The sequence below is a fragment of the Manis pentadactyla genome, chromosome 16 (assembly GCF_030020395.1).
Source record: "Manis pentadactyla isolate mManPen7 chromosome 16, mManPen7.hap1, whole genome shotgun sequence".
Lineage (NCBI taxonomy): Eukaryota > Metazoa > Chordata > Mammalia > Pholidota > Manidae > Manis > Manis pentadactyla.
The window spans coordinates 71088777-71210672 of record NC_080034.1 but is presented as its reverse complement, the minus strand read 5'-3'; the positions used below and the strand labels follow the sequence as shown (position 1 = coordinate 71210672).

The 121896-nt window shown below is 37.2% G+C and overlaps 1 protein-coding gene across 1 annotated transcript; it reads left to right on the top strand.

Annotated features, from left to right (window-relative positions):
• The first annotated feature begins 1204 nt into the window (after positions 1-1204).
• Positions 1205-107510, top strand: LOC130681274 (bromodomain adjacent to zinc finger domain protein 2B-like). Its single transcript, XM_057493911.1, has 22 exons — positions 1205-1272; positions 17109-17319; positions 21961-22053; positions 22168-22229; positions 67970-68182; positions 70041-70103; positions 71730-71795; positions 75513-75653; positions 77920-78174; positions 79119-79333; positions 80203-80277; positions 81079-81295; positions 86227-86289; positions 88062-88206; positions 92260-92956; positions 93094-93176; positions 93562-93722; positions 95671-95730; positions 97973-98283; positions 98671-98806; positions 106740-106876; positions 107151-107510. The coding sequence occupies exons 1-22, from the start codon at positions 1216-1218 to the stop codon at positions 107368-107370; spliced, it is 3681 nt and encodes a 1226-aa protein (XP_057349894.1). The 5' UTR covers positions 1205-1215; the 3' UTR covers positions 107371-107510.
• The last annotated feature ends 14386 nt before the right edge of the window (positions 107511-121896 follow it).

The window sequence follows — 121896 nt, the reverse complement described above, 5'->3', positions numbered from 1 at the left end:
AATTGTCACTTCCTGCAATATAGTGTGGTAAGGTTATTGTTGGGATTACTTGGGGGCTCTAAGTCCATTTGAGGAAAATGGACATCTTAGTAATGGAATTTTGATCATTGGCAGTATATCTCTGTTGTTTTGTTTTTTCTTTCATTGCTGTCAAAAATGTTTCACATGTTTTTCCCCAGAGATCTATAAGTATTTTGTTGCATTTATATTTGAGCATTTGTATTTTTGCATTTTTTGGTTGTGGTGGATATAAATGATACTGTTTCTAACAAATTCCCATCATATGTTAATGTTTGACTGAAAATCAGAATTTTTTATGTTCACTTTGCTCTTAAGTTTATGGTATATGTGTAAAATCCCATCTGGGCACAGAGCATCAGGCTCAATTTCTGTTTTAACCTAACCATATATTTTTCACTGAATAATCATATATTGGATTTGAGCCCTTTACCAGGACTTCTCAGAAGGGGCCCAGCCATCAGTAGTGACTATGTTTGAGCTATGGGATGCCTGAACCTGCCTTTTCTGGCACGCATTGAGCACGTGTGCTCATCCTGTGCACTCTGGTACCTTTGCTAGAGTGAAGACTTGAGCTTTTGTATGTGCAGGACCCAGGAGGCTGGGCTGCAACTTTGGGATGCCTTGGGAGCCCAGTCCACCAGGAGGAAAATGCGTCCTGTGTTGGGGTCCTGACACCTGCAGATGGGGCTTTGCCATGATTTCTTCTGGATGTTTCTGTAAGGAGTGAGTACAGAACCGGCCATTTTCTGTCATATTCCTAGATGATTTCTTTATTAAATTCTCATATAGTATTGTAACATTTTTTTTTACGTGTGTTGCATAAAATTTCTTAGGTAAATAGGGCTGGTGTTATCTATACAATAAAACTGTTATGAAAGACCAGAATTAGATTATGTAATAGCTCCAGGGTCTGGGGCATAGTGTGTGCCCAGAAAGAATAATATTTTGTGAATTTAAAATGCTTTATGGAAGCAGATCAAGTGAGGAATGAGCCAGCTCTTAGAGCTTTGTGCCCTTGTGTGAATCATCTTTAAGGATCTGACCCCGTAATAATTAATGCGCAATGTTCCTCATTCACTGAGGGTTTCTAAGGATTAACTTTATATTATTCTGTATCGTTTTGATTCAGGATTGTTTCTGTAGAGAAATGCCACTTCAGCATCATATACACAATCATAAAATTCATATCAAGAAATGGGACCAGCCAGTCTTCCCTGGAACCTGAGGCAAAGAGGAAAAAGTCACACCCTAGTAAGTCCCTTCACTCACCTGTATTGTTACTTTTCCAACATTAAAGTAATTGAGATCCACTGAAAAGTGGAAGTTTAAGTACATTAAAATTCAGAACATTATTTTGAGTTCTACTATTTTATTGATACCAAACCAGAATTTAGTATGCTTTTATGTCCCTAGCTTTTGAAAAGCTAACTTATCAATATGTTGATATCCCTTGTGGCTTGTCATTTTCAAATGGGATAATCATTGTGCTTGATGATTTCTCCTGAATGAGTGTTGAACATAATTTTAAAAAATTAACTTCCTTCACTAATATGTTCTTTGCCAGACCTCTGTGTGAATGTATTTGTTAAAAACATGCATAAATTAACCAAGGGAACATCTATCTATTTTGATACATGATTTGAGTGAGCAAATTTTATGAATCAGGTTTAGAACAAAATACGATGATGTCTTTTGTCTCCATGCCACCTACTGGATGCTGCTCAACACCATCTAAGGTGAAGTTGTTACCAAATGAGACACACCTGTTTCCACTCAGTCAGCATACAGCAAAGCCAAACACTGACCTGAGCAGTGAAACCAAACCCTGACTTTGGGATGTGGTTTTTTTTAACATAGGGAAAGAAGGTGGGCGTTCCCCAAGCAAGGAGAACGGATAGCTAAAGTTTGAAGCCCTGCACTCACTATTGGCTTACAAGCAAGGGCTTATAAAGGTTATGGGAAAGGGTTGCAGGATGTGTGATGAGCTTGTGGCATTGTTCTGACGGGTCCGTGGTGAGGTGACGGGACTGTTTGAGGAGTGTTAGCTGTCAGCCTTCTGGCGCCACTGAGGCTAGAGTTCACTTGCTCATTGTCAGGAGGTGGCTCGTCTGGTGGAGCCTAAATACCTGTAAAACAAGTCAAGGATACGTGAGTCAAGAGTCAGTCTGTGGCCTTGAGGGGGAAATCAGAGTCCTGGGCCATTTTAGTTTGCTTTACCTTGGTTTGCAAACCCCATTTTCTTTCATCTTAACTTACACATTCTGATTCCCATACTGTGGGTCATAATTGATGGACCCAGTCTTGTATATCATTGAGATGTCTGAGGGCCTTTATTAGACAGGGAATGCCTGTGCAGTCACAAAACACCTTTAGGACTGAAATCACCGTAACGCTTAAGAGCCAAAACATTGGATGCTTTTTCTAAATGACATGCATTTATGGAAAACAGATTTCTTAGATTCCAAGTAGAAATCTGAAGGTACTTTACTTTTGTGTATCTTGGTTTCTGAGATAACAGTGAGATGTTTCTAATCTCCTTCCTATTTCATGTGCTTCCTTCTTGTAATAATTGCAAGTTCAAGTTTCTTTTTAGCATGCACATTCCTTTACTTTTTTGGTCTATTTTGAGCTTCAGAAAAAATGTACATAAACCTTGCTTTAGCTTTACATTCCTCTAATATACTTTCTACCTAATGTTCTTTATTGGTAAGCTAGATGACAGGCATTCTAACAATCATGAGGAATTACATATTGTCCTGGTTTTTCACTAGAGCTGTTTTTTAACCATTTGTTTATGATTCATAGGATCATCTCATCATGATCAAGTGCATTAAGTTTGAGAGTCTGTCTGTGCCAGCGTGCTTCTGAGTTTAGCACTGTGTATTTTACGTGTTAGAACTCCTGAGGGAGTTTTCTTAATTACTAAAGGAATCTAAAATTTTCTGGACTATTCACAGGGGTTTTGTTTTAGTTTCTCATAAGTATTGTATAGAATCCTTATTTTACAAGGGTTTCTATGTCTATAAAACCTATAGCTTGCTGTAGGATTTACTTCTTCTGAATTGCTTTAATTGAGGAAGCCTGACACAGATTCACACACAGGGTTAGTAGGTGTACATTCAGGGATTGCTTGAATTGTGGACAGTATCTGACCATGGAATTCAGATGCTTTCTACCAATGCTTCTATTAATTCTCATAATGGTTAATTTCCTATGACCTTGGAATAATTGAATTTCTCTTAAATATTTAAAGAGCGTATGTATTATATCTCACAATGTAATATTTCAAGTTTACATATTTGTACTAAAGCCAGAAACATTTTCAATTTACTGTTTTTAATTTTCAAATTCATGAAGTATATACGTGTGCCTTATTAAAGTTTTACATTCGTACAACATACTTCCAAATTTATATCGTCTCATTGTGTTTTTAAAAACGAGTGAACTTATAATCATGCTGCTTGGTTAAATTGTCAGTTTTCAGGAGAGTCTTAAAATTATCAGGAGACACCTAAAATTTATTTCCAGTACTCAAAATACCATTCCAGAGTGCTAATTTGCATAGAATTTAGTAATATTTTGTATCAAGATTTGGATTCAGCATAGTGTATATTCTCCTTTGATATTCCATGTATTAACTTTTGAGTCATGTTAACCTGTGTCAAAGTGCACCAATTCCATGTAGTCCCCTACGGCAGCACAGGGGATGTCTGTTCATCACATAGCCCACATACCTCTGCACCATGAATTCCCCTCAAGGTCACGTTGCTCCTTCCTGCCGCTTGCCCGGTAATTTGTCCTTAGAGAATCCCACCCCAACAGAGCCAGAGTGGTGATTCTCTCTCTCCAGTCCCCTCTTCATGCTGCTGGGTCATACCTGCAGGGACAGACTCAGAGCAGCACCATGCAAGAAGCAAAATGACAGCTGAGACCCCAGCTTCTGTCCTCCGTCAGCCTCGTGGAGAGGACTGGATGCAGTAGTTTGGGGGCGCCATGGGCCTTAACGGGAGGAGCGGCAGTAAGAGGGAATGCCCTTGTCCCTGTCCTGTGCCCTGTGGCAAGGGTTCGAGAGTTTTCATAGCAGCCAGGTGAGGAAAGGCGTCATGATAGAAAAAGGGGTTTAAAGTTCTCAGTGTTTCCCCAGGCTCCACAAATTATCCGTCACACTGAAGGTACAGTAACAATACAATACTCATGTACTGCCTTCTGAATGTTCAGTTTCTTACAAGGTTGATTAGGTTTAGCTTTACAACTTGGTTCATCTGGGGTAAATCAAGCTCTTCGTCTGTAACGTATTTTGTGGTCAGATTGACTTAATGGCATAGTATGAGCACAGTCATTTAGAAGAGTGTTTTCAGATAATTTCAGACTTACAGAAAACCTGCAATATCCCTGATATTCCTTCATTCAGATTTTCCAGTGGTCACTGCACCACTACATTTGCACCATCATAGAAAATTGTCCACTGTATTTTTCCAATTAGAGGCATAATTTACCACAGAAATCCTACATGACCCACATTAGAAAATCAAAATTGTTGATAATTCTTACCTGCAGACCAGCTTTAAATATCAGTAAGTGCATCAACTATGAGAAAAATATGTCTGCATTCTGGACCATAGACTTTCTGTCATTTTCATGACCTCACTAAGAATTTTGCATCTATTTTCAATAAGAATATTGGTCTGCAGTCATGTTTTTTCATGGCATCCTAATCTGGATTGATGTCAGGGTAGTGGTGGCCTCATAGAGTGAGCTTGGAAGTGCTCTGTACTCTTCAGTTTTTTCGAAGATTTTGGGAAAGATTGACATGAATTCTTTAAGAGTTTGGTAGAATTCTCCAGCGAAGCTCTCCGACTACCAGAATCTCTTGTACAGCAAGTGTTCTCCTTTTTTTCATTCATTTATTCTTTCATCAAATATTTATTTATTTTATTTTGGTATCATTAATACACAATCACATGAGCAACATTGTGCTTACTAGATCCCCCCCATTATCACGTCCCCACCACATACCACATTACAGTCACTGTCCATCTGTGTACTAAGATGCTATAGAGTCACTACTTCTCTTCTCTGTGCTTTACTGTCTTCCTCGTTCCCCCGACTATGCTATGGGTGCTAATTGTAATGCCCATTACTCCCCTTCTCCCTACCTTCCCACCCACTCTCGCCAGTCCCTTTCCCTTTGGTAACCATTAGTCCAGTGTCGGGTTCTGTGAGTCTGCTGCTGCTATGTTCCTTCAGTTTTTGCTTGGTTGTTAACACTGCACAGATGAGTGAAATCATTTGGTACTTGTCTTTCTCCACCTGGCTTATGTCACTGAGCATAATACCCTCTAGCTCCATCCATGTTTTTGCACATGGTGGGATTTGCTTCTTTCTTATGGTTGGATAGTATTCTATTGTGTATATAGAATACTCCTCTTTATCCATTCATCTACTGATGGACACTTAGGTTGCTTCCATTTCTTGGCTATTGTAAATAGTGCTGCAATAAACATGGGGGAGGGGGGTTGCATATGTCTTTTTGAACCTGAGAATTTGTTTTCTTTATGTACATTCCTAGGAGTGGAATTCCCAGGTTACATGGTATTTCTATTTTGAGTTTTTTGAGGAACCTCCATACTACTTTCCACCGTGCTTGAACTACTTTACATTCCCACCAGCAGTGTGGGACTGTTCCTCTTTCTCCCCATCCTCGCCAGCATTTGTTGTTCCTGATCTTTTGATGTTGGTCATCCTAACTGGTATGAGGTGAATATTGTGGTTTTAATTTGTATATCCCTGATAATTAGCAATGTGGAGCATCTTTTCATGTGCCTGATTGCCATCTGAATTTCTTCTTTGGCGAAGTGTCTGTTCATATCTTCCACCTATTTTTTAGAACGGTTATTTCCTTTTTGGGTGTTGAGGTGTGTGAGTCATGTATTTTGGATGATAACCTCTTGTTGGATATGTCATTTACAAATATATTCTCCCATACTCTAGGATGCATTTTTGTTCTGCTGATGGTGTCCTTTTCTGTACAGAAGCTTTTTAACATGATGCAGTCCCATTTGTTCATTTTTTATTTTGTTTCCCTTGCCTGAGGAGATGAGTTCAAGAAAAAGTTGCTCATGTTTATATTCAAGAGATTTTTTGGCTATGTTTTCTTCTTAAGAGTTTTATGGTTTCACGACTTACATTCAGGTCTTTGATCCATTTTGAGTTTGCTTTTGTGTATGGGATTAGACAACAATCCAGGTTCATTCTCTTGCATGTAGCTGCCCAGTTCTGCCAACACCAGTTGTTGAAGAAGCTGTCATTTCCCCATTGTGTGTCCATGCCTCCTTAATTTTATATTAATTGGTCATATATGCTTGGGTTGATATCCGGGTTCTCTTGTCTGTTCCATTGTTGCACGGGTCTGTTCTTGTGCCCGTACCAAATTGTCTTAATTACTGTGGCTTTGTAGTAGAGCTTGAAGTCGGGGAGAATGATCCCCCCAACCCTCCACTTTTTCTTTGTTCTCAGGATTGTTTTGGCTATTTGAGTTCTCTATGGTTCCATACAAATTTTAGAACTATTTGCTATAGTTCATTGAAGAATGCTGTTGGTATTTTGATAGAGATTGCATTGAATCTGTAGATTGCTTTAGGCAAGATGGCCGTTTTGACAGTATTATTTCTTCCTATCCTTGATCACAGGATGTGTTTCCATTTGTTGGTATCTTCTTTAATTTCTCTCCTGAGTGTCTTGTAGTTTTCAGAGTATATGTCTTTTACTTCGTGGTTAGGTTTATTCCTCGGTATTTTATTGTTTTTGATGTAAATGTGAATGGAATTGTTTTCCTGATTTCTATTTCTGCTCGTTTATCATTAGTGTATAGGAATGCAAGAGATTTCTGTGTATTAGTTTTGTATCCTGCAAATTCGCTGAATTCAGATATTAGATCCAGCAGTTTTGAAGTGGATTATTTAGGGCTTTTGATGTACAATATCATGTCATCTGCAAACAGTGAAAGTTTAACTTCTTCCTTACCAATCTGGATGCCCTTTATTTCTGTGTGTTGTCTAATTGCTGTGGCAAGGACCTCCATAACTATGTTGAATAAAAGTGAGAAGGGTGGGAATCCTTGTCTTGTTCCTGATCTTAAAAGGAAAGACTTTCAGCTTCTCGCTGTTTACTATGATGGTAGCTGTCGGTTTATCATATATGGCCTTTATTATGTTGAGGGTACTTGCCCTCTATACTCATTTTGTTGAGAGTTTATATCATGAGTGGATGTTGAAGTTTGTCGAATGCTTTTTCAACGTCCATGTAGATGATCATGTGGTTTTTGTCCTTCTTTCTGTTAATGGCTTTTCTCATATTGTACCTTCCTTGAACTCCTGGAATAAATGCTACTTGATCATGGTGGATGATCTTTTTGATGATAATTTTGAATTCTGTTTGCTAATATTTTGTTGAGTATTTTTTCATCTATGTTCATCAGGGATATTGGTGTGTAATTTTCTTTATTTTGTGGTGTCTTTGCATGGTTTTGGTATTAGAGTGATGCTGGCATCATAGAATGAGTTTGGGAGTATTCCCTCCTCCTCTACTTTTTGGCAAACTAAGGAGGATGGGTGTTAGGTCTTCTCTAAACGTTTCATTAAATTCAGTGGTTTAGGCATCTGATCTGGGGGTTTTGTTCTTTAGGTAGTTTTTTGATTACCAGTTCAGTTTTGTTGCTGGTAATTGGTCTGTTCAGATTTTCTGTTTTTCTTGAGTCAGTCTTGGAAGGTTGTATTTTTCTAGAAAGTTGTCCATTTTTTCTAGGTTATCCAGTTTGTTAGCATATGATTTTTCATAGTATTCTCTCATCATTCTTTGTATTTTTGTGGTGCCCATAGTGATTCTTCCTTTATCATTTCTGATTCTGCTTACTTGTGTAGAGTCCTTTTTTTCTTGTTAAGTCTGGCTAGGGACTTACCTATTTTGTTTATTTTCTCTAAGAAACAGCTCCCACTTTCATTGATTCTTTCTGTTTTATCTTTCTCGATTTTATGTATTTGTGCTCTAATCTTATGTCCCTCCTTCTGCTGACTTTGGCCCTCATTTGTTCATCTTTTTGTAGTTTCACTGTGAGTTTAGACTGTTTATATGGGACTGTTCCTCTTTTCTGAGGTAGGCCTGTATCGCAGTATACTTCCCTCTTAGGACGGCCTTTGCTGAGTACCACAGAGAGTGTCAGAACAGACTCCTGTAAGTGTCCGGCCAGCTAGGCTGAGGGACGGCAAGAAAAAATGGCACCCACAGCCCCTCTTCCCCTGGATACATCTCCAGCATATCCCATCCCTCTGACACACATCCCAATGTTAATCCATAAATCACATATAATTTAGGTGCTTTTCAAACTGCTGGGTCTCAGATGGATCATCAGCACACCCGTCCTCCAGGAGCAGAGGCTAGGCCTCCGAGAGTCCTCTGGCCGTCCCAGAGTTCAGCCACACTGATTCTCAAAGCCAGAGGGCTCATCTTCCTGGGGCGGCCCTGGTGTAGGCTTCATCCCCTCACCCCCCATGCCTGCTCCCTCTCATTCATGGGGGGTGGGGCAGGACAGGAGATGGGGCTGACCACAGCTCTGCCCTTTTACCCTTCTCAGTGTGGCCTCTTCTTGTCATTAGCTATGGAAATTCTGTTTTGTCTTTAGGTTATTTCCAGAGTGGGGCATATTGCATGTAGTTTCCTAGGTGTGTACATGAGAAGAGGTGATCCCAGGGTTTTTCTGCCACGGTCTTTTCAGAATCCCCTCTGTAGCCTACTTTTCTAGGCCTTAATTCCCTCATCTGCAATGTGAAGAATATATATATATATATATAAGCAGGCCTTTAAGATTAATTCTCTTTTAGGTAAGATATTCCAAAAGTCTTTTTATAAACTAATTACCAGGAAATAAGGGATTCTGGAAGTACACTTACAAATAGAAAGGTGGTTTTTTTAAAAAAAGAAGGTAACATTGTTTTATTTGAGCTATAGTTAAATTTACTGAAAATTGTTTAGCCAGAAATAATTTGGTAAATGATCAATTCACTGAATGACTAACAGACCTAAAACCGTCAGACCAGACACCTTAATCCAGGTTTAAAACATTCACCACAGGTATTTCAGGCAAGGCCTAGAATAGGTACAGTTTCCAATTGTGAAAAATGTAAGTTCATTCATTCATTTATATAACATTGATCAGTCAGGAAGTGCTAGGCATCCCAAATATTAATGTGAGAAATTGACAGTTGCCTAGGACTGCAGATCTGAGAGGAAATACTTGAAGCAAAGGTTTGGTGATACTAAAACTTAAAGAACAAAACAACAGCAAAAAAAATCTCAGTAAGGGATATGGCTGGTAATTGTAGGTCTGCTTTTGTTATGTAGCTGTATTCCTATTATTGTTATGTGTGTATGCAATTTAATTAGTAGTTTGATAAAACCTGTACATGCTTACGTTACTCTACAAGAAGATATGTCAAAGAAATAATCAATCTTCCCATGTTTTCTTCCGTCTGCTACTTCTGTAGCTTTTCTTCTTCCTTCCTAATTACAACCCTTAAATAGAATTCGTGCCTCATATCAAATTTACCGAGTATCATAGTTCTTCCAAGTGGTAAAGATACCTGAAGACAAATGCTGGGCATAGAAGCCACAGGGCATAAATCTGCAAAGAAGTAAAAAGCTAACCTTGTCAAACAATATTGCTTCTCTCTCACCAACTTTACATTTCCCTGTATGGCCCCGGAAGATGACTGGTTAGCCAGAGACGGGTAAGATTCCTCAAGGGAGGAACAACCTAAGACAGGCACAGTCGCAGGGGGGCCATCAGGTGAGAAATTGGGGATCAACAGAGGTGCGGCTTAGAACTTCACCCCCCCTGTTTTGAGAGAAATCTTCTGCATACATGGATGTTTTGTCGCCCTTGTCTAGATTGGATTAACACTCAGTCTACAGGCACAGACCTGATCATCTACATTTGCCCTCTTAGAGCACTAAATTATGTTTTCTACCTTTATCTTGCATCTACCTACCACTCCAGCATTTTATCTAAAAAAAAGATAATAATAATAAGGGAGAAATGTGGGATTCACATATAAATCAAGTATAAAAATCAAATCTGACTTGATTGTTTATAGTTCATGATGCGTGATCAAAACTGAAAGTTTCTGTTATATCACTGCCCTTGCACTGTTCACCATGTAAGAACTTATTCACTATGTAAGAAGTTGTTCACCATGTAAGAACTTGTTCGTTATGCTTCAGAAGATTGGAGACTGTTGAGAATTAGGCTTGGGGTGGATTAATGATTGTGCATTGAGTCCCCTATACAGAATTTTATTGTTAACCACCATTGGATCAAGAAATATGAGAGATGCCCTCTCAAACAAACAAACAAAATGAACTCAAAATTGATCATAAGCCAACATGTGAAGTGTAAGAGTTTCAGAAGAGAACACAGAACTATTCAGGAGTAGGAGAAGGGGAAGAGTTCTTGGCACCAAAGCGCAATGCATAAATTAAAGATTGATAAATGGGATTATCTCAAAATGCAAATTAAAAGCATAAATACATACCAGTAGACTAACCCATTCAATGGCTACATTTAAAGACTAATAATAACAAACGTTGGCAAGAGTTTGAAGCATTTGGAACTCTCAACATTGCAAGTGGGAATATGAGACAATACAAGCACTTTAGAAATTCCTAAAAATAAACACTGTATCTCCTAGCAATCCCACTTCTTAGTACTTACCTAAGACAAATGGAAAACTATACCCACATGGAAATGCCTCAAATGTTCATAGTGGCTTCATTCACAATAGCCCGAAACTAGAAATAATACCCACTAACTGGAGAGTGGATTTTGAAAAGTGGTACATCTCTGTAAGGAAATACCACTTTCTAATAAAAAGAAAAAGAAGTGTTGATACACACATTATCAATGAATCTTAAACTAATTAGGCTGAAAGAAAGAAGTCAGATGAAATAGTGTACATATTGCATGGTTCCCATTTTATAAATTTACAGGAAAAGAAAACTACGTTGTCAAAAAGCAAATTACTAGTTGCCTGTGGCCAGGAGTAGAGAGAAAACTGCACTGTAAAGGGGCAGAAGGAATCATTGGGAGGTAATCGAAATGCTTTTTGCTTGATTGTGATTGTAGATTCATAATTGAATAATATATGTAAATGTGATCAAATTGTACACTTTAAGTGGATGTGTTTATTATTCTGAAGTTTATTATACTTCAGAATAGGTTTTTTTGAAATCCCCAAACTTGAGGTTGGAATATATTGGCTCTTTCTCATGTGATGGCATTGTTCTTCAGTTTGATTAGTGTGTGGATTACATGCATGTATACATTTGTCTAAACCCCTCAAACTCTGTACCTAAGATTTATGCGTTTTACTATATGCAAGTATGCTTCAAAAAAAGAAAAATCTCAGTAAGTTGGCAAATCATTCAGTGAAAGCTGACTTTTGGTGGAATGGGTTCCCTCATTTACTTATTTACTGCTCCCCTCCCTATTAAACCATCCTGAAGTATATAAACTCAAACAAAAATGGGAGCAACAAAAGGAACATAAAGACAGCAACGATATAAAGGCACAAGTGAGACTTGATCACACGTCCTATTAAGACCTGAACACGGGCCGGTGGACAGGGGACTCTGGTTGTCAGTGAGACAGGAAGTCCAGTTACTTAGACAGCTCAGTGTCCACAAGGCACAGTGAACACAGACCAGTTGCTCATGAGACGTTTAGCTATACTTTGGAGTATCATTTATGAAGAGTAATGGGAATATTGAAATAGAAACTCACATTTAAATAAAATTTCATAATCTTAAAAAAATTCTGAATAATGGAAACATTCTAAAATCAATTCATTTGAGGTAATTTTTCTAATCTTGAAATACTTGAAAGTAATAAATTTATTTGCCATTTTCCTCAAGTATTTCTCCATCTTCTATGTTAACTTGGTTCTGGAAGAAAACTTTACTACTCTTTGCCTTTTCCATGTTACTTAGAGGCCACTTCAGACCTGCCTGGTCTCCAGTCGGGCTTCTTTCCCTCACATCCAGGCAGTCCTCTCTCCAAGAAAAGAGCCTCATTATTTACCTGCTTTTCTAGCTCTAGTTCTCAGGCCCTAAGTCAGACCATCTTTATTTGTTAAGTGGACATTTGAGACAACTTTCTGTCCCGACCTCTGCATCCTTTTTCAGACTCATCACCTACTCAGGGTGACGTTCTGGGATCGCCTGAGTCAGTGACCCGAGTCTGAGGTCCCAGTTAGAGATGCTTGTCCTTTGAGGAGAGGACGCTCTCCCACTTAACCTCTGTAGAGAATGTGCCTGTATAGAGTAGGTGCCTCAAGTGTCTTAAGTAGCGGAAACTGTCTTTATGATGACGCATCACAGCCTAATAGTATACTGGTATGTGTTACAGTGTAGAGTGAACTTTACTCATTTACTATGATTATTTCATTCAGTCTGAAAAAACATAAACCTTTTCTTCTCTCTCACCATAGTATTTATAGAAATGAATGTGTTACTGCTAGTGATTTAAATTAGTAACTGTAGAAAGGAGAATTATAATGGTATAAAAGGCTTGATCTGTCACCATCTCTATCTTCTTAGTCATCTTTTTTCACTTTATCCTGTTTCTTTTAGATCTTAAAGATTATTTTCAGGAACCATTTACTATCTTAGTCTTAGAAATTAAGGAAAGAATAAACTCCATTTTATGCATAATTTCTGAATGATGTAAAAGCATAGGAATCAAATGATATAAATTGTATTTGCCTTTTCTAAGGAAAAGTTTATTGACAAAAAATACTTCTTTTTTTCATCACCCACAGTTGTTTTGAGTGTTGAGTGAATTAAAGTTTTAATACAAGCTTGAGATTTTCCTAACAATCCAGTTCTCATTTTATGAAATCCCGGAGTCAGAAGATAGCCGGTTACATGAATCGCCCTTAGATAGTATTTATTTATAAATGCCAAAAGCAAAAATGTAAATGATGTCATTTGTCAGGTGAATTTTGGACATCAACATAATCTGTACCTTTTTGGACACAGGTATATTTTCCTAGCTGAATAAAATATAACTGTGTAAAAATTGTAACTGGATAAAAAAAACGATTAATTGATGGAACCCTTGAAATTCAGTCAAAAGCTCCCCATGCTGGTGAACATAAAGCTGTTCTGCTGGCTTCCTTCTTAGTGTTTCATGGTGTAAAAATGCAGTTAGTACAAGTGCTGATCCCACTGACTTCATTTGAAATCTCAGCAAAAATTCTCTCGTCAGAATTATTATTTAAAATAGGAATTACTGAACAGATTTAGTTTAGATATTTTTTTGACATGTAGACACTGAGTATATGCATTGGTTTTTTCTGTAACCCTGCCATAGCATCATCTTGACTGTGCTTTCATGCCTGAATATTGTGATGAGTAGCAAGTATAAAAATGTCTTTGTAATATCAGTGAAGTACATGTAGTGGCTAATACCCCAGGTTTTAGAGAGAGACAGTCCTGGGTTCAAATCACACATTTCTGTTCCTTATTGCCAGGGCACCTCAGGAAACGATTTAACCTCACTTGGTGTGTGATTCCCTCAATGGTAATACAGGGACAGTAAAACCCACCTTCCTAGGTAAAATGATTATGAAGATTAAAGTAAAGAGTGCATTCAAAATGCCTCGGACAAAGCACGGTGCTTGGACTGTGGGGTCTAACTGTCCTCCATGATGGGGGAAGAGCAGTGCTTGTGTCCATGGCACCCACTGTGTGAGGTCATCATGTGCCATGATTCTGAGCCTGGCACCACAGCATAAAGGGCAGTCAGGACTGCTGGCTCTGGCTGCAGAAGTGCCCAGAGTGGTTCAGGTGAATCCTGCTTTGAGATTCTTTGAAGGAATAAGAAACATTTAAAAATTTTCTTAACGTTCACAGCAAAGGAATTCTCTGTCAAAAAAGAAGTATAAGGTAATTTAAAATTGTTTTAGAAAGGTTACTTTGAAAGGATGCTTTTCCTATGTCTGGAAATACTACTTTGGACTCCAAATAAGGTCATGTAACAGTGTATTTGTTTTGATTGCCTTACGGAGGACAACCAGCTCTTCTTTATTACCTATGCATTAAGCAGGCTTCTTCCTGTAATACACTAGCGTTATGCTTTTGTATGTTTCCATAAACCTTTTTTTTCTTCTCTCTCACCGTAGTATTTATAGAAATGAATGTGTTACTGAAAGATTTAAATTAGTAACTGTAGAAAGGAGAATTATAACGGTATAAAAGGCTTGATCTGTCACCATCTCTATCTTCTTAGTCATCTTTTTTCTCTTTATCCTGTTTCTTTTAGATCTTAAAGATTATTTTCAAGAACCATTTACTATCTTAGTCTTAGAAATAAAGAAAAAAAGAATAAACTTTTTATGCATAATTTCTGAATGATGAAAAAGCATAGGAATCAAATGATATAAATTTAATTTGCTTTTTCTAAGGAAAAGCTTACTGAGAAAAAATACTACTTTTTTTCGTCACCCACAATTGTTTTGACTGTTGAGTGAATTAAAGTTTTAATACTAGGTTGAGATTTTCCTAACAATCCATTTCTCATTTTATGAAATCCTGGAGTTAGAAGATAGCCCAATACATGAAACACCTTAGAAAGTATTTATTTATAAATGCCAAAAGCAAAATGTAAATGATGTCATTTGTCAGGTGAATTTTGGACATCAACATAATCTGTACCTTTTTGGACACAGGTATATTTTCCTATCTGAATAAAATATAACTGTGTAAAAATTATTACTGGATAAAAAAAAGATTAATTGATGGAACCCTTGAAATTCAGTCAAAATCTCCCCATGCTGGTGAACATAAAGCTGTTCTGCTGGCTTCCTTCTTAGTGTTTCATGGTGTAAAAATGCAGTTAGTACAAGTGCTGATCCCACTGACTTCATTTGAAATCTCAGCAAAAATTCTCTCGTCAGAATTATTATTTAAAATAGGAATTACTGAACAGATTTAGTTTAGATATTTTTTTGACATGTAGACACTGAGTATATGCATTGGTTTTTTTCTGTAACCCTGCCATAGCATCATCTTGACTGTGCTTTCATGCCTGAATATTGTGATGAGTATCAAGTATAAAAATGTCTTTGTAATATCAGTGAAGTACATGTAGTGGCTAATACCCCAGGTTTTAGAGAGAGACAGTCCTGGGTTCAAATCACACATTTCTGTTCCTTATTGCCAGGGCACCTCAGGAAACGATTTAACCTCACTTGGTGTGTGATTCCCTCAATGGTAATACAGGGACAGTAAAACCCACCTTCCTAGGTAAAATGATTATGAAGATTAAAGTAAAGAGTGCATTCAAAATGCCTCGGACAAAGCACGGTGCTTGGACTGTGGGGTCTAACTGTCCTCCATGATGGGGAAAGAGCAGTGCTTGTGTCCATGGCACCCACTCTATGAGGTCATCATATGCCATGATTCTGAGCCTGGCACCACAGCATAAAGGGCGGTCAGGACTGCTGGCTCTGGCTGCAGAAGTGCCCAGAGTGGTTCAGGTGAATCCTGCTTTGAGATTCTTTGAAGGAATAAGAAACATTTAAAAATTTTCTTAACGTTCACAGCAAAGGAATTCTCTGTCAAGAAAGGAGTATAAGGTAATTTAAAATTGTTTTGGAAAGGTTATTTTGAAAGGATGCTTTTCCTATGTGTGGACATGGTACTTTGGACTCCAAATAAGGTCATGTAACAGTGTATTTGTTTTGATGCCTTACGGAGGACAGCCAGCTCTTGATTATTACCTATGCACTAAGCAGGCTTCTTCCTGTAATACACTAGCGTTATGCTGGTGTATATGTTCCCATGAGGAGACTTAAAGTGGCAAATCTGAAATATCACAAAAGTAGACAAAAGAATGTACATCATGTACCTATCATCAGCTTTAGAAATTATCATATGAACAATATTGTTTTACATATATTCCCATCTACTCCTCCTCTTCCATAATCTGATGAAGCAAATCTTAGACATTGTACTTCATCTGCAAGTGTGTCTAAAAGATAAGAATTCTTGTTTTCTACAAAAGTATGAGAATAGCATTATCATAATTTAAAATGATAACTTCTTGATATCATCAAATATCAGACATTGTTCAAAATTTTCATTGTTTAAATTCTTAACTGTCAGAATTTCCGGACAGTTTGTCTATTTGAATCAAAATCTAGGTAAGATCCAAACATTGGGCATGTTTGATACATGCTTTAAGGCCCCTTTAGTCTTCCCACAGTGTTTTCACTTCTTGAAATTTGTTTGTTGAATAAACTGGGTAATTTGTGGGATTTCCTTCAGACTGGATTTTGCCGTGTAGTTTAATATATACGGCAAGTAAATTTTCCCCGTTAAGTTTTAGTGATTTAATCTGGAGGCTTAATCATTTCCAGGTTTTGTTTTTTGGGAGGGGGAGGATTAGTTTATAGGTGATGAAGTGAACCTCCTTCTGTCGGTCCAGTTGTCTCCCTTTTTTGGTGATTGGCAACCATTCAAATGTAAAGCTTAGATCCATTAATCCATGAGATATTGCAAAATGGTAATAGTCTGACTCTTACATTCCTTCTTGATTTATTAGCTGTGTTTTTTCTATAAAGAGAGTCTTTTGTTTGTTATTTGGATAGCTTCATGTTTGGTTGAACTGATGCTCCTGAGAGCAATCCGTAGAGGTGTCATCACTCAACTAATCTTTTCAAATACCCGCCAACTTTACAGTCATTATGGTTCAGAAATGGTGATTAAGATGTATGTCTATATATGTTTATAGGTCCAGGTATATATCTGTCAGTGTATTTAAAGTTGAAATAATTAAAGTAAGAATACGAAATATATACCAAAAGCCATGAACAATTCTAAATGTAACTTGAATTAGAAACTAAAATTTTTAAAGGTTACAACAGCTTTATAAAAATTAATATGTGTAGGTTTCCCTAGAATTTTCTGACATATTGATCACTTGTGTTTATTTTGTTGATAATATTTTATTTCTATAAAATGTTACTTAACAGGGAATGCAGTGGTGTCCTTTGAAAGAAGAGGATGCCATTCCCCGTGTGAGGGCAATGGAAGCTCATGGGGGACGACCACCGGATCCAGAGGGAGAGCGACCAGGAGAGGATACCAGCGTGAGACAGCGGAGCGGTCGGCCTCCTGATGTTGGCGGTGCTGAATGTGTAGATAACACAGATGGCAAATTGCTAAGACAACTGCAAGCTCAAGGTAGGGAACATGTATCCGTCACTGTAAGAACTGTACTAAAATGTGTTAAGTATTTCTACATGTATTTGACATAGGAATGATTGATAACTACTCTCAGTTTCTAAAAGGTAGGTGATTGTGTTCAAATAAAATGAGAAAATAAGGAGTCCCACTGGTAACTGGAGTTCTTTGATTTAATAAGCGCCTTTCAAGAATCATACTCGTAAACACATCATGCCCTGTGTGTTTAGAATTACAAAGGTAGGTGATGAACTTTTCAGGCTGGAAACTCATTTGAACAGCTCCCAATTCCTTGCGGTGGTACAAGGGAGTAACTCCAAAATATGTGGATCTGTGGAGTAAATTTTCAGTCAAAGAACTCCAATTAGTGGCAAGTCTTAGTTTGGGTTCTTCTGTAGCCTGGATATATAACATTTATTTTCAAAATGCCCAACTAATAAACTTAGGTCAAAAAGTATCTTAAGATCACCAGAAAGTATCATTCATCAAGTACAACGTGCTCAAAGTAACCTCAAATGTGTTCATGATTCAAAATTATCATGAATTATCAACATGAAGTTCCCATGCTGTGTGTCACACAGAGAATGCTGACTAAAATAAAATAGTTCTGCTATGAAGTTTGAATTAACTAGTTACAAGTGTGAAGCCTCTTGAGGCTGTCTCGATATCTATCAATGTGTTCATGTCTTATATTCATAAGCATATATATATAAATGTATATCAATACATGCTTGTATCATAAACATAATATCCATAAGGGTTTAATAATAAAAACTGACTTAAAAGACTGACAGGATTTTACTACTTCTCATAGTTTTTTTTTTCGGAAGGGAAAGCTTGACTGACTTCTATTTATTGTATACACCAGTATAATACTGACTTCTCTGTAGCTCTGTTGTTTTCATTATAAAACAAGTATGCATGATGAAAGCTCATAGAGCATAATGCTTTCAAATAAGACATTGACTCTCACTGACTTTAAAATGAAAGACACTCACAAGTTGGATCATAATTAATAGGTTTTTGGTAGTCTACCTAGAAGTGTGTACATACACTCACAGACACACATTGAAGCACATACTTATGTGTACACGTACATATGTGATGTTCATATATGTATATGTTCTTTTTGATTTCTAAAATAAATGAACTTACTGGTGTATATACCATTCAGCTTTGTTTTTTTGCACTTAATTTTTCTTGAGCATCTTTCTATACAGCACTTAAAAATCAACCTTACACTTCCAGTGGCTGAATAGTAGGTGAGGCAAAGTATGGCTCTACCATACTTCACTTACTCAGTCTCCTTCGATGAGTGTTGCAGCTTTTTTCCTGATCTTTGCTATCGCAAACAATGCTGCAATAAAAACATTACACATATCTTCATTCTTTGACGGGTATGGCTATCCACAGTATAAAATTTTAGAGATAGAATCTCTACTCCAAGGGTATGTGCATTTTCAATTTTGGTAGAAAGCAGGCAAATATTGTCTCCAAAGAGGTTGTTCCAATTCATACTTCCACCAGTGGCATATAAGTTAACTGCCTGGCCTGTAACTTAATGTCCTGTAAGTCTTTGTCTCCTTTAGTACGTTAATTTAGTACTTTATATGTTATTTCATTGGGGTACTATTAAGACCTTAATCTCTCCTAAATAGTTAGTAGAGGAGGTTTAAAAAATGTTAATATATGAAGATATATACATACATGATGAATTTTTAAAATTAGTATTGTCAATAAACCACTGACTTTTCTGAAGAATGTATAATAGTGGGAAGTGTTCATTTTTTACATAAAATAGGAAAGCTTGAAATTAACTGATAACCAAAGCAAGGGATTTTCACGCCTGTTTTGCATGTCTATCACAAGTACCATTCATACATGGTATTCAAAATGGCAACTTCAGATTTGCAAAATTAACTAATTTTATTTTAAGAAAATAGAAGGTAATCACTCAACTTTTGCCCAGTGTTTTCTCCCGTTTTAGATTTCAAATTGGTCTGTATTCTATGACGTAGCTCTCCCTTCTATTATATTGCATTTTGTAAGTTATGTTACCTTTGACCTATGTACATGTTTTTTCTCAACATGTATATAAATATCAAATAGTTAATGTAAGTAAATGTTATTAATATATACAAGTATATTTGGTATAATATGCATGTTCTTTCTTGGGAAGGAAAGAAAGTAGAAATGAGTCACCTTGTGACCCCTTTTATTCTGAAAGACTTCTACATTAACGCTTTGGGGTGTTGTCAGAGGAGATTCTAGAAGTTTCTGTCATATTTTGTTATCCTAGTTGGACTCATCTAGGCTTGTAAAGCGACTTAATTTGAAGGAAGGTTTAGAACAATAAAATAAAATGTGGATTTTGAATGTGAAATGAGAGCCCTCTATCTTCTCAGAATAGAGATAAGAATCTGACAGTTTGCATATAAAAAAGACTTTCAAACTATATAAACAAATTAGCTTGTTAATTGGCCAATACTGTTAATATCTCAAATGCTCTAATATATCTACTAATATACCAGTCAATTTTATTGATCATAGAATCTGAAATGCCATTGCTGTACAATGATTCATTGTTTTAAGATAGGCCACTGCAGAAGGAAAGTGCTGCCAATTGTTAGATACATTCTGGTTTAGACAAGTTTAAACACGTTATTTGAAAAGTAAACTTTTCTTTTTGATATCTAAGAAAGTAATTTCCTAAAGCATAAAAGATACTTGTCAAGTTACCATTTCAAAAGTTAGTCATCACAGATAATATATTCAACAGTCATAAACCAAATAAATGAGATGCTGGTAGTAGCTCATTCCTCAGAGCCTGGGTGAAGTTTCTGTGCCTCTTAACTTCTCGTACTTCCTCCATAGTGTGCCTGATTCTTTAACCTATTTTTCCCATCTTCTCTAACTGCTCATAATAAAAAATTTTAAGCTATATGAATTTTTAATGACTTACCAAAGTTATGTCTTCCTTGCTCAAGTGAAAAGATAGCGAGTTGAACTTTTTTGTGTTTTTCTGTCCCAAGGGTTTAAAAATAAAAGTTAACTGTGCACTTGTGTAGAGTTTGAAATTGCTGATAAATTCACACAGAAATACATACCATATACATTACAGAGTTTCTCAGCTGTCGCAGAACACTATGGTTCAGTCCTTTTTAAAATCTCAAGGCATTTAAATTTTCTTAAAGGTTCATAGGACTAGTAGCATATATAGACCTGGAGTCAGAAAGACATGGGTTTATATCTTGGCTCTGCAATTTAACCTCTATGAGCCTTAGTTATTTCATTTGTAACTGTGTGTAATGTTGCATATCCTGTAAGGTTGTTATGAAGATTAAACAAGATCATGTACATTTAATATGGCAGGTCAATAAATGATTATTAGTAGAGTTCAAGTGATTTGGGTTCTATTCGAGCATATTCATTACTAGTGAGAATATAATATATAGGTTTCTTAAAACTCTTCATCTGCTACAAAATTTAAAGCAATATCTAATGTTAAGTATTCTAGAGTGATTTTGTAAATGATGTTATGATAGACCACTTTTATAGTTAGAAGTATTCTGACCAAGTTTGCCAGCAGAAGAAAGCATGACATTACAAGCTTTCTGTATCAGTCACCTATTGCCACAGTAATGCTGGGAAACAAGCACCCGCAAAACTCAGTGGTGAACAATGCCACGTGGTAATCGGTCAGGCTGATAGAGTCCACCGCAGGTAAGGTAGGCAGCTCTACTGATCTTACCTGGCTTTGTTCACGTGTGTGGAGTCAGCTGACTCCCTGTGTTCCAGCCTCTGGCAGCGTAGCCTTAACATGTCCTGATGATAAAGGTCAAGACAGAAGAGTGAAACTACACTTGTACAAGTTCAGAGTACACTCTGAAACATGCACTTGCAGTTACAACTGCTAACATCCTGGTGTCCAAAGACCACGTGTCTGAAGTTAGTATCAAGGGACAAGAAAGTAGATTTCACTTCTTGATGAAAGGAACTGCAAAGTCCCGTTTGCAAGTAACATGGATAAAGGGAGGAATGAGGAATTGGGGCCACTAAGTATGTAGATCTCTCCCAGTTTCATACATTTGTCCTTGAAAATAATGAGAACTAGATTGTCCTTAAACCTTGTTGATATTCTGTATTGTTTTTATTTAGATTTAGTCCCTCTGTTTCATAAATGCAATTATCACTGGATTCAGAAACTACCATTTTTATAGCTGAGTGAAATACCATGTTTGGAGGGGGGGCTTTGTATTCTATTTTGAGTTCTTTTGCTTTATTGTTATTTTTAAGACTAAAGCTAAATCATTCTTTTTCCATATTAGCAGCTAGTTTCCTCCTAAACAGGGATTATGTGAAATGTGAAAAAAAAAGTACTTAAATTAGCTTCTGTGATGAGGATTAAGAGAAGCATCATTTTTGTGTGCTTCTGTGTATGGGGCTGTATGTGATGAAAAAGTTGGGCAATTTCTAAAGGAAGTAAGCGTGGTATTTTCTGCCACACCATTTTTCTACCTGGTATCTAAAAAATTTTCTTAAAAAGTATGTCCTTTACATGATGCCATTCACATAGATAATTGTTTTTAGGTTAACAGGTAAAGTTGTTAAAAGTATTCCTTGAAATTTTGTGTTTTTCAGAAAAAGCCCAACAAGCAGCACAAATAAAGCTTTTGAGAAAACTCCAAAAGCAGGAACAGGCTCACATTGCCAAAGAAGCTAAAAAACAACAAGGTGAGTGAGTTAAACGAAAACATAAACTTGAAGAGTGAGTACTGGGAGTTCACAGGAGGCTTCTCTTCTTTGTTCCTTTTCTGACGATACCTGTGTTTTGGCTTTTCATCATAGCAATAATGGCTGCTGAGGAGAAGCGACAGCAAAAAGAGCAGATAAAGATTATGAAACAACAGGTATGTTCATGCACTCAACCGGTTTTATAACATAGGTGGTACTTTGGGAGTCGATTTACTTATGTATATATGTACATTATTCTTATTTTGATTTCTGAAATAACTTTCATACTTGTTATATATCTTATTTAGAGAGTTATCATCTTCCTTTATTTAAAATTCACCTCAATTTTAAACCAAGTCTCTAAAGAAATGATACCAAACAATACAATTATGTAAGTACTTTTAGTATCCTGATCGCCTGAATATAAATTAACATCTTGAACAACTTTGAAGATTTGGTCCCATTGCTTCTGAATGTTTAAAAATTATCCCCGAAAATGAGAAAGCATTATTTTCGCATATCCAGTGTTTTATCCAGTGCTCTCCTCTGTGTAGTTTTTAAAATTAAGTATAAGGTAGGTGAAATAATTTTTTAACTCTTACACATAAAGCCTACATGGCAATATACTGAACTTCCTTTAAGATGGGAATGTGTAAACTGCTCTCCTATCTCCACATACTCATCGAACTATTAAAGCAAAAAGGAAATGGGGGGAAGTACTATTCTTTAAAAAATTTTAAACTGCAAGTAGTTATTTCTGAGTCAGTTGTTATATAGACAAGCTGCTAAATAATGGCTTGGTTTGTTTTTGATGTGGTTATCTCTAATAATGGAATGAATACATTTACTTAAATACTTTCAGTATTGACTAAAGCAGTATGATTAGAGTTGATGTAGAATTGAGATAGAGAATTTAGAATTTGTAGTCATGCATGTAGGTAATTTGTAGAGTTAAATATCGGCTCTCCTACTTAATAATTTATGACCGTAGATGAATTAGTTAACCTCTCAGCCTTGATTTCCTCCACTGCAAAAGAAAAACAATTGTATTATGTGAAAATTGAATTAATGTAAAGTGCCTACCACAGTGACTGGCACAAAGCAAATGCTTGCTTTCTAAAAGATAGACATAAAACATCAAAATGTTTGGTCTACTCCCTAACTGTAATTTAATGTAAACTTGAATTGTTTTCTTAGTTTGTTAATTGTAACTGCTAAAGGCACTGTAAGGTTGACTTTAAAATATATAGTGTGATGAATATATTTATTAAAATACTGTAAATATTTACTGCCTACTAGAGTATATGTGAAAATAAGTTCCTTTGAAGCTGAAATACTGTTGTTTCTGTTACAGTTTTTAATAGTTTATCCAATTTCCTAATGGCTTGAGACCAGTTGTATGCCATTAGCATTTCAAATTAGGCTTTGTGTGACCTAAGCCTACATAGTGTGCTACTCATCAAAAAAAAAAAATTGATTTTCCAACGTTCCAGGAGCAGTAATACAAGTGACCTGCTATTAGACATTGATCAAGATGCTTCTCTGAGACTAGTCTTAGATTACCATCTGACTTATTCCTAATTGCCAGCAAAGTAAATTAAAGTCGTGCAGAGTCTATTTTAAAGTTTGCAGTAGATCTAGAATGAAATAATTAAAATAATAGCATGTGTTTCTCATCCTCGAGATTATTTTTTCCACCTAGTGGGCCAAAAATACCAGCCGACAGTCCTCAAGGCAGTTTTCCGGAAGTGTCAGGGGGCATTGTTATGAAGCAGGAGCAGAGGCAGTGGGAACTGACCAGGGCTCTGCACTCACTGTGTGACTATAGGCAAAATATTTATTTTCTACGAGCTTCAATTTTCTCTTAGGTGAAAAGAAGATAATTTCAACTCCTGTATTGTTATTTTTTTAAATGATCAATTAGCTACTTTATATAAAATGCCCAGTTCATTGGATGGATACTCAGTATTACAAGGTGAACACATATCGTAATAATTTATAAATAATGTTTATTTCTGATATTCCAAATGAAAGTACTGCCAATGTACATCTATATAAATCACTCAGACTAAAACAAAGCTCTACACTGGGTGAGTTCAGTCCAAGGTTCTATACCTATTTCTGTGCTTAAGAGAATAATGAATGACTTTTGTTGACTTGATTAAAGATTAAATTCAGAGTATACTTTTGTCTAAAGTTCTAATCTAAATAAATATTTCAAATGTGGATCAAGTGCAACCTTCTGTAAGACTTGGAAATAAAAGATACACTTGTATGTTTATTTTTGGTGAGCTTATGATATTCAAAATCTAGGATCGCAATCAGCACAATCATAGAATGTGATCAGTCTTCTAGAATCACAACAGAAATTCCAGAAATCTCATTATCCTGCGCTGGATCCCTGCAGGGAATTAATAACATCACTGCAAAGAAAGAAATTTAAATGTATTAAAGTATAGTTTCAAAAGGTACAACTAGCATCTCGAAATGGGGGTGGGTATGGTAATATACAGTAGTATAAAATGTGTTGGTTCTGAAAATCCTAGGACAGCTGCAATTTACAAGTAGGGCAATTTAGGTGTATTTTTTTAAACTGTATCCTCGTCAGTGCCAATTTGTGACTTTCAAAGGGATTTACGAATGTAAAATTGTTAACGATGTGCTTATAGCATATGCAATGGTTTTTTAAAATGAAAATGTAACATCAAAATTTAGATTGCTGAATTCAAACAATAACTAGTACATTACATTTAACTAACTTGAGCACCACTTATAAGTTATTACAAATTATTTCTGTATTTGGCTTACTGTAGTTATTGAAAGTAATGTCATTTATCATGTTACAGCAGTTGTTGGTACTTCGTACAATCACGATGTTCTGTGCACTTCTTTAAGCATTTTTAATTTATTTGTGACAGTGAGAAAAAGAGCAAGTGCCTCCCCTATTTTATGCAAGAGTAGTTCTATTTGTTCAAGTTCATGCAATGAGTGACAGTAACTCAGGACTATCCTTAGGTGTCCTGATTTCCTGATAGACTGTTTTATCCTTCTTGTCTGTCCAATATTTATTTCTGAATGAGTATTACTTGTACTTGCAAATATTTATAAAGACTTGAGTTTAACCAGCTTGGTTTATGTTGTTTCTATATACTTATTTAGCATTTGTATTTTAAAATTGTTTTGAGACATTTTATAAAGTCACAGCAATTTAAGACAGGTGGCATGTATATAATGTTAAAGTAAATAATTAAAATTTATATCGAGCATGGGCAACCTTTGGTAAATCTGTACTTACATCTTTCATTATTTGATTCCACTTAAATACCTTCCACCTAGATAGTTAATTATCTAAAATTGTCATAATTTTTCCTGTAGGAAAGAATTAAGAGAATACAACAAATCAGAATGGAAAAAGAACTTCGAGCCCAGCAAATTCTAGAGGTAGAATTCTTAAATTTCATATGATTAAAGTAATATAGCCATGTATTTTAAAGTCTGAAAAATGAAAATTTTATCAGTCTGTTCTCTCACTCATACAAATTAACTTGTCCTTCACAAGTTATCTGTAAACATAATGTATAGAATAAGGACCTCTCTGAACCATACTTAGCAAGTTTATCTAATCCTAATAGTAAAAATCCAGGAAATAAGTAAAGGAAAAAAAAGAAAGGGGAAACCTCTCAATAGCCAATATAGTCATAAAGATCATATGCTAAAACTCACGCTCTTAACTTTTCAAAATGTCATTAAGTCTTATAGTTAGATACCTGCTTTTCATTTAGAAATAAAATATGACAAAAGTAAAAGTAAGTGTTTAATGTGGAAATATTTTAACCAGGTTTGTTTTCTGAGTTCAGCAGAACTGGGCTGACAGAATAGGGCTCAAGGACATGCTGGCAACAGCAAAAGGAATAGCTAAAAGACAGCAAGGGAAAATAGGATAAACAGAAACTCCAAAGCCTAGCAACAGTCTGTAATCTGGTAGTTAAATAGGAAGCAATTTTCAACACCTTACGGGCCCAAAGGCATTTCTGTTATCAAACTGTGTAGTATAGTAACTGATGTCAAGAATAACTGCCCAAGTCCTCAAGAAAAAGCCAAATTATGTTAAGTGTACTGTGTCTAAGCTGTACATGTATATGTCTCAAAATTATCCAAAGTACTTTTGTCCAAAACAAGCTTTTTAATGTTGAAAATTACTATAACCCAAACCCTTAGCTGTTCAGGAAACTGTTGCCATAAAAATTGGCTTATTCCCTGAGCAAGGCGGTTAGCTGAGGTTTTCACAGTTACAGATCTTTTCCTTCTAAAAACATGTACACATATTCCCTTACCCATTTCAAATTAATTTTAAAACGCTACAAATTGAAAATATTAAATTACATTGGCAATTACTACTGGATAATTATGAAGCTACTAGTTAATGACTTGAAGATTATAAAGCTCAAATTTGATAGCATGAGCTTGATATTCAGGATGTGCTTCATGAAAGGTTATGTTTCTGTTATATTAGGGAAAAAAACCTTGAATTTAACCACAGTAGGTTAAATCGGGTTTAATTTTTCATTTAAGTTATTTAAGTAATGGATTTATCTCAAATTTTAAGTATTACAAAAGAAACTTCAAATAAAGTAGACACGTGCATTTTAAAATGTTACTTATTTGTCCTTTAACCTTTATTGTTAAAATCTATCCCGTTTTTCTAAACTTCCTACACTGATCATGTTTTACTTTAAAAAATCAGAGAACAAACAACAAATGACCTAACATCACTTTTCTGTAATTAAGTTTTAAGGTAAAATAACACTCAAATTATTTCAGAATTTTTACAGAGTTTGAAGAAGAAAGCCTGACATACTGTTACGATTTAAGAATTGTTTGTATATCTTAAGTGTAATCTATACTTTAGAAATGAAATTAGTACGTTAAACGTAACAAACTGAGGGGAAATCTGTAATTGTCTACATACATGTTACATACTGTATTGTACCTTGCGAGGCATGGAGCCCCATTTTCAGGTCTAGGATTATATTCAGTTTGTGGTGGTGCTGTTGCATGACTTTGAGACCTATTTTATATGCACAGGCTAAGAGGATAAAGAAGGAAGAAGCTGCAAAAGCCAAATTTTTGGAGGCTGAGAAACGAAAACAGGTAAATGTTGAGGACAGTCAGAGTTCTTACTTTTTTCTATTTATTTTGTTATCCTTAATCCACAATGACATGAAGAACATTATGTTTACTAGGCTCCCTCCTTCACCAAGTCCCCCCCACAAAACCCTTTCCAGTCACTGTCTATCAGCATAGTAAGATGTTGTAGAATCACCACTTGTCTTCCCTGCACTGCACAGCCCTCCCCGGGCCCCCACCCCACATTATACATGCTAATCGTAAGGCCCTCTTTATTTTTCCCCTGCCCTTATCCCTCCCTTTTCATCCATCCTTCCCAGTTACTTTCCCTTTGGTAACTGTGAGTCCATTCTTGGGTTTTGTGATTGTGCTGCTGTTTTGTTCCTTCAGTTTTTCTTTGTTCTTATACTCCACATATGAGTGAAGTCATTTGTTACTTGTCTTTCTCCGCCTGGCTTATTTCACTGAGCATAATACCCTCTAGATCCATCCATATTGTTGCAAATGGTAGGATTTGTTTTGTTCTTATGGCTGAAGAATACTCCACTGTGTATATGTACCACCTCTTCTTTATCCATTCATCTACTGATGGACACTTAGGTTGCTTTCATTTCTTGGCTATTGTAAATAGTGCTGTGATGAACATAGTGGTGGATGTGTCTTTTTCAAACTGGGCTGCTGCATTCTTAGGGTAAATTCCTAGAAGTGGAATTCCTGGGTCAAATGGTTTGTCTATTTTGAGCTTTATGAAGAACATCCATTCTACATTCCACAATGGTTGAACTAATTTACATTCCCACCAGCAGTGTAGGAGGCTTCCCCTCTCACTACAACCTCGCTAACATTTGTTGTTTGTCTTTTGGATGGTGGCGATCGGTACTGGGTGAGGTGATATCTCGTGCTTTTAATTTGCATTTCTCTGATGACAAGCGATGTGGAGCATCTTTTCATGTGTCTGTTGGCCATCTGAATTTCTTCTTTGGAGAACTGTCTGTTCAGCTCCTCTACTAATTTTTTAATTGGATAATTCACTTTTTATTTGTTGAGGTGCGTGAGCTCTTTATATATTTTGGATGTCAACCCTTTATAGGATCTGTCATTTGTTAATATATTCTCCCATACTGCAGGGTACCTTTCTGTTCTAATGATGGCGTCCTTTGATGTACAGAGGCTTTTCAGCTTGATATAGTCCCACTTGTTCATTTTTGCCTTTGTTTCCCTTGCCCGGGGAGATACGTGCATGAAGAAGTTGCTCATGTTTATGTCCAAGAAAGTTTTGCCCATGTTTTCTTTAAAGAGTTTTATGGTTTCATGACTTACAATCAGATCTTTGATCCATTCTGAGATTTCTTTTGTTTATGGGGTTAGACAATAATCTGGTTTCATTCCCTTACATGTAGTTGTCCAGTTTTTGAATACTGTGGCTTTGTAGTAGAGCTTGAAGTTGGGGAGTGAGATTCCCCCCACACACACACACTTTATTCTACCTTCTCAGGATTGCTTTGGCTATTCGGGGTCTTTGGTGTTTCCATATGAATTTTTGAACTATTTGTTCCAGTTCGTTGAACAATGTTGTTGGTAATTTGGTAGGGATTGCATCAAACCTGCATATTGGTGTGGGCATATTAGAGTTTTTTTTGTACAGTATCATGTCATTTGCGAATAGTGACAGTTTAACCTCTTCTTTACCAGTTTGGGTTCCTTGTATTTCTTTGTTTTGTCTAATTCCTGTGCCTAGGACCTCCAGTATTATGTTGAATAACAGTGGGGAGAATGGGGATCCCTGTCTTGTTCCCGCTCTCAGAGGAAAAGCTTTCAGCTTCTCACTATTATGTATGATGTTGGCTGTGGGCTTATCATATGTTGCCTTTATTATGTTGAGGTATTTGCCCTCCATACCCATTTTGTTGAGAGTTCTTGTCATGAATGGATGTTGAATTTTGTCGAATGCTTTTTCAGAATCTATGGAGATCGTCATGTGGTGTTGGTCCTTTTTATTTATGTGGTGGATGATGTTGGTTGGTTTTCGAATGTTGTACCATCCTTGCATCCCTGGGATGAATCCCACTTGGTCATGGTGTATGATCTTTTTGATGTATTTTTGAATTTGGTTTGGTAGTATTTTGTTGAGTATTTTTGCATCTACGTTCATCAGAGATATTTGTCTGTAATATTCTTTCTTGGTGGGGTCTTTGCCTGGTTTTGATATTAGGGTGATGTTGGCTTCATAGAATGAGTTTGGGAGTATTGCCTCCTCTTCTATTTTTTGGAAAACTTTAAGGAGAATGGGTATTATTTCTTCTCTGTATGTCTGATGAAATTCTGAAGTAAATCCATCTGGCCCGGGGTTTTGTTCCTGGGAAGGTTTTTGATTACCGCTTCAATTTCTTTGCTTTTAATTGGTTTGTTTAGATTTTGTGTTTCTTCCTTGGTCAGTCTTGGAAGGTTGTATTTTTCTAAGAAGTCCATTTCTTCTAGGATTTCCAGCTTATTAGCATACAGGTTTTCATAGTATTCTCTAACAATTCTTTGTATTTCTATGGGGTTCATCGTGATTTTTCCTTTCTCGTTTCTGATTCTGTTGGTGTGTGTTGATTCTCTTTTTCTCTTGATAAGTCTGGCTGGAGGCTTGTCTATTTTGTTTATTTTCTGAAAGAACCATCTCTTGGTTTCATTGATTTTTTTTTTCTATATATTGTTCTGAATTTTATTTATTTCTTCGTTGATCTTTATTATGTCCCTCCTTCTGCTGACTTTAGGCCTCATTCGTTCTTCTTTTTCCAATTTCGATAATTGTGACATTTGACTGTTCATTTGGGATTTTTCTTCCTTCTTTAAATATGGTGGATTGCTATATACTTTCTCTTAAGACTGCTTTTGCTGCATCCCACAGAACTTGGGGCATTGTGTTATTGTCATTTGTTTCCATATATTCCTTCATCTATATTTTAATCTGGTTGTTGATCCATTGATTATTTAGAAGCACGTTGCTAAGCCTCCATGTGTTTGTGGGCCTTTTTTGCTTTCTTTGTACAATTTAGTTCTAGTTTTATTCCTTTGTGGTCTGAAAAGTTGGTTGGTACAATTTCAATTTTTTTGAATTTACTGAGGCTCTTCTTGTGGCCTAGTATTTGGTCTATTCTGGAGAATGTTCCATGTGCACTTGAGAAGAATGTGTATCGTGTTGCTTTTGGATATAGAGTTCTATAGATGTCTATTTGGTCCATCTGTTCTAGTTTGTTGTTCAGCGCCTCTGTATGCTTAGTTATTTTCTGTCTGGGAGATCTATCCTTTGGAGTGTGTGGTGTATTTAAGTCTCCCAAAAGGAATGCTTTGCATTCTATATGCTCCTTTTAGTTCTGTTGGTATTTGTTTCACATATGGTGGTGCTCCTGTGTTGGGTGCATAAATATTTTTAATGGTTATATCCTCTTGTTGCAGTGACCACTTTATCATTACGTAATGCTCTTCTTTATCTATTGTGACTTTCTTTATTTTTAAGTCTATTTTGTCTGCTTGTAGTACTGCAACTCCTGCTTTTTTCTCCCTGTTGTTTGCGTGGAATATCATTTTCCATCCCTTGACTTTTAGTCTCTGTATGTGTTTCGGTTTGAGGTGGGTCTCTTGTAAGCAGCAAATAGATGGGTCTTGCTTTTTTATCCATTGTATTACTCTGTGTCTTTTGATTGTTGCATTCAGTTTATTTACATTTACGGTGATTATTGAAAGATATGTACTTATTGCCATTGTAGGCTTTAGATTTGTAGTTACCAAAGGTTCAAGGTTTGCTTCTTTAGTATCTTACTGCCTAACTTCACTTGCTTATTGAGCAGTTACAGACACTGTGTGGTAATTCTTTATTTCTCTCCTTTCTTATTCCTGCTCCTCCATTCTTTATATTTTGCGTGTTTTATTCTGTGCTCTTTTGTGTTTCCATTAACTGCTTTTGTGTGTAGTTTATATTATCTTTTGCCTTTAGTTAGTATTTGGTTCGTCTGCTTTCTCTGCTGTGATTTTATTTGCTCTGGTGACATCTGTCTAGCCTTAGGAATGCTCCTATCTAGAGCTGCCCCTGTACATTACCCTGTAAAAGTGGTTTCTGGGAGGTAAATTCTCTCAACTTTTGCTTGTCTGGGAATTGTTTACTCCCTCCTTCATATTTAAATAATAATCGTTCTGGATAGAGTATTGTTGGTACAAGGCCGTTCTGTTTGGTTGCATTAAATATATCATGCCATTCTGTTCTGTCCTGTAAGGTTTCTGCTGACAAGTCTGATGATATCCTGATGGGTTTTCCTTTGTAGGTGACCTTTTCCCTCTCTCTAGCTCTCTTTAAGACTCTTCCTAGTCATTGATGTTTGCCATTTTAATTATTATGTGTCTTGGTGTTGTCCTCTTTGGAATTCTGTGTGCTTCCGTTGTCTGAGCAACTATTTCCTCCCCCATTTTGGAGAAGTTTTCAGCAATTGTTTCTTGTAGGACACTTTCTGTCCCTTTTTCTCTCTCTTCCTCTTCTGGTACCCCTATAATCTGAAGATTGTTCCGTTTGTTTGGCCACGCCACACAATTCTCTTAATATTCTTTCATTCTTGGACATCCTTTTATCTCTCTCTGCGTCAGCTTCTCTCCGTTCCTGTTCTCTGATTTCTATTCCATCAAAGGCCTCTTGCACCTCATCCAGTCTGCTCGTAAGTCCTTCCAGAGATTGTTTTATTTCTGTAATCTCCCTCCAGACTTCATGCCTTAGCACTTGCATATTTCTCCGAAGATCCGTCAGCATGGTTATGACCTTTATTTTGAATTATTTTTCAGGTAGAGTGGTTAGGTCTATCTCCCCAGGTTCCTTCTCAGGGATGGATGTCTGGGTTAGTCCGGTCTGTATCAAATTCTTCTGTCTTTTCATGTCGATGGAAATAGTTGTGGGGAGCTGGCATGTATGTCGGCTGGGTGAAGGTCCCTTCTTGCTGGTTTGTGGCCTTCCTCTCCTGGGTAAACGGCAACCCCTAGCGGCTTGTGCTGTTCAGCTGTGCGCAGACAGGGTTTCTTATTCTTGCCCGGCGGTTTGTGGAGGAAGCTCTGCTCTGCTGCCGTGGGAGTGGCCGGCCTCAGGCTGCTGTTCTGCTATGGCGGAGCCACGTCGGAGGGGAAATGGGAGGGAGGCTGTTTGTCACCGTGAGGGGCCTCCGAGTAGCGCTGCCACCCAGGGGGTTGGGGCGCCCGGAGTTCCCCAGAATTCCCAGTTACTGGGCTGATTGCGCCGGGGCTGTTCCGTCCACCTGTGAGGCTACTGTCCCTTGAACACTTTCATAAAGCACTCGCTTTTCTTTGTCCCAGGGACTCTGGCTCTGGGGACAGCTCGCAGGTTTTACTTTCCCGTTTCTCTAGTATCCAGCTCGCCACACGCTGTGTGTCTGTGCTCCTGGTGCGGATGTCTGGGGCTGGGTATTTAGCAGTCCTGGGCTCCCTCTCTCTCCCCGCTCTGACTCCTCTCCTCCCGCCCGTAGTTGGTGTGAGGGGCACTCGTGTTCCGCCGGGCTGTGGCTTCCATCTTACCCCCTTCGGAGGCGCTGGGTTCTCGCAGGTGTGTATGTAGCATGGTTGTTGTCCTGTATCTTCTGGTCTCTCTTTTAGGGATAGTCATATTTGTTGTATTTTCGAAAATATGCGTGGTTTTTGGAGGAGGTTTCCCCGCTCTACTCACACCGCCATCTTGGCTCCTTCCACTCTAATGATTTATAAATAATGCTTATCTCTGCTATTGCTAATGAAAGCACTACCAAGTATATTTTCGTATATCCATATAAATCTCTCAGACTAATAGGAAGCTCTACACTGGGTGAGTAAAGGCCAAGATTCTATACCTATTTCTGTGCTTAAGAGAATAATGAATGCCTTTTGTTGACTTGATTAAAGATTAAATTCAAAGTATACTTAGGTCTGAAGTTCTAAATCTAAAGAAATATTTCAAATGTGTATCCAGTGCAACCTTCTCTAACACTTGTAAATAAAACAAAAGATACACTTGTATGTTTATTTTTGTCAAGCTATAATATTCAAAACCTAGGATCACAATCAGCAAAACCATACAATGTGATCAGTCTTCTAAAATCACAACAGAAATTCCAGAAATCTCATTATCCTGCAGGGGATCAATCACATCAATTGAAAAAAAGAAATAAAAATGTATTAAAGTATAGTTTCAAAAGGTACAACTAGCATTGGAAATAGGGGTTAGTATTGTAGTAAACGGTAGTATAAAATGTGTTTACTCTGAAAGTCCTAGGAGAGCTGCAATTTGCAAGTATGGGTATTTAGGTGTATTCTTTTAAAAGTATCCTCATCAGTGCCAATTTGGGACTTTCAATGGGATATATGAATTAAAAATTGTTAACGATGTACTTATAGCATATGGAATGGTTTTTTAAAATGGAAATGTCACATTATCAAAATTTAGATTGCTGAATTCAAACAATAGCTAGTACATGACATTTAGAGAATTTGAGCACCACTTATAATTTACTACAAATTATTTCTGTATTTGGCCTGCTGCATTTATTGAAAGAAATGTCATTTATCATGTTACAGCAGTTGTTGGTACTTCGTACAATCACGATGTTCTGTGCACTTCTTTAAGCATTTTTAATTTATTTGTGACAGTGAGAAAAAGAGCAAGTGCCTCCCCTATTTTATGCAAGAGTAGTTCTATTTGTTCAAGTTCATGCAATGAGTGACAGTAACTCAGGACTATCCTTAGGTGTCCTGATTTCCTGATAGACTGTTTTATCCTACTTGTCTGTCCAATATTTATTTCCGAATGAGTATTACTTGTACTTGCAAATATTTATAAAGACTTGAGTTTAACCAGCTTGGTTTATGTTGTTTCTATATACTTATTTAGCATTTGTATTTTAAAATTGTTTTGAGACATTTTATAAAGTCATAGCAATTTAAGACAGGTGGCATGTATATAATGTTAAAGTAAATAATTAAAATTTATATCGAGCATGGGCAACCTTTGGTAAATCTGTACTTACATCTTTCATTATTTGATTCCACTTAAATACCTTCCACCTAGATAGTTAATTATCTAAAATTGTCATAATTTTTCCTGTAGGAAAGAATTAAGAGAATACAACAAATCAGAATGGAAAAAGAACTTCGAGCCCAGCAAATTCTAGAGGTAGAATTCTTAAATTTCATATGATTAAAGTAATATAGCCATGTATTTTAAAGTCTGAAAAATGAAAATTTTATCAGTCTGTTCTCTCACTCATACAAATTAACATATCCATCACAAGTTATCTGTAAACATAATGTATAGAATAAGGACCTCTCTGAACCATACTTAGCAAGTTTATCTAATCCTAATAGTAAAAATCCAGGAAATAAGTAAAGGAAAAAAAAGAAAGGGGAAACCTCTCAATAGCCAATATAGTCATAAAGATCATATGCTAAAACTCACGCTCTTAACTTTTCAAAATGTCATTAAGTCTTATAGTTAGATACCTGCTTTTCATTTAGAAATAAAACATGACAAAAGTAAAAGTAAGTGTTTAATGTGGAAATATTTTAACCAGGTTTGTTTTCTGAGTTCAGCAGAACTGGGCTGACAGAATAGGGCTCAAGGACATGCTGGCAACAGCAAAAGGAATAGCTAAAAGACAGCAAGGGAAAATAGGATAAACAGAAACTCCAAAGCCTAGCAACAGTCTGTAATCTGGTAGTTAAATAGGAAGCAATTTTCAACACCTTACGGGCCCAAAGGCATTTCTGTTATCAAACTGTGTAGTATAGTAACTGATGTCAAGAATAACTGCCCAAGTCCTCAAGAAAAAGCCAAATTATGTTAAGTGTACTGTGTCTAAGCTGTACATGTATATGTCTCAAAATTACCCAAAGTACTTTTGTCCAAAACAAGCTTTTTAATGTTGAAAATTACTATAACCCAAACCCTTAGCTGTTCAGGAAACTGTTGCCATAAAAATTGGCTTATTCCCTGAGCAAGGCGGTTAGCTGAGGTTTTCACAGTTACAGATCTTTTCCTTCTAAAAACATATACACATATTCCCTTACCCATTTCAAATTAATTTTAAAACCCTCCAAATTGAAAATATTAAAGTACATTGGCAATTACTAGTAGATAATTACGAAGCTACTAGTTAATGACTTGAAGATTATAAAGCTCAAATTTGATAGCATGAGCTTGATATTCAGGATGTGCTTCATGAAAGGTTATGTTTCTATTATATTAGGGAAAAAAACCTTGAATTTAACCACAGTAGGTTAAATCGGGTTTAATTTTTCATTTAAGTTATTTAAGTAATGGATTTATCTCAAATTTTAAGTATTACAAAAGAAACTTCAAATAAAGTAGACACGTGCATTTTAAAATGTTACTTATTTGTCCTTTAACCTTTATTGTTAAAATCTATCCCGTTTTTCTAAACTTCCTACACTGATCATGTTTTACTTTAAAAAATCAGAGAACAAACAACAAATGACCTAACATCACTTTTCTGTAATTAAGTTTTAAGGTAAAATAACACTCAAATTATTTCAGAATTTTTACAGAGTTTGAAGAAGAAAGCCTGACATACTGTTACGATTTAAGAATTTTTTGTATATCTTAAGTGTAATCTATACTTTAGAAATGAAATTAGTACGTTAAACGTAACAAACTGAGGGGAAATCTGTAATTGTCTACATACATGTTACATACTGTATTGTACCTTGCGAGGCATGGAGCCCCATTTTCAGGTCTAGGATTATATTCAGTTTGTGGTGGTGCTGTTGCATGACTTTGAGACCTATTTTATATGCACAGGCTAAGAGGATAAAGAAGGAAGAAGCTGCAAAAGCCAAATTTTTGGAGGCTGAGAAACGAAAACAGGTAAATGTTGAGGACAGTCATAGTTCTTACCTTTTTCTATTTATTTTGTTATCCTTAATCCACTATGACATGAAGAACATTATGTTTACTAGGCTCCCTCCTTCACCAAGTCCCCCCCACAAAACCCTTTCCAGTCACTGTCTATCAGCATAGTAAGATGTTGTAGAATCACCACTTGTCTTCCCTGCACTGCACAGCCCTCCCCGGTCCCCCACCCCACATTATACATGCTAATCGTAATGCCCTCTTTATTTTTCCCCTGCCCTTATCCCTCCCTTTTCATCCATCCTTCCCAGTTACTTTCCCTTTGGTAACTGTGAGTCCATTCTTGGGTTTTGTGATTGTGCTGCTGTTTTGTTCCTTCAGTTTTTCTTTGTTCTTATACTCCACATATGAGTGAAGTCATTTGTTACTTGTCTTTCTCCGCCTGGCTTATTTCACTGAGCATAATACCCTCTAGATCCATCCATATTGTTGCAAATGGTAGGATTTGTTTTGTTCTTATGGCTGAAGAATACTCCACTGTGTATATGTACCACCTCTTCTTTATCCATTCATCTACTGATGGACACTTAGGTTGCTTTCATTTCTTGGCTATTGTAAATAGTGCTGTGATGAACATAGTGGTGGATGTGTCTTTTTCAAACTGGGCTGCTGCATTCTTAGGGTAAATTCCTAGAAGTGGAATTCCTGGGTCGAATGGTTTGTCTATTTTGAGCTTTATGAAGAACATCCATTCTACATTCCACAATGGTTGAACTAATTTACATTCCCACCAGCAGTGTAGGAGGCTTCCCCTCTCACTACAACCTCGCTAACATTTGTTGTTTGTCTTTTGGATGGTGGCGATCGGTACTGGGTGAGGTGATATCTCGTGCTTTTAATTTGCATTTCTCTGATGACAAGCGATGTGGAGCATCTTTTCATGTGTCTGTTGGCCATCTGAATTTCTTCTTTGGAGAACTGTCTGTTCAGCTCCTCTACTAATTTTTTAATTGGATAATTCACTTTTTATTTGTTGAGGTGCGTGAGCTCTTTATATATTTTGGATGTCAACCCTTTATAGGATCTGTCATTTGTTAATATATTCTCCCATACTGCAGGGTACCTTTCTGTTCTAATGATGGCGTCCTTTGATGTACAGAGGCTTTTCAGCTTGATATAGTCCCACTTGTTCATTTTTGCCTTTGTTTCCCTTGCCCGGGGAGATACGTGCATGAAGAAGTTGCTCATGTTTATGTCCAAGAAAGTTTTGCCCATGTTTTCTTTAAAGAGTTTTATGGTTTCATGACTTACAATCAGATCTTTGATCCATTCTGAGATTTCTTTTGTTTATGGGGTTAGACAATAATCTGGTTTCATTCCCTTACATGTAGTTGTCCAGTTTTTGAATACTGTGGCTTTGTAGTAGAGCTTGAAGTTGGGGAGTGAGATTCCCCCCACACACACACACTTTATTCTACCTTCTCAGGATTGCTTTGGCTATTCGGGGTCTTTGGTGTTTCCATATGAATTTTTGAACTATTTGTTCCAGTTCGTTGAACAATGTTGTTGGTAATTTGGTAGGGATTGCATCAAACCTGCATATTGGTGTGGGCATATTAGAGTTTTTTTTGTACAGTATCATGTCATTTGCGAATAGTGACAGTTTAACCTCTTCTTTACCAGTTTGGGTTCCTTGTATTTCTTTGTTTTGTCTAATTCCTGTGCCTAGGACCTCCAGTATTATGTTGAATAACAGTGGGGAGAATGGGGATCCCTGTCTTGTTCCCGCTCTCAGAGGAAAAGCTTTCAGCTTCTCACTATTATGTATGATGTTGGCTGTGGGCTTATCATATGTTGCCTTTATTATGTTGAGGTATTTGCCCTCCATACCCATTTTGTTGAGAGTTCTTGTCATGAATGGATGTTGAATTTTGTCGAATGCTTTTTCAGAATCTATGGAGATCGTCATGTGGTGTTGGTCCTTTTTATTTATGTGGTGGATGATGTTGGTTGGTTTTCGAATGTTGTACCATCCTTGCATCCCTGGGATGAATCCCACTTGGTCATGGTGTATGATCTTTTTGATGTATTTTTGAATTTGGTTTGGTAGTATTTTGTTGAGTATTTTTGCATCTACGTTCATCAGAGATATTTGTCTGTAATATTCTTTCTTGGTGGGGTCTTTGCCTGGTTTTGATATTAGGGTGATGTTGGCTTCATAGAATGAGTTTGGGAGTATTGCCTCCTCTTCTATTTTTTGGAAAACTTTAAGGAGAATGGGTATTATTTCTTCTCTGTATGTCTGATGAAATTCTGAAGTAAATCCATCTGGCCCGGGGTTTTGTTCCTGGGAAGGTTTTTGATTACCGCTTCAATTTCTTTGCTTTTAATTGGTTTGTTTAGATTTTGTGTTTCTTCCTTGGTCAGTCTTGGAAGGTTGTATTTTTCTAAGAAGTCCATTTCTTCTAGGATTTCCAGCTTATTAGCATACAGGTTTTCATAGTATTCTCTAACAATTCTTTGTATTTCTATGGGGTTCATCGTGATTTTTCCTTTCTCGTTTCTGATTCTGTTGGTGTGTGTTGATTCTCTTTTTCTCTTGATAAGTCTGGCTGGAGGCTTGTCTATTTTGTTTATTTTCTGAAAGAACCATCTCTTGGTTTCATTGATTTTTTTTTTCTATATATTGTTCTGAATTCTATTTATTTCTTCGTTGATCTTTATTATGTCCCTCCTTCTGCTGACTTTAGGCCTCATTCGTTCTTCTTTTTCCAATTTCGATAATTGTGACATTTGACTGTTCATTTGGGATTTTTCTTCCTTCTTTAAATATGGTGGATTGCTATATACTTTCTCTTAAGACTGCTTTTGCTGCATCCCACAGAACTTGGGGCATTGTGTTATTGTCATTTGTTTCCATATATTCCTTCATCTATATTTTAATCTGGTTGTTGATCCATTGATTATTTAGGAGCACGTTGCTAAGCCCCCATGTGTTTGTGGGCCTTTTTTGCTTTCTTTGTACAATTTAGTTCTAGTTTTATTCCTTTGTGGTCTGAAAAGTTGGTTGGTAGAATTTCAATTTTTTTGAATTTACTGAGGCTCTTCTTGTGGCCTAGTATTTGGTCTATTCTGGAGAATGTTCCATGTGCACTTGAGAAGAATGTGTATCGTGTTGCTTTTGGATATAGAGTTCTATAGATGTCTATTTGGTCCATCTGTTCTAGTTTGTTGTTCAGCGCCTCTGTATGCTTAGTTATTTTCTGTCTGGGAGATCTATCCTTTGGAGTGTGTGGTGTATTTAAGTCTCCCAAAAGGAATGCTTTGCATTCTATATGCTCCTTTTAGTTCTGTTGGTATTTGTTTCACATATGGTGGTGCTCCTGTGTTGGGTGCATAAATATTTTTAATGGTTATATCCTCTTGTTGCAGTGACCACTTTATCATTACGTAATGCTCTTCTTTATCTATTGTGACTTTCTTTATTTTTAAGTCTATTTTGTCTGCTTGTAGTACTGCAACTCCTGCTTTTTTCTCCCTGTTGTTTGCGTGGAATATCATTTTCCATCCCTTGACTTTTAGTCTCTGTATGTGTTTCGGTTTGAGGTGGGTCTCTTGTAAGCAGCAAATAGATGGGTCTTGCTTTTTTATCCATTGTATTACTCTGTGTCTTTTGATTGTTGCATTCAGTTTATTTACATTTACGGTGATTATTGAAAGATATGTACTTATTGCCATTGTAGGCTTTAGATTTGTAGTTACCAAAGGTTCAAGGTTTGCTTCTTTAGTATCTTACTGCCTAACTTCACTTGCTTATTGAGCAGTTACAGACACTGTGTGGTAATTCTTTATTTCTCTCCTTTCTTATTCCTGCTCCTCCATTCTTTATATTTTGCGTGTTTTATTCTGTGCTCTTTTGTGTTTCCATTAACTGCTTTTGTGTGTAGTTTATATTATCTTTTGCCTTTAGTTAGTATTTGGTTCGTCTGCTTTCTCTGCTGTGATTTTATTTGCTCTGGTGACATCTGTCTAGCCTTAGGAATGCTCCTATCTAGAGCTGCCCCTGTACATTACCCTGTAAAAGTGGTTTCTGGGAGGTAAATTCTCTCAACTTTTGCTTGTCTGGGAATTGTTTACTCCCTCCTTCATATTTAAATAATAATCGTTCTGGATAGAGTATTGTTGGTACAAGGCCGTTCTGTTTGGTTGCATTAAATATATCATGCCATTCTGTTCTGTCCTGTAAGGTTTCTGCTGACAAGTCTGATGATATCCTGATGGGTTTTCCTTTGTAGGTGACCTTTTCCCTCTCTCTAGCTCTCTTTAAGACTCTTCCTAGTCATTGATGTTTGCCATTTTAATTATTATGTGTCTTGGTGTTGTCCTCTTTGGAATTCTGTGTGCTTCCGTTGTCTGAGCAACTATTTCCTCCCCCATTTTGGAGAAGTTTTCAGCAATTGTTTCTTGTAGGACACTTTCTGTCCCTTTTTCTCTCTCTTCCTCTTCTGGTACCCCTATAATCTGAAGATTGTTCCGTTTGTTTGGCCACGCCACACAATTCTCTTAATATTCTTTCATTCTTGGACATCCTTTTATCTCTCTCTGCGTCAGCTTCTCTCCGTTCCTGTTCTCTGATTTCTATTCCATCAAAGGCCTCTTGCACCTCATCCAGTCTGCTCGTAAGTCCTTCCAGAGATTGTTTTATTTCTGTAATCTCCCTCCAGACTTCATGCCTTAGCACTTGCATATTTCTCCGAAGATCCGTCAGCATGGTTATGACCTTTATTTTGAATTATTTTTCAGGTAGAGTGGTTAGGTCTATCTCCCCAGGTTCCTTCTCAGGGATGGATGTCTGGGTTAGTCCGGTCTGTATCAAATTCTTCTGTCTTTTCATGTCGATGGAAATAGTTGTGGGGAGCTGGCGTGTATGTCGGCTGGGTGAAGGTCCCTTCTTGCTGGTTTGTGGCCTTCCTCTCCTGGGTAAACGGCAACCCCTAGCGGCTTGTGCTGTTCAGCTGTGCGCAGACAGGGTTTCTTATTCTTGCCCGGCGGTTTGTGGAGGAAGCTCTGCTCTGCTGCCGTGGGAGTGGCCGGCCTCAGGCTGCTGTTCTGCTATGGCGGAGCCACGTCGGAGGGGAAATGGGAGGGAGGCTGTTTGTCACCGTGAGGGGCCTCCGAGTAGCGCTGCCACCCAGGGGGTTGGGGCGCCCGGAGTTCCCCAGAATTCCCAGTTACTGGGCTGATTGCGCCGGGGCTGTTCCGTCCACCTGTGAGGATACTGTCCCTTGAACACTTTCATAAAGCACTCGCTTTTCTTTGTCCCAGGGACTCTGGCTGTGGGGACAGCTCGCAGGTTTTACTTTCCCGTTTCTCTAGTATCCAGCTCGCCACACGCTGTGTGTCTGTGCTCCTGGTGCGGATGTCTGGGGCTGGGTATTTAGCAGTCCTGGGCTCCCTCTCTCTCCCCGCTCTGACTCCTCTCCTCCCGCCCGTAGTTGGTGTGAGGGGCACTCGTGTTCCGCCGGGCTGTGGCTTCCATCTTACCCCCTTTGGAGGCGCTGGGTTCTCGCAGGTGTGTATGTAGCATGGTTGTTGTCCTGTATCTTCTGGTCTCTCTTTTAGGGATAGTCATATTTGTTGTATTTTCGAAAATATGCGTGGTTTTTGGAGGAGGTTTCCCCGCTCTACTCACACCGCCATCTTGGCTCCTTCCACTCTAATGATTTATAAATAATGCTTATCTCTGCTATTGCTAATGAAAGCACTACCAAGTATATTTTCGTATATCCATATAAATCTCTCAGACTAATAGGAAGCTCTACACTGGGTGAGTAAAGGCCAAGATTCTATACCTATTTCTGTGCTTAAGAGAATAATGAATGCCTTTTGTTGACTTGATTAAAGATTAAATTCAAAGTATACTTAGGTCTGAAGTTCTAAATCTAAAGAAATATTTCAAATGTGTATCCAGTGCAACCTTCTCTAACACTTGTAAATAAAACAAAAGATACACTTGTATGTTTATTTTTGTCAAGCTATAATATTCAAAACCTAGGATCACAATCAGCAAAACCATACAATGTGATCAGTCTTCTAAAATCACAACAGAAATTCCAGAAATCTCATTATCCTGCAGGGGATCAATCACATCAATTGAAAAAAAGAAATAAAAATGTATTAAAGTATAGTTTCAAAAGGTACAACTAGCATTGGAAATAGGGGTTAGTATTGTAGTAAACGGTAGTATAAAATGTGTTTACTCTGAAAGTCCTAGGAGAGCTGCAATTTGCAAGTATGGGTATTTAGGTGTATTCTTTTAAAAGTATCCTCATCAGTGCCAATTTGGGACTTTCAATGGGATATATGAATTAAAAATTGTTAACGATGTACTTATAGCATATGGAATGGTTTTTTAAAATGGAAATGTCACATTATCAAAATTTAGATTGCTGAATTCAAACAATAGCTAGTACATGACATTTAGAGAATTTGAGCACCACTTATAATTTACTACAAATTATTTCTGTATTTGGCCTGCTGCATTTATTGAAAGAAATGTCATTTATCATGTTACAGCAGTTGTTGGTACTTCGTACAATCACGATGTTCTGTGCACTTCTTTAAGCATTTTTAATTTATTTGTGACAGTGAGAAAAAGAGCAAGTGCCTCCCCTATTTTATGCAAGAGTAGTTCTATTTGTTCAAGTTCATGCAATGAGTGACAGTAACTCAGGACTATCCTTAGGTGTCCTGATTTCCTGATAGACTGTTTTATCCTACTTGTCTGTCCAATATTTATTTCCGAATGAGTATTACTTGTACTTGCAAATATTTATAAAGACTTGAGTTTAACCAGCTTGGTTTATGTTGTTTCTATATACTTATTTAGCATTTGTATTTTAAAATTGTTTTGAGACATTTTATAAAGTCATAGCAATTTAAGACAGGTGGCATGTATATAATGTTAAAGTAAATAATTAAAATTTATATCGAGCATGGGCAACCTTTGGTAAATCTGTACTTACATCTTTCATTATTTGATTCCACTTAAATACCTTCCACCTAGATAGTTAATTATCTAAAATTGTCATAATTTTTCCTGTAGGAAAGAATTAAGAGAATACAACAAATCAGAATGGAAAAAGAACTTCGAGCCCAGCAAATTCTAGAGGTAGAATTCTTAAATTTCATATGATTAAAGTAATATAGCCATGTATTTTAAAGTCTGAAAAATGAAAATTTTATCAGTCTGTTCTCTCACTCATACAAATTAACATATCCATCACAAGTTATCTGTAAACATAATGTATAGAATAAGGACCTCTCTGAACCATACTTAGCAAGTTTATCTAATCCTAATAGTAAAAATCCAGGAAATAAGTAAAGGAAAAAAAAGAAAGGGGAAACCTCTCAATAGCCAATATAGTCATAAAGATCATATGCTAAAACTCACGCTCTTAACTTTTCAAAATGTCATTAAGTCTTATAGTTAGATACCTGCTTTTCATTTAGAAATAAAACATGACAAAAGTAAAAGTAAGTGTTTAATGTGGAAATATTTTAACCAGGTTTGTTTTCTGAGTTCAGCAGAACTGGGCTGACAGAATAGGGCTCAAGGACATGCTGGCAACAGCAAAAGGAATAGCTAAAAGACAGCAAGGGAAAATAGGATAAACAGAAACTCCAAAGCCTAGCAACAGTCTGTAATCTGGTAGTTAAATAGGAAGCAATTTTCAACACCTTACGGGCCCAAAGGCATTTCTGTTATCAAACTGTGTAGTATAGTAACTGATGTCAAGAATAACTGCCCAAGTCCTCAAGAAAAAGCCAAATTATGTTAAGTGTACTGTGTCTAAGCTGTACATGTATATGTCTCAAAATTACCCAAAGTACTTTTGTCCAAAACAAGCTTTTTAATGTTGAAAATTACTATAACCCAAACCCTTAGCTGTTCAGGAAACTGTTGCCATAAAAATTGGCTTATTCCCTGAGCAAGGCGGTTAGCTGAGGTTTTCACAGTTACAGATCTTTTCCTTCTAAAAACATATACACATATTCCCTTACCCATTTCAAATTAATTTTAAAACCCTCCAAATTGAAAATATTAAAGTACATTGGCAATTACTAGTAGATAATTACGAAGCTACTAGTTAATGACTTGAAGATTATAAAGCTCAAATTTGATAGCATGAGCTTGATATTCAGGATGTGCTTCATGAAAGGTTATGTTTCTATTATATTAGGGAAAAAAACCTTGAATTTAACCACAGTAGGTTAAATCGGGTTTAATTTTTCATTTAAGTTATTTAAGTAATGGATTTATCTCAAATTTTAAGTATTACAAAAGAAACTTCAAATAAAGTAGACACGTGCATTTTAAAATGTTACTTATTTGTCCTTTAACCTTTATTGTTAAAATCTATCCCGTTTTTCTAAACTTCCTACACTGATCATGTTTTACTTTAAAAAATCAGAGAACAAACAACAAATGACCTAACATCACTTTTCTGTAATTAAGTTTTAAGGTAAAATAACACTCAAATTATTTCAGAATTTTTACAGAGTTTGAAGAAGAAAGCCTGACATACTGTTACGATTTAAGAATTTTTTGTATATCTTAAGTGTAATCTATACTTTAGAAATGAAATTAGTACGTTAAACGTAACAAACTGAGGGGAAATCTGTAATTGTCTACATACATGTTACATACTGTATTGTACCTTGCGAGGCATGGAGCCCCATTTTCAGGTCTAGGATTATATTCAGTTTGTGGTGGTGCTGTTGCATGACTTTGAGACCTATTTTATATGCACAGGCTAAGAGGATAAAGAAGGAAGAAGCTGCAAAAGCCAAATTTTTGGAGGCTGAGAAACGAAAACAGGTAAATGTTGAGGACAGTCATAGTTCTTACCTTTTTCTATTTATTTTGTTATCCTTAATCCACTATGACATGAAGAACATTATGTTTACTAGGCTCCCTCCTTCACCAAGTCCCCCCCACAAAACCCTTTCCAGTCACTGTCTATCAGCATAGTAAGATGTTGTAGAATCACCACTTGTCTTCCCTGCACTGCACAGCCCTCCCCGGTCCCCCACCCCACATTATACATGCTAATCGTAATGCCCTCTTTATTTTTCCCCTGCCCTTATCCCTCCCTTTTCATCCATCCTTCCCAGTTACTTTCCCTTTGGTAACTGTGAGTCCATTCTTGGGTTTTGTGATTGTGCTGCTGTTTTGTTCCTTCAGTTTTTCTTTGTTCTTATACTCCACATATGAGTGAAGTCATTTGTTACTTGTCTTTCTCCGCCTGGCTTATTTCACTGAGCATAATACCCTCTAGATCCATCCATATTGTTGCAAATGGTAGGATTTGTTTTGTTCTTATGGCTGAAGAATACTCCACTGTGTATATGTACCACCTCTTCTTTATCCATTCATCTACTGATGGACACTTAGGTTGCTTTCATTTCTTGGCTATTGTAAATAGTGCTGTGATGAACATAGTGGTGGATGTGTCTTTTTCAAACTGGGCTGCTGCATTCTTAGGGTAAATTCCTAGAAGTGGAATTCCTGGGTCGAATGGTTTGTCTATTTTGAGCTTTATGAAGAACATCCATTCTACATTCCACAATGGTTGAACTAATTTACATTCCCACCAGCAGTGTAGGAGGCTTCCCCTCTCACTACAACCTCGCTAACATTTGTTGTTTGTCTTTTGGATGGTGGCGATCGGTACTGGGTGAGGTGATATCTCGTGCTTTTAATTTGCATTTCTCTGATGACAAGCGATGTGGAGCATCTTTTCATGTGTCTGTTGGCCATCTGAATTTCTTCTTTGGAGAACTGTCTGTTCAGCTCCTCTACTAATTTTTTAATTGGATAATTCACTTTTTATTTGTTGAGGTGCGTGAGCTCTTTATATATTTTGGATGTCAACCCTTTATAGGATCTGTCATTTGTTAATATATTCTCCCATACTGCAGGGTACCTTTCTGTTCTAATGATGGCGTCCTTTGATGTACAGAGGCTTTTCAGCTTGATATAGTCCCACTTGTTCATTTTTGCCTTTGTTTCCCTTGCCCGGGGAGATACGTGCATGAAGAAGTTGCTCATGTTTATGTCCAAGAAAGTTTTGCCCATGTTTTCTTTAAAGAGTTTTATGGTTTCATGACTTACAATCAGATCTTTGATCCATTCTGAGATTTCTTTTGTTTATGGGGTTAGACAATAATCTGGTTTCATTCCCTTACATGTAGTTGTCCAGTTTTTGAATACTGTGGCTTTGTAGTAGAGCTTGAAGTTGGGGAGTGAGATTCCCCCCCCACACACACACTTTATTCTACCTTCTCAGGATTGCTTTGGCTATTCGGGGTCTTTGGTGTTTCCATATGAATTTTTGAACTATTTGTTCCAGTTCGTTGAACAATGTTGTTGGTAATTTGGTAGGGATTGCATCAAACCTGCATATTGGTGTGGGCATATTAGAGTTTTTTTTGTACAGTATCATGTCATTTGCGAATAGTGACAGTTTAACCTCTTCTTTACCAGTTTGGGTTCCTTGTATTTCTTTGTTTTGTCTAATTCCTGTGCCTAGGACCTCCAGTATTATGTTGAATAACAGTGGGGAGAATGGGGATCCCTGTCTTGTTCCCGCTCTCAGAGGAAAAGCTTTCAGCTTCTCACTATTATGTATGATGTTGGCTGTGGGCTTATCATATGTTGCCTTTATTATGTTGAGGTATTTGCCCTCCATACCCATTTTGTTGAGAGTTCTTGTCATGAATGGATGTTGAATTTTGTCGAATGCTTTTTCAGAATCTATGGAGATCGTCATGTGGTGTTGGTCCTTTTTATTTATGTGGTGGATGATGTTGGTTGGTTTTCGAATGTTGTACCATCCTTGCATCCCTGGGATGAATCCCACTTGGTCATGGTGTATGATCTTTTTGATGTATTTTTGAATTTGGTTTGGTAGTATTTTGTTGAGTATTTTTGCATCTACGTTCATCAGAGATATTTGTCTGTAATATTCTTTCTTGGTGGGGTCTTTGCCTGGTTTTGATATTAGGGTGATGTTGGCTTCATAGAATGAGTTTGGGAGTATTGCCTCCTCTTCTATTTTTTGGAAAACTTTAAGGAGAATGGGTATTATTTCTTCTCTGTATGTCTGATGAAATTCTGAAGTAAATCCATCTGGCCCGGGGTTTTGTTCCTGGGAAGGTTTTTGATTACCGCTTCAATTTCTTTGCTTTTAATTGGTTTGTTTAGATTTTGTGTTTCTTCCTTGGTCAGTCTTGGAAGGTTGTATTTTTCTAAGAAGTCCATTTCTTCTAGGATTTCCAGCTTATTAGCATACAGGTTTTCATAGTATTCTCTAACAATTCTTTGTATTTCTATGGGGTTCATCGTGATTTTTCCTTTCTCGTTTCTGATTCTGTTGGTGTGTGTTGATTCTCTTTTTCTCTTGATAAGTCTGGCTGGAGGCTTGTCTATTTTGTTTATTTTCTGAAAGAACCATCTCTTGGTTTCATTGATTTTTTTTTTCTATATATTGTTCTGAATTCTATTTATTTCTTCGTTGATCTTTATTATGTCCCTCCTTCTGCTGACTTTAGGCCTCATTCGTTCTTCTTTTTCCAATTTCGATAATTGTGACATTTGACTGTTCATTTGGGATTTTTCTTCCTTCTTTAAATATGGTGGATTGCTATATACTTTCTCTTAAGACTGCTTTTGCTGCATCCCACAGAACTTGGGGCATTGTGTTATTGTCATTTGTTTCCATATATTCCTTCATCTATATTTTAATCTGGTTGTTGATCCATTGATTATTTAGGAGCACGTTGCTAAGCCCCCATGTGTTTGTGGGCCTTTTTTGCTTTCTTTGTACAATTTAGTTCTAGTTTTATTCCTTTGTGGTCTGAAAAGTTGGTTGGTAGAATTTCAATTTTTTTGAATTTACTGAGGCTCTTCTTGTGGCCTAGTATTTGGTCTATTCTGGAGAATGTTCCATGTGCACTTGAGAAGAATGTGTATCGTGTTGCTTTTGGATATAGAGTTCTATAGATGTCTATTTGGTCCATCTGTTCTAGTTTGTTGTTCAGCGCCTCTGTATGCTTAGTTATTTTCTGTCTGGGAGATCTATCCTTTGGAGTGTGTGGTGTATTTAAGTCTCCCAAAAGGAATGCTTTGCATTCTATATGCTCCTTTTAGTTCTGTTGGTATTTGTTTCACATATGGTGGTGCTCCTGTGTTGGGTGCATAAATATTTTTAATGGTTATATCCTCTTGTTGCAGTGACCACTTTATCATTACGTAATGCTCTTCTTTATCTATTGTGACTTTCTTTATTTTTAAGTCTATTTTGTCTGCTTGTAGTACTGCAACTCCTGCTTTTTTCTCCCTGTTGTTTGCGTGGAATATCATTTTCCATCCCTTGACTTTTAGTCTCTGTATGTGTTTCGGTTTGAGGTGGGTCTCTTGTAAGCAGCAAATAGATGGGTCTTGCTTTTTTATCCATTGTATTACTCTGTGTCTTTTGATTGTTGCATTCAGTTTATTTACATTTACGGTGATTATTGAAAGATATGTACTTATTGCCATTGTAGGCTTTAGATTTGTAGTTACCAAAGGTTCAAGGTTTGCTTCTTTAGTATCTTACTGCCTAACTTCACTTGCTTATTGAGCAGTTACAGACACTGTGTGGTAATTCTTTATTTCTCTCCTTTCTTATTCCTGCTCCTCCATTCTTTATATTTTGCGTGTTTTATTCTGTGCTCTTTTGTGTTTCCATTAACTGCTTTTGTGTGTAGTTTATATTATCTTTTGCCTTTAGTTAGTATTTGGTTCGTCTGCTTTCTCTGCTGTGATTTTATTTGCTCTGGTGACATCTGTCTAGCCTTAGGAATGCTCCTATCTAGAGCTGCCCCTGTACATTACCCTGTAAAAGTGGTTTCTGGGAGGTAAATTCTCTCAACTTTTGCTTGTCTGGGAATTGTTTACTCCCTCCTTCATATTTAAATAATAATCGTTCTGGATAGAGTATTGTTGGTACAAGGCCGTTCTGTTTGGTTGCATTAAATATATCATGCCATTCTGTTCTGTCCTGTAAGGTTTCTGCTGACAAGTCTGATGATATCCTGATGGGTTTTCCTTTGTAGGTGACCTTTTCCCTCTCTCTAGCTCTCTTTAAGACTCTTCCTAGTCATTGATGTTTGCCATTTTAATTATTATGTGTCTTGGTGTTGTCCTCTTTGGAATTCTGTGTGCTTCCGTTGTCTGAGCAACTATTTCCTCCCCCATTTTGGAGAAGTTTTCAGCAATTGTTTCTTGTAGGACACTTTCTGTCCCTTTTTCTCTCTCTTCCTCTTCTGGTACCCCTATAATCTGAAGATTGTTCCGTTTGTTTGGCCACGCCACACAATTCTCTTAATATTCTTTCATTCTTGGACATCCTTTTATCTCTCTCTGCGTCAGCTTCTCTCCGTTCCTGTTCTCTGATTTCTATTCCATCAAAGGCCTCTTGCACCTCATCCAGTCTGCTCGTAAGTCCTTCCAGAGATTGTTTTATTTCTGTAATCTCCCTCCAGACTTCATGCCTTAGCACTTGCATATTTCTCCGAAGATCCGTCAGCATGGTTATGACCTTTATTTTGAATTATTTTTCAGGTAGAGTGGTTAGGTCTATCTCCCCAGGTTCCTTCTCAGGGATGGATGTCTGGGTTAGTCCGGTCTGTATCAAATTCTTCTGTCTTTTCATGTCGATGGAAATAGTTGTGGGGAGCTGGCGTGTATGTCGGCTGGGTGAAGGTCCCTTCTTGCTGGTTTGTGGCCTTCCTCTCCTGGGTAAACGGCAACCCCTAGCGGCTTGTGCTGTTCAGCTGTGCGCAGACAGGGTTTCTTATTCTTGCCCGGCGGTTTGTGGAGGAAGCTCTGCTCTGCTGCCGTGGGAGTGGCCGGCCTCAGGCTGCTGTTCTGCTATGGCGGAGCCACGTCGGAGGGGAAATGGGAGGGAGGCTGTTTGTCACCGTGAGGGGCCTCCGAGTAGCGCTGCCACCCAGGGGGTTGGGGCGCCCGGAGTTCCCCAGAATTCCCAGTTACTGGGCTGATTGCGCCGGGGCTGTTCCGTCCACCTGTGAGGATACTGTCCCTTGAACACTTTCATAAAGCACTCGCTTTTCTTTGTCCCAGGGACTCTGGCTGTGGGGACAGCTCGCAGGTTTTACTTTCCCGTTTCTCTAGTATCCAGCTCGCCACACGCTGTGTGTCTGTGCTCCTGGTGCGGATGTCTGGGGCTGGGTATTTAGCAGTCCTGGGCTCCCTCTCTCTCCCCGCTCTGACTCCTCTCCTCCCGCCCGTAGTTGGTGTGAGGGGCACTCGTGTTCCGCCGGGCTGTGGCTTCCATCTTACCCCCTTTGGAGGCGCTGGGTTCTCGCAGGTGTGTATGTAGCATGGTTGTTGTCCTGTATCTTCTGGTCTCTCTTTTAGGGATAGTCATATTTGTTGTATTTTCGAAAATATGCGTGGTTTTTGGAGGAGGTTTCCCCGCTCTACTCACACCGCCATCTTGGCTCCTTCCACTCTAATGATTTATAAATAATGCTTATCTCTGCTATTGCTAATGAAAGCACTACCAAGTATATTTTCGTATATCCATATAAATCTCTCAGACTAATAGGAAGCTCTACACTGGGTGAGTAAAGGCCAAGATTCTATACCTATTTCTGTGCTTAAGAGAATAATGAATGCCTTTTGTTGACTTGATTAAAGATTAAATTCAAAGTATACTTAGGTCTGAAGTTCTAAATCTAAAGAAATATTTCAAATGTGTATCCAGTGCAACCTTCTCTAACACTTGTAAATAAAACAAAAGATACACTTGTATGTTTATTTTTGTCAAGCTATAATATTCAAAACCTAGGATCACAATCAGCAAAACCATACAATGTGATCAGTCTTCTAAAATCACAACAGAAATTCCAGAAATCTCATTATCCTGCAGGGGATCAATCACATCAATTGAAAAAAAGAAATAAAAATGTATTAAAGTATAGTTTCAAAAGGTACAACTAGCATTGGAAATAGGGGTTAGTATTGTAATAAACGGTAGTATAAAATGTGTTTACTCTGAAAGTCCTAGGAGAGCTGCAATTTGCAAGTATGGGTATTTAGGTGTATTCTTTTAAAAGTATCCTCATCAGTGCCAATTTGGGACTTTCAATGGGATATATGAATTAAAAATTGTTAACGATGTACTTATAGCATATGGAATGGTTTTTTAAAATGAAAATGTCACATTATCAAAATTTAGATTGCTGAATTCAAACAATAGCTAGTACATGACATTTAGAGAATTTGAGCACCACTTATAATTTACTACAAATTATTTCTGTATTTGGCCTGCTGCATTTATTGAAAGAAATGTCATTTATCATGTTACGGCAATTGTTAATACTTCACACAATCGTGATGTACTGTGCACTTTTTAAAACCTTTTTAATATAATTGTGACAGTGAGAAAAAGAGCAAGTGCCTCCCCTATTTTATGCAAGAGTAGTTCTATTTGTTCAAGTTCATGCAATGAGTGACAGTAACTCAGGACTATCCTTAGGTGTCCTGATTTCCTGATAGACTGTTTTATCCTACTTGTCTGTCCAATATTTATTTCCGAATGAGTATTACTTGTACTTGCAAATATTTATAAAGACTTGAGTTTAACCAGCTTGGTTTATGTTGTTTCTATATACTTATTTAGCATTTGTATTTTAAAATTGTTTTGAGACATTTTATAAAGTCATAGCAATTTAAGACAGGTGGCATGTATATAATGTTAAAGTAAATAATTAAAATTTATATCGAGCATGGGCAACCTTTGGTAAATCTGTACTTACATCTTTCATTATTTGATTCCACTTAAATACCTTCCACCTAGATAGTTAATTATCTAAAATTGTCATAATTTTTCCTATAGGAAAGAATTAAGAGAATACAACGAATCAGAATGGAAAAAGAACTTCGAGCCCAGCAAATTCTAGAGGTAGAATTCTTAAATTTCATATGATTAAAGTAATATAGCCATGTATTTTAAAGTCTGAAAAATGAAAATTTTATCAGTCTGTTCTCTCACTCATACAAATTAACATATCCATCACAAGTTATCTGTAAACATAATGTATAGAATAAGGACCTCTCTGAACCATACTTAGCAAGTTTATCTAATCCTAATAGTAAAAATCCAGGAAATAAGTAAAGGAAAAAAAAGAAAGGGGAAACCTCTCAATAGCCAATATAGTCATAAAGATCATATGCTAAAACTCACGCTCTTAACTTTTCAAAATGTCATTAAGTCTTATAGTTAGATACCTGCTTTTCATTTAGAAATAAAACATGACAAAAGTAAAAGTAAGTGTTTAATGTGGAAATATTTTAACCAGGTTTGTTTTCTGAGTTCAGCAGAACTGGGCTGACAGAATAGGGCTCAAGGACATGCTGGCAACAGCAAAAGGAATAGCTAAAAGACAGCAAGGGAAAATAGGATAAACAGAAACTCCAAACCCTAGCAACAGTCTGTAATCTGGTAGTTAAATAGGAAGCAATTTTCAACACCTTACGGGCCCAAAGGCATTTCTGTTATCAAACTGTGTAGTATAGTAACTGATGTCAAGAATAACTGCCCAAGTCCTCAAGAAAAAGCCAAATTATGTTAAGTGTACTGTGTCTAAGCTGTACATGTATATGTCTCAAAATTATCCAAAGTACTTTTGTCCAAAACAAGCTTTTTAATGTTGAAAATTACTATAACCCAAACCCTTAGCTGTTCAGGAAACTGTTGCCATAAAAATTGGCTTATTCCCTGAGCAAGGCGGTTAGCTGAGGTTTTCACAGTTACAGATCTTTTCCTTCTAAAAACATATACACATATTCCCTTACCCATTTCAAATTAATTTTAAAACGCTACAAATTGAAAATATTAAATTACATTGGCAATTACTACTGGATAATTATGAAGCTACTAGTTAATGACTTGAAGATCATAAAGCTCAAATTTGATAGCATGAGCTTGATATTCAGGATGTGCTTCATGAAAGGTTATGTTTCTATTATATTAGGGAAAAAAACCTTGAATTTAACCACAGTAGGTTAAATCGGGTTTAATTTTTCATTTAAGTTATTTAAGTAATGGATTTATCTCAAATTTTAAGTATTACAAAAGAAACTTCAAATAAAGTAGACACGTGCATTTTAAAATGTTACTTATTTGTCCTTTAACCTTTATTGTTAAAATCTATCCCGTTTTTCTAAACTTCCTACACTGATCATGTTTTACTTTAAAAAATCAGAGAACAAACAACAAATGACCTAACATCACTTTTCTGTAATTAAGTTTTAAGGTAAAATAACACTCAAATTATTTCAGAATTTTTACAGAGTTTGAAGAAGAAAGCCTGACATACTGTTACGATTTAAGAATTTTTTGTATATCTTAAGTGTAATCTATACTTTAGAAATGAAATTAGTACGTTAAACGTAACAAACTGAGGGGAAATCTGTAATTGTCTACATACATGTTACATACTGTATTGTACCTTGCGAGGCATGGAGCCCCATTTTCAGGTCTAGGATTATATTCAGTTTGTGGTGGTGCTGTTGCATGACTTTGAGACCTATTTTATATGCACAGGCTAAGAGGATAAAGAAGGAAGAAGCTGCAAAAGCCAAATTTTTGGAGGCTGAGAAACGAAAACAGGTAAATGTTGAGGACAGTCATAGTTCTTACCTTTTTCTATTTATTTTGTTATCCTTAATCCACTATGACATGAAGAACATTATGTTTACTAGGCTCGCTCCTTCACCAAGTCCCCCCCACAAAACCCTTTCCAGTCACTGTCTATCAGCATAGTAAGATGTTGTAGAATCACCACTTGTCTTCCCTGCACTGCACAGCCCTCCCCGGGCCCCCACCCCACATTATACATGCTAATCGTAATGCCCTCTTTATTTTTCCCCTGCCCTTATCCCTCCCTTTTCATCCATCCTTCCCAGTTACTTTCCCTTTGGTAACTGTGAGTCCGTTCTTGGGTTCTGTGATTGTGCTGCTGTTTTGTTCCTTCAGTTTTTCTTTGTTCTTATACTCCACATATGAGTGAAGTCATTTGTTACTTGTCTTTCTCCGCCTGGCTTATTTCACTGAGCATAATACCCTCTAGATCCATCCATATTGTTGCAAATGGTAGGATTTGTTTTGTTCTTATGGCTGAAGAATACTCCACTGTGTATATGTACCACCTCTTCTTTATCCATTCATCTACTGATGGACACTTAGGTTGCTTTCATTTCTTGGCTATTGTAAATAGTGCTGTGATGAACATAGTGGTGGATGTGTCTTTTTCAAACTGGGCTGCTGCATTCTTAGGGTAAATTCCTAGAAGTGGAATTCCTGGGTCGAATGGTTTGTCTATTTTGAGCTTTATGAAGAACATCCATTCTACATTCCACAATGGTTGAACTAATTTACATTCCCACCAGCAGTGTAGGAGGCTTCCCCTCTCACTACAACCTCGCTAACATTTGTTGTTTGTCTTTTGGATGGTGGCGATCGGTACTGGGTGAAGTGATATCTCGTGCTTTTAATTTGCATTTCTCTGATGACAAGCGATGTGGAGCATCTTTTCATGTGTCTGTTGGCCATCTGAATTTCTTCTTTGGAGAACTGCCTGTTCAGCTCCTCTACTAATTTTTTAATTGGATAATTCACTTTTTATTTGTTGAGGTGCATGAGCTCTTTATATATTTTGGATGTCAACCCTTTATCGGATCTGTCATTTATGAATATATTCTCCCATACTGCAGGGTACCTTTCTGTTCTAATGATGGCGTCCTTTGATGTACAGAGGCTTTTCAGCTTGATATAGTCCCACTTGTTCATTTTTGCCTTTGTTTCCCTTGCCCGGGGAGATACGTGCATGAAGAAGTTGCTCATGTTTATGTCCAAGAAAGTTTTGCCCATGTTTTCTTTAAAGAGTTTTATGGTTTCATGACTTACAATCAGATCTTTGATCCATTCTGAGATTTCTTTTGTTTATGGGGTTAGACAATAATCTGGTTTCATTCCCTTACATGTAGTTGTCCAGTTTTTGAATACTGTGGCTTTGTAGTAGAGCTTGAAGTTGGGTAGTGAGATCCCCCCCCCCCCACTTTATTCTACCTTCTCAGGATTGCTTTGGCTATTCGGGGTCTTTGGTGTTTCCATATGAAGTTTTGAACTCTTTGTTCCAGTTCGTTGAATAATGTTGTTGGTAATTTGGTAGGGATTGCATCAAGCCTGCATATTGGTGTGGGCATATTAGAGTTTTTTTTTGTACAGTATCATGTCATCTGCCAATAGTGACAGTTTAACCTCTTCTTTACCAGTTTGGGTTCCTTGTATTTCTTTGTTTTGTCTAATTCCCGTGCCTAGGACCTCCAGTATTATGTTGAATAACAGTGGGGAGAATGGAGATCCCTGTCTTGTTCCCGCTCTCAGAGGAAAAGCTTTCAGCTTCTCACTATTATGTATGGTGTTGGCCTTGGGCTTATCATATATTGCCTTTATTATGTTGAGGTATTTGCCCTCCATACCCATTTTGTTGAGACTTCTTGTCATGAATGAATGTTGAATTTTGTCGAATGCTTTTTCAGAATCTATGGAGATCGTCATGTGGTGTTGGTCCTTTTTATTTATGTGGTGGATGATGTTGGTTGGTTTTCCAATGTTGTACCATCCTTGCATCTCTGGGATGAATCCCACTTGGTCATGGTGTATGATCTTTTTGATGTATTTTTGAATTTGGTTTGGTAGTATTTTGTTGAGTATTTTTGCATCTACGTTCATCAGAGATATTTGTCTGTAATATTCTTTCTTGGTGGGGTCTTTGCCTGGTTTTGATATTAGGGTGATGTTGGCTTCATAGAATGAGTTTGGGAGTATTGCCTCCTCTTCTATTTTTTGGAAAACTTTAAGGAGAATGGGTATTATTTCTTCTCTGTATGTCTGATGAAATTCTGAAGTAAATCCATCTGGCCCGGGGTTTTGTTCCTGGGAAGGTTTTTGATTACCGCTTCAATTTCTTTGCTTTTAATTGGTTTGTTTAGATTTTGTGTTTCTTCCTTGGTCAGTCTTGGAAGGTTGTATTTTTCTAAGAAGTCCATTTCTTCTAGGATTTCCAGCTTATTAGCATACAGGTTTTCATAGTATTCTCTAACAATTCTTTGTATTTCTATGGGGTTCATCGTGATTTTTCCTTTCTCGTTTCTGATTCTGTTGGTGTGTGTTGATTCTCTTTTTCTCTTGATAAGTCTGGCTGGAGGCTTGTCTATTTTGTTTATTTTCTGAAAGAACCATCTCTTGGTTTCATTGATTTTTTTTTCTATATATTGTTCTGAATTCTATTTATTTCTTCGTTGATCTTTATTATGTCCCTCCTTCTGCTGACTTTAGGCCTCATTCGTTCTTCTTTTTCCAATTTCGATAATTGTGACATTTGACTGTTCATTTGGGATTTTTCTTCCTTCTTTAAATATGGTGGATTGCTATATACTTTCTCTTAAGACTGCTTTTGCTGCATCCCACAGAACTTGGGGCATTGTGTTATTGTCATTTGTTTCCATATATTCCTTCATCTATATTTTAATCTGGTTGTTGATCCATTGATTATTTAGGAGCACGTTGCTAAGCCCCCATGTGTTTGTGGGCCTTTTTTGCTTTCTTTGTACAATTTAGTTCTAGTTTTATTCCTTTGTGGTCTGAAAAGTTGGTTGGTACAATTTCAATTTTTTTGAATTTACTGAGGCTCTTCTTGTGGCCTAGTATTTGGTCTATTCTGGAGAATGTTCCATGTGCACTTGAGAAGAATGTGTATCGTGTTGCTTTTGGATATAGAGTTCTATAGATGTCTATTTGGTCCATCTGTTCTAGTTTGTTGTTCAGCGCCTCTGTATGCTTAGTTATTTTCTGTCTGGGAGATCTATCCTTTGGAGTGTGTGGTGTATTTAAGTCTCCCAAAAGGAATGCTTTGCATTCTATATGCTCCTTTTAGTTCTGTTGGTATTTGTTTCACATATGGTGGTGCTCCTGTGTTGGGTGCATAAATATTTTTAATGGTTATATCCTCTTGTTGCAGTGACCACTTTATCATTACGTAATGCTCTTCTTTATCTATTGTGACTTTCTTTATTTTTAAGTCTATTTTGTCTGCTTGTAGTACTGCAACTCCTGCTTTTTTCTCCCTGTTGTTTGCGTGGAATATCATTTTCCATCCCTTGACTTTTAGTCTCTGTATGTGTTTCGGTTTGAGGTGGGTCTCTTGTAAGCAGCAAATAGATGGGTCTTGCTTTTTTATCCATTGTATTACTCTGTGTCTTTTGATTGTTGCATTCAGTTTATTTACATTTACGGTGATTATTGAAAGATATGTACTTATTGCCATTGTAGGCTTTAGATTTGTAGTTACCAAAGGTTCAAGGTTCGCTTCTTTAGTATCTTACTGCCTAACTTCACTTGCTTATTGAGCAGTTACAGACACTGTGTGGTAATTCTTTATTTCTCTCCTTTCTTATTCCTCCTCCTCCATTCTTTATATGTTGCGTGTTTTATTCTGTGCTCTTTTGTGTTTCCTTTAACTGCTTTTGTGTGTAGTTTATATTATCTTTTGCCTTTAGTTAGTATTTGGTTGGTCTGCTTTCTCTGTTGTGATTTTATTTTCTCTGGTGACATCTGTTTAGCCTTAGGCATGCTCCTATCTAGAGCTGCCCCTGTACATTACCCTGTCAAGGTGGTTTGTGGGAGGTAAATTCCCTCAACTTTTGCTTGTCTGGGCATTGTTTACTCCCTCCTTCATATTTAAATAATAATCGTGCTGGATAGAGTATTGTTGGTTCAAGGCCCTTCTGTTTGGTTGCATTAAATATATCATGCCATTCTGTTCTGGCCTGTAAGGTTTCTGCTGACAAGTCTGATGATATCCTGATGGGTTTTCCTTTGTTGGTGACCTTTTTCCTCTCTCTAGCTCTCTTTAAGACTCTTCCTAGTCATTGATGTTTGCCATTTTAATTATTGTGTGTCTTGGTGTTGTCCTCTTTGGAATTCTGTGTGCTTCCGTGGTCTGAGCAACTATTTCCTCCTCCATTTTGGAGAAGTTTTCAGCAATTGTTTCTTGTAGGACACTTTCTGTCCCTTTTTTCTCGCTTCCTCTTCTGGTACCCCTATAATCTGAAGATTGTTCCGTTTGTTTGGCCACGCCACACAGTTCACTTAATATTCTTTCATTCTTGGACATCCTTTTATCTCTCTCTGCGTCAGCTTCTCTCCGTTCCTGTTCTCTGATTTCTATTCCATCAAAGGCCTCTTGCACCTCATCCAGTCTGCTCGTAAGTCCTTCCAGAGATTGTTTTATTTCTGTAATCTCCCTCCAGACTTCATGCCTTAGCACTTGCATATTTCTCCGAAGATCCGTCAGCATGGTTATGACCTTTATTTTGAATTATTTTTCAGGTAGAGTGGTTAGGTCTATCTCCCCAGGTTCCTTCTGAGGGGTGGATGTCTGGGTTAGTCTGGTCTGTATCAAATTCTTCTGTCTTTTCATGTCAATGGAAATAGTTGTGGGGAGCTGGCATGTATGTCGGCTGGGTGAAGGTCCCTTCTTGCTGGTTTGTGGCCTTCCTCTCCTGGGTAAACGGCGACCCCTAGCGGCTTGTGCTGGGCAGCTGTGCGCAGACAGGATTTCTTATTCTTGCCCGGCGGTTGTGGAGGAAGCTCTGCTCTGCTGCCGTGGGAGTGGCCGGCCTCAGCCTGCTGTTCTGCTATGGCGGAGCCACGTCGGAGGGGAAATGGGAGGGAGGCTGTTTGTCACCGTGAGGGGCCTCCGGGTAGCGCTGCCACCCAGGGTGTTGGGGCGCCCAGAGTTCCCCAGAATTCCCAGTTACTGGGCTGATTGCGCCGTGGCGTTTCCGTCCACCTGTGAGGCTACTGTCCCTTGAACACTTTCAAAAAGCACTCACTTTACTTTGTCCCAGGGGCTCTGGCTGTGGGGACAGCTCTCAGGTTTTACTTTCCCGTTTCTCTAGTATCCAGCTCACCACACGCTGTGTGTCTGTGCTCCTGGTGCGGATGTCTGGGGCTGGGTATTTAGCAGTCCTGGGCTCCCTCTCCCTCCCCGCTCTGACTCCTCTCCTCCTGCCTGGAGTTGAAGTGTGGGGCACTCGTGTTCCGCCAGCCTGTGGCTTCCATCTTTCCCCCTACGGAGGTGCTGGGTTCTCGCAGTTGTGGATGTAGCATGGTTGTTGTCTTGTATCTTCTGGTCTCTCTTTTAGGGATAGTCGTATTTGTTGTATTTTCGAAAATATACGTGGTTTTTGGAGGAGGTTTCCCCGCTCTACTCACACCGCCATCTTGGCTCCTTTCACTGTAATGATTTATAAATAATGCTTATCTCTGCTATTGCTAATGAAAGCACTACCAAGTATATATTCGTATATCCATATAAATCACTCAGACTAATAGGAAGCTCTACACTGGGTGAGTAAAGGCCAAGATTCTATACCTATTTCTGTGCTTAAGAGAATAATGAATGCCTTTTGTTGACTTGATTAAAGATTAAATTCAGAGTATACTTAGGTCTGAAGTTCTAATCTAAATAAATATTTCAAATGTGTATCCAGTTCAACCTTCTCTAACACTTGTAAATAAAACAAAAGATACACTTGTATGTTTATTTTTGTCAAGCTATAATATTCAAAACCTAGGATCACAATCAGCAAAATCATACAATGTGATCAGTCTTCTAAAATCACAACAGAAATTCCAGAAATCTCATTATCCTGCAGGGGATCAATCACATCAATTGAAAAAAAGAAAGAAAAATGTATTAAAGTATAGCTTCAAAAGGTACAACTAGCATTGGAAATAGGGGTTAGTATTGTAGTAAACAGTAGTATAAAATGTGTTGGCTCTGAAAGTCCTAGGAAAGCTGCAATTTGCAAGTATGGTATTTAGGTGTATTCTTTTAAAAGTATCCTCATCAGTGCCAATTTGGGACTTTAAAAGGGATATATGAATTTAAAATTGTTAACGATGTGCTTATAGCATATGGAATGGTTTTTTAAAATGAAAATGTCACATTATCAAAATTTAGATTGCTGAATTCAAACAATAGCTAGTACATGACATTTGGAGAATTTGAGCACCACTTATAATTTATTACAAATTATTTCTGTATTTGGCCTGCTGCATTTATTGAAAGAAATGTCATTTATCATGTTACGGCAATTGTTAATACTTCACACAATCGTGATGTACTGTGCACTTTTTAAAACCTTTTTAATATAATTGTGACAGTGAGAAAAAGAGCAAGTGCCTCCCCTATTTTATGCAAGAGTAGTTCTATTTGTTCAAGTTCATGCAATGAGTGACAGTAACTCAGGACTATCCTTAGGTGTCCTGATTTCCTGATAGACTGTTTTATCCTACTTGTCTGTCCAATATTTATTTCCGAATGAGTATTACTTGTACTTGCAAATATTTATAAAGACTTGAGTTTAACCAGCTTGGTTTATGTTGTTTCTATATACTTATTTAGCATTTGTATTTTAAAATTGTTTTGAGACATTTTATAAAGTCATAGCAATTTAAGACAGGTGGCATGTATATAATGTTAAAGTAAATAATTAAAATTTATATCGAGCATGGGCAACCTTTGGTAAATCTGTACTTACATCTTTCATTATTTGATTCCACTTAAATACCTTCCACCTAGATAGTTAATTATCTAAAATTGTCATAATTTTTCCTATAGGAAAGAATTAAGAGAATACAACGAATCAGAATGGAAAAAGAACTTCGAGCCCAGCAAATTCTAGAGGTAGAATTCTTAAATTTGATATGTTTAAAGTAATATAGCCATGTATTTTAAAGTCTGAAAAATGAAAATTTTATTAGTCTTTTCTCTTCTCTCACTCATACAAATTAACATGTCCATCACAAATTATCTGTATACATATTGCTTCGAATAAGGACCTCTCTGAACCTTACTTAGCAAGTTTATCTAATCCTAATAGTGAAAATCCACGAAATAAGAAAAAAAAAAGGGGAAACCTCTCAATAGCCAATATAGTCATAATGATCATATGCTAAAACTCATGCTCTTTACTTTTCAAAACTTCATTAAGTCTTATATTTAGATACCTGGTTTTCATTTAGAAATGAAACATGACAAAAGTAGGAGTGTTCAATGTGCCAACAGTTTAACCATCTTTGTTTTCTGAGTTCGGACAGAACTTGGCTGACAGAATAAGGCTCAAGGACATGCTGGCAACAGCAAAAGGAATAGCTAAGACAGCAAGGGAAAATAGGATAAACAGAAACTCCAAAGCCTAGCAACAGTCTGTAATCTGGTAGTTAAATAGGAAGCAATTTTCAACACCTTTATGGCCAAAAGGCATTTCTGTTATCAAACTGTGTAGTAGAGTAACTTATGTCAAGAATAACTGCCCAAGTCCTCAAGAAAAAGTCAAATTATGTTAAGTGTACTGTGTCTAAGCTGTACATGTATATGTCTCAAAATTATTCAAAGTACTTTTGTCCAAAATAAGCTTTTTAATGTTGAAAATTATTATAACCCAAACCCTTAGCTGTTCAGGAAACTGTTGCCATAAAAATTGGCTTATTCCCTGAGCAAGGCGGTTAGCTGAGGTTTTCACAGTTACAGGTTTTTTCCTTGCAGAAACATGTACACATATTCCCTTACCCATTTCAAATGAATTTTAAAACACTCCAAATTGAAAATATTAAAGTACTTTGGCAATTACTACTAGATAATTATGAAGCTACTAGTTAATGACTTGAAGATTATAAAGTTCAAAAAATAAACCTTGAATTTAACCACAGTAGGTTAAATCGGGTTTAATGTTTCATTTAAGTTATTTAAGTAATGGATTTATCTCAAATTTAAGTATTACAAAAGAAACTTCAAATAAAGTAGACACGTGCATTTTAAAATGTTACTTATTTGTCCTTTAACCTTTATTGTTAAAATCTATTCTGTTTTTCTAAACTTTCTACACTGATGATGTCGTACTTTAAAAAATCAGAGAACAAGCAACAAATGACATAACATCACTTTTCTGTGATTAAGTTTTAAGGTAAAATAACACTCAAATTATTTCAGAATTTTTACAGAGTTTGAAGAAGAAAGCCTGGCATACTGTTACGATTTAAGAATTTTTTTGTATATTTTAAGTGTAATCTATACATTAGAAATGAAATTAGTATGTTAAACGTAACAAACTGAAGGGAAATCTGTAATTGTCTACATACATGTTACATACTGTTTTGAACCTTGTGAGGCATGGAGCCCCATTTTCAAGTGTAAGGTCATATTCAGGTTGTGGTGGTGCTGTTGCATGACTTTGAGACCTATTTTATATGCACAGGCTAAGAGGATAAAGAAGGAAGAAGCTGCAAAAGCCAAATTTTTGGAGGCTGAGAAACGAAAACAGGTAAATGTAGAGGACAGTCAGAGTTTTTAGTTTTTCAAATTTATTTAGTTTTTGAAATTTATTGATTAAGTATTATTTATTTATTTTAAATGAATTTTGTTATCCTTAATCCACAATGACATGAATAGCATTATATTTACTAGGCTCCCTCCTTCACCTAGTCCACCCCACAAACCCTATTATAGTCACTGTCCATCAGTGTAGTAAGAAGTTGTAGAATCACTACTTGTCTTCCGTGCATTGCACAGCCCTCCCCGGGCCCCCACACCACCTTATACATGCTAATCGTAATGCCCCCTTTAATTTTACCCTGCCCTCATCCCTCCCTTCCCACCCATCCTCCCCAGTCCCTTTCCCTTTGGTAACTGTGAGTCCATTCTTGGGTTCTGTGATTGTGCTGCTGTTTTGTTCCCTCAGTTTTTCTTTGTTCTTATACTCCACATATGGGTGAAGTCATTTGGGACTTGTCTTTCTCCGCCTCGCTTATTTCACTGAGCATAATATCCTCTTGCTCCATCCATGTTGTTGCAAATGGAAGGATTTGTTTTCTTCTTTTGGGTGAATAATATTTCACTGTGCATATGTACCACCTCTTCTTTACCCATTCATCTACTGATGGACACTTAGGTTGCTTCCATTTCTTGGCTATTGTAAATAGTGCTGCGATAAACATAGGGGTGCATCTGTCTTTTTCAAACAGGGCTGCTGTATTCATAGGGTAAATTCCGAGAAGTGGGATTCCTGGGTCAAATGGTATTTGTATTTTGAGCTTTCTGTGGAACCTCCATACTGCTTTCTAGAATGGTTGAACTAATTTACATTCCCACCAGCAGTGTAGGAGGGTTCCCCTTCCTTCACAACCTCACCAACATTTGTTGTTCTTTGTGTTTTGGATGGTGTCGATCCTTACTGTTGTGAGGTGATAACTCATTTTGGTTTTAATTTGCATTTCTCTGATGACTAGCGATGTGGAGCATCTTTTCACGTGCCTGTTGGCCATCTGAATTTCTTCTTTGGAGAACTGTCTGTTCAGCTCCTCTGGTCATTTTTTAATTGGATTATTTGCTTTTTGTGTCCTTAGGTGCATGAGCTCTTTATATATTTTGGATGTCCACCCTTTATCAGATATGTCATTTATGAATATATTCTCCCATACTGCAGTTTACCTTTTTGTTCTAATGAAGGTGTCCTTTGCTGTACATATGCTTTTCAGCTTGATATAGTCCCACTTGTTCATTTTTGCTTTTGTTTCCCTTACCCGGGTAAATACGTTCATGAAGAAGTTGCTCGTGTTCATGTACAAGAAAGTTTTGCCTATGTTTTCTTTTACGAGTTTTATGGTTTCATGACTTACATTCAGATCTGTGATCCATTCTGAGTTTACTTTTTTGTATGGTGGTCGACAATAATACGGTTTCTTTCTCTTACATATTGTTTTCCAATTTTTGAATATTGTGGCTTTGTAGTAGAGCTTGAAGTTGGGGAGTGAGATCCCCCCCACTTTATACTTCCTTCTCAGGATTGCCTTGGCTATTTTGGGTCTTTGGTGTTCCCATATGAAGGTTTGAACTATTCGTTGCAGTTCATTGAAGAATGTTGTTGGTAATTTGATAGGGTTTGCAACAAGTCTGCTTATTGGTGTGGACATGATGGCCATTTTGGCGATATTAATTCTTCCTAGCCAGGAGCATGGGATGAGTTTCCATTTTTTAGTGTCCTCTTTAATTTCTCTTAAGAGAGTCTTATAGTTTTCAGGGTATAGGACTTTCACTTCCTTGGTTCGGTTTATTCCTAGGTATTTTATTCTTTTTGATACAGTTGTGAATGGAATTGTTTTCCTGATTTCTCTATTAGTTCATTGTTAGTGTATAGGAAAGCCACAGATTTCTGTGTGTTAATTTTGTATCCTGCAAGTTTGCTGTATTCCGATATCTGTTCTAGTAGTTTTTGAGTGGAGTCTTTATGGTTTTTTATGTACAATATCATGTCATCTGCATATAGTGACAGATTAACCTCTTCTTTACCAGTTTGAATTTCTTGTATTTCTTTGTTTTCTCTAACTCCCGTGCCTAGGACCTCCAGTATTATGTTGAATAACAGTGGGGAGGTTGGGCATCCCTGTTTTGTTCATGATCTCAGAGGAAAAGCTTTCAGCTTCTTGCTATTCAGTATGATGTTGGCTGTGGTCTTATCATATATGGCCATTATGTTGAGGTACTTGCCCTGTATACCGATTTTACTGAGAGTTTTTATCATGAATGGATGTTGAGTTTTGTCCAATGCTTTTTCAGGATCTATGGAAATGGTCATGTGGTTTTTGTCCTTCTTGTTTATGTGTTGGATGATGTTGGTGGATTTTCGAATGTTGTACCATCCTTGCATCCCTGGGATGAGTCCCACTTGGTCATGGTGTTTGATCCTTTTGATGTATTTTTAAATTTGGTTTGCTAATATGTTTTTGAGTATTTTTGTATCTATGTTCATCAGGGATACTGGTCTGTAATTTTCTTTTTTGGTGGGGTCTTTGCCTGGTTTTGGTATTAGGGTGATGTTGGCTTCATAGAATGAGTTTGGGAGTATTCTCTCCTCTTCTATTTTTTGGAAAACTTTAAGGAGAATGGGTATTATGTCTTCTCTGTATGTGTGATAAAATTCTGAGGAAAATCCATCTCTCCCTGGGGTTTTGTTCCTGGGTAGTTGATTACCGCTTCAATTTCTTTGCTGGTAATTGGTTTGTTTAGATTTTGTGTTTCTTCCTTGGTCAGTCTTGGACGGTTGTATTTTTCTAAGAAGTTGTCCATTTCTTCTAGGTTTTCCAGCTTGTTATCATATAGGTTTTCATAGTGTTCTCTAATAATTCTTTGTATTTCTGTGGGGTCTGTCGTGAGTTTTTCTTTCTCATTTCTGATTCTGTTGATGTGTGTTGATTCTGTTTTTCTCTTAATAAGTCTTGCTAGAGCCTTATCTAGTTTGTTTATTTTTTCAAAGAACCAGCTCTTGGTTTCATTGATTTTTTTTTTCTATTTTATTCTTCTCAATTTTATTTATTTGTTCATTGATCTTTATTATGTTCCTCCAGCTGACTTTAGGCCTCATTTGTTCTTTTTCCAATTTCGATAATTGTGACATTAGACTATTCATTTGGGATTGTTCTTCCTTCTTTACATATGCCTGGATTGCTATGTGCTTTTCTCTTAGGACTGCTTTTGCTGCGTCCCTCAGAAGTTGGAGCTTTGTGCTGTTGTTGTCATTTGTTTCCATATATTGCTTGATCTCTATATTAATATGGTCGTTGATCTATTGATTATTTAGGAGCATGTTGTTAAGCCTCCATGTGTTTGTGGGCCTTTTTGCTTTCTTTGTACAATTTAGTTCTAATTTTATTCCTTTGTGGTCTGAAAAGTTGGTTGGTAGAATTTCAATCTTTTGGAATTTACTGAGGCTCTTCTTGTGGCCTAGTATTTGGTCTATTCTGGAGAATGTTCCACGAGCACTTGAGAAGAATGTGTATCCTGTTGCTCTTGTATGTAGAGTTCTATAGATGTCTATTAGTTCCGTCTGTTCTAGTGTGTTCTTCATTGCCTCTGTGTCCTTCCTTATTTTCTGTCTAGTGGATCTGTCCTTTGAAGTGAATGGTGTGTTGACGTCTCCCAAAATGAAAGCATTGCATTCTATTTCCTCCTTTTAGTTTTGTTGGTATTTGTTTCACATATGCTGGTGTGCTGTGTTGGGTGCATATATATTTATAATGGTTATATCCTCTTGTTGCACTGACCCCTTTATCATTATGTAATGCCCTTCTTTATCTCTTGTGACTTTCTTTGTTTTTAAGTCTATTTTGTCTGCTACTAGTACTGCCACACCGGCTTTTGTCTCCCTTTTGTTTGCATGGAATATCATTTTCCATCCCTTGACTTTTTGTCACTGCATGTCTTTGGGTTTGAAGTGGGTCTCTTTTAAGCAGCCAATAGATGGGTCTTGCTTTTTTATCCATTGTATTATTCTGCATCTTTTGATTGGTGCATTCAGTTTATTTACATTTACGGTGATTATTGAAGGATACGTACTTATTGGCATTGCAGGCTTTAGATTTGTGGTTACCAAAGGTTCAAGGTTAGGTTCTTTAGTATCTTACTGCCTAACTTGACTTGCTTATTGAGCAATTGTAGACACTGTCTGGTGATTCTTTATTTCTCTCCTTTCTTATTCTTCCTCCTCCATTCTTTATAAATTGGGTGTTTTATTCTCTGCTCTTTTGTGTTTCCTTTAACTGCCTTTGTGTGTAGTTGATTCTATTTTTTGCCTTCAGTTAGAATTTGGTCTGTCTGCTTTCTTTGCTGTGATTTTATTTTCTCCAGTGACATCTGTTTAGCCTTGGTAGTGCTGCCATCTAGAGCTGTCCGTCTACAATTCCCTGTAAAGGTGGTTTGTGGGAGTTAAATTCCCTCATCTTCTGCTTGTCTGGGAATTGTTTACTCCCTCCTTCATATTAAATGATAAACGTGCTGGATATAGTATTCCTGGTTGAAGGCCCTTCTGTTTCATTGCATTAAATATATCATGCCATTCTCTTCTGGCCTGTAAAGTTTCTGCTCAGAAGTCTGATGATAGCCTGATGGGTTTTTCCTCATAGGTGGCCTTTTTCCTCTCTCTAGCAGCCTTTAAAACTCTATCCTCATCCTTGATCTTTGCCATTTTAATTATTATGTGTCTTGGTGCTGTCCTCTTTGGAGTTCTGTGTGCTCTGTGGTCTGAGGAACTATTTCCTCCCCCATTTCTGGGAAGGTTTCAGCAATTATTTCTTCAAGGACACTTTCTATCCCTTTTTCTCTCTCTTCTTCTTCTGGTACCCCTATAATGCGAAGACTGTTCCGTTTGGTTTGGCCACGCAGTTCTCTTGATATTCTTTCATTCCTGGACATCCTTTTATCTCTCTCTGCATCAACTTCTCTGCGTTCCTGTTCTCTGATTTCTATTCCATTAAAGGCTTCTTGCACCTCATCCAGTCTGCTCTTAAGTCCTTCCAGAGATTGTTTTATTTCTGTAATCTCCCTCTGGACTTCATACCTTAGCTCTTGCATATTTCTCTGAAGATCCATAAGCATGGTTATGACCTTTATTTTGAATTATTTTTCAGGGAGATTGGTTACGTCTATCTCCCGAGGTTCCTTCTCAGGGGAGGATGTCTGGATTAGTCTGGTCTGCATCAAATTCTTCTGTCTTTTCATGGCGATAGAGGTAGTTCTGGGGAGCTGGTGTGTATGTCGCTGGGAGGTCGTCCCTTCTTGCTGGTTTGTGGCCTTCCTCTCCTGGGAGAACGGCGACCCCTAGCGGCTTGTGCTGGGCAGCTGCACGCATACTGGGTTTCTTATTCTTGCCCGGAGGTTGTGGAGGAATCTCTGCCCTGCTTCCATGGGAGAGGCCGGCCTCAGACTACTGTTCTGCTATGGCGGAGCCACGTCAGAGTTGAAATTGGAGGGACGCTGTTTGTCACCGTGAGGGGCCTCCGAGTAGCGCTGCCACCCAGGGGTTCGGGGCGCCCCGAGTTACCCGGTATTCCCAGTAACTGGGCTGATTACACCGGGGTGTTTCCTACAGTTTGAGGCTCCTGTCCCTTTAAGACTTTCAAAAAGCACTCGCTTTTCTTTGTCCCTGGGGCTCCGGCTGTGGGGGCAGCTCGCAGGTTTTACTGTCCCGTTTCTCTAGCATCCAGCTCGCCACTCGCTGTGTGTCTGCTCTCCTAGTGCTTATGGCTGGGGCTGGGAATTTAGCAGTCCTGGGCTCCCTCTCCCTCCCTGCTGTGACTCCTCTCCTCCCGCTAGGAGCTGGGGTAAGAGACGCTCGTGTCCTGCCGGGCTGCGGCTTGTATCTTACCCCCTTCGGAGGCACTGTGTTCTCACAGGTGTGGATGTTGCCTGGCTGTTGTCCTGTATCTTCTGGTCTCACTTTTAGGGATAGTTGTATTTGTTGTATTTTCAAAAATATATAGGGTTTTTTGAGGAGATTTCCACCGCTCTATTCACGCCGCCATCTTGGCTCCTTCCCCTGCACTGATTTATAAATAATGTTTATCTCTGCTATTGCTAATGAAAGCACTACCAAGTATATATATGTACATCCGTATAAATCACTCAGACTAAAACAACAGCTCTACACTGGGTGAGTTAAGCCCAAGGTTCTATACCTATTTCTGTGCTTAAGAGATTAATGAATGGCTTTTGTAGACATGATTAAAGATTAAATTCAGAGAACACTTTGGTCTCAAGTTCTAATCTAAATAAATATTTCAAATGCGGATCAAATGCAGTGTTCTCTACAACTTGGAAATAAAAGAAAATATACACTTGTATTTTTATTTTTGTGAGCTATAATCAAAACCTAGGTTCACAATGAGCAAAGTCATAGAAAGTGATCAGTCTTCTAAAATCACAGCAGAAATTCCAGAAATCTCATTATCCTACAGTGGATCCCTGCAGGAAATCAATAACATCAATGCAAAAAACGAAATAAAAATGTATTAAAGTATTGCTTCAAAAGGTACAACTAGCATCTGGAAGTAGGGGTGGGTATGGTAATATTTGGTAGTATAGAATGTGTTGGCTCTGAAAATCCTAGGACAGCTGCAATTTACAAGTAGGGCAATTTAGGTGTATTTTTTTAAAACTGTATCCTCATCAGTGCCAATTTAGGACTTTCAAAGGGATTTATGTATGTGAAATTGTTAACGATGTGCTTATAACATATGGAGTGATTTTTTAAAATGAGAATGTAAGGTTAACAAAATTTAGATTGCTGAATTCAAACAATAACTAGTACATTACATTTAGATAATTTGAGCACCACTTATAAGTTACTACAAATTATTTCTGTATTTGGCTTACTGTAGTTATTGAAAGTAATGTAATTTATCACGTTATGGCAATTGTTAATACTTCGTACAATCGTGATGTACTGTGCACTTTTTAAATCGTTTTTAATTTAATTGTGACAGTGAGAAAAAGAGCAAGTGCCTCCCCTATTTTATGCAAGAGTAGTTCTATTTGTCCAAGTTCATGCAATGAGTGACAGTAACTCAGGACCAGCCTTAGGGGTCCTGATTTCCTGATAGACTGTTTTATCCTACTTGTCTGTCCAATATTTATTTCCAAATGAGTATTACTTGTACTTGCAAATATTTATAAAGACTTGAGTTTAACCAGCTTGGTTTATGTTGTTTTTATATACTTATTTAGCATTTGTATTTTAAAATTGTTTTGAGACATTTTATAAAGTCATTCCAATTTAAGACAGGTGGCATATATATAATGTTAAAGTAAATAATTAAAATTTATATCCAGCATGGGTAAAATTTGGTAAATCTGTACTTATATCTTTAATTATTTGATTCCACTTAAATACCTTCCTCCTAGATATTTAGCTTATTATCTAAAATTGTCATAATTTTTCCTACAGGAAAGAATTAAGAGAATACAACAAATGAGAATGGAAAAAGGTCTTCGAGCCCAGCAAATTCTGGAGGTAGAATTCTTAAATTTGATATGATTAAAGTAATATAGTCATGTATTTTAAAGTCTGAAAAATGAAAATTTTATCAGTCTGTTCTCTCACTCATACAAATTAACATGTCCATCACAAATTATCTGTAAACATAATGTATAGAATAAGGACCTCTCTGAACCTTACTTAGCAAGCTTATCTAATCCTAATAGTAAAAATCCAGGAAATAAGTAAAGGAAAAAAAAGAAAGGGGAAACCTCTCAATAGCCAATATAGTCATAAAGATCATACGCTAAAATTCATGTTCTTTACTTTTCACAACGTCATTAAGTCTTATAGTCATACCTGCTTTTCATTTAGAAATGAAACATGACAAAAGTAGGAGTGTTCAATGTGGAAACAGTTTAACCAGCTTTGTTTTCTGAGTTCGGACAGAACTGGGCTGACAGAATAGGGCTCAAGGACATGCTGGCAACAGCAAAAGGAATAGCTGCAAGACAGCAAGGGAAAATAGGATAAACAGAAACTCCAAAGCCTAGCAACAGTCTGTAATCTGGTAGTTAAAAAGGAAGCAATTTTCAACACCTCAATGGCCCAAAGGCATTTCTGTTATCAAACTGTGTATAGTAACTGATGTCAAGAATAACTGCTCAAGTCTTCAAGAAAAAGCCAAATTATGTTAAGTGTACTGTGTCTATCTGAGCTGTACGTGTATATGTCTCAAAATTATCCAAAGTACTTTTGTCCAAAACGAGCTTTTTAATGTTGAAAATTATTATAATCCAAACCCTTAGCTGTTCAGGAAACTGTTGCCATAAAAATTGGCTTATTCCCTGAGCAATACGGTTAGCTGAGGTTTCCACAGTTGCAGGTTTTTTCCTTCTAAAACCATGTACACATATTCCCTTACCCATTTCAAATTAATTTTAAAACCCTCCAAATTGAAAATATTAAAGTACATTGGCAATTACTACTAGATAATTATGAAGCTACTAGATAATGAGTAAGATTATAAAGCTCAAATTTGATAGCATGAGCTTGATATTCATAATGTGCTTCATTAAAGGTTATGTTTCTATTATATTAGGGAAAAAACCTTGAATTTAACCACCGTACGTTAAATAGAGTTAATGTTATTTAAGTAATGGATTTATCTCAAATTTTAAGTATTACAAACGAAACTTCAAGTAAAGTAGACACGGGCATTTTTAAATGCTACTTATTTGTCCTTTAACCTTTATTGTTAAAATCGATCCCGTTTTTGTAAAGTTTCTACAGTGATCATGATTTACTTTCAAAAATCAGAAAAAGCAAAAAATGCCATAACATCATTTTTTTCTGTGATTAAGTTTTAAGGTAAAGTAACACTCAAATTATTTCAGACGTTTTACAGAGTTTGAAGAAAAAAACCTGACATTCTCTTACGAATTTAAGAATTTTTTTGTATATCTTAATTGTAATCTATACGTTACAAATGAAATCAGTATGTTAAACGTAACAAACTGAGGGGAAATCTGTAATTGTCTACATACACGTTACATACTGTTTGAACCTTGCGAGGCATGGAGCTCCGTTTCCAAGTCTAAGGTCATATTCAGGTTGTGGTGGTGCTGTTGCATGACTTTGAGACCTATTTTATATGCACAGGCTAAGAGGATAAAGAAGGAAGAAGCTGCAAAAGCCAAATTATTGGAGGCTGAGAAACGAAAACAGGTAAATGTAGAGGACAGTCAGAGTTTTTAGTTTTTTAATTTATTTTGTTATCCTTAATCCACTATGACATGAAGAACTTTGTTTACTAGGCTCCCCCCTTCACCAAGTTCCCCCCACAAACCCTATTACAGTCAGTGTCATCAGCGTAGTAAGATGTTGTAGAATCACTACGTGTCTTCTCTGCGTAGCACAGCCCTCCCCATGCCCCCACCGCACATTATACATGGTAAACGTAAGGCCCCCTTTCTGTTTGCCTGCCCTCATCCCTCCCTTCCCACCCATCCTCCCCAGTTCCTTTCCCTTTGGTAGCTGTGAGTCCATTCATGGGTTCTGTGGTTGTGCTGCTGTTTTGTTCCCTCAGTTTTTCTTTGTTCTTATACTCCACATACGAGTGAAATCATTTGGGACTTGTCTTTTTCTGCCTGGCTTATTTCACTGAGCATAGTACCCTCTAGATCCATCCATGTTCTTGCAAATGATAGGATTAATTTTGTTCTTATAGCTGAATAATACTCCACTGTGTGTATGTACCACCTCTTCTTTATCCATTCATCTACTGATGGACACTTAGGTTGCTTCCATTTCTCGGCTATTGTAAATGGTGCTGCGATAAACATAGAGGTGCATCTGTCTTTTTCAAACTGGGCTGCTGCATTCTTAGGGTAAATTCCCAGAAGTGGAATTCCTGGTTCAAATGTTATGTCTATTTTGAGCTTTCTGAGAAACCTCCATACTGCTTTCCACAATGGTTGAACTAATTTACATTCCCCCTAGCAATGTAGGAGGGTTCCTCTTTCTCCACAACCTCGCCAACATTTCTTGTTGTTTGTCTTTTGGATGGTGGCGATCCTTACTGGTGTGAGGTGATATCTCATTGTGGTTTTAATTTGCATTTCTCTGATGACTAGCGATGTGCAGCATCTTTTCATGTGTCTGTTGGCCATCTGAATTTCTTTGGAGAACTGTCTGTTCAGCTCCTCTGCACATTTTTTAATAGGATTATTCGCTTTTTGTTTGTTGAGGTGCACGAGCTCTTTATATATGTTGGATGTCAACCCTTTATCAGATCTGTCATTCATGCATATATTCCATACTGCAGGGTTCCTTTTTTTCTAACGAAGGTGTCCTTTGCTGTACATATGCTTTTCAGCTTGATATAGTCCCACTTGTTCATTTTTGCTTTTGTTTCCCTTGCCCTGAGAGATACTAGGAATTCGCTCATGTTTATGTCCAAAAGAGTTTTCCCGATGTTTTTATCCAAGAGTTTTTTGGTTTTATGAATTACATTCAGGTCTTTGATCCATTTTGAATCAGCATGTTATTTTTTTTTTAAGTAAACGCTGCGATGGTATACCAGTATCAATTATATTAAAAATAAAAACTCAAAATGACTATATGAAATAATGTTTAGCACAGATAAATGTATATAATGTGTGCTTTTATTGTATGTTTATATTTGTTTCTTTATATATGGGTTTTTTTGTGATGTCTTTAGCTCTTTAAGTAGCAGACCCCCAACTCAGAAGTGCAAACTGTTGGATAATGCTTTGTACTGTGTGGTGTTTCTCTCGATCAGAATGATCTCCCTAAAGCTACTTTGTGTTGTTTATAAGTTTCAAATGGCATCTGAAATCTGATTATGTCCTTGGATTATAACTTTCTCTTTGTTTCAATATTAAAAATTGAAGCCTATAGAAACAAAAGCCTAACGTTATCAGTTATTTACCAATAATAAAAAGAGTTACCATTAATTACTGGGATGTTGTTTGAGGGTCTTTTGAGGGGTTAAAATTTGGTTTCATGACTGTGATTTCAGATACTTAAAAATTCCTAAATATAACTTGAGTATTATTAACAAAGGTGTTTATCTCTGCTTTTGGATACAAGGTTTGTGTATAGATGAAAATTGAAAACATCAATTATGTTTGTCCACGATATAAAATGTAAAAAGTAGAGAAAAAGACTGGCTATTGAATATTTTCAATGACTACTAGTACAGATGTTAACGTATCTTTATTTATGTGGCATTTGTAGAATTAATCATTAATTCATGCTTAAATAAGTTTTATATGCTAAAGCACACCAAATATGTCCGTTAGAGTCAGATGATAATTACTATAGTCAGAAATAAAAATAATATTTAGATCAGTTGGTGAGGAATGTTGAAATGATACAGACATGAGAGTCAGGGAAAAGGATAAAAATCCCTCAAAACTGTGCCTGGCAAATTGTACAGCTGAGAATTGAATAGGTGCATTAAGAAATGGGTGAATAAATTAGTTCTTCTGACCACTCTAAGTTCACAGTAACGTGAGAGACATTAAACAGATAATTGTCCCAGAGTTCAATAAATGCTATGTTATGTGGGAGCCAAAAAAGAAATATTACAGTGCCTGAAGTAGTTGTGGGAAGAGTAAAAAAAAAAAAAAAGGCATATGTGTTGAGGAGGAGGAGCTGTGAATTCTAAGCAGGGCGGGGATGACATACACTAAGGTACAGCCTGATGACTGAGTTAGGGCCCTTGGGGTGAGGAAGACAAGGGGCAGAGGGAGTCAGTTTTAACCTTGTATGTACACCTGTCTTAGCTTTGTTGCTGCTTCTCCTCTTTCTCCTCCTCCTCCTCCATCTTCAGCAGCATCATCACATCATCATCCAAGCAGTGCCTCAAACTGTCACGCAGACTTTTCCCAACCCAGCTGTGTCAGTGTCACTAGGGCCTGGCGAATGCACCGAGAGTAAGACGTGAGACTGACCTTGTGGGGGCCTAGGTTGTGACTGTCTATATATGCCATTTGAAACTGGTTCTTTGAGTCATCTTACACGAGAACCACAGGATTTGCATTAGTCCTATACAGTTCATTAAAATTCAGTAAATAAATTAGTGACTAATTTGACTAATAAATTAAAATAGTGGATAAGTTCACTAAATTCACTGAATTTAGAGACGCCATGTTTCCCTTGAAGTATCTTTATTAGTAAACAAAAATGGATGCCTGTCACCAAGTTTTAAAGATCCTACTATTTTCAAGGATTTCTTGGAAATCTCCGTTTTATCCTAAAAATTGACCACACTCTTACCTTCTGTTCCATATTATAGGTATGGTTTTTTAATTGGAAAAAGTACTGCATATCACTAGTTAAAAATGATGCCCAAGAATACACATGCACACACACAGAGAACACACAGCTGGCCTTGGAACAATGTGACATTAAGGAAACAACTCTGCATATAACACCTGACTCCCCAGAAACTTAACTACTTATAATAGCCTACCATTGACTGGGAAGCCTTACTGATAACATAAGCAGATCATCAACCATATTTTTTATGTTGTATGTATTGTACGCTGTATTCTCACAATAAAGCTAGAGAAAAGAAAATGTTTTTTCAAATTGTTGCAGATCTCAAAAAAGTTACCAGTGTGTGTATTTTTTTTAAACCTGCATATAAGTGGACCCATGCAGTTCAAGCCTGTGCTGATTAAGGATCAACTGCACAAAAATATATACAGTCATAAGATTATTTTGAAAATCAAAGAGTGACAATACTGAAAAGCAAAATAAGTTATTTCTATGCAGTCCTAAGTCCGTCGCTTAAACCTGCTTGGACAGTTCTGTTCATGGACATAACACAGATCACTTTTTAAATTTTAACTAATGGCTTTTCAAACATAATAATGGTTAAAGAGACTATGTGGGCATGGTTTTCTTTTTAAGGAAAAAGAACGGTCGAAGCAAGAAAAACGTGATGAGAAACGATTAAAGAAAGAGCTTAAACTAGAGCAACGAAGATTAGAATTAGAAATTGCAAAAGAACTAAAGAAGCCTAATGAAGACATGTGCTTAGCAGACCAAAAGGTAAGTTATCATGTAAACCATTTCCTTAATAAGTTTAATTTTTCCTGTGTTCTCACCTCATTCGTCTGCCCGAGCTGCCAGTACGAAGGCTTTCACTTTCAGCTGAGCAGTGGATTTCCAAGTCTAGGTCAGTGTGCTTCTCCTGATGGCCACCAATAAGTCTATTGACCTCCTGCACTGGAAATGGAAGTTCTAAATATATAAGTGGTGGAGTGCTGCCAATCTTTTTCATTGAAATAAAAACACTGTACAAATGTACAAGGGGGAATGATAAAAGTAGATAAGATTTCTGTTTCATTTGGTCCTTCCTATATGTTTAGATACAGAAAGATCTGCCTTCTCCTCAAACCCCCTTAGATATTTAAATAAATCAGGATTTATAATCTGTAACCTCCTTCAGTGCTTTAGACTTGTTAGCTAACTTCATTGAGTATGTTGACTACTTTCCAGGCACTGTGCTAAGTGTTTTTTACGTATGAATTCTCCCATTTAACCCTCACCACAATCCTGTTGAAGAGGTATTTATGCCCATTTACAAGTGAGAAACTTTGACACAAAGAGGTGAAGGAACTTGCCCAAGATGACACAACTCATAAGTGGCACCTTGGATCCAAACTCCAATTTGTTAAACTCCAGGGTCCATACTGTTTATCACCTTGAAAGCCAAGAAATGTGTCCAGTGAGAGGACCTCATGTGTTTTCTCTCCTGTTGTTTTCACAGATGTTGCTAAAATACGTAAAAGTAGAAATTTGGAAAGAGCGTGATAATCATGTTAACTGGCATAATTTATATACTTATCAGAAGAAATCAATTATGTTTGGCTATAGTTAAGATGGTATTTGTAGAAAATTGTCAATAATACATATTTCTGTAATACTGTCAATAATAGTATAATTAGTCAATAGGATCTATATTATATGCCATGTTCATCTGATAATACAAAGAGTGATTGTCTCTTTTCAGCTTTTTCTAAAGCACTTAAAGCAAAAATATCCTAGTGGGGATTTAGTTATAATAATATTCTTACTTAGCACAAATGCTTTTAACTACAAATAAAAGTATAAACACTAGTTTTAGTAAAACTGCATGTTTAAATTTTCCTATGTCCAGAGAGGGTACATAGGTTAGTTGACACATTTAGTAGGCTCACAGTGAGCAATTTTTGAAAAATCCTAAAAGATCTCTATTTTCTTGAATTTGTTATTTCTGTTTAAATCCACATGCAGTAAATCAAATATAGAAGTCCATTTTAAGCCTTTTGATAGCTTTGTTATATAAATTTTTTAAATCACATGGTATGTGTATGATATGGTTCAAGAAAAAAGATTCAGACTTAGATGGTTTGGTTTTCAAATGGAACCTGTAAGGTTTGTGTGCTATCAGATATTATCCGCAGTTCTGTTTCCACACAGTATCACTAGAGAAGGTCCTTGGTTAGTTGTTTCAGTAAGTGCAGGGTGGAGGAACATTGTTTAACAAAGACCAGTGAAATAGAAATATGTAAAAGTTCATTTTTTTCTAATCAAAATTTGAAATACTATTATTAAGTCTCATTCATGGCCTTATTGCCTTATTTACTTCCTAAATATTCATGACAACTGGTACTACAGTTTTGTCATTAAAATGTTACTATGTGAGCACATTTGAGAAGTAGCAAAAGAAGCTGCTTTCTAATGGGAGTATTGAAATTCAATATTAGTGTTTTGCTACAAGCCTAGAGACTGTTAGTTGCAGTGTAACTGGGTTCTTGATAGGATCATGGGTTCTGGTCATGTGGACCAAATAGTTTATCTGCATTAATTAGCCAAAGATGGTACCATTCTCCCATCGGCCCATAGATACACGGTAGTTTCTGAGCAACCAAACAAGCATGAATTATTAATCAGTCTCCATCATTAGAAGAAATTAGTACACGTGCCCTACTTAGTATGTCCATGGCCAAGTACTTTTGAAATGCTTATTTCTTCTGTTGCTCCAGTTATGGAACCCATGTTCTATCAATATGTTAATTAAAATTTGTGTTCTTTTTTCAGAATTCTGAGTTCGTATTGAGTTCCACTAAAACTTATTGATGGTTGCTTGGTTTCAAAATCCCGTGCTTAGTACTATGGGGTTGCAGAAATGCCCTCAGGGAATCCACAGTCTAGACGGAAAACCACTGGCAGAATTCAAGAGCAAAGAAAGACGGCAACTTGTTCTATTTCAGAAAATCTGAAGTCATAGCCGTTTTAGTTAATTAGTTTTTTATTTTATTTTATTTTTCAGCCTTTGCCAGAGTTGCCTCGTATTCCAGGACTTGTCCTCTCTGGAAGTACATTTTCAAACTGTCTCATTGTGGTGCAGTTCTTACGAGTCTTCGGTAAAGCTTTAGGCTTTAATGGGAATACTGATGTTCCAGACCTGAGTATTCTTCAAGAGGGATTGCTGAATCTAGGGGACAGCATGGCTGAGGTACAAGACCTGCTTGTGAGGCTCCTGTCAGCTGCTGTGTGTGATCCAGGTCTAATTACAGGATACAAGGTAAAAAAACAAAATACAAAAAGTGATTTTAATTTGTACCCTCAGTGCACTGATAACTGGCTTTAGCATATTAGCAGAAGAGTGTATACACTGATCTAGTTTTTTCCGCATCTCACAAAGTTAAGTGTAGATTTGCTTTCAGTTGCAAATGGTCCACATCTAGGGAAACCTGGTTCATAAAGCCTACAGAATGTAGATATTCCCAGATTACTCTTATTTTTCTCTAGCTTTTGGCCAAAACCAAGTGACTTAAGGAAAGTGATATTCAGCAAAAGAGAATTTATAAATCATAAAGAATTAAAATTTATGTATGCCTTCTGAAATTATGCTGTGTGCTCTCAATCACTGTGAACAATTGAGGCTAGTGACAGCACCTCTAAGATCAGCATGTTAAGACTCTGTACCTCTCAGTGGATACTCAAGAAATTCAAGTGGATCATAATTCCAGCTAAGATACACATTTCAGTCAGCTTTGCTGTAGATAATATGATGGAGAGAGAAGTTTCCAGGTGCACCAGTTGCTTGTTCTTCCATTTTCCTATTTAGGATACCAGACAATAAAGTCCATGACACTCTAGAGCTGGAAAACACAACAGTAGTGCCCCTGGGCCTCCCGCAACCAGTACTGATAGAACGCCTAGATAAAGCCTTAGAAAGCTTGAGATAGTTTCTATAGTCAAAGAAGGTATGATATCTACTCATGACTTCACATACTCTCCTTCCTGCCTGTTAACCAAGGGTCTAAAGAAGGAATAGAAAGACGCAAGTACTCAAATACCTGTCTATCATCTGTTGTCTATTTTTATCTTTACTTCATTTCAAGTGTGAATTAAGCCCTTTTCAGTAATACATAGATAATATAATAAAAACATTTAAAAATCTTAATTGTTTTTATGTTCTGTACGGTTAGGAACAATACTGACAAAAATGCCAAACTTTTATAGGCCGAAACAGCTCTTGGAGAACATTTGCTGAATGTTGGTATGAATCGAGACAATGTTTCCGAGATCTTGCAGATCTTTATGGAGGCCCGTTGTGGACAGACTGAGCTCACCGAAAGCCTGAGGACCAAGGCTTTCCAGGCCCACACTCCGGCCCAGAAAGCCTCGGCGCTGGCCTTCCTGATCAGTGAGCTGGCGTGCAGCAGGAGGGTGGTGAGGTGAGCCCGTGCCTAGACTTCTCTGGCGCTTCCTTCCTGTTCTCAATTTGTCTAATCGAAATAATTTATATGACAAAGTAACACAAATTACCCATGCAAAATCCAAAGTTTACAGAGTAGCACAAAGAAAACAAAATTACACTTAACCTCACCATTCAGAGATGACTACTACTACTACTACTATTTTAATGCATTTACTGCAGTCTGTTGAAAAGAAAATTTGGATCTTACTGCATGTTCTTTGCTACCATTTTGTTTACTTAATAATTCTGTTAATTATTCATATAAGGAAACATAAAAATAGTTTTTTCTTACCATGCCACCAGAAGGTAGCACCTTTGCAAGAATCCGGAATTTTTTCTTTCTTTGACATCTTTCAGTGATAAATAACTACGTGATTTTCCTTCATAGCCATTAATAGAATTATCCAGCTTTTTATTTTATTATTTGCTAATAACAATTTAATATTAGTTTATTGATGTATTGTACTTTTTAAAAACTTACATTTAAGAGTCAAAGTAAATTTTGCACTCTAGTATTTCAAGTTTTGGTGAACAAATCCATATTCATCTTGTTCTTTCTATTCATTATTTTACATATTTTAATTATTGTTACTTTTAGTTCTTTTCCTTTCTAGGAAACGGATCAATCTGTATATTTCAGAGCCATGCATTTCTACCATTGGTGGACATACTAAGTCTTCTGTATATCTCTTAGCTGTGATACTGTATTGATATAATTTTTCACTTGTTTTCGCTACTCATTGACATCACTTTTAGTTAGCAAGAAATGGCAACAGTTTACTCACCATGTTAACATATTGCATAATGGATTAATTTCTGTCTTCTAATAAACTTTTGCATTGACAGTGAAATTGACAAGAACACTGATTATATGTCAAACTTGAGGAGAGATAAATGGATGGTAGAAGGTAAACTCAGCAAGTAAGTCCTGTTTTATTAAAGTTAGTATACTGTTTCCCATTGTACAAATTCCCCAGTAAAACATAAATTCCAAACACAGAATTTAAAGTTTATTATGTGTAAGAAATAAAAAAAGGTAAAGCTTAATTAAGATGAGTTAAGAAATTAATAAAACCTAGGATGAGAGTCTGCAGTGGACAAAAGTTGTAATTAGAGTCATTGAACATCTTATGCTTCAGACTTAGAAAAAAGTCAGTTTACATTTTTGCTCCCAAAGAAGTCAAGCAATCACGTTTTCTAAGATTGTTGTTGGCTATCAAGTTAGTTTTGTCATAAGTAGAATCTGTTTAGAACTGCCACTTTTAAAAATTGCTTTCTAATTAAAGTTTGCTTTCATAGAGTCTAAAATATCCAAATGTATTCAGAATTAAAGCTTAATTAGTTTCCCGCCAGGAAATATAATGCTGAAATTACTCAATTTCTATGTAAGAGGAGATTTCTTTGTATAATTTGAACAGAAATTTTTTCAGTCTGAAAGCATGGGATCAGGAATTATCATTGGTCATTGCTAGAGTTAATTTTTTCAGCTAAGTTTTATTTTTAAAATATATTCTAATTCCAGAGAGATCCAGAATAATTCTTAAAAGTCAATATATTCTGTAATTTCTGGAAACATATTTCTTAAATTTCTTTAATTCTAATTTTATTGCCATTGACTTAATACTCACCGTAAGGCATTTTTGCTTAAAACTCACGTTATTTTCTCTAAAATATATGAAGAGAAGGTTTTCTTGTACATCCTAATTTTGTTACATTTTAAAGGCTCCGAATCATTTATGCTAAGAAAGCAGGCAAGAGAGACACTTCAGGTGGCATCGATCTTGGAGAAGAGCAGCACGCGTCGGCCACCCCCACAGCAGGATACAAGCGAAGAAGGAAGGGCGGCGACAGTGACGCTGATGGCAACGAGGAGGAGGAGGAGGAGGAGGAAGACAAGGAAGACAGAAAAGGAAAGAAAACTGATGTCTGTGAAGATGAGGTAATCAAGTTTAGGTAGATTTTATTACTTGACAAAGATAACATAACATACTGAAAACAGAATTTGGGGGTCAGGTGGATTTGGGTTTGAATTCCATTTTGACACTTACTTGCCTCAGTTTCTTCATCTGAAAACTGAATATTTATAACAATCACCTCGTAAAGTTTTTTGTGATGGTTTAATAATTGCCCACACATGGGATGGGCTTACACTGAATAAACAAAGGCAAGTTTTTCTTTTTATAGAACATATTGAGAGTTCTTCAAAGAACCATGTAGATTCTTAATTTCAGTTATCCTCTTTCATTCTGGTAAAATCCTAGCTTATATGTGTACAATACTTCATGCCTTGAAAGTATTGTCACATTTAGTGAAACTGATGTATTTCTCAAGCATCATCAGTTTATTATGTGCCTCGCTCTGGGCACTTTTGATCAAAGATGAGTAAGGTACCGAAAGTCCTTTCTCAACTTGCAGTCTCATTGAGGAAGATTTGCCGTAAGAAAATGTAATGTACTACATGTTAACTGCTTTGCCGGTGGTATTTACTCTGTGCTAGGCAGGCGGAAAGGAAGGGCATTGAACCTTTATGAGGAATAGGTCCTCAACGAAGGCTTTCTGGGCCCACTGGCTGAGGCTAAAAGGTGGGCTGAATGTTAACCTGGGGAAGAACCCCTAGAGAAGTGCTCGGGCAAAAAGCACAGCATAAACGGACGTAGGAATCTGAAACCACGATGCGCCTTAAGTGACTGACAAGTGCTTCATTGTTATTAGAGAGCCTCCTAGCAACAACTGTGAACTAGGATTTACACTTTTTTGGTAGGAGGAAGCCATTGCTTCCTCTTTGTAAGTGACAGAATGACAGAGTCACACTTGCTTTTTTTAGTGGCTCCCTATGGCAGCTCCATGGAAAATAGAAGTAGATTTGGGGTAGGGCAAGATCAGAGGTGGGAAGGTCGGTCAGGAGATGTTGCAAGAGTTTAATGAGTTGTAGGGTCCCAAACGAGCCCGATGGTAGTTGGGAAGAAGGAGGAAACGATTTCAGTAAATACTTAGGGAGAAGAATGAGTAGTATTTGAACTGGTAGGTTGATGGAAGGGTAGGATTGATGCCCGACCATCTGGTTTGGGAGGCTGCGTGGTATTCTTGCCATTAACTGAGTTAGAGAAATCAGGAGGAACAGAATAAATAGATGATAGAGGAGGAGGGGAGTGCAGATCAGATAGTGGAAGACAAGAAACGATGGTGGGTTCATTTTGGACATGTTACGGTTGAGGTGCCTTTGCAGCAGTTCTGCAGTAAGTTGGATATAAGAATCTGAAGCCTAAAGATGAGTTCAGTCATGAACATATAGATCTGGAAGTTATTCACACAGACAGTAGTTTAAAATCATGAGGTGGGTGATTTCTGTACAGGGTGATTGGTTTAGGGAACATAGCAGTAGACTGAAGTTGGAACCCCAAAGGGATGTCAACATTTCAGAAGATCCCGTAGGGCTTCTTGTTGAAGAAGGAGCAGTTGTAGAGGTAGGAGATGTCTGTAATGGTTCAAGGATCTCTGAGGCCATCACCAGAGTCAGTGACTCACTAGGAAGACTCACACATCAGAATCAGAGAGAAAAGACGTGTGAGCCACAGCCCAGAGGAAACCAGACCCACACTGTTAAGAGTCTTTTCCCAGTGGAGTCACACAGGATGGGCTTCAGTCTCCTAGGAATGAGTTATGACAAGTATAAAACTCCCAGGAGAAAAACAGGTGTTCAGTATACACCCCATTGTTAGCCCAGTTGGGTTCCAGTGAGCCAGTCTATCAGCGTGGGAGGAAACCCTGTGAAATCCAAGTTCCCAGACACCAGCCAGGGACCAGCCTTGTACGCGGGCCTTTCAAATAGAGCAGTCAGACCTGCAATGTCAGCTCTTTTCTACCCATGTAGTAGTAGCAAAAATCAAGAAAACTGAACATTTCAAAGGAGGGAGTGATAAACAATGTTAACGTAGCAGGAGTCTAGTGTGATGAGGATCGAAAGTGTCTGTGGGATCGGGCAAGGCAGAGGTCACTGGGGACCAGTGGCAGCACAGTCGTTAGTCGGGTCAGAGCAGGAGCTGGGTGGCGAAGGATCGAGCACCATAGAAGGTGAGGAGGTGAGATGACTTCTGTAAGCATTGTGCCTCAGAGGAAAAGGTGGTTCCTAAAGGGGACAGACAACCAAGGGTTACTCAGATGTGAAAGGCTAAATATGATTTCGGGTTGAAGGGAGTCAGTAAGAGAGGGGGTTGAAGATATAAAGAAAATAATCAATGGGGCAAGGTAGATAAACTCTACTAAAATTTGTTACTACTTATTTAAATATCATTAATGTCTCTTAACCACATATATCATTTAAAGTGACTTTTTAATTGAATTATAGGTAGATTATAGGGTTTCATTGAGTAAAATCCTGGCAAATGTATATGTTGTTAATGTGAGAAAACAGTTTAAAAACTTTTTAAGATAATAATTTTAGGACCTAACAAGTCAAAATAACATTTCTTTTAAGTGATTTTAGAGTTATCTGTTATGATGAAGAACTGGTAGCCACTTATCAATTGCCTTAAAAAATTTAACTATTTAATGAGCCCAATGATAGGATAGATACATTATTCCTCAAAAAGTAGGTTTAGATTCTTGATTAAAGTTTGGGGAGAGTGCCAGGAATTAAAACTCCCTAGAAGATGCATTTCAGGGAGCCTTTCCGTTGAGACCCGTGTGATCGCTCTCTGTTAGAAGGTCCTGCCCTTGACTAAGTCCATCCCCCTTTGTCTCAAAGATGATTCCCTCTTCTCCACACTCCTCATTCCTTCAGCACATGGAGTCTGTATACCTAAACCTTAGAATTGTGTTGAAACCTACGTGAGCTCTAACTTCACAAGTTGGCCTGGTAACAGGTTATGTGGATGATCGAACTTTGACACATAGGGACATACAGTGGCCTCTCTTTTGGTTGGGAAATCATGGAGAACCACGGCAGAGATGAGTTCTTTGTGCTTAGTCTCCTTGCCTTTCTCTCTGACCTTTTAAGTTCTACACATCTCTTAAAATTATAAGGACTATTAGTCAAAACTCCTTTGCTTTAAACAAACCTTAGTAGACACTTTACTTCCTTTTCATCTTAGGGAGAGTCTTAGAAACAGCACTAAGTTTATTTGACTGATACATAGTTACTTTGATGTCTTTTGCAAGTATTTTTTATTACTGTTGCTTGAATTGTATTTTTGTGTAAGCATATTATCAAACATTTGCCCTGCGAGTCAAAAGATCACTTTAGAACCATACAGACATGTAATTATGTAATTATCTATTTGAGGGTCATTGGGCCTGTTCTCTTTTAAGACTTCTTTCCTGAAGTAGAAATTGTGTTACTGTTAGCACAAACAGTATGCCTAAATGCCTCTGTAACTTGCTCCCCTAAACTGGATGAGAAGTAGATAAACGATAGCTTATACTAAAGCTTCTTTCCATTTCCTTTTGTTGGGGAGATAACTACTCATCCAGAAATACCTGCTCATGAGTGGTTGGTGGCAGTGTGGCTTTTTAAAAATGCTTCTAGAAAATGAGCACCGGAAACAAATTTTACTTTTTTAAACCTAAGAGGTACCTGCATTTTCTAGATACAATTTTCAGAAAGAGGGAAAGTAACCAGTTTGCACACTGTGTGCCTGGAAGTTTGCTGGTTACTTTCAGATCTGTTCTCCTCGGCCCTCACAGATGCCCCCATGTTACAGGAAATGTTGTTATCAATCTACAGGTAAGGAAATAGTCTTAGAAGAGTTAAGTAGTTTGCCCATAGGAAGTAGCGTGGCTACGATACAAAGAAAAGACATGTGCCTTTTACTTTATGCTTTCCCTCTAAAACATATAATTTGGTGGTTGTTTTCCTATATTCATTTTCTAGAATGAAAAATTTCATGTAATCACCAGTAAAGTACCACTTACGAAATTAGTATTATATATCGTAGGGATTATTTTTCTTATAAAAGCTCAATGTGTTCAAAATATAACTTACCTTCTTTGCCCTAAAAATGACTCCAGTGAGTCACTGGTACCAAATGAATGGTACCAGTAGTTTTGCAGTCTCCCAGATTTAAACTCTTACCATAATTTACTACTTCCTTTGTCTCCCTCACCCCTCTCTGCCTCATACCCATGAGTGGCCATGACTTAACATTTCTAATTAGGTAATACTCTCTTACGTCCATTTGCTTTTCTCCGTTTCTGTTTCTTTTACCTATGTAAGTCCCACATTCTCCGTCCCTCTTGAGTCACTGCAGTGGAATACTAACCAGATTTGACAATGTTCATCCTTTCCCTGCTCCAGGCCATCTTAGGACTATTGCCGTATTATCTTTGTAAGCGTAGTTCTCACGTTTAACCTCCCTCAAAGGATCACGTTATTGACCATGGTCAAGCATTTATAGCTCTAGATCGTTTAACCCTGAACTCATCCTTGCCTCATCTCCTGTCTTACCTCTTCGTGTACCTTTCATGTCAAGATACATCAGACTCTTTCTGGAATGCCCTGCGCTTTCTCTGATTGATCGAATCCGAACCATTCTTCGGTAGCTAATTAAGACACAACTTCTTCCATGTAGCCTCTCTCGGTAAAGATTCCCACTAAAAGTAATCTCACCCTCTCCTGAACTCCATGACTCTTAAATCTCTACCTCTTTTGGGGTCCCTATGGCTTCCTCTGTGTAGTGGTTTTTATTTCCATAGTGTGATGTGCATGTGTCTCCCTACCAGATTATTAGTTTACAAAGAACCAAGAGCTGAGGCTTACTCATTCCCATAGGGCCTATCCTAGTGCTTTGCATAAAGGAGGCCTTCATTAAATACCCACAGATTGATTGAATAAATCTTAAAACTTTAAATGATACTGTATTTTGTCATGTATAGGATGAAGGTGACCAAGCAGCAAGTGTTGAAGAGCTAGAAAGACAGATTGAAAAGCTGAGTAAAGTAAGCAGTTTTCAGATTATAGCTTACATCATTTTTGCAGTGTTTTAAAAATCCACCTTGTATGGGATTCCTTTTTTGTGACTGCTAAATAAAAGCAAGCTTCTTGTAAGTAATTAAAATGGAGAGCTCCAGAAACATTCTCACAATTAAACCGTAAAAGTTTCTTGCCAATGTTAAAGTCCTCCCTCTTAAGACATGGTACTAACTTAATCAAGAGCTATATTCTTTAGCTCTTTATTTAAATACAAAATATCAATAAATGCATGGTTTTATTTCTTGGAATTCATAACTTTTAAAATTCAGTCAGATTTCATGTTAATAGTTTCAGCATCCTGTGTTTTATTTATTTTATTTATTTATTTATTTTTTTTTTTCTAGATAATTATTTTTTATTGAAGGGTAGTTGACACACAGTATTACATTACATTAGTTTCAGGTGTACAACATAGTGATTCCACATTTATATACATGACAATTCTAGGTACCAGCTATCACCATACCAAGCTGTTACAATATCTTGACTATATTCATTATATCCCGGTTACTTATTATTTTACCATTGGAAGTGTGTACTTTTTTTTTTTTTTTTTTGTGAGGGCATCTCTCATATTTATTGATCAAATGGTTGTTAACAACAATAAAATTCTGTATAGGGGAGTCAATGCTCAATGCACAATCATTAATCCACTCCAAGCCTAATTTTCGTCAGTCTCCAATCTTCTGAGGCATAACAAACAAGTTCTTACATGGAGAACAAATTCTTACATTGTGAATTAAGTTCTTACATGGTGAACAGTACAAGGGCAGCCATCACAGAAACCTTCAGTTTTGCTCATGCATTATGAACTATGAACAGTCAGTTCAAATAGGAATACTCATTTGATTTTTATACTTGATTTATATGTGGATACCACATTTCTCTCTTTATTATTATTATTTTTAATAAAATGCTGAAGTGGTAGGTAGATACAAGATAAAGGTAGAAAACATAGTTTAGTGTTGTAAGAGAGCAAATGTGGATGATCAGGTGTGTGCCTGTAGACTATGTGTTAATCCAAGGTAGACGAGGGCAATAAAACATCCACGTATGCAGAAGATTTCTCTCAGAACAGGGGGGGTGAGGTTCTAAGCCTCACCTCTGTTGATCCCCAATTTCTCACCTGTCCTGTGTTTTATTTTACATTAGTGTACTTGTGGGTTTTATTTGCACTGGATCTATAGACTATATATGTATGTACTTCTCATGTAAAACTGAATTTCAGTAGCATTAGTGAAGTATTTCAGGATTAGTATTATGAGATATCTGCATTTTATGTCATTAGATTCATCACACAGTTATTCCAAAATTTAGTCATATGCTGCCTAAGGTCTGCAGCATGAGTATAAAAATAGGCAAATACAGGTATATGTGAGTATTATTTGTTACACACTGTAATCATTAGAATTGAGCCAATTGTCTTTGGCTCAGTGAAACACTTGATCACATTGTTTATTACCAAATATAAGACATGCTTTACGATAAGATATCTAATAAAACAAAACGTTTTTTAATCCTTGGCAACAAAAATATTCTAATTACCCTCAAAGTAATTTCTGTCTTTACAACTGTTACTGGAACTGAAGTCAGACGTGTGATATCAGTTCTTTTGCTGCCTTTCTTCAATAGTGAAATCTAGCTGCTCTAAAGCCATGATAAGTATAAAGTCACTTAAATATCAATTTTGAAAGCACTTAACACCCATAGCATAATTGTATGCATCATTTTTTAACAGCAACAGAGTCAGTACAGAAGGGAGCTCTTCGATGCGTCTCACTCTTTACGTTCAGTGATGTTTGGCCAGGATCGTTACAGACGTCGGTATTGGATTTTTCCCCAGTGTGGGGGGATTTTTGTAGAAGGCATGGAGAGCGCTGCAGGTAGGAGCCATTAATCTGTTACAAAGTAATATAACAAACCATACGTTTTAAAACCCTGTTACTCCTTCGATATATTGTGTGCTTCCAGAATCAAATGTGCATTGTGGATAAACATTGTAAAACCTTGTTTTTCATTTCTTTTGAACTCATAATGCCCCTTTCACTGATAAATATTCCTTTCCAGTCCATGATTTTTCTTCTTCTGCACTTTCTGACATCCACCCATTTAGTGGACACAGATCTTTACCTGTATTGTACTGTGTAGCTGCTGCTCCATTTCTCTTCCTTCGCACTGTCAAATTTTCCAACATGTGCTTTACTCTTTAACCTTTGCAGCAACCATCCATCCTGACGGTAGCCCTGGAGGTAAACTGCTTAAATCTAAGACCCTTAGCATAAGACTCATTCATCTTGAAGTCTTGTATGTGTTTGAAATTTGTGATTACCTTCTTCTCCATTAAACTTCTTACTTTCTTAAGTATTATCACACATCCTTCATATTCTACCTTTAGACTCTGCTTTTCTGGCTCCGTTTCTGTTAAATTAACTAGCGCAGTACACAGTGCATTTATAGGCCCGGTAAACTGTCTTGAATTGAATGTTTCAGAATACTATGTCTGGGCATTTTCAAATGCTTAGATTCTGATGGGGCCACAGCGTCAAGTCAGTGCTTACATGTAGCCATTGCCCGAGGGTGGTGTAGGGAGGCGAAAACTTCTTTCAGCTCGTTTTTTTTGAATACGCAGTATGTGTCGGGCATTTCTGGGCACTGGATGTTCAAAGATAAACAAAACATTAGTCCATGCCATCCATGTAGATGTTTAACAGTCCAATGTAAAGAAGGGACTGATTAATCACATAGGTGTCTAGAACAGGTACTATACAACAATGTAAGTACCCTTGGGGCACAAAGGACGGTTAATAATAATTGAAAATGGTTTAGAATAGTGGCTGGCATGTAAATATTGTTGGCCTATAACAAGCAGAGTTACTCTTCTGCACAGTCATTTATTTCTTGTGAGTCAAAGAATATGAAGAATGGGTATAAAATCGTATATTGGAATGATGCGTGAAAGTCATGGTCTGCCTTCCCAGGGTAAAAGTTGCTGATAGAGATAGAATCAGGGAGGGCACTTAGAGGCTTCAGTTGTGTTTATTTTTAAAGATTGATATGAATGGGTCAGAATGTTAGTTAAACAGGAGAGTGTAGTGAGTTCTTTTTTTAACTGATTGCTTAAAATATTTAAACATAAAAATATTTTAAAGCATGGAAAACATAAACTAAGTAACTAATAAGTCAATAAGTAAGTGGGACTGTCATACTAATAAGCCCCTGAACAGCAACAGAAAACATGAACAGAATGAAAAGGCAATCTACTAAATGGGAAAAAATATATGCAAATCTTATATCTGATAAAGGCCTGTTATCCAAAGTATATAAAGAACTCAAAAGCAAATATGACTCAATAGCAAAATAAACAATCTAAAGATCTCAGTGGACATTTTCCCAAAGAAGACACACAGATGGCCACAAGTACCTGAAAAGAGGCTCGACATCATTAACTGTCAGGGAAATGCAAACTACATTAGATATCGCCTCATCCTGTTAGAGTGGTTCTTATCAAAAAGACAAGAAATAAGTGTTGGTGAGGATGTGGAGAGAAGGGAGCTCTTGGGTACTGTTGCAGGGAATGTAAATTGTTGTGGCCACTATTGGAAACAGTATAGAGGTTCCTCAGAAAAGTTAGAACTAGCATATGACCCAGCACTTTCACTTGTGGGTACTTATCCAAACAAATGAAAATGGAAACTCAAATCAGTATCTGCATCCCCGTGTTCATTGCAGCACTATTTGCAATAGCCAAGATAGGGGACCAATCTAAGTGTCTGTTGAAGCATAGTAAGGGCTGGAAAGAACAGGGGATTGTGTGAAATTGGTGAAAGAAAAACTATCTAAAAAATCTCTGTGTACTTAACATCCTTATAAACTTCCAAGATTTTAAAAATAATTTTTACATTTTAATGAGAGGTTTAACTGTCTATAAGTAAGAATTTGGATATTAAAGTTAACGACCCCATGAATAGGCTATTAAAATGTATCACCTCTGAAATCCCCTACTAGTCTCAGACCTAGTGTGGTTAGTTGATCTGTTTGTTTTTGGATATATGAAAGTGATTTTTGAGATACTAGTTCTCAGAATAAATCAAGCACAAATATTAGTACTTCCTTGCTAGCTAGTAACTTGTACAAAATTAAGGAAATTTGCGAGCTTTGGACATATGAAATAAATTATGATAATCCATATAAGAATATTATGCAGCTGATTGAAGGAAAATGTGATACAGTTCTATGTATCATCATGGAAAGCAATCTAAGGTATATAGTGAAAATAGTAAAGTCATCCTTTTATTTCATCATCCAAAAAGTATTTATTGAGCCCCAGTTTCATAGCAGCCACCATGTTAGGTAGCTGGGATCCTGTTAAAGCAATATAAACATTGCTCTGCCTTTAAGTAACGTTTGTTGAGTTAAATTGTAGTGTGTGGGGTGGGGTATGGAATGAAATATTTTAAAATTAGCAGGTTAATGTGTATAATGGTAAATTCTGCAAAAGAAGCATATAGGATGATGATATTCTAAGGTGAATAATAAGATGGGGACCCTACTTGAAATAGAGTAGTCAGGGAAAACCTTTGTGAATAGGTGATACTTAATCTGAAACATTGAAGGGTAAGGAGCCAGTCAACAAAACAGGATTTCAGGCAGAGGAACACCCAGTGCAAAGGCCCCAAGAAAGGACATAACTTACCATGTTTGAGAAGCTGAAAAAAGGGAGAAAGGTGAGCAAGGTTAGCAAGGACAAGAGTGGTTTTCAGGAACCAGATCATACAGTGTTGGAGGCCTTGCTTAGGCATTTGAATTTTATCCAAATAAAAATGTTGCAGAATACAGTAGCATCCCATTTATGTAACAGCACAAACTAATAGTCATATGCATGCATGTAAGATTTCCCAAAGGATGTATGGACACGATTGATTAAGCAGTTACATCTGAAGATTAGAAATAGGAACTGAGGGAGTAGGGCAGGAAAGGGTTACATTAGCCTCTTATTACTGAATATTTTACTGTGAACATACATCGTTTTTCAAATTAAATAAAGTAGGTTTATATTTTTCTAACACTTCTTATCAATTATTATTAAAACACTGGTAAAAAATATGGACAAGAAGTTCACTAAGGAGAAATACCTATTATCCTACAGAAAAATATCCAGTCTTATTAATGATCAGAAAAAAATAGAGTTTAGATTCTCACCTCCCGGATATTTCCAAAGACAAAAGTTATTGATAGTCTTCAGTTTCATTTTAAGGTGTAGGCAAACAGATGCCCTCGTGTAAGTATGATTGTATATTGATCTAGACTTTCTGGAGGGCAATTTGACAATATGTTTCAAAAACTCTGAAAAGTAATATCTTAGGACTCAGTTTTTTTCTGGAAATGTATCCTAAGGAAGTAAATCAGGAGAAAAAAAATCCAAACACAGATCTAAGATCATTCATCATTTCTAGCATTGTTTCTACTAATGAATAATCGGACCCTATTAATAACTATCAATAGAAGGTTGATTTTTTATGATATATTCCACTGAATATAGTAATTACAATTTAAGGCGTAGGTATATATTTATTGACACATCAGAATAATTAAAGAGTATTATTCAGTAAAACGTACAGGTTGGAAATCTGTAAAATAGGATTTCATGTGTGCATAGAGAATTCCTGGAAAAATTAATACAAAAATGTTAGCAGTAATTTGTATATTATGGCTTTTAATATTTTTTATTATTGTAATTTTTTGTGGTTAGTTACAAAATTACAAAATTTTTTCCAGTGAGCGTAACAAGCTAGTGTATAAAAGAAAAAAATGAAGAGTATTAAGTAAGCTAGAGAAATTTGTTAAAGTATTTATGCATATGATTTGATAAATAGCAGTAAATATAGTATGGTTTGATCTAGAGGAACTGATCTTCGTAATGCTTTTGGATTTTGTAGGGCTGAAAGAAATTGCAAAAGAAAGAAAAAAACGAAAAAAAGCAGAAAGCATCCAGACCAAAGAAATATTTGATACTTCTGACGACACTTTAAATTGTTCAAATCCGGATCATTGTGAGCAAAAGGAAGATCCTAACGAAAAAGATAACACAAATCTAATTCTTCAGAATCCTGGCTCTTTTTCCAAACTAAGCAAGCTTTTAGAAGTAGCTAAGGTGCCTCCTGAGTCAGATGTAACGACCCCCAAACCAAAGAGCGGTGCAGATGGGTGCGCACTGCCTCACCAGAACCGTGGGAGACACTCACCGGGCAGCATGCAGCCAACGGTGACACAGAACAGCGTGGAAGGGACAGACTCGAATCTGGTCAGTACCGGTTCAGGTGGTGCAGGCAAGGTCTACAGTCCTCCCCCCAGGGACCAGTTGTTACTGCCAAGAACACCTTGGGAGGACGCTTCCCTTACCCAAGCCGATGCGCCAGCTGCTTCTTCACCAACTCCTCGGGCCCAGCCGCCCTCTAAGTCACCTGCAGCTCTTGAAGTAGCCAAACCAGTAGATTATCCTAGTCCAAAGCCTATTCCAGAAGGTGGGTACCTTGAGAGGGTTTGCTGTAGCCACTTACTGTATTGTATTGTTACAGATCTCTATATTATAGCTGAATCTTTGATGTTTTTATATAGTTATAAATTTTTTCATTTGTAGCATGCCATTAATTCATATTCTGAATATCTGTAAATGCCCTACATGTTTATCTTGGCTTAGAAATGCAGTTTGGCTGGTGGAGAATTACTGACCCAGAGCATTTAAAAGCTTTGCTCAAAGTGCTACATCCCAGAGGCATAAGAGAAAAGGCATTACAAAAACAAATTCAGAAACACCTGGATTACATCACTCAAGCCTGCATCGAGAATAAAGATGGTGGGCACCTAAAAGAGATTTATTTCTGCTCTCTTGCTTAGTTATGAGAATTAATTCTTTCATCTTAAAGCATATTTTAGTATGTGTTAATCTTAATTTATTACTAATAGGCTTTTTCTTTCCTATCTTGCCCAAAAACAACTTACATTTTCTTAAATTGGTACTACTTTTGATAGTTTGTTACAACCTGCAGACATACTGTTCTGTTTCTAAAGAAGAGTACTTACTGCTCCTTTTGCAAGAGTCAGCTGCCTTGCTTATTCACAAGTGAATTTGTGTGTGTTAAATGTACTTGTACGTGGTACCCCTGGAGTTTCATTCACATTCTGGAAGAAATCATTGAGAAATAAAGTGGATTTTAAAATAAATTTCCTTTCAAATATAGTTACCATTATTGAATTAAATGAAAATGAAGAAAACCCGGTAACTCGAGATATTGTGGAGAACTGGTCAGTAGAAGAACAAGCAATGGAAGTGGATTTGAGGATTCTTCAACAGGTAGAAGATCTGGAAAGGAGAGTCGCATCAGCAAGTTTGCAAGTAAAGGTAAAATTGACTTGGAATAAAATCTGTTTTTAGAATAATGGGAGGTAACTGACATTTATTGTATGCCTGATACATGCCAGTTACTGCGCTAAATGTTCTCACTTTGATTAATTTCCCCCATCTTACAGGTAAGGAACAAGGCTCAGAGTAAGTAACCTGTCAGTGGTCATAATATAGTAAGTGGCTAAATGTGGGATCAAACCAGCTCTGTCCTCCCGAGTTCTTCTTATGAAATCCTGCCCACCTCCTCAGTGGCATGAAAAATACCATTTCTGGTCTGCAATTCTTCACCACAAGCAGGATTTCATAGTTTCAGCCACGATAAATGTAATGGCAAACTATTTCTGCAATGTTTCATATGTGCCTGGTAATTGTCTTGTATGCAAGCCACGTTATATAGCCATGTTATATGTTGAACTTTCACTCTATATGATTTAAAATTGCTAATTTAAAAACATTATGTTGTGGTACACATACTCACATCCTATGTATATATGTAAAGTTTTAATTATTTATTGACTGGGCATTACCATGTCACAGCCATGATTGAAACTGAAAGGACAACAAAAGAAAAGCTTCACCTTTGTGCAAAAATTTTTGGTTTTAAAAAGAATATAAATGTCTCTTCTCAATTGATAATGTGATGTCTCTGAGAATAAATGGATGGATGATGAATAAGCATGAGAGAGACACTTGAAAAGGCTTAGAAAATGTCGTTTCTGTGTAATTTGATTGAATATTTCATATTTCTCTCAGAATGTGAGAGTTACGCCATGATACTGTCCTACCAATGATTACAAATTAGCTGCATTAATTACTTTACTACTGGCATGCAGAAACTTTGGAGGATCTCATCTCAAAAAATGTCATTTTTCCAGAGCTAACAAAAAAATGTCCCTTTTTTCACCACAGACATAGTTACCCACTTAGGGAAACAAAAATTTATCATTTACTGAAATTGTGCTAGCCAACTATATGTATCCTCCTCCTGGTACTATAATACAATATAAAAATGCCTCACTTATCTGGCATCTTCAACAAATGAACTCTTTCTTCTACACAAGTTAATTTTCTGGAGAAATGAAAATTATTCTATTTAGTGCCATCATTTTTTAACATGTGTGTTGGATCGCTTAGGTTACCGTTCCCCTGCCTTTTTAAATTGAGAATAGTGAGTTTGATTTAAATTCTCTTGGTGACACCGGATCATCAGTATGAAGACCAATTATTGGGTAATGATTCCCTCAGGGACTGTGAAGAGGTTTTGCCCCTACAGTAATTTAAAAGGCCCTAGTGTGCTTTACGTTTTAAACGACTACATCTGCTTTCCATAGTCTGTCTTCGTCATCTCTCATGGTTGGTTGTTACTACTTGCTGGTTTGAGTTTGGTTGGTTCTACTCTCCCTGTTTTCCTCCCATGACCATCTGCCTCTGGTTTTAATTCGCCGGTTCTAGATGGCCGTTGGTTGGGAAAGCATATCATCAGCATTTTGAAATTGTATGTAAAGTCAGAGCGTGGGCCTAACGTTTTCCTGGCGACATACTGAGATCTTGGTTTATTGACCTTATCACATTACCGACTGCTTAGATGTTCTTGCCCATGTTCTCACCAGCTAAGATAAATGAAATTGGTTTTTTAAGTGAGATGCTCTAACATCCTATTAATACAGTATTATGGGGTTATTATGGACTTTTTAAAGAAATGAATGGTAATTATATTAGTCTTGAGGAATCTTAAACAACAAGTGATGGAAATAACCACAAAACATTTTACCATCTATAAAAGATTTAATGATTTTTTTTCCTGAAAACTAAGTATTTATGTGGTTAGCCCTGGGAACTAGCCATTGTGAAGACACATTAAGCAGGTGGCCTTGGTACTACTTAGATGCATTCATTTCTATTTTCAATATTGCTGATAATACGGAAATTCTGTTTTATATTGTAGGAAAATCTGCAAGAATCTAGTCCTGATTCTGTAGAAAGCCGAATTACTCTACTAGCTCCTGTAAACACAGTTCCTGTGTCTCTCTTTCAGTTTTCTCTTTTGTAAGCTGATTACTTCCTTCAGCCATCGGTCCAGTGAAATGGTTTCCAGGCGCACGATTCTCTTCTGATTAAACGGCAGTGTCTATATTCTTAAAATGTACCACTCACTATACACAGAGATGCCTAATGTGTTCATGGGACTTTTACTTCCCTTAAACTGGCACTATACTTCTCTTCATGCCAATTTGTACTAGCTTTTTAACATCCAAACCATACCGTTGCTAAACTGAGTATGCATTATTAGAAAAAAAATCCTTCTGCGTCTTTCATTGTGCTTTTAAGTGTGTTGTATCACATCCAATATTTCTTTGATTGGTTGCTTAAACTTCAAAGCTGAAATTTACATTTATCATTGCTCTATTTTTATTAATTTCATTTGGGTATATTTTTCAGCATATGAAACTATTTTTATCACAGTCCTGTCATACAGAATATTAAACTTCCTTCCTAGTTTAAGTCACCTGCATATTTAATAGTTGAACCGAGCTGTTCACAAGTATATTAACATGACAAGCCAAATAAGAGAGAGCCCTTTGACAGTGGCAGTGAGGACCTTTTCTGAGGTGGCAAGCTGTGTCTGTCACAGGGCTTTGCAGACAATTTTCAACCATCCACCTTCTCAAAATCTAATCCAGTCCTCATTTTCTTGTCTTTTGCTTGCAAAAGTCAAGATGTGTTACATTTATAGGATTCCCTTGATTTAGCAATTTCAGATCCCTTTCAAAATACGGGACTGAGGTTCATTTGTTATGGCATATACGATGCAGTAATGTTTTGTATGTACCTTTTATAAATTCATCCATACTTTCTAATAATGAATATTCTCTTGAGGTAAAGAGGAAGAATTCTGATATATAAGAAAAATAATTCTCTCTAAAGAGATTTAATAAAAAGGATCATGTTCATTCTACTTTTTACTTAATATGCTTTTACAAAGTACCTATTGTACATCAGAGTGGACACCACAAAATTGAATAAAATGTGGTTTCTGCCCTCAGAAAGCATTCCGTACAATAGAGCAACAATACGTGTATACAGCCCTGCAGAATCTAGTAACGGATTGTGAAGATGTAGAAAGTGATTCATGAATTTAGGACAGGAATACACTGATTGTGGTGAACATAGGGGAAAGATCAAGGAAGATTGCCTGTAGAAGTCCAGATGGAACTTGAGAAGATGGAGAAGCTTTTGACAGAGAACAAGGAGTGCTACTAGGAAGAGTTAATAACTGGGCAGAGCACCAGGATCAGGAAGCTCAGGACATGTTTGGGGTGTGTGGCAAGTCATGGAATTTGATTGCAGTGTTGGATGCCTGAATGGGAAGATGAGCGAAAGAGTGAGATTGAGGTACTTGAATGTCATGGTAAAACTGGACTTTACTGAACATTAGGAACTCTGAAGGGTTTTGAGCTAAAGGATCATTGTAAGCAAGCTGAATTATAAGACATTCATTTATTCAATCAGCGTATATTTTGAGTGTCTAATATTTGCCTTCCCACTGCTGGAAATGAAATGAGTAAAAGTAGACATGGTCCGGTGCCCTCAGGGAATTTAGAAGTAGAAAGATATTAATTAAATAATCACAGCAGTATCAGATTGTGACTGCCACAGGTATGGAATATCACATGGTTCTGTGAGAGTCTGTAAGAGGGAGGCTTCCCTCCTAAAAGAGGTCAGGGAAGGGTTCCCTGAAGAAATAAATTCTCACGTGAGGGCCACAGGATGAGTGGAGTCAGTAACTAGGGGCAGAGGAGAGGGGAAAAGCTCTGCGGGCAAATGTAGCAGCTTCTGCAGAGCTCCTGAGGCCAGGATGGGCAGTGCAAGGGCCTGCGCAGGAGGAGTGGCGGAAGGAATGAAAATGAACAGGAGGCACAAAGTCCCTGCTGTCGAGAGATTCCCATTTAAAGTGGGCCCGTGAGAGAACCAGCAGTTGGTGTGAAGTCCCTCGGAATACTTGGCTGATCTCCACTCTACCTCTCATAACACCAAAAGTTGTTAAATTTTCTTCTTCAAACTTCTCTTACAACTTTCTAATAATTTTCTTCCTTATTTTTACCTAGCATTAGGAAACACAAGGTAAAAACTTGTAGTAATGATCCTTGAGCTCTGTTGGCGTCGGCTGCTGTATTATAAGTAAAGGTAACTCACCCGTCAGGCATTTTAAGAGGAAACCATGCTAACATTACTCTCTTGATATATAGGGTTGGATGTGTCCAGAACCGGCATCAGAAAGGGAGGACTTGGTCTATTTTGAACATAAGTCATTTTCTAACTTGTGCAAGGAGCACGATGGAGAATTTACTGACGCAGAAGAAAGCAGTGCACATGCACTAGAGCGGAAGAGCGACAACCCCCTAGATATAGCTGTAAGCAGGCTGTCTGAGTTGGAGCGAAACATTGAAAGGAGGTATCTGAAGAGCCCCTTAAGTACCACCATTCAGATCAAACTGGATAATGTGGGCACAGTTACTGGCCCTGCTCCTGCACCATCCACTAGTGGTGATGATGACGGGTAGGTTATTGAAATTAACTTGAAAAATTATTGTGCTTCTTTGCTAATTGGAGCCTATTTTCTATTGCCTGTTATCTATGTATCTTCTTGTATATCTGTGATCCACATGGATCATGCTATTTGCATGGTGCTTTGTAAAAAATGTTTTTTCTCTTGTTATGTGTGTTGATAATCCTGCGAAGTGATCTTACATTTACCTGATTGTGACTAAGCTTTGAGGCACGTAGCCACAGTCTGTGCACTACATCAAATTTAGTTGCTTAAACCTTATACTTATCGGCTGTTACATGTTTCATCATCACTTGGCTTTCAGTGTGATGACTGTTTCAGATTCGGTAACCGTAAGTGTGGACATGGCCTACTTAATTTTTCTGTATTTCAATGCAGAATTGAAGAGGATATTGTTCCCGGTCTCAGGGTGTGGCGATGGGCATTATCAGAAGCTCGCAGTGCTGCCCAGGTGGCTCTGTGCATTCAGCAGTTACAGAAATCCATAGCATGGGAAAAATCCATTATGAAAGCTGTAAGTGTTTTTATTTAAGAAATACTGCAACTAATTTACACTGGCCTGTTTTTTTCCCAACCTCCAGATTTTTCTTAATTCTACATTTCTTACTGTCAGAATAATGTATGCTGTACCTGAGTTTTCTTAGTTCCTAAATGCTGTACGGTTTGATACTTTCCTCCTTGTTGTGAGCTTTTTGAAGTACTCTATCAAATGTGTTTATCTTTAATCGCGATTCTCCCTCCTTTAGATATTGTTTATAATTTACTGAAGTTGTCTTCTGTGTTCAGTCAGCATAATAGTTAATTATGTTGTTAATCTAATCATAATAGTTTTTAATGTAAATATTCTGAAGTTGTTAATCCAAATATTCTTTTGCTTCTGTAAACATGGCAGTTGCTAGCATTACCTGTAGTATACATTCATTGCATCCCTAAAATGTTCCTTATGTTTTTATCAATTTTAATTTTTTTAATGCTAAGAAATTCTTAGATAATAAACAAAATAAGCAGAGAGCTCTTACTTTAACCAATATCATGTATTTGACATCAGATGCAGTTCACATGAAAAGTAGATCTTCTAAGTCTTTTCTCTAATAATTCAAAAATTTTTTTCATCTTCTGTGTTTGAGCCCAGTTAGTCACTATCATGTAGTGACCCCTGTTTTGTACCAGACACCAAATATATGTGTTAAATCATGTCTGTGTCCCTTTTGTCTCTTATCACATAGAGAAATATTTATTATTCGTAGACTTTTGTGAATTGCTTTACCATTTGCTTTTAAATTATAGATTAGCTTTAACATTCAAACATTTGACATTTGTCTGCATGAATGACTGGAAGTAAGATTACTCAACAATAGTCATTCCCCAAAGAAAAGAAGTGAGCCTTAAATAATTTAGCACTCTTTCCTTCATTCTCATCTCTGTGCTTATATTACGGAAGGCCTTATTCATTCTATAGAAATAAATTCGGTTTCTTCTGTATTTTTTCAGTTCTTCCTAAAATGTCCACAGAATAGTGAATCTGCAGTTTTCACAATGTCCTCAAATTTTGGTCTTTCCCCATGTAGACTAGAATTCACCATGAGTTTTAAGACAGTGTCCAGTTTATCTGGTAGCATTTTTTACCAGGTAAAATTTTTTCTTGTAAAAACTATTAAAATCAGTTTTAAAGTCACTTTAGACAAATGTGTTTGGTGGAGTCTAGGCTATAATGATCCAAAAATATTGAATTCCTACAACACAATTAAATTTAAATGGTTGTTTTACTCATCCACCAAGAGAATCATCACAATGTGGTCAGTTTTGTTATAACCTTTACACAAAAAACAAAACTGGTACCAAAAGCTGCCTATTTGTAGTAGACTTTCTTCCTACAATTTACAGAATTTTTTCTGTTTTTGGAAATTCATAACCTTTTCCAGATTATTAATATGCATTTCTCATTAACACCATCTCTCATAATTCTCTTTTTAATGTTCAATAATACAGTATTTGCTGTGAAACTACCTTAAAAAGAAGGCAGAGTTTCATGGTCAGGATGAATGAGTGCATTGTAACCTTTAGTTAGATGTAACAGTGCCCGTAATAATCCTCGTAAGTCCTAGCAGAATGTTTAAGTGCTCAATGCCTTTAGAAGTACCCATTTGCCAGACACCAGCCTTACCAAGAAGGAGCTGGCATAATTTGCCTCTAGATAATTTTCTGTCCAGGGTGTTCTTCATATTGTTGCTAATAATAAACAGTAGGCAACATCTACTATTTTTTACTGTAGCAGCAAAGGAATTAAAACCAATATTAATACGTTTGCTCTAACATATTGTGAGCTCTTTACTGTGATTTTTCAAAAGTGATATGAGCTTGCTATCTGTCACCCTTTCCTAATAAGTGTCAGAAAATAATTTTATTTTTAAATGAAAAATGTGCGAAGTAAAACAGACTTCATGGTATTTTTAGTATATTTAGAAAACAATTAACTTAATATTCATGAATTAAATCTGTTGTTAGAGGGGTTGAAATATAATCTTCCAAATGTTTTGCAGTGAGTATTTTTACAATAGAACGTGTAATGATGTAACTCAGTTTTGGAGAAATAATACCATATTTAGTGGTATGGTATTAGGAAGTGTCATAAAATAAAACTGTTGGAACATTAAACTGCAGCTTTTGCTCTTAGTACACATGCCAATTTTAGTATGACACATGTATCTCATATAGTTGGTAGGTATTTACTAAATTGAATAGTTTTCTATTTGCCATTTTGGTAAGATTCTTAAGCTATCATTAGTGTACATACTGTGTTATATAAGACTATTTAGACTTTGTGGATTAAGACTTAGTGTATTGAAGTTAAGTTTGAATAGTTAAGCTATTTTGCTTATAAGAATCTATGAACACGTAACTTTCAATTCGTATAAATAACTTATAGTTTAAGTCTTTTCATTATTTGAAAATACTGGTTGCAGGATATTCTCTACTGTGACGGAGTATAAACGAAGTGTCAAAATATATAATGTTAGTATTTACCATTTTTTTAAAGGCATCTTGAAAGTTTTGACTGTCCAAGTTCCCTCCTTTCCCTTTGTGAAACTTGTTATACAGGATATGTATGCATGGGAAAAAGCATTGCCTTTACAGATTTTAAAGTTCTTAATGGTATTAGAAATTTGTCAAGAGAGAAAATTTATTTTTATTTCTGGAAAATCTATGACTTCTTAAATTATTTGGTTTAATTTTTATATAAGTTTTTTTCCCTTAGAAATCATTTTGTAGGGTCCATTTTCTGCATTTGTGTCATCTGTTTGATTTGGGTTGATTTTCCCAAGTTTCCTGGGTTGGACATGTTTGATTTTTTAATCAATCACAAATGGGTGGACAATTTTAGTCAAAATATAGGAATATCCTTTTATTACACATACTTCTGATACTAATACAAGTTTCCTAATTTTGATCTTGAAAATTACTCTAACTCATTTCTTTCTTAGGAGATCATGAGGATGCTAAGATAAGGAAAAAATGAAATGTATTAAAAAATTACATACCCTGTATTTAAAGCCATTCATTGCTTTATGGGCTCTAATGTCATGTTAATTATTTCCTATGTTAATGTGTACATGCTTTGAAAGTGTGTACAGGCATTCAGCCTCTAGCTTTGTTCTTTGCAGTGTACCTGAAATGTGCACTTACCCCAACTAAACTGCTCACCCCGTCATGTGGTCCCTATCTGTGTAACGAGAGATACATAGATGTGTATGGCTACTGTATATTTGTTAGCAAGCAGAATGTTGATTACTAATATGAATTAGGAATTGTGGTGTGTTTAATATCCCAATAACTGTTCTTCATAATAGTATTGATTTTAAATGATTTTTCATGTTTTATAGTACTGCCAGGTCTGTTGAAAGGGCGATAATGAAGAACTGCTCCTCCTTTGTGATGGCTGTGACAAGGGCTGTCATACGTACTGCCATAGACCTGAGATTACAGCTATACCAGGATATACAGATATACAGGACACTGGCAGTATCCATGTGGTATAGCTGTAATCTTAGGTCTATGGCAGTACATATGACGGCCCTTGTCACACATAAGAGGGATCGGAAACTGAACCTTTTAATGGCCAGATCAAAATAGAGTTACAGAGTTTTGTGAGGATTTTTTTGAGATAGAATTCACATAAAATTCACTTTTTAGGTGTGCAATTCAGTGGTTTTTAATATATTCAGTTATATATGATCACCACTATTTAACTCCAGAACATTTTCATGACCGTAAAAAAGTTTCCTTGTACCCATTAGTTGTCACTCTCCCCTTCTCCCTCAGCCTTTGGCAACCACTACTCTACCTTCTAGCTCCACGGATTTCCCTCTGCTGGTCATTATATATAAACGGAATCATAAAATAGTTTGCCTTTTGTATCTGCCTTCCCTTAGCACAGTAGTTTCAAGTGCTAAAGGGAATGGTCTGGAAAGGAAAAGAGGCAATGGGCAGGTGGGTGTTTGGGACTGAGTTATGGAAAGGTAGTTGCCAGTAGTGATGAGGTCAGGCGAGTAAACAGGGAGAAGAGTGCCTGACGGAGGGGACATCTAGTAAAGAGTCTGGCCCTCAGTTCATGCTGCCCCTTACACCTCTTACTCCTTACTTTATAACTCGGCCAACTCATTTTTTGCTATATTATCATATTGCTTTAACCAATAGGTATGAGCCTTCACACTTCTAATTTAAATGTGACTGGCAAGAGACTTAAAATGTATATGCTTATTATCAGACTGCGTTCATACAAAAACCCCTCTCTCGGTGCCATGCTCAGTGCCCCTCCCTAAGCCAGTTCCCGTGTTGTGCCTCAGATCCCGCCCCCTTGTTCTCTTCACCTGCATCAGCATCTCGTCCTCCCCTGGGTTCTTCTCCTTAGCTTCACTTCTCCTGCATCCACTTCCCGCATTTCTCTCCTTTCCTTTACAGAATAACTCCTGCTGGACAGCTTTGTTCTGATTCTCTCGGACTTCTCTTCTCCAAGTCGCTCTGGGACTCTTTCTAGTCAGATTCTCACCTTCACAGCTTCTCTGAAAGTGCTCCTATCGTGGCCATTCGTCAGTCTGGGGATCAGTGCTTAGGCCTCACCTGACCCACCCATCAGTTCCAGAGCACACCCTCCTTGCAACCCTGTGTTCACTTGGCTTCTAGTACCATACTTGGTTTTCTTTCTGCCTTTGCTCCTTTTCAGTTTCCTGTGCTGGTTTTCTTACCTTCTTGATCGATAAGCATTGGAGTGCTTTCTTAGCTTCAGGGTTATCATCTGTAAAGTGGGATAGCATCTGCCTGGCGGGGTTTGTAAAGATCAAATAAGTTCACGAGTGTAAATATTTTTATGAATTTAAAGTTCTGTGACACATTTATATTAATGTGTATGGTATTTTAGACTGTTTTACAGAATAGCAGAGGGTCTCACGTGGCATCATATTTACTAAGTTGCTTTCTTATTACGTGATCATCTTTGTCATCTATAGTCAACTATAGTTTAATAATAACCTTTATTGGTTGTACATGAATTATCTTTTAGTTTAGTCACAGTGAAGCTATAGAAAGTTTCTCTAATACTTTATGAATTACTAACAAATTAGGGTTTTAAGTCCTGGGGTATCATCTGGTAGGCTATAGGAGATTTCTGTTCCGATAAATTTGGTTAAATAATATTCTGGCTATCTCTCATTCAGGGTATAGGCCAGGAGATGTAAAGATCTATAACCTCATTCCAGCCCTTCTATGTAAATACAGCTTTCTGAGCCTCTTCCCTCTTCTTAGTTTTTTAAATGTAGTGAATTAGATGTTATATTTCTTGTAGCAATGAAAAAATAAACATTCTATTTTGATTTATAAGGATTTTTAAAGTTAAATTTTAGAAATATCTTCCTAGTTAATTCATGGTTATTTACAAATTTTTATGCTGTATACCTTGTACTCCAATGGCTATTTCTATACACATTATTGTGGTTAAGTATTTTTATCCTGTGTGTATGTGCATATTAATGCCAAGATATATACATAGAATCAAAAAGCCTTATGTGTGTATGTATACGTATTTATACACACTCACAGAGACACACACACACAAGAAGTTTCAAAGTCCAATGCCTATGAAAGCCACACAAATAACACAGAAGAGTTGAGACTATGGCAGACAGGGAAGTCATGCCCCCATTTAAGTGTCAGTCATCACTCAACTCCTGCCAATTGTTGTCATGTAGACATGTAGGTCCAGTGTTCTAGGATCTGCCAATATTTCAAGATTATGGATCTTTATGCATGTCCTCACAAATGTTAAATGTTGGCAACAAATTCAGAACTTTTACAAGCATTATGAGCCAAACATAGTAACAACACATGCTGTGGGCTGTTTACGGTCTGTGAGCCACCGCTTTACAACTTCTGATACATAAATGTACAAAAACAAATATGCGATGGTATGTACAATCTGATAGGTCCTGCTTAAGACATACTGAAGGTCCTCTGTGCATTCTAACAAGGTAGAAAGGGTGCAAGGGAAATATCTCTGTCTAATAAAGTAATCAGGTAACTGAATAAAAGCTTGTTTTTAAAAGTGTATGTGCACAATCTAATGAAGTAGTCTGACAAGTATCAATAATTAAAGAAACAAAAAGAGACTTTATTACCATTTTGTAACAAAAGTCTTTGGATTCTGTGGTTTAAATTTCACATTTTCTTACTGTGAGTATTGTTAGAAAATGATCTCAAGTAACATCTTAGTTCAAATAGGAACTAGAAGCGTTAGCCCATTGTTCATGAAATGTTCTTTTTATGTAAGACAACTATTCAGTCTTACTTAATCTTAATTAAATGGACATTTTCCCATTATATATTCAGCATTCTCTTCTCTTTTTTTTATGATTTGGGGGTTCTAAAAGCTCAGTATAATATGAAAACTCAATCGGATTTTATTGAGTAAAGATTAATAAACTAAATGGAGAAGAGACTTAGTAAAACATTTTAATTATTTCCATCAGTGCAAGAGGTAGTGATTCTTTGATATGATATGGGAAAGGTGTTAGATTTATAGTTTGCCTTATTTTAATCCATTAAAATAACTCCTTAATTATGCATTTAACATCCCAATAGAGTACCAAATAATTGTAATTGCTTAAAAGCAGTTTTTAAAAAATGTTGCTAAGAGAATCATGAAATCCTCAAGGAAATTGTTACGAAATACTCTAAAGTAATGTTTTCCGCCAAGTTCAGTTCAAGAATATAGGCAACATTTAATTAGGGCTAGACTGAATATCTAACTCCACATTCTAAGATTTTTATTTCAAGATTTCTTAACAGTCTGAGTAAGGAGTAAATAATTTTCTAGAAGAGGATAAACGCTGTTGTAGAGAATCAAAACACAAACCATATATTACCAGTGACCTTGCATATTTCTCTTCTTTGATCTATTATATTCATTGTAACTTTAATTCTCAAAATAGATGCTTATTTCCCAATTTCTAAATTGGGGGATGTTGGGAGGAGGCTGGGTACTCATTGTTACATCGATGTGCTGCCTACAAATTGTTAGACTGCATAAGGGCCACATTGGGATTCGTTTGTTTTTTTCCATATACTTTCAGAGCTAGAATGACCTTACCAACTGAGTGACTTATCTTCTTCTACAGATAAGCAAACAGAGCCTCACAGATATTTTTTTTACAAAGTTCCATAGCTAATTACTGACAGAGCATAGCTGGCATTCATACACTTAAATTCCAAATATGATCTATTTTATGCTATTTCTTTACTGTTTTCCCCAAAAACATCTTTTTTTTTCTTCTCCTCATCTTTAATAACACTGCTTTGTTCACACCTGGGAACCACAAGTTTCTGGAACTCTCTTCTTAACAGCAAATGCTTTTCTGAAAAAAATAACAGTTTCCGGAAGATATGACCGTTTATAAAAGACTTTTTTTCCTATTTGACACTTCATGAGCCTTATTTCATGTTTCGGGTACCTTTTTAATAACCTCCTCAACTTTCTTATTAGTTTTCTCTATATTTCTATGTATATTCACCTTTGTTCTTAATTATATTGTGCTCTAAAGGATAGTCTTTATATTCCTTCCATTAGTGACATTCAGTTCATTCAAAAGAATAGTATCTTTGATTCGTTCAAAGTCTAAAGGAAAACTGCTAAGTTCTGTAGCACCAAACATGGTGCCGTGAGACCAACATCTTCGAGTTTTAAGAATTCTTTAGAGTTTTCATGCATCATTAGATTTTAGCCTAGTATTATCAGAGATCAAATTCATAGATCTCTTGAAAATAATAGAACTATCAACTTTTTGGGTGAGAAAGAGTATTCTTTTTGTTTATTCTGTCAGATTTTCATAATTTAAAATAATAGAAGGGCTATAGAAAGTTATTTTCTTATACCTCATATATTATTTTTTTAATTAAAGGCAAGTTCACTGAAAAGGGGCCGCAAAAACAGAAAAAGGAAAATAGAGGAAAACACCTGCGGTACTGGAGTAAAACAAGAACGCTGTACTCGTGGAAAGAAACTGAAACAGGACAACTCTGACCCGACTCTTGGCAGGTATTCTTTCTGTTCCCCTGTCCTATATGTTCATAACACCCCACTGTATTTGTTTAAAGACCGTCCACCATATTAAAGGTGACTTTTTGACTGTGTAAATAGGAACTTTCCTATGTAATGTAAACTCTGTACTATAAGTAAACGTATCCTTTCATCTTTTTTTATGAATTAATTTGCATTGTCTTTGAAAGAGAATGAAAGCTAAACTTTTACTAAAGGTAGATAACTCTAAAGCATGAATATTGATTTCATACATTATTTTCTCTCGTACAAGCCTTACTAAAATGCAAACTCGTCTCAATAAAGACATGAAAAAAAGAAAAATAGAAGAAAACACCTTCACTAACTTACCAAACCAGGAAAGCTTTCATTCTGTAAAGAAAAGGAAGCAAGACCACTCTGACCTGACTCTTTCCAGGTATAATTTTTGTTCCCCTGTCCTATATATTCATAACATCCCATTGTATTTGTTTAGAAACCTTCCACCATACTAAAAGTGACTTTATGACCGTTTGTGTAAATAGGAATTTTCCTATGTAATGTCCACTCTGTACTATAAGTGTATTCTTTCATGTGTTTATTAATTTGCATTGTCTTTACTTGGAAGAGAATGAAAGCTCAACTTTTCCTAAAGGTAGATAACTAAAGCATGGATAGTGATTTCAAACTTTACTTTCTCTTGTACCCTTACTGAAATGGACAGTCATGAAGATGCACGGCCTTTTGTAGAACTGCCGGAGTGCAGCACACGGAGTCGTCTGCGTTTCCGCCTCAGGGATGGACACGGCCTTTTGTAGAACTGCCGGAGTGCAGCACACGGAGTCGTCTGCGTTTCCGCCTCAGGGATGGAAGACACGTTTTTATTAAAAGTGCGTAAGCAGCTTTATAATAACATGTCTGGTATCTGCGGGTCTCATCAACAAGAAATAAAGTGGTTAAACACACACACAGAGCAGTCTTTCAAGAATGATCATTTTCTTTTAAACAAATACAATATCCCTGAATAAAGGAAAGCTTGGTGTGCATATTGGCTACTTTGGGCTGGTGTTTTCATCACTGGTGGTACATAGTCAGCAGGAGCAGCTGGGCAGGAAGTAGTGGGCATGGTATGAAAATGGCAGTTGGTCCAGTAGTAATTGTCACTGTACGTGTGGGTATCATTTGTTCTGTGACTGACTTGCACTCGAGGTGCCCTAGGGTGAGTGTATCCTCAAGCCCCTGGCACGGTTCTCCTCAAATAACCAAAGTCCTCCTAAGCCTGTGCTGCCACCCAACTACAGGTATCCACAGCATACTTTCATTCGGATGCACGAGGCCTTCGCCGTAACCGTCATCATTTCAGTCCTGGTTGCTCTGTAGATTATAGATCCCGGGCCTACCCGCAAGTTTGTATTTCGATTGCCATTCAAGTGGTAATCAATGAATGATGACCAATGAGTGCTCTACTGTTAAACCCAGGATATCATCCATTGGAAATAATATGTAGAGAATAAAGTAATATTTATTTAGTTGTTAACCATAGTGCAAATCAAGTGAAAGTTATGTGTGGGTATGGGGATATCTTGAACTCAGAAGAATTAAGTTGTCATAAATGCACAGTGATCTCTTTTCCTTGTTTCAACCTCAAAATGAAATTTGGTAAAAGCACTCATTTTAAAATGAGGGTATCTAATCTGCCTTTGGTACCTTATGCACCCCCTCTGTGCTCCTTTTTCCATTTCTTCCACCCCCAATACCTTTTCAAAATATTTAAAATCCTATTCATTTAGCCTCTCATTAAACACATCCTCAACAAGGAAATCTGATATCAATCATTTACTCCTTATTGTAAGTTTTCTTTGTGGGCTTCTTTCAACGTTATTTTTATCTTAAGTATTTCCATTTAAGAAATGAAAGAAGTTTGTGTTGTTAAAATAATTCAATTTCAACTGGAAGTTAAGGGAGGTATTTTAAGAGAATCAAAATTTTCCTTCCAGAGAAATATGACTGTCATACAACACAGGGAAACTAGTAGAGCCTTATCTACTAGGAATTTCACTTCAATAAGATCTCTTAGGCTTCCTTGGGCTATTTTATAACTCTACCTTTAAAAAAAGACTTTTTTTTTTGTTATCACTAATCTACAGTTACATGAAGAACATTATGTTCACTAGGCTCCCCCCTTCGCCAAGTCTCCCCCACACACCCCTTCACAGTCACTGTCCATCAGCATAGTAAGATGCTGTAAAATCACTACTTGTCTTCTCTGTTGTACAGCCCTCCCCTAGCCCCCCCCCACTGCACATGCTTATTGTAAGGCCCCCTTTCTGTTTCACCACCCATCCTCCCCAGTCCCTTTCCCTTTGGTTTCTGTTAGTCTGTTCGTGGGTTTTGTGATTCTATTGCTGTTTTGTTCCTTCAGTTTTTCTTTGTTCTTATAGTCCACATATGAGTGAAATCATTTGGTTCTTGTCTTCTTCTGCCTGGCTTATTTCTCTAAGCATAATACCCTCTAGCTCCATCCATGTCACTGCAAATGGTAGGATTTGTTTTATTCATATGGCTGAATAATATTCCTTGGTGTATATGTACCACATCATCTTTATCCATTCATCTTCTGATGGACATTTAGGTTGCTTCCAATTCTTGGCTGTTGTAAATAGTGCTGCGATAAACATAGGGGTGCATCTGTCTTAAAAAAAGACATTTTTTTTAAACTTCAACTATATAAAATTGAGGTAATTCCCCTAATTTCCTTGAGCCCTTCAATTTCCTTCCCCCATATATAGATAACTTTAATGACTTCCCAGTCAACCTTTTATATATTTGCTTAGCAACATGTATCTTTAAAAATATGTACTGTGAAATACTGGGCATAGAAGTCACAGGGCATAAATCTGTAAAGAACTAAAAAGCTAACCTTTTCAAGGAATATTGCTTCTCTCTCACTTACCAACTTTACATTTCCCTGTATGGCCCCGGAAGATGACTGGTTAGCCAGAGACGGGTAAGAATCCTCAAGGGAGGAAGAACCTAAGACAGGCACAGTCGCAGGGGGGCCATCAGGTGAGAAATTGGGGATCAACAGAGGTGAGGCTTGGAACCTCACGCCCCGTTTTGAGAGTAATCTGCATCCATGGATGTTTTGTTGCCCTTGTCTAGCTTGGATTAATACTTAGTCTATAGGCACAGACCTGATCATCTACATTTACCCTCTTACAGCACTAAACTGTGTTTTCCACCTTTATCTTGCATCTATCTACCACTTCAGCATTTTATTAAAAAAAGAACAAGAAGGGACAAATGTGGGATTCACATATCAATGAAGCATAAAAATCAAACGAATAATCATATCTGACTTGATTGTTTATAGTTCATGATGCGTGATCAAAACTGAAAGTTTGTGTGATATGACTGCCCTTGCACACTGTTCACCATGTAAGAACTTATTCACTATGTAAGAACTTGTTCACCATGTAAGAACTTGTTCGTTATGCTTCAGAAGATTGGAGACTTTTGAGAATTAGGCTTTGGGTTAATCAATGATTGTGCATTGAGTCCCCTATACAGAATTTTGTTGTTAACAACCATTTGATCAATAAATGAGAGATGCCCTCTCAAAAAAAAAAAAAAGTCATGTCATTGCCAAATGATTTCCCTCATTTGTGGAGTATAACAATGAAGCAAAACTGAAGGAACAAAAGACCAGCAGACTCCAAGAAGGAACTAGTGGTTACCAGAGGGGGAACGGGTGGGGGTGGGGTGGTGGGGAGAGAGAGAGAAGGGGGATCAAGGCGGTATTATGTTTAGTACACATGGTGTGGGGTGTCACGGGGAAAATAGTGTAGCACAGAAGGCATATAGTGAATCTGTGGCATCTTACTACCCTAATGGACAGTGACTGCATTGGGGTATGGGTAGGGACTTGATATGAGTGAATGTAGTAACCACATTGTTTTCATTTGAAACCTTTATGAGTATATCAATAACCTTAAAATTAAAAAAAAATAGTGTGAAGGATATATGTACATGCAATGTTTTTAGACTTATCAGTTGCATTATACTATAAACCTCGTTCTGTTTTTATTTCAAGTTGAATAAAATATATAAATCTAGTTAATGACTTTGATGCTGCAAGGTACTCCATCACAGGGATATATCACATGTAACATCCAGATTTCTCTAGGAATGCAAACTTAAGTTTTCTGCAGCTCCTTGTCACTGCAATGACTTCTCATACATGTCATATGTGGACTCATGGGTAGAAGCCAGTTATCAAAATGGTCCCAAATGATTCTCACCTTCTGGTATTCATGCCCTGGTGTAATCCTTTTCCACACTGTATCACGGTTAGCCAGGATGACCGGCATAATATGGCAGAGTGATGGCAGGTAAATTCCCAGACTAGGTTATAAAATATGCTGTTGCCTCTTCCTTGTTCTCTTGGATCACTTGGCTCTCAGTGAAACCAACTACGGAGAACGAAGAACTGCACCAACTTGGAAGCCATGTGACTGTGGCATTTTAGAAGTGGATCCTTCAGCCCAAGACAAGCGTTCGTTCAGATAACTGGAGCCCAAGACAACATCTGGACTGCAACTTGCTGAGAGATCCTAAGCCACACAACCCAGAAAAGCTCCTCGTAAGGTTTATTTTCTGTTTTTCAGTATAATTGGCATGCAGTATCCAATGACATGCATATCTCAGAGACAATGCCGGTTCAGTTCCACACCACAATAAAGCATCTCAAGCAAGAAAGTGAAATGGATTTTTTGGTTTCCCAGTGCATATAAAAGTTACCTTCACACTATAGTCTCTTAAGTGTGCAATAGCATTATGTCTAAAAGCCTGTGTACATAACTTAAAAATACATTGTTGCTAAAAAATGCTAGCCATCATCTGACCTTTCAGTCACTTGTGATCCCAGGTCACCATAACAAATACAATAATAATTTAAAAGTGAAATACGATGAGAATTACCAAAATGTGACACAAACGTGAAGTGAGCAAATGCTGCTGGAAAAATGCCAATAGACTTGCTCAACTCAGGATTGCCCCAAAATGTCCATGTGTGAAAACCACAGTATCTGCAAAGTGCAATAAAACAAGGTGTGCCCATAGTTTAGGGTGTATATCATAATGTTTCAATGTTTTTATATATTGCAAAGTGACCTCCAAATGTCTAGTTACCGTCTGTCACCATACAATTATTAGAATATTAGTATATTCCCTCTGCTGAACCTTACAACCTCATGACATGTATATTTTGTGACTGGAAGTTACCTCTTAATCCCTGACACCTGTTTCACCCACTACCCACTGCTCCCTGCACTGGTAACCAACAGTTTGTTCCTTATCTATGAGTCTGTTTTGTTTTACGTTTGTATTGTTTTTTTAGTTTCCACATACAAGTGAAATATGGTATTTGTGTCTGATTTATTTCACTTACCATATTACCCTTCAGGTCCACCCATGGCAAGGTTCCATTCATTTCTATTGGTTAGTAATCCTCCTTTGTGTAAATTTATCTTCTTTGTCCAATTATCTACTGCTGGATAATTAGGTGGCTTCCATATCTTGGCTATTGTAAATAACGCTGCAGTGAACATGGGGGTGCATATCTCTTTGAATTGGTATTTTGGATTTTCTTTTTTTAAGTTTTTGAGGGACTTCCATAATGTTTTCCTTAGTGGCTGCACCAACTTACATTCCCACCCACAGTGTACGAGGGTCAGGTGGTATCTCATTGTGGTTTGGATTTGCATGCTCCTGATGATTAGTGATGTGGAGCATCTTTCCATGTGCCTGTTGGCCATCTGAATTTCTTCTTTGGAGAATTGTCTCTTCATATCCTCGGCCCACTTTTTAATCGGGTTATTTGCTCTTTGGGTGTTGAGGCTGTAACATTTCCAGAATATCTCGCCTGGCTTTAGTATATCTGCATATCAATAGGGGTCTGAGGTGGAAAGAAGTATGGCTTTAGTGCATTTGCATCTTTCCTGGGGTGGAGAAGTCATCTCCATATCAATGGGTGATTACCTGGGCAACAGAGGGCTTATCTGTACCTGAGAGGTGAGAGGGAAGGGGGGTGTTGTGGCTGCTTGAGCAGAGAAGAGAGACGGCCAGGGACTGCAGTTTGTGAGCAATAAACGGGTTTTAAACTTTATTTCTCCATTTAACTGATTTTGGTTTTTAGGCGTATTTTGCCCGGGGATTTCCATTGCCCAGACTTACAAATGGTCAATATAGTCTTTTGGTATTTAAGCTAACACATTAGAGATCAGCAAGGTGAGAATCAGCAGGCAAGTCATTACATGATTAGGGAATTAGACCAAACCTCTGTGGCAAACAGATTACAGCTTGACCTGAACATCATAATTTTCTACCACAAGCAATCTAACAAATACCATTTCCAATGATAAACCTCCATGTCTTGAGGTGGACACAATAAGAAAACCGAAACCTTTCAATATTACCTAGAAATTTTTGTCCTAACCAAACAGACTTATAAACACATTTTAAAAAATGAAAACATACAAAATAAGTATAGATTCAATTTAAAATACTTAGTACCAGGGTATGTACGTGTTTGCTAAATCTCTCTTGTCTTTCTAAGTGAAGGCTAATGGTTATTAAGTACTTAACAGTCTCAAAAGCAATAGCTTCCTCAGAGGCCCCTGCTATTGACATCAAGTCTCATCTTAACTTTCAAGGCTAAGTTCAAGATATCTGATGCTTGTAATTTTCTTAATCCACTTAATGACATAGAAGTTTATTTGGATGTGAACATTACATTAGACAGTTTTTGGTTATTCAGCTAAATATCAGGTAACATTTCCTCACAGCGGTAATAAAAAGGAGAGTGGAGAGGAAACTTGGAGTGATGGCTACATTATGGCATAGACTATGGTGATGGTCATGGATGTAGATTTACAACTCATCAGGCTGTACACATGAAATATGTACAGCTTTTTGTGTATCAATCATACCTTCGTAATGTTTTTGTTTTTTATTAAAGAGCCATTTTTAAAAAGCAGGTGCTTGGAAAGTAACAAGGTTTGCTTCACTGAATGGACAATTGGCCTTGCTGGAGTGCTGGAGAGAGGATGTCTAAAACTGCATCCACTTGCAAGGGTCAGAATGCACCAGCCCAAGGCTGCATGGCACCAACAAGGGACCTTGGCCTTACTTCTGGATGCTGGTGACTTAAGAGTCCTTCTTGTTTCTCCCCACCCCTATATACCTGTTGTCACTGGGACCACCGAAATTGGATTTAGGGAGAATAACAGTCCTGTTTTCTTCTTATGGCTGAATAATATTCCATTGAGTATACATGCCACCTCTTCTTTATCCGTTCATCTACTGATGGACACTTAAGTTGCTTCCATATCTTGGCTATTGTAAAAAGTGCTGCGATAAACATAGGGGTGCATATATCTTTTTGAATCTGAGAAGTTGTATTCTTTGTGTAAACTCCAAGGAGTGGGATTCCGAGGTCAAATGGTATTTCTATTTCTAGTTTTTTGAGGAACCTCCATATTGCTTTCCTCAATGGCTGAACTAGTTTACGTTGCCACCCGCAGTGTGGGAGGGTTTCCCTTTCTCCACATCCTCACCAGCATTTGTTGTTATTTGTGTTTTGGATGGTGATGATCCTTACTGGTGTGAGGTGATATCTCATTGTGGTTTTAATTTGCCTTTCCCTGATGATTAGCGACATGGAGCATCTTTTCATGTGCCTGTTGGCCGTCTGAATTTCTTCTTTGGAGAACTGTCTCTTCATATCCTCTTCCCATTTGTTAATCAGGTTATTTGCTTTTCGGGTGTTGAGGCGTGTAAGTTCTTTATATATTTTGGGTGTTAACCTTGGGTTATTCGCTTCTGATGCCCCTGCCACCTCCCACTTCTCTGCTATCCAGCCCAGTAACTTCAAGGAGTGAGGAGTAGGTGCCAGTGGGCATGGGACTCTGTGCTGGGGCCCAGTATCATGAGTTTGCAAATGTAAAATAAAGGAATGAATGAATGAATCTCCTGTATTTTCTTTTTACAATTTAAATTAACATCCTTCCAAATATGTAAAAATGGGGGTGTTTTTAAAATACAAACAGCAGATAAAAAGTATTCCACATCTGTTAATTTCTATAATGATTCACAACTTTTTTCAGATATTCAAATGGCATTTTATGTCCTTAAATATTATTTTATACATTTGTTCATATAGGCACTGTATTTTTGTTGCATTTATTCCTAAGTGTTTTTCCCAATTAAAAAAAAATTCAAACCTACAGAAAAAAGGAACACCTCATTTACCCTTCATCCTGGACTGATCAGTTGTTCACATTTTGCCATATTTGCACACCCTCTCTCTCTTTCTCTTACAAAGCATTTGAAAGTAAGTTTCCGAAACTGGATCACTCCACTCCTAAAAAATTCTGCATGTGCTAAAAGTGTAAGATAAATTTTAGCCAGAATAAGCCGGTGAAGAGAGGTAACAAAGGGCCAGGTAGTTTACTTGAGTGCAACTCCTGGGTGATGTTCCGCGGTCTGGGTATTACAGGCCGGGGAAGTCACACCTGGTCAGGGAGGTGGGGGCTTGTAAGGGGTTAGGAGGGGGAGGAGTGGGCAAGCTATCCTAGGGGGCGTGGAGAGGTATGATTGGCTAAAGGTGACATAATAGACTAGAAACTTTGTTTCTTCCAAGAGGGAGGGGGCTGACATCCGCATGTTAGTTGGCCCATCAGAAGGATGGAATTCAGGGAGAGCTGTCCCCTTTCCATGTAAGGCATGGACCTTGGGGTCTGGTCTGTTCTCCCCCTATGGCATCTCTCTGTTCTGTTTGCATGTCCTTGTTTTTCCTTCCTCCAGCCTAACATTATACACTGAAACCAATATAATATTGTATATCAACCATAGTCTAATTTTAAAAGAAGGGACTTTAACTCTGAGGTAATAATGGGCACAGGAGGATTTTTAAAAAACTCATTTGTGGCGTTCTAACACTGCTTTATTTATTAATGCCATAGCTGCAGGAATTGGAATGTCCACTGCTACTAGAACCCCAGTCAGACACTAAATAAACCATGACAAGCCTAGAGATAAAAAGAAAAGTCATGTGTTATAAAGAAACCTTGATTATAAAGGAATGCCAGTGATGCTGGGGTTCTTGTTCCCGAAGCCGAAGAATGAGCTTCACAAACACTCAAGGGAGGAGAGCAAAGTACAGGCTTTTATATAGAAATAAAGTGAGAGAATAGAGCTCCTGGCTCACACCAGGAGGATATAAGAGAGCCCGTAGTGGTACATTGTCTAGGGGGTTTTATAGGCAGTTGAGGATTTTTTGAGAACATGATAAAAACTTAGGGGTGTGGACTTGCATCACCTGCCCTGTCCTCAAGGTGGGCTCAGTCATAGTCTGATTGCCAGGGCTGACATCGGAGTCATGGGTTATGAACACTCAGACACTCCAGGCCAAGTTGCTCCTGGCCTTCTGACCTTTAACTCATCTCACTGAAGATGTCTGTATTCTTAGGTATCTTTCGCTGGAGAATTAGTGTGACCTTGACCTTCCTGCATAACGCTTAACAGAGTTTCAATGTGGACTTCTTTGCCCATTGTTAGTTACAGTGCTCTGACTGTAAATTTTCTGCCCTGCTTTTCCCAGAGGACCTCACCCTACTCTGACTACACCCACCGTCCCTGTCTCAGCTGTATAGTTCCACAGAACTTGTTATTTTCAGCAGAACATTTTCTTGTTGCAGTCACCTGATTTCCTGCAGAGCATACCACTCTCTATCATTGATCTTTGTAATGGCGATCCTAAGGATCCACACTCTAATTTCTTTTTTCTACAGCATCAAGGAAAACTTACATTATGTTTATTATGATTTCTACCTCCTCTATCAATCAAAATTTTTTGGAAAGTCTTTAAAAAAGTATACTTGGGTAACCTATTAATGCAGTGGAAAATGAGAAAGAGTGCCATGATCAGTAAGCTAAAACTGAGAAATTCTTGAAAGAGGGAAAACAGACAGGGTCACATTTATAGAGAAACAAGTCTAGAGGGAACCTTCTCCAAAACAGGGGCAAGAGAGAACTTCTATAAAAGTGTAGGGCACGTCCTGGAGGAATAAAGTTACCAGGAGAGGCCCCGGGGACAATCAGGTGATTCAGGAGCAAGGATGCTTGGAGCAGATGGACCAGTTTCTGCTTGGACTGAGCAACAGACAGCAGTGACCTTTGCTGTAAGGAGAAAGCAAACACTGTCGGTTCTGGGCATCAAGAGACAGCGAAGTTCCCCCAAAGCTAATGAACTTACCTGTAAACTACCAAAATAGTTTTTCTAATACTATTGTAGTATTATCACCGTCTCCCCCATAGTCCTCATCTGCAAGCTTGTATCCATAAACAAAGATCCTCAAAAGCACAGAGAGACAAAACAGAAAGTCACTACACATTTGAGGAAACACACCATGAAAGAAGAAAGAAATGTAATAAAAAGAGCTAACACTTAAGGAAGCAGCTAATAGAGCAAGCAGGAAAGCCTCAAAAATGAGTATAATGGTATCCTTAAAAAGACTCAAAAGGCCGTTTGTGTTCATTAGAAAGAAATAACACAAGTTCTGGGCAATGAAAAGCAGTTCGCTTTCCTCCGCTACAGCCTCCTGCCGCCGCCCAGTGCTCACTGGGCTCGTTTGTTGCACATCAACTACTTCCTTTAATGGAGCAGCTGAGGAGGGGCTGGTGCACACCCAGGCCAACAAAAAGCCCCAGGAGGCAGTTAAACGGCAGAGCGATTTTTTCAAAATCACATCTGATAGCATTAACCCCCTCTGTATAAAACTGTTTAATGATTTACAGATACTCTGAAGACAACACGAAGTTGTTGGCATAGGCCTGAAGCTGCCGCCTGAGCCAGCTGCTCTCCTCCTCCGTCCGAGCTTGCCGCAGGCTCCTCTCCGCCTCTCTGCCCCTCTGCCCCTCACACTCTCTGCTGGGCCGCCCTGTATTGCGTCTTCTACCTGCAAAACATTTCTCCTCTTCAGTGAAGTGAGCTTCTACTCTCAGTCCTCAAATCAGTCATACTTCAGAAAAACAGTTCCCTGAGATCTGTATTTGGGTCACAACTTCCTGTTATTTATTCCTGTGTACCTATTTTGAGAACATTTATTAAAGTTTTGCTTTTAAATATCTACATGACTATAAACTTCGGAGGCTGGCTGTGTATCAGGTCTGTTTTTATTCATCATTATATCCTAGCATTCACTAGAATACCTTGGTTTTTGTTGGATGAAATAAATAACATTCCAAAATTCCTGTACATTCTCAGAATTAAAACATCCCAGGACTTGACATGTTCCATAATTTTAAAAAGGAGCTTCACATATTTAGACATTAAACCGTTTCAAAATCATATATAATACATGTTTGATAAATGATGGTTGCAAAACAACTTTTCCTAATCTCTACTGAGAAACGTGGATGGGAAACCCTTGTTAAATTAACTAAACAAGAAGATCATTAGACGAAGTGGCTTTAACGTATTAGTAGCTCATATAAGCAAACCAAACCCAGGCTTCAAGGTTATGAAATGAAATTCTAAGGCTAAGCAGTCACAAACATCCAAGTGGGCTTTCCCAAATAACACAACCACTTCAGTTATAACCAAAGCATTCCCTTGATTTTTTTCTGCCTCCTCTCTAAAAGTCTTTCCAACAGCTCCTTTTAGTGGAGGGCTCCCAGCCACTTCTAGTTTGTGCTGCCTAATTTGAATCCATTTTTGCCCAGATAAATTCTACCTTCTGTTCATTTCTAACTTTGTTTCTAAATTACCCCTTTTTGTAAGAACACCAGCCATTTTGGACTAGGGCCCACCAAAAGACCTCATTTTAACTTGACTAATTCTGTAAGCAGTTTTAACGTGATCCTACTTTCATATAGGGTTACATTCTGAGCTCCTAAGGGTTAGGACTTCAGCATATCTGTTTTGGGGAGACACGGATCACCTAAGACTGAACTTCTAAGAATGGTGTTTTACTAGATCAATATTTCAGTGTAAAAACTAAAGAGTTATTTTTTGTTGTTGTTGTTTCTACTGACCTTAGAACAGCTCGGCAGTTCTTGATTATTTCCCTGGTGCAGACCTATTCTTGAAAGTGATGATAGCTATTGATGGCAGACACAGCCATCACCACTGCTGTGTGGGTCAGTTATCTTTTTTCCTTTTTCCTTTTATCTTATATTCATTCATTCATTCATTCACTTGTTTATTTATTAAAATATAGTTATTAGCTACCTGTGTGGCAGACATTGCACTGGGCATTGGATTATGCTGCTGATAGAAGGTGTACAAACCCTGAGCATTAGAACACTATTCAATAAATTTTGTCACTCAGCTTGCTAAATTGTATTCTTAGTATAATAAACATTTTTACTATGGTTTTCTAAGTTTTCTGACCCAGAAGTATGGAGGGATGGTTCCCTTCCAATGTGGAACCATATTTTGCCCAGTGATTTTTGTTCAACTTTTTATCATTTAGGTACTTTCTTCAACTCATTAAAAGTCAACAAAAGAAAATCTACAGAACTGTGCACAGGATAAATTCTACCTTCTGATCTACGAGCCCGTGTGTAAACTCTTACAGTAATGTCAAATATGTTATACTCTGTGATCAATTCTAAGATGGAGAAGAAAAAGTAAATTGAATAGCAATTCTTAGCACTTAAGGAATGGAGTAGGCACTGCTGACCTTCTGCTAAAAAAGATGTCAATCAATGTTTCAGCTCCCAGACTACAGCTCGGTGCTCAAGCTCCAGTTTAGTTCTCTTTCTGCAAGCAGCAAAGGGCCCACTGCTTTTGAAAAGTAGCAAGTAAACCACCAAGGGCCAGAGAAAAGACAGCAAGGAATTGCACCACCAGGACATGAAATGAAAAGAGTCAATAAGAAGCTATTATATTAAAGGTTTCCTTGTTCTTTAGTTAAGACTGATTTCTACTTATAAAGTCTAGAGGCAAAGTTTTGAATATTGACTTTCTTTTGAGAAGTTGGGAATATATTTTTGTTCGGGGTGGTAAGTGAGGATTCCCACTGTAGGACACTGGGGAGTGGCCTCTGATGCATGCGTACATCCGCAGCCACCCCGAGCTGCTGTGTCCACGCCCGTCATGCCCGCCAGCGCTCGATACTTCCCACGCGGCTGTCTGTCTCTCTCCCTTCGGCCTCCCATGGGGGGATGCGACTTCTTCTTGGCTGTCAAAACCAAGTCAGCTGTGGTAGTCAGCCACTTTCTCGCCCTTTCCTCTGATCTTTCTTTCCCTAGTTTCATAAAATAATATTTTGGAGAACTAGAAAGAAAACAGAAAAGCGAAGGGTTAATTTGACAAATGCCCATACTCAACACCATTCACAATTAGCAACTGTTCACATTCAGTCATGTTTGTTTCAAGTATAATTTATTATTATTTAAGAAATAAATCTCAGATTGATAATATCTTTTAGTTATTACCATCATTGGTCCCAGTTCCTCCTCTCTGCAAATACATCATTTCAAGAGTTTTGTGAATGTTCCTATATTGAAGATTTAACGCTTACCTATATCTATATATAACTGTTTTCTGTGCAGTTTCAAAAATGTATTTAAATACTCAAATATTTTCATATACTTAACATTCAGCATCTGCTCTATTCCATGTTTACATTTACATTTATAATTTACATTATATTACAATGTACCCTGTTTAAAATTATTGTGACTACTCAAGTTAAGACCTATCTTGCCATCTCATTTTAGTCTTTTTATTTACAGTACTTTCCCTTTATTTAAAATAAATTTTATTGAGGTATGATTGATATACACTCTTATGAAGGTTTCACATGAAAAAGCAATGTGGTTACTACATTTACCCATATTATCAAGTACCCACCCATACCCCAGTGCAGTCACTGTCCATCAGTGCAGCAAGTTGCCACAGATCCACTATGTGCCTTCTCTGTGCTACACTGTTCTCCCCGTCGTCCCCCACACCATGTGTACTAAACATAATACCCCTCAGTCCCCTTCTCCCTCCCTCCCCACCCACCCTCCCACACCCCTCCCCTTTGGTAAACACTAGTTCATTCTTGGCGTCTATAAGTCTGCTGCCATTTTGTTCCTTCAGTCTTGCTTCATTGTTATACTTCACAAATGAGGGAAATCATTTGGCATTTGTCTTTTTCCGCCTGGCTTATTTCACTGAGCATAATGTCCTCCAGCTCCATTCACGTTGTTGTAAATGGTAGGATTTGTTCCTTTCTTATGGCTGAATAGTACTCCACTGTGTATATGTACCACATCTTCTTCATCCATTCATCTACAGATGGACACTTAGGTTGCTTCCATAGCTTGCCTATTGTAAAAAGGGCTACGATAAACATAGGGGTGCGTATGTCTTTTTTAATGTGAGAAGTTGTATTCTTTGGGTATATTCCAAGGAGTGGGATTCCAAGGTCAAATGGTATTTCTACTTTTAGTTTTTGAGGAACCTCCGTATTGCTTTCCACAACGGTTGAACTAGCTTACATTCCCACCAGCAGTGTAGGAGGGTCCCTTTCTCCGCATTCTTGCCACCATTTGTTCTTATTCTTTTCGATGCTGGCCATCCTTACTGGTGTGAGGTGATATCTCATTTTGGTTTTAATTAGCATTTCCCTGATGATTAGCAACATGGAGCATCTTCTCATGTGTCTGTGGGCCATGTGAATTTCTTCCTTGGAGAACTATCTCTACATATCCTCTGCCCATTTGATAATCGGGTTCTTTGCTTTGGTGTTGAGGTGTGTGAGTTCTTTACATATTTTGGATGTTAATCCCTTGTCAGAAATGTCATTTACAAACATATTCTCCCATAGTGTAGGATGCCTTTTTGATTGGCTGATGATGTCCTTTACCGTAGAAAACTTTTTAGTTTGATGTAGTCCCTTGAGTTCATTTTTGCTTTTGTTTCCCTTTCTCGAGGAGATGTGTTCAGGAAGAAGCTGCTCATGCTTCTATTCAGGAGATGTTTG

Excerpts from the sequence above, each read along its gene's own strand:
- LOC130681274 (XM_057493911.1), top strand. The coding sequence starts at position 1,216 with ATGGGACCAGCCAGTCTTCCCTGGAACCTGAGGCAAAGAGGAAAAAGT. Across the intron at positions 22,230-67,969 it reads TAAAGATTATGAAACAACAG|GTTGTGGAGGAATCTCTGCC; the intron begins GTATGTTCATGC and ends TCTTGCCCGGAG. Across the intron at positions 78,175-79,118 it reads GTCTAATTACAGGATACAAG|GCCGAAACAGCTCTTGGAGA; the intron begins GTAAAAAAACAA and ends AAACTTTTATAG.